The sequence below is a fragment of the Adiantum capillus-veneris genome, chromosome 7, assembly GCF_014529385.1.
Source record: "Adiantum capillus-veneris isolate H3 chromosome 7, ASM1452938v2, whole genome shotgun sequence".
NCBI classification, from domain to species: domain Eukaryota; kingdom Viridiplantae; phylum Streptophyta; class Polypodiopsida; order Polypodiales; family Pteridaceae; genus Adiantum; species Adiantum capillus-veneris.
The window spans coordinates 49466034-49610212 of NC_140937.1; the positions used below are offsets into that span (position 1 = coordinate 49466034).

The 144179-nt window shown below is 41.5% G+C and overlaps 1 protein-coding gene across 1 annotated transcript; it reads left to right on the forward strand.

Annotated features, from left to right (window-relative positions):
• Nucleotides 1-1386: 1386 nt before the first annotated feature.
• MK (mevalonate kinase) lies at nucleotides 1387-50354 on the forward strand. Its single transcript, XM_086515905.1, has 5 exons — nucleotides 1387-1757; nucleotides 1857-2091; nucleotides 2171-2451; nucleotides 49639-50052; nucleotides 50178-50354. The coding sequence occupies exons 1-5, from the start codon at nucleotides 1625-1627 to the stop codon at nucleotides 50285-50287; spliced, it is 1173 nt and encodes a 390-aa protein (XP_086372031.1). The 5' UTR covers nucleotides 1387-1624; the 3' UTR covers nucleotides 50288-50354.
• The last annotated feature ends 93825 nt before the right edge of the window (nucleotides 50355-144179 follow it).

The following is a 144179-nucleotide window of genomic DNA, read 5'->3' on the forward strand; positions in this document are numbered from 1 at the left end:
CGGCTGTCCGCATCCTTCTTGGAAGTGTGGGCGGTGCTCCGTGTCACACTTAAGCCATATTTAAAAAGCTGCATGCCCTCGTCCAACAAATGTTTACAGCCACATGTAAAGGCGTCTGCCTTTCTTGCTGCCCGTCAGTGCTCAAGTCCTCTGAGCTGGTTTCGTGCGCACGCTTTTGCAGTTGGCCACGCCTTTGCAAACTTGGCCGATCAGTCTAGGCCAGCTCTCTGACTACGTGCCATGTCATCTACAACCTTTTTTCGTAGCCAATTTATTGCCGCCAACTCAGTTTGGCTTGCTCGTGCCCATCCTAGTGTGACATGGCCTAAGGCATAGGCCTAGGAGACCCTCGTCACTAATTGACACCTCCTTTTGGGGGTGGGATCAATGGCTCCCAATCATCGGTTGATTGTGACTGTTGGATTGCCTAAGGAATGCAAAAGATTCCCACTTTTCCAGATGCGGGGCTTGAACTTGCTACCCTATCCCTCTTAGAATAGACTCTAACCACTAAGCTATCGCACATTCGTTGAAAGGTATGTGTCTGATAAATTTATAGATCACCGCGTCATAGATAAAATCTACTTTACACCAAGTTCACTTTGAGTTCACACCAAATTTGGTGTGGTGTGCATACCCTCCCAAGTTTACAATCTCACACTTAGTTCACGTCGAGTTCACACCGAATCCGGTGTGGTGCACATACCTCCCGAGTTCACACATAGTTCAAACGGTAATCGGACGGCCCAGATTGCACCCGCCTCGCGATGCCTAATGTGGGCCATTGATCCCACCTCCCTAGGGAGGTACCTCTCAATTAGTGACGGCTCATGAGGCTAGTGAGGCTAAGGCTCAGCCTAGCCTCAGCTTTAAGTGCCACCCGGTCCCAACCATGGGATCAATGGCTCTTGTGCAAAATCAAGGGCGCTCGCAGATCTCGGTCGTCGATGCGTAATAACTAAACTCGGGATCTCGAGTTTAGTTTTTAAGGTGGGGTCCACAAAAACTAAACTCGAGAGTCCGAGTTTAGTTTTTATGTCGAAATCTATTGTTTTAAGTTTAAATTTGTGGAAAACCACATCTACCTCACGAAAGCGCACGTGGGTGTGATAGTTAAGGCCTTGGGCTCTCAAGCTTGTGGTGAGGGTTCAAATCCCGACTGGGGAAGCGTGGGCATCTCGAGATTAAGCCTTCCGAAGTCGCTAAAAACTAAACTCGGATTCTGAGATTAGTTTTGAAAAATCTAAACTCGAGATCTCGAATTTAGTTTTAGCAGATCGATGGTTCAAATTGATCTTTCACTCAAGACCATTGATCCCATGGTGGAGACCCGTGGCATTTAAAGGGGAGGTCAGCCTAGGAGACCCGGGTCCTGGCTTTAATTTTACGCCGGCTGGCTTTCACGTCCGAGTGTTGTCCGAAGAAAATTGGGGATCTGGCCTTGAAATTTTAGAGGCGAGGCGCAAGAATCTCAATGTCTGCTCTCGACTCCTGAGTCCATATCAGAGAATCCTGACAAAGAGTGCACGTTTCTCGGATGGCATTCTTTTCAAATTTCTGCTTTTCTGTCCCTCTTAAGCGAATGTCTCGCGGCAAGCTCTCGAATCTTTTGTAGTTTATAGCTATGGAGGTGGAAGCTAGAGCTCCTGGCAAACTCATTCTTGCTGGTGAACATGCCGTTGTTCATGGCTATGCTGCTGTCGCTGCAGCCCTTGGTTTGTTTACTCGCTGCCATATCCGTCGATCCTTGATTCCAGGTGTATTTTCTTTCTTTTCTGTTTATATTGCACCGAGATGAGAGATGAGTAGCTATTCAAGTTAGTTCTTAAATTTTCCACAAATGGTGATTCTTTCAGGCGATGGAGTCTGCCTTCAGCTCTTGGATTTGAAGCTAACCCTGCAATGGTCGCTTCAAGAAATCGATTCTTTAGTAAAGCTAGTGCATTCAGATGTTGCCGTGGCCAACCCTACCTCGCCAGAAGTTATTGCAAGGCTCAAAGACTTGCTTGATGACAAGTCTTTACCGGAAGCCAAGATCGGAATAGCCTTTGGTGTCATGGCATTCTTGTTTCTATATTCCTCAATTCTAGGGTATTTTTTCAACATTTCTACCTCAAAAAAAAAATTCAGGCAAATCTAAAGGAATTAATTACTTTTGTTTATGTTCCAGAGTCATTCCTTCCACTGTAACAGTTTCTGCAGATCTCCCCATGGGTGCTGGACTTGGTTCCTCTGCTTCTTTCTGTGTCTCACTGGTGGCTGCTTTGCTCGCCATGGCTAAGGTGTCTGCTTCTAATACTCACGAGAGCCATGTTTATGCAAGTAACAATGGCGTGGATCACTTGAAAATTGATGAGGCTGGCCTGGACTTGGTAAACAAGTGGGCGTTCAAGGGGGAGACTATTCTCCATGGGCGACCTTCTGGAATCGACAATACTGTTAGCACCTTTGGTAAGATTCGGTTATGCTACTCCTTTTAGAAAAAAGAACCCCACATTATTCCCATAGAGCCAACAAATGCTCTTTGCATGCTATTATTTTCGGCAAACGTTTCTTGGATGTTCACTGTGTAGTGCTGCTAACTTGGCATCCACGTAAGGTTTTACCCTTTTGTTATAGCATGGTTAGCTTCTAGAGCGTTGGAGGTGGAGTATTGTCCTGATCTTGCAATACTTTGTGCCACATTGATAAATGGGATGGTAGAGCGGAACAGATTCTTAATCTTGATAAGAGGCTTACCCAACAACCTCAAATTCCAGAGCTGGGGTCCAATGCAATAGTGTATATCAGTGCTACAAATTTATATGTTTGACGACAGAATGTTGCCTGACTTGGGTAGAGGTTCTCTCCGAGCTCATGTATATGCCATATAGAGAGCCACACCGAATTGTGATTTGGTGGCACTGTTGGCATGGATCATGGTTTGGCTGACATCGCAGGATTGGAGTCAATAGTACAGTCAGGATGGCTCAAATAGACTTTTCTAGCTACCCCTCTTCTTAGAGGCTCTTCACAACGCAAACTGTTTTGTCCCTCTTCATAGAGGATGATCCTGGCCCGAACTGTTTCTTTCATCTTGGAGGACCCTACTTACGACAAGACACCATCCAATGGTTGTCCATGCTGTCTATCCATGACTGTTGCAATATACGGTTTCTTCTATAAAGTAGAGCTGTTGAGTCCGGCTTTCCTTGTTAGTTTTTGGTGCAAACTGCTTAGTCTTCCCTTCTTGGTGTTTTTGTGGTTTAAGCCGTTTTGCAACACTAGGTTGTGGCTTCTTTCTCTTTTCTCTAAATGTGACTAGAGACACCGAAGATCTTTCTTGGCATTTTTTTGGATGTGATTTTTGCAAGTCTACTAACACTTCTTTTGAGATCAGTGGATACATCTTAAAAGTATTTCACACTCGGTTTGAGACCTATCTCTTGGAGCAATATCATCTATACTGCTTCAAGCGGCCACGTCAACTCGGTTTTTACTATGCGAATCACGACGCAAATCTTGCCGTAATTTTCGCGTGCTAGGGCTTTTCCTTGGGTCCTTGGATTAGGGGTGGCTCCACTTCGGCAGCTCATGTCACGTGCACATGGCTATGTGTGCCACATGGACATGCTTTATTGACTTCCAGAGCTAGTTTTCCCCTTCTTCCTATATAGAAGTGTCTAGAATCCTAGGAGGATTAGTACCGGCAATTTTATGAGCCTGTTCGTAGGATCTGCATGTCCGGACGAGTCCATTAGATTAGATTTTACAGTTTTGGAACCCTCTTGCATAAATGGTTTGTATACGCGTTTTGCCAGATGTTATTACACTACAGTGGGCATCTGGCATGATGTGCATGTAGTTCTAGGTTAGAGGAATCCAACGAGCCATTCCCTGTGTAACAAACTTGGAGGCCCCAAGTCTGGAATCTGTTGCGGCATGAGAGAGATTTACTCTAAACACTCCACAAAATTAAATCACAGTTCAATTGAGTCGACACGGCCTGACATAGTTTCGTGCCTAGAGAGATTGGCCCCGTCACGAGGACGTGGCAACTGCTAACCTTAGTTATTGGTTTCTTTCCCTTGATTTTTGTTTGACTTTTGGGACCCTCTTCGAAGTTGCAAATGGCCAGACATTGTATGGCCAGTGTGAAACAGCCGACGACCGAGAGTTTCTCTCGCAGACGGGAAGGCCTTCCCGCCATGAGTTGGTCGGGCTGACCGACACTGGAATCCGAGGAGTAAAAGTATGTCTAGGCTCTATTCAAAGTCATTTAGGCCCCGCGCTACATTTATCAGTTAGTGGGTACTAGAAAATTAACTCAGAGAGGCAAAGTGGACACATGGCGGCTCCGGGTTAGTTTGCCAAGTCCAGCAGCAACAGGGAGACGCCCATTTCAAGAGAGGAGGCTGATTTTCAAGCTAGACAAGTAAGGTCCTGTTAGGCCAGTTTGCACTGAAGATAGACAAGTTGGCTAAGGTTAGCCAAGGTGGGGTCATCAAGAGAAAATCACTCGATAACTGGGTTACATTGCATTTATGATGTGGTCTTAGTGGTGATAGAAGGTCAAATGACCATTTGAAGTGCCATGGAAGCATCTCCTAAAATTTAGGAAATTGCTATTTTGGGCCACGAAATGTGTTCGCGTCAATAGCTCCAGAATGACAAGGGGAACGTTTTATTGCTTTGCTGCAAAGTCGATCGATGCACCAGTTGAGATATTTTTAGGCTAGAACCCAAAAGTAGGGAAATTGCACGTGTAAGTGCCAAGTGGCACTTTTTGGGTCACTTGCCAAGTCTAGAGAAGAGGGGGCGCTCGATTTCTACTGTAGGAAGCCTCATTTGCTGTTTTGCCACAGGTTAAGAGCTATTGTGTGCTTGCTTACCCTCTATGTACAATGAAGTGCAAGAACTGAAGCCTTGCACAACATTCACTGCTCTCTCTCCCCTCTGTGCAGTTATGTGATGCCCCACAAGAGGGCTTTTCATTTGACCTATGTACAGCTATGTGGTCATATGCTTTTGTGCCGAGGCAAGAGCCTCTTTGAGTAGGAACAGGAGTAGCTAACTGCTACTCCAAAAGCAGGCACCGGTGAGGGTAATAACCTTCCCGTACAGGTGCATTTTCAGCACTAGTTATGTGCTGTTTTTGGACTGTTTTTCAGCCATATGGATGCGAGAAGCATTGGGAACAGTGCCCCACTGGTAGAGGACAGTAATGGGGGTGTTTAGGGCTGAAATAGGTGAAAAACCAGTAATTACAGAGAGCTTTAATTACTGTTTTTGAGCTGAAAACAGAGGGTTTATGCCATTGGAAGCGAGTCCCGGCATGGGGGTTTGTTTAGAGCAAGTTTTGGAGCCGTCATGTTGTTGAAATTTTGCTAGAACAGGTGAGATCCCAAGGACTCAGTTTTGTAACTTTTTACCCTCTTAAAGAATAAAGAAATACAGAAAGGGGCGCCAGTCTTTGGGGCCAACAGGTTGTTGGCGTCTGCTTGGAGCGCTCTAGCTTCCAAGCCGTGTGTTTGAAGTGTCAATTCTTGTTACAGGTTTTATTTGCAAAAGCTTCTCTGTGTCCTAAAGTCTTAAGTCAAAGTCCACCGCCCTACGGGCCGGTTTCATGCCCCAAAGATTGGTGCCCCTGTGTATTTCTTTTTGGATTAACAAGTGAGCAAGTACAGGTGCCCTGGGCTCTCCTTTGCTCACCTGCTCGTCATCACTCAATGAGCTAGAGAGCGCCCTAGGGTCTTATTTAAAGGCCCTTGGCCTTGGAAAAGTAGTTTACATGAAAAGCTTCAATTTCAAAAGCATCTGGTGCCAAAAGCTGCCGCCCAACACAGCTAGCGCGATTTGCGGAATTCCAAGCCATGTCAGCAGCTTCTACACAATTTTTTTATGTCCTTGTGTGCCTTTGGCCCTGTCGGCAGTTGCCCATAAGTTGGAACAAGTTTTGATTGGAAGTCTTTAATTTAGCGTCCACAGGTCATGCCACGTCATCAGTTTGTGACATACCTCCCTCCTGAAAGAGTTGTAATCGTCCTCGATTACGCCTGCAGAACGATTAGAGGCCATAAACCAATTTAGTAGACACTGACTCTAAGTACCGACGCACTAGACAACACAGATCTAGCACTTGCATAAAGATGACACAGTCAATGCACATTCACATCAAATCAATCACATAAAAATTGATTCCAAATCTAAGACCATGATTCTTGGCAACGTATTTAGCAATCGCATCTAGGTCCATTCTAGACCTCATTGATGTCAGATTAGCTAATTCTTATTGCGATCATGTCTATAGTTTTTCAAGACAAAAATGCTGCAGTCATTTCATAAAGTCAATATTCATAAAGTCATACAACAGAATACTATTCGTGTCACAAATTGATGACGTGGCATTACTGCCCGAACACACAGTGCTGACGTGGTAGCAATTGTACGGACTGTCCGCATATTTGTGCCGACAGGCTGGTGACGTGGTAGTACGGACCTCCGTAAAACCGCTGATAGCATGTTGACGTGGCAAAACTGTATGGAATTCCGCTTTTTGCGCTGATGCTTTTGTGGCTGCTATTGGAGCTAGTTGCTTTTGAAACAAGTTGCTTTTGGGATCATTTCTTTAGGAACCAATTGCTTTTGCGCTTAACTGCTTTTGGGGCTCTGCTTTTGATATTCCTTGTAAGAATAAAAGGACTCAAGGGGTCAGAGCATCTGGACTCTGGACGCAGAGTCTGAGAGCAGAGGACCACTTCAGGAGTTGTACTTTGCTCATGCATTAACATAAAAGAAATACCGAAAGGGGCGCGAGTCTTTGGGGCCAATCTCTCTGGGCACGGAACTACGCTGGGCCGTGTCGACTCAAGTTTTTAAAGTTGTGAAGTATTTTAAGTGATTTACTCCTGTGTCGTGTCTGATTCTTTGCTTGGGGTGCCCAAGCATGTGATAGTGGTATCAGAGCATCAGGCGTGTGCTTTTCTCAAAGCACACCGGTCTTATCAAAGAGCAGACAAGGCACTTGGCCACTTTGGAAATTGTTATTGAAGAATCTTTGTGTTCCGACCTCGGACTTAGTAGCCACTCCCACCTTTACTTCATCGCGCATCGGGCGTGCCCCCGGTTTCATCGCTCTATTTTAGAGGGCATAGGCCAGAAAGAATCCCAGATTACACATGGGTTCTGTCACGAGAATGTGGCAATTGCTAATTCGAGTTATTGTATTCTTTCCAATGATTTTTGTTTAATTTTGGGACCCTCTTTTTGAAGTTGCAAATGGTCGGACTTTGTATGGCCAGTGTGAAACAATAGTGTCACGTGACACATCCAACCCTATGTGTCCGTGGACAAGCTACAGCACGACAAGGGTTCGGTCAGTCCAGTCAGTTTAGATTAGAAGTGATCTGGCACTTTTGTGAGTCTATTCGTAGACCGTGCATGCCAAGTCACTTAGCATAGATGCATATCCTCTGGTTGCACACAACATGATTATCAAAATTCCCATCAGAATCCATTAGAATGAGTTAGGGGAATTTTCTAGTGCATTTAGCCTATTTTCCCTATTTTTGACATTTTTCACTTATTATTTTCAAGTGACTTTCCAACAAAAGTAGGTAGGGCAATTTTGCTAAGTTTATATATAAGCAAACCCAAGTTAGCACTAAATGGCAGAAGAGGCAGCAGGAGCACCGCTCAACAGGCACCTTCTCAGCAGGACCCCAAAGGCTTCTAGCGTTTTTGCTCCACAGCAGCTTGGCTAACGTTTTTGGACAAGACACAGCAGATCAGCCAGCGTTTTGTCCTTGCAGATCCCCGACGACAAGACCACAACAGATCAGCCTAGCGTTTTTGCATTTGCAGAACCTCGGCGACAGAAACACCATTTTCAGCCCTAGCGTTTTTGCATCTGCCAGCAACCTCAGCGTTTTGCAGATCCATCGCGACAGAATCAGCCCTAGGACCAGCGTTTTCAGTTTTCAGCAGTTAGACATCGCAAATCAAGTCCCGAACCTCGCAGATCTCACCTTCCCGCAGCAGTTCCTCGCCGCACGGTCAATTTCCGCAAGGTTTACAGTTTCAGCCCGGAAAACGCAGATTTCAGCATCTGCGTTTTCAGCGCGTCGTCGTCGCATCGTGGTCATCGACATCGTCACTGACATAGAGTCAGAATTCAGCAGATAGAAGATTAGCAGATTTCAGCCCATAGCGTTTTTGGACAGGAGTAGGAAGATTGCAGATTTCAGCCCTTAGGTCGACCTCGTCATCACCGTCATCGTCGTCAACATAGCCTAGACTTGCATCAGTCTCATGCATACCGTTTGTACTAGATTGTGCAATCATAAGTAGACCACTCTCGCCGACGAGAGTGGGGCCTTCGGAGGAGGTTTTACGTCTCTCTTCTCTCTCTATCTCTCAGTTCACACACTTGCATGCACAGTGTCCACTCACTTTGTTTGTGATCGTAGCACTCTCTCATTTAGAATGGAAGGCTCTACCTTCCATTAAAACAAAAGGAACCTTGAGCATAGTTCGGAGCACTCGTCTTGAGCAAAGCACAAACATTCATTCCGCTGCACCTAACATTGGTATCAGAGCTTTGGCAGTGTTCTGTATCACTCAAGGAAAGAACCACAAGAATCACAAGAATTTTTTTTTGCTTGTTGCGGTCGCATGAACCAAAGTTCGCTTGGTCGTGTTGATTCCTAATCGTGTTTTTGAAGAGTGACAGGAATCCCAGGAAAGAAGGGCTTGTCCAGCCTCCCCTTGTGTCTCTTTTCGCTCTTTGAGAGCGGACCGTGCACTTAGCGGCCGGCCAATCGACGTGAGGTGGGAAAAAGCAACCTTGGTGTGAGCGCAAGGCCGCCAAGGGGTGCGCTCGAAGAAAGGAGTAGAACTCGGGTGAAGAGAAGATCCTTCTCAAACACGGTTTGCAAGCGAAAGAAAACCTCAAGAACCTCAAGATCCTCAAGAACTCAAGAACCCCAAGAACCCAAGTTCGTCGTGAACTTAAGAACCCAAGACCCCCAAGAACCCAAGTTCCTCGTGAACTCAAGAACCAAGACCCCAAGAACCCACGACTTAGAATGGTCATCACTCGCAACGGAATGGATACTTTGCTTGGAGGAGATGAGCATGAGAGAGGCGAAGAAGAATTTTCCCCACCAGGAGGTTTTTCTGACCCTCTCCCTTCACCATCTACGACCAGGATTGCACTAACTTCTATGGAGACTTTCGACAAGAGGATGATGGACAGGAAAAGAATAGCAGCAATAGAGCGCAAATACCAAGAAAGAATGGAAGCCATAGTGTGTGAGAGCGAGCAAGCACGCTTGGAAGCCAAAGCAAGAGAAGCAAAATTTGATCGCGAGAACAAAGAAAGAGAAGCAAGATTTGATCGCGAGAACAAAGCAAGAATGCAAGAGTTCTTGCGACTCTTTTCTCCAGTTCAGGCACAGATGCAAGAGAATCAGGAAAAGGAGACTTTCTCAGTCTCTTCTTCTCCAAAGCATAACACACATGATTTGCATGATGATTTGATTGACAATCATTTGCATGATGATTTGAATGATATTGCTAAGCATGATGATTTGCATGATCAAGATGTGATTTCTCACAAGCATGATGAGTTGCATGACAAGGATGTGATTGTTTACAGGGATGATGTGTTAGTGGATGCTTTTTCTAGCGAAGTTAACCTCATTGTAGATTTGATCAATCACGAAGAACGGATCTTGGCTTTCGAGTCGAGGTCCATAGAACCCCCACAAGAAGATTCGATAGATCCCGAAGAAGCGATCTTGGCTCTCGAACCTAGGTCCAAAGAACCCTCACATGAAGTATTATGTGTTCGCATGATTGATACGCACGCATTGTTCGAATGTGTCATTCGTGATCGTTTCCTGTATTTTAGTCAGCGTCTTTATGTGATCCCTTTTCCTAGGCATGACATATTGTATGTTGAGCACGTTTCACTCATGAATGAGCACGAATATATGCGGATTTTTCATGAAAATCTGAAAAGTATGCATTTAAGGAAGTCAAATTCCATGTCTCTTCCTTGGCATGACACAGTTGTAGGACGAGCACATGAAAGTATGAGCACCAAGCATGGGCATTTCCGTTGTGAATTGCCACAGTTGATTGCTTTAGATCAGCAGAAAAAGATTCGACCTCATTGTTTACATGTCTTGGATGAACGGGTTGTCACTCCGTCTCTATGTTCATCTACATTGCATACACAGACTTTAGCGAAGACAAGATTTTTTCCAGTCACTTTACATTGAATAGGTATGTTCATGGTTTTGTGTTGGAAATGGTTTCAGGAATTTTCAGCCATGGAGATTCTTGAAGAAGAAAGAAGCATGACTAAAGACGAAGTTGAAGCATTGAAGGAGCCACAGAAGACTTTGTGTCGCTTTCGGCGCGGCCCAAAGAAGCAAGCGTTGCAGACCTTTATGAAGTTCAAGTACTGCACGACCCACACATCAGAGTGGGCCGGCGAAGAGTCCCTTCCAGGATTCCGTATGCTATTGGCGATCTCCCTTGACGCCATACAGTTCGGTGCCAGTAGCTCACTTTGAAAAGGAGGGGATGTCACGTGACACATCCAACCCTGTGTGTCCGTGGAGAAGCTACAACACGACAAGGGTTCAGTCAGTCCAGTCGGTCTAGATTAGAAGTGATCTGGCACTTTTGTGAGTCTATTCGCAGACCGTGCATGCCCAATCACTTAGCATAGATGCATATCCTTTGGTTGCACACAGCATGATCGTCAGAATTCTCATCAGAATCCATTAGAATCAGTTAGGAGAATTTTCCAGTGCATTTAGCCTATTTTCCCTATTTTTGACATTTTTCACTTATTATTTTTAAGCGACTTTCCAACAAAGTAGGTAGGGCAATTTTGCTAAGTTTGTATATAAGCAAACCCAAGTTAGCACTAAATGGAAGAAGAGGCAACAGGAGCACCGCTCAACAGGCACCTTCTCAACAGGACCCCAAAGACTTCTAGCGTTTTTGCTCCACAGCAGCTTGGCTAGCGTTTTTGGACAAGACACAGTAGATCAGCCAGCGTTTTGCCCTTGGAGATCCCCGGCGACAAGACCACAGCAGATCAGCCTAGCGTTTTTGCATTTGCAGAACCTCGGCGACAGAAACACCATTTTCAGCCCTAGCGTTTTTGCATCTGCCAGTAACCTCAGTGTTTTGCAGATCTATCGCGATAGAATCAGCCCTAGGACCAGCGTTTTCAGTTTTCAGCAGTTAGATATCGCAGATCAAGTCTCGAACCTCGCAGATCTCACCTTACCGCAGCAATTCCTCGCCGCACGGTCAGTTTCCGCAAGGTTTACAGTTTCAGCCCGGAAAACACAGATTTCAGCATCTGCGTTTTCAGCGCGTCGTCGTCGCATCGTGGTCATCGACATCGTCATTGACATAGAGTCAGAATTCAGCAGATAGAAGATTAGCAGATTTTAGTCCATAGCGTTTTTGGACAGGAGTCGTCATCACCGTCGTTGTTGTCAACATAGCCTAGACTTGCATTAGTCTCATGCATACCGTTTGTACGAGATTGTGCAATCATAAGTAGATCACTCTCGCCGATGAGAGTGGGGCCTTCGGAGGAGGGTTTTACGTCTCTGGTGTCGTATCTCTCTTCTCTCTCTATCTCTCAGTCTCATACACTTGCACGCACAATGTCCACTCACTTTGTTTGTGATCATAGCACTCTCTCATTAAGAACGGAAGGTTCTACCTTCCATAAGAACAAAAGGAACCTTGAGCACAGTTCGGAGCACTCATCTTGCGCAAAGCGCAAACATTCATTCCGCTGCACCTAACAAATAGTTTGACCCGTAGAAGGAAAGTTGGTCGGCACTGGAATTCTAGTAGTAAAAGGGTGTCTAGGCTCAGTGTTATTAATTGGACTATTTTCTTATTTTTAATGATTAATCTCTTTTTTAGGATATTTTATTATGTGCACTAAGAACTGTTAAAAGATTGTAGCTACAGGAACTGCCATCAAGAACGGACAACTCTAATGTGTCATTTGATGGGTGACGGTAAACATCGCGAAGGAGTTTCCGTAAGTTCGGTGGAAAGGGCCGGGTTACGGGTGCCCCTGATGCGTCACATGATGGGTGACGGGTGCATCAGTAAGGGGGCATCCCGTAGGCTAAGGAGGAAATCCGAACTGAGTAAGAAAATACGCGTAAGAACGCAAGCACAAGAATAAAGATGGGTTCAATGAAGCTTTTTACGAAAAGCAGGAATAATCGCGGGAGGGCAGATGTTTTCCCGCGAGGAGTCTGTGTCTGCATTGCCCTTTTATTAATAAAATAAAGCAAGGCTCTTATTAAAAAAAAAGCCAGCGCTAAAAGCTACGCAGGGGGCTGAAATCTGCTCTCTCTCTCTCTCTCTCTCTCTCTCTCACTCTCCTCTCTCTAGAAAGCGCCAAAATCAGCGATTTTTCTCTCTCCTCTCTCTAGGGCGCCAGGGCTTTGCTTTTTCGGCTGCTATTCCCGCCGGGTGCCAGGGCCTATAAAAGGGCAGCAAGCGTTCAGTTTTTGGAGAGGCCGGGAGCAGCAGAAAGTGCTAGCGCTGGGATTCTGGACCAGAGGTTGGCGACGGAAACGGCAAGTGTTCGTGTGACGATTGAGTACGGAGGTCGTTTTTCCGAGCAAGGAGCGACAGGTATAAGGTGTTGATACGCATTGAGAATTATTGCTTTGTGTGGTTTGTTTTGCAGGAATCTCCCGTCTTACGGGAAAGCCCTTTACGGGAAGTACGGCTTTACGCCTAAGTCCCTTACGGGAAAGTACGGCTTCGCGCCTAAGTCCCTTACGGGAAGGAACGGCCTTGCACCCAAGCCCTTTATGGGAAAGCACGACCTTCGGGTCTAAGATTACAGAACGGAGGGGTTTCCTCGGGTTCTCGTGCTTGTATAAGAATTCTCCCTGAATAAAGAATACTCTTAACGGGGGGGGGACCAGCCCATCTTCTGGTCCCCAATACTGTGTCGATCTTCTCCCTTCTCTCCCTTTTGCAAAGTATTTTATTTTTCAGATTTCTAAGTGCTCGTGTACGCTCCCGTTTTGTGACAGTGGTATCAGAGCTCGGACTCCTCTCTATCTCTGCAAAGAAGGACGATTCCGGGAAGAACGGGAAGAACCATGTCGGGCCAAGGGAGAAGCGTTGAAGAGGAGCTTCAACAAGTGCAAGCTCAGGTTGCAGATTTGCAACAAATCTTACTATTGCCAGATGTCCAAAAGCTCTTGGGCGGAATGAAGAAAACGAATGGAACCGATGCAGCCAGGCATCAAGACAACATTGTTGGCGTGAGACCAGAGGAGGAAAGAGAAGAAGAACGTGCCGAGGTGCACAAAGGATCTTCGGATCGGAATGAACAGCCTACTCCAAGGAAAGGCCAAGACAAAGCGCTCTCTTTGCTAGACGAGAGCAAGGACATCTCTATCTCATCTCCATCTTACTCTCCTGATTATACTTCTACTTCTCGATCATCTCGACAGAAGAAGGAAGCCGCTACTACTACTACCTTACATCAACCTAAAGATAAGCCTCGATTCAAGAAGCATGGTCGCAAGTCTCAACATCGCATGAGAGTCTTCAAATCGGGCGACAAGGACATCAAGTTCGAAACCTACAATGGACGGAGAGACATCTCCAAAGCACCGTCCTTCATCAGACAGTTTGAAGTCGCCTTTATCAATGGGCACTTCACAGAAAGATCCAAATTACGCCATGTGGGGATGCACCTCAAGGAAACGGCAAGTAATTGGTGGTTAGCCAAGATTCTGTAAGGTTCACAAGCCAGAACTTGGGAAAGCTTCAAATCTGAATTTTATGAACAATTTCTTCCACCTGACTTCGAGCTGGACATACGGAAGGAATGGGACTGGCTTGCCCAGAAGGAACATGAAAGAGTAACGACCTATGTGGACAAGTATTGGTCGGTTCTTCTGAAGGTCACTCCCTTCATGAAGATTGCCGACGAGGAAAAGAAACGAAAGTTCGAAGCAGGTCTCCAACCGCAGCTTCGAAAGAGTATGAAAGTGTATCCGCATGACACTCTTCAGAGGATGATGGAGTCAACAATCATTGTTGAGGATTTGCACTCAACCGGGACACCCAGAAAAATGGAGCATAGCACTTACCGTGCAAGACAAAGTGGGGTCTACGATGACCAAGGGAGCCAAGGAAGAAAACGTCCTCCATCTAGGGACTATGATCATTCTAAGAAGCCAGAGGGCAATGGCAAGCGAACTAAGTATCTTTCTCCTACTCAACTTCAAACTTTCAGAGAGGAAGGAAGATGCTTCTACTATGGCGAGAAAGGACATATGAAACTGGATTGCCCGCTAAAGCAGCAACGGCAAGAACAAGCCTCTACGAGACAAGAGAAAGCAAGGAAGGAACCCGCTCCACCAAGCTCGAACTCAATTCCAGATGTTCAAGGAAACACAGAAACGGAGAAAGGAAAGCGTCAACTTCTGAAGGGCTGGGGGTCTTTGCAACCAGCGAATACTGATTCTTTATGATCCAGGATCCACGGATAACTTCATCTCCCTGGATATTGCGGAACGTTTGTGCCTCACACCGGCTCAGCTTGGCACACCGGTTACATCCGGATCGGTATTCGAGGGGTTGACAACCAATGCAACTCCCGTGCAAGGACAACTCAATCTTCAGATTGGCGAGTACAAGGACCGCGAATCATTTTTGATGGCACCCATCGAGGGATGTGATATCATCTTGGGTATGCCATGGCACTTCCACATGACACCTATTCCCGATTATGTGGAAAAGATCCTCACTTTTGATCATGGGGGTAAGAAAATAAAGATTCATGCTAATGTAGGAGATGGGCAGTTCCCAATTGTAAGCCATATCTCCATTAAGAAAGAAATGAAGAAGTGTGTTTCTGCTTACTTGATTTTTGCACGTGAGAAGGATAAAACTAGTAGGGACTCTCTCTCTAGTCTGGAAATTAAGCGTCTTCAATTTATTGAAAAGTACAAAGATTGTTTCACGGAAACACTTCTTGATGAACTCCCTCCGGTATGCCCGGAAGATCACCGCATAGATCTCATACCGGGTAGCTCGCCTCCCAATCAACCCCCTTATCGGGTGAGTCTTGCTCAGCAAGAGGAAATTTTGAAGCAAGTTAATGAGCTTCTAGAGAAAGGGTTAGTACGGCCCAGTGCTTCACCCTACTGCTCTCCAGTTTTACTGGTGCAGAAGAAAGATGGCACGTTTCGAATGTGCATAGACTATAGGTCTTTAAACAAGATCACAATCAAGAATCGCTTTCCGATCCCTCGGATTGATGATATACTTGATAAGTTGCAGGGTGCAAGTGTCTTTAGTCGCATAGACTTAAAGAGTGGGTATCATCAGATACGGATCGCCCCTGAGGATGTCCATAAGACTGCTTTCCGCACAACCTTTGGACTATATGAATTTTTGGTAATGCCTTTCGGCTTGACCAATGCTCCTGCGACGTTCAATGGCATGATGGACCGCATTTTCAGCCCGTATCGAGTTTTTACGGGAGTATTCTTTGACGACATACTCATCTTCTCTAAGTCAGAAGAGGAACATCGGAAGCACTTGGACTTAGTGTTTCAAGAATTGCGAAAGCATGAGTTGCATGTGAATGCAAGGAAGAGCGAGTTCTTTCTCTCAGAGATACACTATCTCGGCCATATAGTCTCTCACAATCAAGTGAGTAGGGATCCTGCCAAGATCCGAGTGGTAGAAGATTGACCTATTCCCACTACGGTACATGATGTACATAGTTTCCTGGGATTATGTTCGTATTATCGAAGGTTTGTTCGAGGATTTGCTCATGTAGCAGGACCACTTCATAACTTGACAAAGAAGAAGATTCCTTTCAGATGGGGATCGAGACAACAAGGAGCTTTTGATTGGCTCAAGTACTTGCTAAGCCATGGACCTATTTTGATAGTGCCTGACTTAAGAAAACCATTTGAGGTTCACTGCGATGCTTCAGGCGATTGCATCGGAGCAGTGCTAAACCAAGAAGGCCATGCAGTGGCCTACGAAAGCAGACGGCTTAAGGATGCAGAGTTGCATGCATCAATCTACGAAAAGGAACTCACGGTTGTGATTCACGCCTTATCCAACTGGAAGCACTATCTTCTAGGAGTTGATTTTGTGATCAAGACTGATCACCAGAGTTTGCGGTATTTTCTTACGCAAAGGAAACTATCTGAGAAGCAGATGAGATGGGCAAACTTTTTGTCTATGTTTCACTTCGAGATCCTTCACACGGTTGGGAGTAAGAATGTGGTCGCGGACGCATTGTCTAGGCGGCCAAGGGTGAACGCCATCACTTCGGTGTATCACCAAGAATTAGAAGCACTATCGGATTTGTATCCGAATGATCCAGATTTCTCCACCATTTGGGGAAAGCTACATCGTGGAGAGAATGAGTTTCCCTATTCCATTCGGGACGATTATCTCTACCACCATCAGGCCATATGTGTGGCAGAACCATTAAGAAAGAAGATCATGGATGAAGCACACGCTTCGCCTTATGCGGGTCATCGGGGTATTCTCCCTACGACCTTAGCAATGGAAAGATATTTCGTTTGGCCTAGCCTTAAAGCATACATTGATAAGTATGTCAGGGAATGCTTGGTTTGCCAAAAAGTGAAGTATGATCGGCATAAGACGCCTGGGTTGCTACAACCATTGCCTATGCCTAATGAACCTTGGGAAAGTATTGCCATGGACTTCATCATGGACCTCCCTAGAACTCAGACTGGAAATGACGCGATCCGGACCATTGTGGATAGGTTTAGTAAGCAAGCACACTTTATACCAGTCAAGAAAAGGATAAAAGCAGATCATATGGCTAGGGTCTTTCTGGCATAGATCTTTAAGCATCATGGAATGCCTAAGTCTATCGTGAGTGATCGAGATCCTCGCATGACATGAAATTTTTGGCGTGCCTTGATGAATAATCTTGGTACGAAGCTGAATTTTTCATCTGCCTACCATCCTCAAACGGACAGGCAAAGTGAGATAGCCAATTCCACGGTATTGGATATGTTAAAAGCTTATGTGTCAGACTGGCAATCTGACTGGGAGAAATATTTGCCTCTTGTCGAGTATGCATATAACAATACTATACACTCATCGACGGGGAAAGCACCTTTTGAGATTCTCTATGGTAAGCCTTTGCTTCCACCGATCCTTTTAACTAAGGATAAGATCTTTGCAGCAGATGAATTTGTCCGGGATTTGGACACAGCCTACGGGCAAGTTAGGAGAGCTATTCTATGCTCTCAGGAAAAGCATAAGAAAGCTGCAGACAAGCACAGGAGGAATCTAGACTTAACAGTCGGACAGTTAGTCTTACTCAAGTTTGAGAAGGCAAGACTTAAGAAACAAGCGTCTCATAAGGGGAAGGTGGTAAAACTTTCTACCCGTTATTATGGGTCGTTTAAGATCACTGAGCGAGTGAATGATGTCACCTTCCGATTAGAGCTACCGCCTAATTGGAGGATCCATAATGATTTCCATGTCAGTTTACTCCGGCCGTATGTGGGACCGCCTTCAAGCCAGCCTAGTGCTGAGGAACCTCCTGAGGTTGAGGAAACGGAAGAAATACTCCAACCGGAGCAGATAGTAAGTCATTAAGAGCGGCCTCTCAAATCCGGAAAGATAACACGGAAGTATTTGGTTAAGTTTAAGAACTATTCGAATCTAGAGGCTCAGTGGATGACGCAAGAGGAATTAGCAGCTTATCCCGAGATACTGGAGGTATATGTCCAAGCACTACAGTTGAGGTCAACTGTTTAGAAGCGAGAGGGATGTTGCTAATTGGACTATTTTCTTATTTTTAATGATTAATCTCTTTTTTAGGATATTTTATTGTGTGCACTAAGAACTGTTAAAAGATTGTAGCTACAGGAACTGCCATCAAGAACGGACAACTCTGATGTGTCATTTGATGGGTGACGGTAAACATCACGAAGGAGTTTCCGTAAGTTCGGTGGAAAGGGCCGGGTTACGAGTGCCCCTGATGCGTCACATGATGGGTGACGGGTGCATCAGTAAGGGGGCATCCCGTAGGCTAAGGAGGAAATCTGAACTGAGTAAGAAAATACGCGTAAGAACGCAAGCACAAGAATAAAGATGGGTTCAATGAAGCTTTTTACGAAAAGCAGGAACATTCGCGGGAGGGAAGATGTTTTCCCGCGAGGATTCTGTGTCTGCATTGCATCTGTGTCGTGTCTTGCACCCGGGGACGCCTAGAATGTGTTCGTGTAGCATTGTTTTCACTAACCGAGTGAGTTTTTAAAGTTTGAACAGGTTCACACTTTATTTTATAAAGTGGCCGGTCACTTTTAAGTGACCGGCCCTTTTATTAATAAAATAAAGCAAGGCTCTTATTAAAAAAAAAGCCAGCGTTAAAAGCTACGCAGGGGGCTGAAATCTGCTCTCTCTCTCTCTCTCTCTCTCTCTCTCTCTCTCTCCTCTCTCTAGAAAGCGCCAGAATCAGCGATTCTTCTCTCTCCTCTCTCTAGGGCGCCAGTGTTCTGCTTTTTCGGCTGCTATTCTCGTCGGGTGCCAGGGCCTATAAAAGGGCAGCAAGCGTTCAGTTTTTGGAGAGGCCGGGAGCAGCAGAAAGTGCTAGCGCTGGGATTCTGGACCAGAGGTTGGCGACGGAAACGGCAAGTGTTCGTGTGACGATTGAGTACGGAGGTCGTTTTTCCGAGCAAGGAGCGACAGGTATAAGGTGTTGATACGCATTGAGAATTATTGCTTTGTGTGGTTTGTTTTGCAGGAATCTCCCGTCTTACGGGAAAGCCCTTTACGGGAAGTACGGCTTTACGCCTAAGTCCCTTACGGGAAAGTACGGCTTCGCGCCTAAGTCCCTTACGGGAAGGAACGGCCTTGCACCCAAGCCCTTTATGGGAAAGCACGACCTTCGGGTCTAAGATTACAGAACGGAGGGGTTTCCTCGGGTTCTCGTGCTTGTATAAGAATTCTCCCTGAATAAAGAATACTCTTAACGGGGGGGGGGACCAGCCCACCTTTTGGTCCCCAATACTGTGTCGATCTTCTCCCTTCTCTCCCTTTTGCAAAGTATTTTATTTTTCAGATTTCTAAGTGCTCGTGTATGCTCCCGTTTTGTGACACTCAGTTCAAAGTCATCTAGGTCCCCTCGCCGCACTTAATAAGTTGGTGGATACTAGGAAATTAACTCCATAGAGGCACAGCGACGAGGTGGAGTCACCTAGAGAAAATCACATCAAAACTGGGCTACATTGCATTTTTGGACGTGGTCCCAGTGGTGAAAGATGGCCAGATGACCAATGAGAGTCCAATGGAAGCATTTCCTAAGATTTAGGGAACTTCTATTTCGGGCCACGAAATCTGTTCGTGTCATTAGCTTCAGAATGACAAGGGGAACATTTTATTACTCTGTTGCAAAGTCAACTAATGCACCAGTTGAGAGATTTTTAAGCGGAAAGCCCAATGCGGAGAAATTACATGCATGAGTACCAAGTGGCACTTTTTGGTCAATCTACCAAGTCTGGGAGAACAGAACTCGTAACTGACTTTTTGGAGTAGTTTTGGAGGCTGATAACTCTGATTTTCAGCCGTTTCTGAGCTTCCCATGACTTTACCTAGGACCATGGAGCTCATCTTCAGCATTGGAAGGTATCAGATGGGTGTTTACAAGGTTGTTTTGCTGCGTTTTCAGCGATACACAGGTTTTGGCAGCCATGGAACTCTTCCCTCTATTTGTTCACAGATGCATATACAAGTCAAGCATAGCAGAGGGGACGCTCAATTTAAGCTGGAGGGATGCTTCATTGTCACAGGTTAAGAGCTATTGTGTGCAAGCTTTCCCTCTCATGTACAGTGTAGTACAAGAAGTGATACACTGCTCTCTTTCTCCCCTACGGGCAATAACGTGATGCCCGACAAGAGGGCTCAAAGAGGGTCTTATGCTTCTGTGCCGAGGTAAGACCCTCTTTGAGCAAGAAGAGGAGTAGTTAATTGCTACTCCAAAAGCAAGCACCGTTGAGGGTGATAACCTCACCGTATAAGTGCGTTTTCAGTGTTGTTATGCACTGAATTTTGATTGTTTTTCAGCCGTACGGATGCCAGAACCATTGGGAATAGAGCCCTACTGTTAGAGGACAGTTCAAGGACTGTTTAGGGCTGAAAACAGGGCAAAAACCAGTAAATACAGCGTGCTCAATTTACTGTTTTTGGGCAGAAATCAGAGGGTTTAAGTCCTTGGAAGTGACTTCCAACAGGGGGATTTGTTCAGGGCGAGTTTTGGGGCTGTTATGTTGCCGAAATTTTGCCAGAACAGGTGTAATCTAGTTGGATACAGGTAAAGAATTCTCAGGACTCTTCTTGTAAGTTACCGTCTTAAAGAATAAAGAAAAAGAAATACCGAAAGGGGCGCCAATTTTGGGGCTTGCAGGTTGTCGGCGTCTGCTCGGAGCATTCTAGCTTTCGAGCTGTGTGTGTGCTTAAGTGTTAATTCCTGTCGCAGGGTTACCTTTCAAAAGTGCTCTGTGTGTGTCTAAAGTAAAGAATTAAGCTGAAGAGATGGGGTAATGGCAGAGGCAGGGTTGGCATGTCTTGGTTACTCAGAGTGTGTTACTCCCATTATTGGAAAGCTGCGTCTACATATTCAGTCATATGTGGACACAAAAGAATTTTATATCATGCCATTGGAAGGGTGCGATGCGCTACTTGGAATTCCGTGGATGTTTAGAGTACATGGTGTGCTTGTGCCTTCGGCAAGACGATCACCCTTCAACATAGGGGGCAAAACTCATGTTTTGGATGTAAAACTCTAAGGGGAGTCTGTCCCTATTGTATTCGCTTTGGCTATCACTTCTGTAATAAAGAATCATCTTTCTGTGTACTTGATTTTTACACGTGATGTCTCAGATAATTGTTAGTCAAATTTATCTGTGTTAGATAAAGAAAGGTCAGCATTTTTGCGAGAGTTTAGTGATTGTTTTTCTGATTCATTACCGTCGCAATTGCCGCCAGAGAGACATGAGGACCATCGGATAGATTTGGTGCTAGGGTGTAGCCCACCAAATAGACCTCCCTACAGGGTTAGTGCGGTGCAACAGAAAGAGATTATGGGCCAGGTTGAGGAGTTATTAGAGAAGGGGATGATCTTGTAACAAACTTTTGACGTGTCGACCTACTCAAGAATGGAGCTACCGGCCGAGGGGCCTAACCCTAAGAAGAACAAGCAACAGAACAAGTGTCACAGAGTGATGACATGGTTGCTCGAGAGCAGAAAACGCTAACCCTAATTTCTGCCAGAAACCCTAATTGCTGAAACCCTAATTCCAAAAACCCTAACTGTTGAAACCCTAATTCTGAATATCCTAACCCTAAAACCTGCAAACCCTAATTCTGAAAACCCTAACCCTAAAACCTGCAAACCCTAATTCTAGAAACCCTAACCCTAAAACTGCAACAGCATGGCTGATTTCAGAAAATTGCGTTGGCATGATGATGTGGCAGGCTGTACGGATTTTCGTGATTTACGCTTGCAGCTTTTGGCATTGCTTTTTGGACCAGAAGCTTTTGAGTTTGAAAGCTTTTCATGTAAACTGCTTTTTGGACCAAGAGCTTTTGATTTTGAAAGCTTTTCATGTAAACTGCTTTTTAGGCCAAGGGCCTTTAAATATGAGGCTAGGGCTCATTCTCTAGCATGCTTCTTGGAGAAGGTGCAGAGTCTGGAGTACCTGCTTGTACTTTGATGATGCAATATAAAGAAATACCGAAAGGGGCGCCAAGGTTTGGGGCCAATACTCTCTGGGGTGGAATTCTGCCACTCTGTGTCGCGTGTCGTCTCTCTCTCTCTCTCTCTCTCTCTCTCTCTCTCTCTCTTAGTTCAGTTGTTATTGAAGTGCTAAAAGTCTGTTCTTTTCTATTGGCACGTGGTGCCCGCCTTGTGACAGTGGTATCAGAGCATCAGGCGTATGCTTTTCTGAAAGCATACCGGTCCTACAAAAGAGCAGACAGAGCTATTTGAGGTATCTTCGCCCTCCAACTCGGGCTTATTAGCCACTCCCACCCTTACTTCATCGCGCATCGGGCGCGCTGCCGTCTTCACCGCAGTGTCTTACAGGGCATAAGCCAATTAAGATCACTTGCAAGAGAAGGATCCAGATTTGTTTCAAGTCACTGTTTTTTTCTCAGAAGCAGTGCCGTGCAGATGTTGATGTCTACAGCTACCAAGCAGCATATTGAAGTTTCTCGACATCTCCCAATAGATGTCTCTTCACGAGCAGATGACCTTGGAGGTTTAGTGTGATTGCTATCTCTTGGGACTACCATCGCCGCCAAAGAAACACTGTCTGTCCGAGAGCTGATGGATCATGCCGTGCTCGGCTACGACCTCATGGAAGGAACCTAACCCTAATTTTTGTTGCAGGTTTCAAGATGGAAAGTCAGTCGACTTTTCGAGGTCGACTAATGTCGAGATTGCTTTTTAAGTTTGAGTTTTGTTTGATCTTGTTTGGAATTTGTTTGAAATGGATGGTATCTGTTTTGAACCTGTTTTGGTGCCGATTTGAATTGTTTGACTCTGTCTGGTTTGATACTGGTTTCAATGATTGGTGATTTTACTCCCGGGTGGAGAAGTGAGAAATACTGTTTTGGTATTGTTTGAACCTCGGAACGACGCAGGCCGATGCTTGGGGAGCGTTCCGTTGTATGTTTGAAAACCTCTGAACGACTCAAGTCGATGCCTGGGGAGCGTTTGGTTGCATGCTTGTAAAATAATTGTTGTTGTGACTCCCGGCCCGGACCTGGATGGTTATGCGGGAGGAGTATTAAGAAGTCTGAGCAGTGGTTACTCTCAACACCTCCAAACGACGCAGGCTGCAGTCTGGGGGGCGTTTGGTTGTAAAAGGCCTCTATATCTCCCGGCTCGGACCTTTTTAGGTTATGCGGGAGGAGTGATGAGGGAGTCGTTGAATATCTCTCGGCCTGGACCTTGTTAGGTTATGCGGGAGGAGCGTTCATCGGCGGCTTTATGTTTCTATGTCTTGTAACATGCATATGTGAGCATTTGTGTTGCATTGTGATGTGCCAACCACTGAATATTCCTAATTGGATGAGATTGCCTGGGTATGTAATTTTAGTGCATCAAGACACCCGTGGAAGATCAGTACGGTCTGGGTGTGATGGCTAATTTTACTACGCCGGAATATCAAGAGTTCCGATTTGGACGAAAGGAGAAGCTAACTCCTTGATCAAAACAACCGATAGGAGCAGCCAACTCCTTGATCAAAAGAGCAGAAAGGAGAAGCTAACTCCTTAATAAAAAGAGCAAACTGATTGTCCCTCGGAAATTTTTGAACTAACTTGAGTTGTTTTGCAGATATGTTGTAATCGCGGGCGATTACTCTCTTTCAAGAAGGGGAGATGTAACAAACTGCTGCGTGTCGACCTACTCAAGAACAGAGCTATCGGTCGAGGGGCCTAAATCCTAAGAAGAACAAGCAACAGAACAAGTGTCACAGAGTGATGACGTGGTTGCTCGAGAGCAAAAAACCCTAACCCTAATTTTTGCCAAAAACCCTAATTCCAAAAACCCTAACTGTTGAAACCCTAATTTTGGAAATCCTAACCCTAAAATTGCAACAGCATGGCTGATTTCCGAAAATTGCGTTGGCATGATGACGTGGCAGGTTGCTGGGTTAAAGGCCCAAATGGCCCCCTTTAATGTATATTTTAAAGGTTACTAACCTTTGGCCAAGTTCACATTGAACTTGGCCACTAACCATAAATTGGTCCTATACAAAATAATAAAGGGAATGTGAGTTTTTAACTCACTAACTCATTTCCCCTACTCATCATGTAGCGTGCCCTCTCTCTCTCCCTCTTTCGATCTGCTAGCGCCCACCTTCTTGCTGGTCTTCGTCACCTCTCCCTGCACACACCCCGCACACTCTCGCGTGCTCTTTCACTTGCACACAACGCCGCGCGCTCATCAACTGGTATCAGAGCACGCAAGCATGCTGAATTGCATGAGCCAGATGTGATTGTTCACAATGATGATGTGTTAGTTGATGCTTTTTCTAGCGAAGCTAACCTCGTTGTAGATTCGACAGATCCCGAAGAACCGATCTTGGCTCTCGAGCTTGGTCTAGAGAACCATTACAGGAAGTATTATGTGTTTGCATGATTGATATGCACGCATTGTTCGAGTGTTTCATTCGTGAAGGTTTCTTGTATTTTAGTCAGCATCGTTATGTGATCCCTTTTCCTAGGCATGACATATTGTATGTTGAGCACGTTTCTCTCATGGATGAGCACGAATGTATGCGGATTGTTCAGGAAAAGCTGCAAAGTTTGTATGTCAGGAAGTCACATTCCATGTCTCTTCCTTGGCATGACACAGTTTCCGAAAGAGCACATGATAGTATGAGCACCAAGCATCGGCATTTCCATTGTGATTTGCCACATTTGATTGATTTCGATCAAACAAAAAAGATTCGATTGCATTGTTTGCATGTGTTTGATGAACGGGTTGTCACTCCGTCTCTATGTTCATCTACATGGCATACACAGTCTTTAGAGAAGACAAGATTTTTTTCCTTCACTTTACGTGGAATGGGTATGTTCATGGTTTTGTGTTGGAGATGGTTTCAGGAATTTTCAGCCATGGAGATTCTTGAAGACGAAAGACGCAGGACTCTCGACGAAGTTGAAGCATCGAAGGAGCCACAGAAGACTTTGAGTCGCTTTCGGCACGGCCCAAAGAAGCAAGCGTTGCAGACCTTTATGAAGTTCAAGTACCGCTCGACCCACACAAAAGAGTGGGCCGGCGAAGAGTCCCTTCCAGGATTTCGGATGCTGTTGGCAATCTCCCTCGACGCCATACAGTTCGGTACCAGTACCTCCCTTTGAAAAGGAGGGGATATCACGTGACACATCCCAACCCTATGTGTCCGTGGACAAGCTACACCATAGAAGGGTTCCCGTCAGTTCAGTCAGTTTAGATTAGGAGTGATCTGGCACTTTTGTGAGTCTATTCGTAGACCGTGCATGCCCAGTCACTTAGCATAGATGCATATCCTTCGGTTGCACACAGCATGATCATCGGAATTCCCATCAGAATCCATTAGCATCAGTTAGGGGAATTTTCCTGTGCATTTAGCCTAGTTTTCTATTTATTGGTTATTTTCATTTATTATTTAAAGTGACTTTCCAACAAAAGTAGGTAGGGCAATTTTGCTAAGTTAATATATAAGCAAACCCAAGTTAGCACTTTCTGGCAGAAGAGGCAGCAGGAGCTTCCCGCTCAATAGGCAACTTCTCAGCAGTAACCCCCCCTCAGCATCCCCTAGCGTTTTCCAAGCATCAGTATCGCCATCGACTCCATCTCCTTGGTGTTTCTCCCCCACAGCCAACATCGCCTACAAGTCCTCTTGCCTGGCGTTTCCCTCCTTAGCAGACATCGTCATCAAAGCTCTGAACCTGGCGTTTTCACTTGACCTCCATCAGCGTTTTTCAGCCTTCACTAACGCTAGGCATCCACAGCAAAACCTCAGCATTCTGTGGAGTTTTATCAGCATGAAGACCTCAGCCTGATGGCGTTTTTGCAGCAGGTTGGCAGCCCATTGAAAACGCTGCCCTATCTTGCAGATCTGCAGCATTTCCAGCCAGCCACATCAGCATTTTTATCTCTAGCATGACCCCCGACCAAGATAGTCATTTTCAGCCATAACCACAGATCACATATTTCAGCCATAAGTCGTCGTCGTCATCACCGTCGTCGTCATCGGCATAGTCCCATTGCATACGCATTGTACACCTTTCTGCAATCAAAGTAGACCACTCTCGCCGACGAGAGTGGGGCCTTCGGAGGAGGGTTTTACAACCTCTCGGGTGTCGTATCTCTTCTCTCTCCTTCTCTGTCTCTTTCACTTGCACGCACAATATCCACTCACTTTGTTCGTGATCATAGCACTCTCCATAAGACGGAAAGCTCTCGCTTAAAGGAACCTTGAGCAATAAAGATCACTAATCTTGAGAAAATACAACATTCATTCCGCTGCACCTAACAAAAAGGCAAAGAAGTCTAAATCTCGTCCAGTGAGTGACAGTTCTACAGAGGACTCGTCTACAGACAGTTCAGACTCTGACGATGGCAATAATTATGCGAACAAGAAGAATTTTTATAAAGCCAACCAATATGACTTTTTGGAAGATAAAAGCAAGAAAGTCTGAGAGTTTAAGGAAGGTGGACAGTCAATTAAATTTGACACGTTTTCAAGATATAAAGATGCTTTGAAGGCTTTGTCTTTTATATAGCAGTTTGACATCGCTTTCGCGGGAGGATGCTACTCAGAGCACTCCAAGATTCGGTGAGCTGCCACTTACTTCAAGGGGAATGCTTGAACTTGGTGGTCCACGCTTCTTTTAAACAAGACTGCGCTAGTTAAATGGCTGAAATTTAAGAAGCTTTTTATTTCCTCTTGGCTAACTCAAGAGTATGAATGCGATATACGAGCTGCTTGGAACCATCTTCGGATGACCAAGAGAGATACAGTGGACGCTTATTGCGAGAGATTCTGGAGCTCTTTTCTACCCGCCTCTTCATTCAAGAAGATTTTGTTCAGAGAACAGATTGAGTGGTTTACCTTGGGTCTACCTACAGAGATCCGAGATCACTGCTTGGAACAGAAGTCAGCTTCTATTCAGGAGTTGATGAGTCATGTGAAGCAGGGTTTTGCCATTCACTTTGGCAGTCTGACCTACCCCACCGATTAGGTCATGACACAACGAGCCGAATAGACTTCAACAAATGAAAGTAGAAAGAGAAAGAGCAACCCAGAAAAGAAGGATGCACGACCCAAGCTTACTCCTCAGCAGAGAGCTCGCTTCATCAGGGAGGGGAAGTGCTTTGGATGCGGGGAACATGGACATATCTCCGCGAAGTGCCCTAAAAAGGCATAGAAAGAACAGAATGACAAGGACGACTAAAGGCTTGATTGTTCGAGAGCAGTTGAGGAACGTGGAAGAAAAGGTTAGATAAAAACAGGACTGGTTCCAGATTGTGTAGTTACCGATCCCAACCCCATGGACGAGAGTATAGAACTTTGCCGAGCTAAAGTGAAAGACCAAGAAGCCCTGATCTTCTTTGATGGAGGAGCCAAGGCCAACTTCATTTCACTAGAGTTGGCGGCGCGGCTTGAGATCACTCCCGATCGGATGGGACCACTCGCGGAGGCTGTTCTAGTGGCACCCGGCAGGGACGTAGCCATTACACCTGTCATTGGCAAACTTCGGTTGCATTGTCAGGGGTATTTGGGGCATGAGGACTTTTTCATAATGCTTTTGGAAGGTTGTGATGTTCTCTTGGGGATTCCCTTGTACCACAAGAACAATGCCGTGGTCGATTATCAGGCGAGGAAAGCGATATTGACTACAGAGAAGGGCAGAACCATTGTACTTGACATTAAACTGAAGGGCGAGTCTGTCCCTATTGTATCGACTTCGGCCATTTCTAAATTAATGAAATCCAATCTGTTTGTTTACTCGATCTTTATGAAAGAATTGAGTGATAAGGATAGGACAAATATGTCTAAACTTGATAAAGAGTGCCAAGATTTTCTCCACTCTCACGTCGATTGCTTCTTAGAGGGCTACCATGCGAGTTACCACCTGCTCGTCCTGAAGATCATACCATTGATCTGATACCTTGAAGTACACCACCAAACCGGCCACCGTACCGTGTGAGCCGAGCACAGAACGAAGAGATTATGAACCAAGTGAAAGACCTCTTGGAAAAGGGTCTTGTCTAGCCTAGTACTTCACTGTATTGCTTTCTTTTTTTCTTTCTCAAGCGTGCCTTCTCAAAATGTAAGAGCACCCAATCATCCTCCTTCAATTTCAAGTTGCGACGATGGCGATTCGCTGCCTTTTTCTGTCGTTCTTGAGATTTCTGCAAAGCCTCGCGAACCTTGGCAAAAGCCTTATCTAAGTCTCGCGTATATTCATATACTTAAAAAATCTTATCTTTCGTGCTTAGGAAGGGTGGAACCTTCACAGCACCTTCAACAATCTCAAATGGCGCCTTCCCCGTCGAAGAGTGTATCGTGTTATTGTAAGCAAATTCCACCAAAGGTAGGTACTTTTCCCATTGAGTCTTTTGATCCGAGATATAAGACTTCAATAAATCTAAACCACTGAATTGGCAATCTCAGATTGCCCATCAGTCTGTGGGTGGAACGATGACGAGAACTGCAACCGCATGCCAATGTTCTCACAAATTGCCTTCCAAAACAAACTCGTAAATCTGGCGTCCCTGTTGCAGACAATCGTCTCAGGCATGCCGTGCAATCTGAAGATCTAGGCCACAAACAGTCTCACTAAGTGATCCGGCTTGATTGTTTTCTTTACTGGAATGAAATGAGTCTACTTGCTAAATCTGTCAATAACAGTCCAGATACCATCGTGACCACTCTGTGTTCTCGGGAGATCAAAAATGAAATCCATTGCAATAATTTCCCAGGGGTGGGTGGGTATGGGTAAAGGCTAAACAATCCCTGTGCTTTATGCCTGTCAAACTTGACCTTCTCGCATACTAAGCAACTGCGCACAAACTCTTCCACATCCTTCTTGAGTCTCGGCCAAAAGAAGTATCTCTCTACCCCTTTCATGGTGGTAGCAATGCCGCGGTGACTCGTAAAAGGTGGAGAGTGGCATTCAGTCATAACCTTTTCCCTCAACGGCTGTGTAACGCACAACATAGTTTTTCTCATCAAGTAGCATCCCGAATGAAATATCCTGCTACTATCTCCCCATCCCGTATCCGTGTGAAAACGTCTGCAAAATTTGTATCTGTGGCATATTGGGACCATATTCTCGAAGCTCCTATGATGTATCACGGAAATAGCCAGAACCAACGGCTTTCGAGACAAAGCATCTGCCACCACATTCTTCAGTCCCTGAACATGGACAATCTGGAAGTGAAACTGTGACAAGATGTTCGCCCACCGCATCTGCTTTTCCGAGAGTTACTTCTGTGACAAGAAGTAGCGCAAACTCTGATGGTCTGTGAAGACAATAAAATCCGCTCTGAGTAGGTAATGTCGCCATTGAGTAAGAGCATGGATAACCGCCAAAAGGTCTTTCTCATGAATCTGTGTTGTCATTTCCGGCCTTGAGAACAATCGGCTCTCGTAAGCAATGACATGGCCTTCTTGCATTAAGACCGCACCCAGACTACGACCACAAGCATCACAATATACTTCAAATGACTTCTGCAAGTCCGGCAAAGTCAAAACTAGTGCCGTAGTCAATTTCTCTTTCAATGTCAGAAAGGCAGTCACCTCTGTGGGTCCCCACGAGAAAGGGACTCCTTTCTGTGTCAAGATATGCAAAGGGGAAGCAACCTCTGCAAACTTTCCAATGAACCGCCTGTAGTACGAAAACAGTCTCAAGAAGCTTCTAACTTCATGGACATTCTTCAAATCGGGCCAATCACAGATAGTCTCTATCTTGGCCGAATCCATTTGCACTCGCGTTGCTGAGACAATGTGTCCCAAAAAGTGTATCTCTGGTAGGAAAAATTCACTTTTCTTTGCAATAATCACTAACTTGTGATCTAGTAATGCCTGAAAGACCTGAAGTAGATGATCTCTATGTTCTGCCTCATTCTTGGAGAAAACAATGATATCGTCAAAGAAAGTGCCAACAAATAGCCTATACTCTCGAAAAATCATGTCCATCATCCGGTTAAATGTCGCAGGAACATTGGTTAAGCCAAGAGGCATCACCAAAAACTCAAATAACCCAAAAGTCGTCCGAAAGTTGTCTTCTAGACGTCTTCCGGCGCGATTCTGATCTGATGATATCCACTCGTCAAATCAATCATGCTAAAGCACGAGGATCCCCGTAATCTGTCGAGTATATCATCGATCCTAGGTATCGGAAATTTGTTCTTGATGGTGATTTTGTTGAGAGCTCTATAATCGATGCACATTCTCCAAGATCCATCTTTCTTCAAAACCAACAACATTAGAGGCTTTTTCCAAAGCTTAGTATGCGATACTACGGACCTTCCCAAATCTCTGAAAAGATCAATGATGTCTCCTTCCTATTGAAACTGCCTGACATGGGATGCAAAGTGGATGGAGGAGGAGGAGGACCTAGCAGATATTCCTCAGATTGTGAAACTTTACCTCGAGGCTTTTGGTTTAGCATAGTCTACTCAAAATGGAACCCAGAATTCGGCTTGGCCGGAGATCTGGTGGAGTGGGATGCGCAAGAGGGCAGGTACTCCGCTTCTTTGTCAACAGATGCCTCGATTTAGATACCAGAGTCACTGATGTCTCTCTGAGCTTCAGGGATACTGAGAGTTGACAGTATTCTGCTGTATGACTTTATGAAATGGAATTCCTGAATATGATACTGATTTGTTCTTGACTTCTTTTTAAGTGTAGGAACTGATAGAAGAAATGATTGCAGCATTTTGGTCTACGTGATCTCGAATAGACATGGTTGCAATAGGGGTTAGTCAATCGGGCATCGATGAGGTCCCGACTGGATCTAGATGCGATTGCTAGCTACATTGCCGATAAATCATGGTCTAAGATCCGAATGAATGTTGAATGTCATGTGATGTCCTGTGATGTCGTGTGATGTGACTGTTGATTGGTACATGTGCTAGATGTGTGTTCCTAGTGCGTAGGTACTAACAGTCAATCAGTGCTAGACGTGTGTTCCTAGTGTGTAGGTACTAACAGTCAGTGTCTGCTAAGACGGTTTATGGCCTCTATCTGTTTTGCAGGCGTAATTGAGGGCGATTACAATGCTTTCAAGAGGGGGGTATGTCACAAAGTGATGACGTGGCAGTATTGATGAAACCCTAACCTTAATGGCCAAAAACCCTAAATGCTGTCAAAAAACCCTAATTCTAATTTTTGCCAAACCCTAATTCTTCCCTAATCTAACCCTAACCCTAACCCTAAAGGTAGTAGGGGCAGATCCCGGAAAATGTGCATGAAATGCTGACGTAGACAGCCCCATTAATTGCTGAATTTCTAACACGTAGCAAGCCGTACGGTTTCCGTAAATAGCGGCGCTGCTTTTGGTGCAATTCAGTGTGGGAAAAGTCCTGCTTTATTCTCTATGCAAGGCAGCCGGAGAGAGAGAGAAACTTTTGCTTTATTTCTGAAGCTCAAGAGAGCTTGTGAGAGAAAGAGCCTCTGCTTTATTTTTTTGGCTTTTGATTTTAAGCTTTTGGGGCTCTGCTTTTGGCAACCCTTGTAAATAAATATGTGGTTTGGGCTCCCACTTTGCAGAGCATCTGGACGCAGAGTTTGAGAGTGAGACCCAACTACTCTTGTAGTTTGAACATTGATTAATACAAAAAGAAATACCGAAAGGGGCGCCAGTCTTTGGGGCCAATACCTCTAGGCACGGAACTCCGCCGGGCCAGTGTAAATCTATTGTGAACTGTGAACTGTTTTGAAGTGGTTATTTGGTGCTGTCGGGATTGATTCTTTACTTGGAGTGTCTAAGTCTGTTACAATAGTCATGTGTCTACCTTCTTCAAGAATCTCCGAGGATGAAAATTCGTGAAACCACTTCCAACACAAAAACATGAACATACCCATTCCATGTAAAGTGACTTGAAAAATTCTAGTCGTCTCTAAAGATTGTGCATGCAATGTAGATGAACATATAGACCGAGTGTCAAACTGTTCATCAAACACACACAAACAATGGAATTGAAACTTGTCTTTCTGATCTAAATCTATCAACTATGGCAAATCACAATAAAAATGCCAATGCTTGATGCTCAATCCTTCTTGTGCTCTTTCGGATACTGTGTCATGCCAAGGAAGAGACATGGAATGTGAATTCCGTGGGTGCAAACATTCCATCTTTTCATGAGTAATCCGCATACATCCGTGCTCATTCATTAGGGAATCGCATTCATCGTACCATATGGCATGCCTGTGGAAAGGGAACACATAAAGACGGTGACGGAAGTACAAGAAACCGTCACGAATGAAACACTCGAACAATGTGTGTTGACTAATCATGCGTACACATAATACGTCCTGTGGGGGTTCTTTGGACCTCGACTTGAGAGCCAAGATCGGTCCTTTGTGATTGATTGAATCTGAATGAGGTTAGATTCTCTAGACAAAGTATCAACGAAACCATCATCCTTGTGAACAATCACATCTTTATCATGCAAATCATCATCATTGTTAATAATCACATCTTTATTATGCAAATCATGTGTCTCGTGCTTTGGAGAAGACAAGACTGAGAGAGTCTCTTTCTCCTGATTCTTTTCAATCTTCGCCTGCACATTAGAAATGAGAGATGAAGAATGAACATCTTGCTCCCACGAATGACAATGGGACAGTCACTTTTGGTATTGAAAGTGAACGAATTTTCCGCCCAATCAATGAGAGGGCTATGCTCACGAAACCATCAAATATCCAAAAGCATATCACATCCTGAAAGAGGAGACACTACAAATTTCCTGCGGAAGGTCGCTTGTTGCACAGTGAACAACACACCAAGGCATTCTCGTGTAATGAGAGAGTCCATACCGGGAGCGAAGCTCGACACCTCGAAAGGAGATGTCTTGCTAACCTCCAAGCGGGCTCTTTCGAAAAGAGAGGGACTAACCACGGTCCACATCATGCATACTACCAGAATCAAACAAGACCACCATGTGTTGATCATTCACATGACCATAACACTTAATGAGAGACTCATCAATGGGAGGATCATGAGAAAATTGGGACTTACGAGTGTTCTCATTTATGGCATTAATAGAGGATGTGGGTTCTGTGGGTTCTTTATATTCATTAGAGTCAAGCTTAGGACATGTTCTTTTTATGCGACCCTTGCTGTGACAATGATAACATCGACCTTCCTTAGAATAAATGCTTTGTTCTTTTGACGTCATGTACCCTCCTAAAATTCCTTGTGCTGCTTTTTCATCTGGGGTGAGCTTAGGTCTAGCAATTGTGTTTGCTTTACCCTTAGGTTCATTTGGAGAGTTCTTTTTTGAGAGACTAGATGAAGATTGGTTAGAAGAGTTACCATTCTTACCGTTCTTACCGTTCTTACCATTCTGAGAAGTCTGAGCGGTAGTTTGAGAAGTCTTAGTTCTCCTTCGGTTTTCCCTTATTGTGCTTCATCTCCTGTGCGAGAGCAATCGCTACCCCCTTGTTGAGATCTGCGGGATCGAGGACTTTTGACATCAAACCGTATATAGTTGTCCAACCCGAAAATAAAAGCCTCCTTGCGCTCATCATCCGATTTGCGTAATTGAGTGCCGAGCTGCAAAACACGGTTAGAAAAAGTCAAACCATTTTGCTTGAGACTACGCCAATTGTCCTTCAATCGTGCTAGGTACTGGGGTGGCATAAACGGCGTCTTGAGCTTGTCTTGGAAGTCGACCCAATTGAAGGAAAGGGGCGCGTCTTCATCGGCTTCCTCTAGGTGCCCGGCCAACTGTGCCTCTTGCCATGCGTGGTACTAATTAATGGCATCACCGGCAAGGTACATGACTGCCGTTAAAACCTTGCTATTCCTTGTCTTCTTAGTTGTCGCAAAATAAGCATTAAATTGATGCAAAAGAATGAATAACACTAGCATCAATCTTACCGTTATACTTACTGAATGTCAACTTCTCGGTGACGGGATTGTTGGAGTCCTAATCTCAGCTTGCGCCACTTGATGAACCACCAACATCTTTGGCCGGCTCAGGTTGCGAGGTGAGTACCTATAGGACCAACTCTTGCATGCGTTGGTCTCTCTGCGTCTCACGCTCTAACTCCAAGGCTGCTCGTTTGACTTCGGCCGCTACTCGTTGGGCTTCACGTGCTTGCTCACGCTCTAGCTCAATAGCTGCCTTTCTTTTTGCGGCCGCCAAGCGCGCTTGCTCAAACTCACGTTCCAAGGCTGCCCTTAGCTGTTCGGCCGCCAAGCTTGCTTGCTCGCGCTCACGCTTCAAGTTGGCCTTTCTTTCTGCTTTTCTTTCTTCGCGCTCGCGTTCCAAGATAGCCTTTCTTTTTGCTTTTCTTTCTTCGCGCTTGCGCTCCAAGGCAGCGCGTTGCGCTTCTTGTTGTAAGTTCATGTCGATCATCGTCTTGCCAAAGTCTCCATAGGATTTGGTGTAATCCTTGGCGTAGATGGGGAAGGGGGAGGGTCAGAAAAACCTCCTGGTGGTGAAAATTCTTCTTCGCCACTTCCATGCTCATCACCTCCATGCGAAGTATCCATTCTGCTTCGGGTAATGACCATACATTGAAGTCTTGGGTTCTTAAGTTCACGAGGAACTTGGGTTCTTGTAGTTCTTGGGTTCTTGGGTTCTTGAGGGTCTTGAGTTTTTGAGGGTTTTGAGTTCTTGAGGTTCTTCTTTAGCTTGCAATCTCTGCACCCGTTGGCGGCCTTGCGCTCACACCAAGGTTGCTTTTTACCACCTTACGTCGATTTGCCGGCCGCGAAGTGCACGGTCCGCTCTCAATGAGTGAAAAGAGAAACAAGGGGAGATTGAACAAGCCCTTTTTTCTTGGGTTTCCTGTCACTCTTCAAAAACACGATTAGGAATCAACACGCCCAAGTGGACTTGGGTTACGTGCGATAGCAACAAGCAAAAAAATTTCTTGTGGTTCTTTCCTTGAGTGATACAAAACGTTGCCAAAGCTCTGATATCAATGTAAGGTGCAACGGAAGTGAATGTTGAACTTTGCTCAAGATGACTGCTCCGAACTGTGCTCAAGGGTTCCTTTTACTTACGGAAGGGAGAGCCTTCCGTTCCTTTAGTGACAGAGTGCAAATGATCACAACAAAGCGGTAAACACTGGGAGTGAAGGTGCTGAGACTGAGAGATGGAGAGAGAAGAATACGAAACCAGACTGTTGTCAAACCCTCCTCCAAAGGCCCCACTGTCTATGGCAAGAGCGTTCTACTATTGATTGCACAATCTCTACAATGCAATGGACTTGCCGACGATGTCGACGATGATGAGGAGGACGACGAGACGGGCTGAAATCTGAAAACGCTAAGGGCTAAAATCTGCAAATCTTGTATCTGCTGAATTCTGACTCTATGTTGGTGATGACGGCGATGATGACGACGCAACGACGATGCGCTGAAAATGCAGATGTTGAAATCTGCGAATAGCGGGCTGAATCTGCAAACATCGACTGATCTGGCCGTGTGGCGAGGATCTGCTGCAGGAAGGTGGGATCTGCGAGGTTTGGGGGCTGCAGTACGGAGTCTATATGCCGAAAACTGAAAACGCTGATGCAGAAAAGGGGCTTGTCGCCGGGAATTTGCAAAACTCTAGGCTGTCCTGTTGATCCAAAAACGCTAGGCTGATTTGCTCATCTGCTACAAAAACGCTAGGCTGAATGCTGGGAGCTGGTAATGCCAGGGCTGATCTGCAATTGCAAAACGCCAGGGCTAAATCTTGTAGCAAAACGCTAGGCTTGATCTGATGAAGAAACACTAGTTGTCTTGCTGAGAAGGTGCATTTCACAAGTGGTCTGCTGCCTCTTCTGCCAAAAAGTGCTAGCGCTAGGTGTCCTTATATATTTGCTTAGCCAATTTGCCCTACCCAATATCCCAACAAAGTCACTTATTAATAATAAGTGAAAAATGGCTAAAATAGGGAGAATAGGTCTGCGCACTGTAAAAATGCTCCTGATGGGTTCTTTTGATAATCTGATGATCATGCTGTGTGCAACCAGAGGATATGCATCTACTCTGAGTGCCTGGACATGCACGGTCTGCGAACAGACTCAAAAAAGTGCTAGAACACTTCCTAAGCTAAGCTAACTGAACCCTTGTCATGAAGTAGCTTGTCCATGTACACATAGGGTTAGATGTGCACGTGACAGTGAGCTTGCTTGCTAAATCTGTCAATGAAAGTCCAAATGCCATCATGCCTACTTTGAGTCTTGAAGAGATCAAAGATGAAATCCATAGCAATGCTTTCTCAGGGGTGGGTGAGAATGGTTAAAGGCTATAGTAGCCCCTGTGCCTTATGCCTGTCAAATTGGACCTTTTGGCATACTAAACAACTACGAACAAAGTCGTCCACATCCTTTTTGAGTCTTGGCCAATAGAAGCAACGGTCCACACCCTTCAAGGTGGTATCTATGCCGCGATGACCTGTAAAAGGTGGACAATGGCACTCTGTCAAGACCTTTTCCCTCAAAGGTTGTGTAACACACAACATTTCCGCATCAAATAGCCATCCTGTATGGAATAACCTGGATATGTCTCTCCATTTTGTATCCGAGTAAAAATGTCTGCAAAGTCAAGCTCTGTGGCGTATTGTCACAAAATGATGACGTGGCCTGGACACACACACACGGCATGTTGACGTGGCAGAACGTACGGACGTGGCAATACGAACGTTGATGTGGCAAAGGATGGCACGATTGATGTTATGGCAGGTTGTATAGACTGCGGATTTTGCGCTGATTGATGACGTGGCAGCCTGTACGGATTTTCGCAAATTGCGTTGATGTTTTTTCTGCCAGCTTTTGGGACCGGTAGCTTTTGAAACTTATTGCTTGTGAGTTTAGAAGCTTTTGGGGCATCCTTTGTAAGAATAAATAAACCCTTTGGGGCCTCACTCTTTAGAGCAGAGGACCCCTTCGGGAGTAGTACTTTGCTCAAGCATTAATATAATAAAGAAGTACCGAAAGGGGTGCCAAGTTGTGGGACCAATACCTCTTGGCATGGAACTACGCCGGGCCGTGTCGACTCAAGTTTTTAAAGTTGTGAAGTATTATAAGTAATGCAAAAGACACCAGGGTTGTTATAGTCACTGCCGATTCCGGATAAGCCATGGGAAAGCATTGCTATGGATTTTATCTTTGATCTTCCAAGAACATCAACAGGGAATGATGGTATATGGACCATTATTTGCAGATTCAGCAAGCAGACCCATTTTACCCCTGTCAGGAAGAAGATAAAATCTGATAAGATGGCACGGTTGTTCATGTACAATGTGTCCAAGTACCATGGTATGCCACAATCGATTGTCAGTGATCGTTATCCTCGCATGACAAGTTTGTTTTGGAGAGGATTGTTTGAGATCATGGGCACTACGCTCAAGTTCTCGTCTTCATTTCATCCACAAACTGATGGACAGTTAGAAGAGGCTAATTCTACTGTCTTAGATCTGCTGAAATGTCATGTGTCAGATAATAAGGGCAAGTGGGAACAATATTTGCGTATGCTTGAGTATGCGTACAACAATACGGTGCATTCATCAACTGGCAAGGCACCTTTTGAGATTGTTGAAGGCGGCAAGAAGGTTCCTCCCATTTTGCATACAAAGGACAAGATCTTTGAGGCAAATCGATATGTTGAGAACATGGATGACATGTATAAGAAAATCAAAGTTGCCCTAGAGAAGACTCAGGCAAATCAGAATCATCACCATCGTGAATTGTTGTTTTCACATGGTGATTGGGTACTCTTACGGTTTGAAAAGGCAAGATTAAAGAAAATGAGGGGCAAGGAACGCATGTTTCCTAAAATCAGCATGCGTTACTATGGGCCTTTTCAAGTGCTTGATAAGATTAGTGATGTGGCTTATAGGCTGAAATTGCATGACGATTGGAAGATTCATAATGCATTTTACGTGAGTCTTCTAAGACCGTTCGTGGGTGATGTGCCAGAAGACATGCCACAGGAGGATCAGCCAGAAGTTGATGAACTTGATGAGATCTTGGTACTTGAGCAGATTTTGGCACATAAAGAAAGAAAAGGTAAGGGACAGGTTGCAAGACGCTATTTGGTGAAGTTCAAAAACTATCCACCTATGGATGCAAAGTGGATGGAAGAGTGTGAACTGTCAGAGTCACCAAATGTATTGTTGCTTTACCTTGAGGCCTTTGGATTACAGCCTACGTATGCCCCAACTCAATGTGTCCAAAGGAGGGGTAATGATAGAGCTAGCACATCAAATGTACCTATGGATTCAGTGCAATAGAAGTGTGCATCGCTCTTTAAACGTTAAAGGTATAATGTTCACTTCTATAATAGACAAAAGTATGAAGGTCTCATTAAGTCATTTGTATCTATGTGTTATGACCTTTCTTGCGGGTACATGCGATGATAAAAGGGTGCTAACAACACAAGATCATCAATGGCATGTATATATGGCATGCAATCGAGGACGTTTGCGATTTCAAGAGGGGGTAATGTCATGAGGACTTGGCAATTGCTGACCTTAGTTGTTGGTTTCTTTCTCTTGATGTTTGTTTAATTTTTGGGACTCTCTTTTTGAAGTTGCAAATGGCCGGACATTGTATGGCCATTGTGAAACGCTCGACGGCCGAGACAGACGGGAAGGCCTTGTCGCCACGAGTTGGTTGGGCGGACCGACACTTGGAATTCGAGCAATAAAAGTATGTCTAGGCTCTACTCAAAGTTTGAAGAGAAGATCACCCGATAACGGGGCTACATTTCATTTGTGGATGTGGTCTTAGTGGTGATAGATGATCAGATGACCAATGGAAGTGCCATGGGAGCATCTCCTAAGATTTACGGAACTGCTATTTTGGGTCATGAAATTTGTTCGCGTCATTAGCTCTAGAATGACGAGGAACATTTTGTTACTTTGCCGCTAAGTCAACTGAGCAACCGATTGAGATATTTTTAGACCGGAAGGTACAAAACGGGAAAACCATGCATGAGTGCCATTTGGCACATTTTTGGCCACTTTCCAGCTTGAGAGAGAGAAGCGTTGAAATTAAACGTGGGGCTGCAGTTTCAGCCGTATGGTGGATTGTTGCAGGTACCAAAGCTATTGTGTGCTTGCCTACCCTCTATGTACAGTGATGTACAAGAACTGAAGCGTTGCACAACATTCACTGCTCTCTCTCCTCTCCATGCAATTATGTGATGCCCCACAAGAGGGTTTTTCATTTGACCTATGTACAGTTTGTGGCTTCATATGCTTTTGTGCCGAGTGTAACAGACTTGGACACTCCAAGTCAAGAATCTACTGCGACACCACAATAAATCACTTCAAAACAGTTCACAATTCACAATTGATTCGACACTTGCCCGGCGGAGTTCCGTGCCTAGGGATGTTGGCCCCAAAGATTGGTGCCCCTTTCGGTATTTCTTTTTGTGTTAATCGGTTGCAAAGTACAAGCGAGTGGGAGGCTCTCACTCTCAGACTCTGTGTCCAGATGCTCTGCAGAGTGGGTGGCCTGCCACTTATTTAAAGAGTTTACAAGGGATGCCAAAAGCAGAGCCCCAAAAGCTGAAAATCAAAAGCCTTGCCAAAATTAAAGCAAAAGCTTTCTGTCTCTCTCTCACAAGCTCTCTCTCTTTTGAGAGAAATAAAGAAAAAGCTCTCTCTCTCTCTCTCTCTCTCTCTCTCTCTCTCTCTCTCTCTCTCTCTCTCTCTCTAATTGCGCAGCCAAAAGCTGATAAAAGCTGCCGTAAAGTCCGCATTTCCGTACAGCTACTGCCACGTGCAGCTCCGTGTTTTACGGGCCTGTCCGTACGGTGCAGGCACGTCATCATCTAGCGGAATTTCCGGTTTTTTGCAGCCAGCCAGCCAGGGAGTGTATTGCATATGCTTTGCTCTGCTGCTCTCCATGTCCAAGGCCATGCTTGACACATCACCTGGGGTGTGTGCGTGTGGTTTCTCTTGCCCAAATGGCTGCCACGGTCACTGATTTGTGACATACCCCCCTCTTGAAAGCATTGTAATCGCCCTTGATTACGCCTACAAAACAGACAGAGGCCATAAACTGTCTTAGTAGACACTGGCTGTTAGTATCGACGCACTAGGAACACACATCTAGCACATGTACCAATCGACAGTCACATCACACATCACAAGACATCACTTGACAGCACATGACATCACATGACAAATCACATTCAACATTCATTCGGATCTCAAACTATGATTTATCGGCAATGCAATTAACAATCGCATCTAGATCCACTTAGGACCTCATAGATGCCCGATTGACTAATCCCTATTGCAATACGTCTATCGAGATCATTCAGACCGAAATGCTGCATTCATTTCGCCTGCGCTTAAACAAGTCAAGAACAAGTCAGTATTATGTTCGGGAATTCTAGTTCATAAAGTCATACAGCAGAATACTGTCAGCTCTCAGTATCCCTGAAGCTCAAAGAGACAATAGTGACTCTAGTATCAAAAATCGAGGCATCTTTTGACAAAGGAGCGGCTTGTGCATACCCACTGCACCAGATATCCGGCCAAGTTGAATTCGAGGTTCCATTTGGAATAGACTATGCTAAACCAAAAGCTTCAAGGTAAAGATTCACATTTCGAGGAGTATTTGCCAGGTCCTCCTCGTCGGTTCACTTCGCATCCAATGTGGAATAGGTCTTGAATTTAACCAAGAACCGTCATTTCGCTTTACCTTCATTCTTTCTGTGCCAATTTTTGTTTTCGAACAAGTATCTGCTCGTTTTCATCCATTTCGGGTTGCTCATCTGGCTCCCCATCATCGGGCACATCGCCTTCAAAAGGCTTCAAGAGTCTCACATGAAAAACATTGTGAATTCTCCAAGTATCGGGCAGCTTGAGTCCAAAGGAGACATCATTTATCTTTTCGGAAAATCTGGAAAGGTCCACACTATCCCATGCTAAGCTTTCAAGAAAGCCGCTCCTTTCCTTTTTTTCTTTCTCAGGCGTGCCTTCCCAAAATATAAGAGCACCCAAACGTTCTCCTTCAATTTCAAATTGCGACGATGGCGATCTGCTGCCTTTTTCCGAGATTTCTCCAAAGCCTTCCGGACCAAGTCCAAGTCCCTCGTGAATTGGTCGGCTTCAAAGAAAATTTTTACCTTTCATGCTAAGGAAGGGTGAAACCTTCATAGCAAATTCAATAATCTCAAATGGCACCTTCCCCATCAAAGAGTTAATCGTGTTTCTGTAGGCATATTCCACCAAATGCAAAAACCTTTCCCAAGTTGTCTTCTAATCAAACGAAGAAGACGTCAACAAATCTAGTACCACTGAATTAGCAATCTCTGATTGCCCGTCAGTCTGCGGGTGAAATGATGACGAGAACTGCAACCGCGTGCCCATGTTCTCCCAAATAGCCGTCCAAAACAAACTCGTGAACCTGGGTCCCTGTTGGAGACAATCGTCTCAGGCATGCCATGTAATCTGAAGATCTGGGCAATAAACAATCGTGCCCACACTGTGTTCTGAGGAGATAAAAAATGAAATCCATTGCAATACTTTCCAAGGGGCGGGTGGGTATGGGCAAAGGCTGTAACAACCCGTGTGCTTTATGCCTGTCAAACTTGACTTTCTGGCATACCAAGCAATTGCGCACAAACTCGTCCACATCCTTCTTGAGTCTCGGCCAAAAGAAGTATCTCTCTACCCCTTTCAAGGTGGTAGCAATGCTGCGGTGACCCATAAAAGGTGGATAGTGGCATTCGGTCATAACCTCGCTCAACATGGTTTTCCTCATCAAGTAGCCATCCCGAATGGAATATCCCGCTACTGTCTCCCCATCTCGTATACGTGTGAAAATATCTGCAAAATCTGTATCTGTGGCATATTGATCGACCATATCCTCGAAGCTTCTATGATGTGTTGTGGAAATAGCCAAAACCAACGGCTCCCGGGACAAAGTATCTACCACCAGTTTCTTCTGTCCCTGCACATGGACAATCCGGAAGTAAAACTGTGACAAGATGTTTGCCCACCGCATCTGCTTTTCCGATAGCTACTTCTGTGACAAGAAGTAGCGTAAACTCCAACCATCTGTGAAAACCGTAAAATCGGCTCCGAGTAGGTAATGTCACCATTGAGTGAGCATGGATAGCCGCTAAAAGCTCTTTCTCACATATTTGTACTGTCAATTCCGGCCTTGAAAACAATCGGCTCTCATAGGCAATGACATTGGCCTTCTTGCATTAAGACCGCATCCAGACTACGTGTCACCAGGAGGTGTATTTTTCCTGTCGCCTTCCGTAAATAAGTATTAGATATATTTATTTTATTTTTACTTGTTTGTCCCGGAACCCTTGAAAAGGTGCAAGTGGACATTGCATGGCTAGTGTGAAACGGCTACAGCCAAATGGGTTTCTCACATCGGGGATCTAGGTCGGTCAGACAGGGACTGCTCGGGCGAGTTAGCATTGAATTCTGATGAGTATGGAAGCTCGTGTGCGCCAAACTGGAATTTGGGCCACTCGTCAAGTCACTGCAACTTTATAAGTTGAAAGGGGCCAGTAAATTAACCCACATTGTAGATGTTGGTCAAATGGTAGTCTTCAATGATGGTCAGGAGACCGATAGGGACGCCATGGAAGCATCTCCTAAAATTTAGGGAACTCCTATTTTTGACTGGAAAATGTGTTCGCGTCATTAGCTCTGGAATGACAAGGGGAACATTTTATTGCTCTGCTGCCAAGTACACTGATGCACCAGTTGAGATATTTTTAGCAGGGAAAGCCCAAACTCGGAAACTGGGCGACGTGTCAGCGTGTGAGCGATTTTGCCACTCTGGGAGGCAAAAACGAGCTGCATATCAACAAAGGGGACGCCATTTTCAGCCTCAGGTGGATTGTAGCAGGTACAGAAGCTATGGGATGCTTACCTTGCCCTCTATGCACAGTTTGGTGACGGGAGTGATGCCCCGCACGCTACATACTGCTCTCTTTCTCCCCTACGTACAGTATGTTATGCCCCACTAGTGGGCTTCTCATTTGACCTATGTACAGTTCTGGGGGTTTATGCGCGTTTGCCAAGGCAAGAGCCTTCTGAACAGGAACCGGATTAGCTAATTGCTAATCCCCCCAGGTACGCACAGTTCCATCACGAAAGATTGCGAGTTTGGAGAGTTTTCTTGCGTGAAAACTCGTCCAATTCACAGGGGAACTGTCCCATTGCGTGCGGGAGCCCTTGGGACACGCGTAGGCGTGTTCGCTCCGCTAAAAACGATCCGAAACAGGGAATTACAGCCTGCTGTGTTTTTCTGCAGGTTTAGGGTTTCGCACCTAAATTGCAAGGGAACATCGGGGGAGCCTCGTGAGAGCCTTGGGATGCGTGTACAGGCTTTTGGGCTCCCGGCAGTGAAAAACAGAGAATTACAGCCCGCTGAATTTCTGTGACAGCTCACCAGAAAGCTTCCAGATATCGAGGGAATCCGTCCTAGACAGGTGTTTTTGACCTACAGGGGTTTTTGTGCCGTTATGTTGTCGAAATCCGGTCGAAAACCTGCGTTTTCAGCCCTTGCCAGGTTTGGACAGCTTTGTGAAAGCTTGTGCTAAGTGGTCGGATCGTCTACCTTAATTTGAATAAAGAAATACCGAAAGGGGCGCCAGTCTTTGGGGCCTACAGGGTGTCGGTCTCGTGTGCGCAGTGACATTCTAGTCGCTGGACGCAACTGTGTTCTCTTCCCTTCTCAGTGCTCTGTGTAAAGTTAACAGGTAATTGAATAGTACCGCCCTCTATGTTGTACGGGCCGGTTATACTACGACCACAAGTATCACAATATACTTCAAACGACTTCTGCAAATCCGGCAAAGTCAAAAACTGGTCTTGTAGTCAAATTCTGTTTCAATTCCTGAAAGGCAGTCACTTCTGTGGATTTCCACGAGAAAAGGACTCCTTTCTATGCCGACCAATGCAAAGGGGTAAACAACCTTTGCAAACTTTCTAATTAACCGCCGGTAGTAAGAACATAAGCCCAAGAAGCTTTCAACTTCATGGTCATTCTCCAAATCGGGCCAATCACGGATAATCTCTATCTTGGCCGGGTCCATATGTACTTCTGCTGCTGAGACAATGTGTCTTGAATAGGTGTATCTCTGGGCTCGGCTCACATGGTAAGGTGGCCTTTTCGGTGGTGCGATTCCAAGTATCAGATCAATGGTATGATCCTTAGGATGAGCTGGTGGCAACTTGCCTGGCAGGCCCTCTGAAAAGAAATCGGCATGAATGTGGAGAAAATCTTGGCGTTCCTTGTTCAGGTCAAAACATATTCGACCTTCATTCATCGTTCAGTTCTCTCAAAAAAAAGTGAGTGAAGAAATTGAAGTTCATCAAGTACAATCTCTGAGCCCTTCATTTGTCAAAGTCTCTTTCTCAGCCTGATAGTCAACCACGGCATTGTTCTTGTGGTACCAAGGGATTTCGAGTAGGACGTCACAACCTCCCAAGGAAATTACGTAGAAATCCTCGTGCTGTGAACACCCTTGTCATTGCAAACGAAGTTTGCCAATGATCGGTGTAATAGCAACATCCCGTCCGTGTGCCGCTAGAACTATCTCCGCCTGTGGCCTCAGCTTGTCGGGCGTAATTCCAAATCGAGCCACCAATTCAAGTGAAAAGAAGTTTGCCTTGGCTCCTTCAAAAGAGCTTCCTGATCTTCCCCTTTGCCCTAAAAACAACAAAGTCTGTACTTTTATTCTTTTGATTCGGATCGGGTCCCACGCAATGTGGTACCAATTCTCTCTCTCTCTCTTTTTTTTAATAAATTATTTGCTTTTTTGCCACGTCCCTCAGCTGCTTTGGAACTTTTTGGCTTTTCTTCATCCTGTTCATTCGGTTGTTAGGGCACTTCGCGGAGATATACCCGGTTTTCCCGCATTCAAAACACTTCCCCTCTTTGATATAGCTGATCCTCTCTCGACGAGTGAGCTGGGGTCGTGCATCCTTTTCTTTCGTTTCTGGGGTGCTCTTCTTCTTTCTACTTTCATTTTTTGAAGTCTGTTCGGTTTTTTGCGTCATGATTTCATCTGTGGGGTAGGTCAAACTGCCTGAGTGAATGGCAAAACCCCATTTCGCATGACTCATCAACTCCTGAATAGAATCTGACTTTTGCTCTAAGCAGTGATCTCGGATCTCTGTAGGAAGACCCAAGGTAAACCGCTCAATCTGTTCTTTGAACGAGATCTTCTTAAATGAAGAGGCGGGTAGAAAAGAGCTTGAGAATCTCTCGCAATAAGCGTCCACTGTATCCTTCTTGGTCATCCGAAGATGGTTCCAAGCAGTTCGTATGTCACGTTCATACTCTCGAGTCAGCCAAGAAGAAATAAAAAGCCTTTTAAATTTCAGCCATTTAACTAGCGCTATCTTGTTCAATAGAAGCGTGTACCACCAAGTGCGAGCATTTCCCTGGAAGTAAGAAGCAGCCCTCCAAATCTTGGAATGCTATGAGTAACGCCCTCCAGAGAACGCTATGTCAAACTGCTGTATGAAGGCCAAAGCCTTCGAAGCATCTCGATATCCAAAAAATGTGTCAAATTTAATTGGCTCTCCACCTTCTTTAAACTCTCGGACTTTCTTGCTTTTATCTTTCAGAAAGTCATACGGGCTGGCTTTATAAAAATTCTTCTTCTTTGCGTAAAAGTTGATGTCGTCAAAGTCCGAACTATCTGAAGACGAGTCCTCTGTAGAACTGTCTACCACAGGGCGAGATTTAGGCTTCTTTGCCCTTTCCGAAGCTTTGCTTTTTGCTTCGCTTTTTGCCTTTTCTGTCTTCTTCGCTCGAGTCAGAGGAGCTAGAAGAACTCTCAGAAGAAGAAGAAGAAGAAGAAGAACTGGGTACTCCTTCAAATCAAACACGCTGCTTCTGCTTTCTTGCCGATTCAAATGTAGACTGACAACCCAAATAACGCGGGAAGTCAGTTTCTTTCTTCTGCTTTTTGTCGTGCTTTTCTTTTTTGTTTTGCGCGTTCAAAAGCTGAGCAATTCGTGCATCAGTCACCTCTTCTAATTCTTGCTCTGTGTACATCCTCGGAGTAGGAGGTTTCTTCAGGGCCGATTTGAGGGGTGGTGGTGTGGTTTGCCGCTAGTGTGCATGCACCTCGTCGAAGGAGGTCTGGCTCATAAATTTTGCAAATTTCGGGTCCTTCACAAAATTTAGCATCATCTTTGTTGCACCGCCGATCAATCGTCGACGCTCCATCTCTTCGAGCTCTGCCTGAGTAGGCCGAGGCGGGCCGTACTCCTCGCGCGAATCTTTGTTGTGATCTCTTCCCGCATCTCCGGATGCAAAGGAAGTCGATTGATTTTTGTCTGAAGCCATAAGTGCCGTGTACAAAGGATCGGATTTCCCGTAGAAGAGAAATCAACCGTGCTCTGAAAAACCACTGTAACAAACTTGGACACTCCAAGTCGAGATTCTACCGCGACACCACAATAAATCACTTCAAAACAGTTCACAGTTCACAATTGATTCGGCACTGGCCCGGCAGAGTTCCGTGCCTAGAGATGTTGCCCCCCGTGCCTAGAGACGTTGGCCCCAAAGATTGGCGCCCCTTTCGGTATTTCTTTTTGTATTAATCTGTTGCAAAGTACAAGCGAATGGGAGGCTCTCTCTCTCAGACTCTGCGTCTAGATGCTCTGTAGAGTCTGTGGCTTGCCCACTTATTTGAAGAGTTTACAAGGGATGCCAAAAGTAGAGCCCCAAAAGCTGAAAATCAAAAGCCTTGCCAAAGATAAAGCAAAAGCTTTCCGTCTCTCTCTCTCACAAACTCTCTCTCTATTGAGAGAAATAAAGCAAAAGCTCTCTCTCTCCCTCTCTCTAGTTGCGTAGCCAAAAGCTAATAAAAGCTGTCGTAAAATCCGCATTTCTGTACAGTTGTTGCCATGTGTCAGCTCCGCGTTTTGCGGGCCTGTCCGTACGGTGCAGCCATGTCATCATCCAGCGGAATTTCCTGTTTTCTGCAGCCAGCCAACCAGGGAGTGTATTGCATATGCTTTGCTCTGCTGCTCCCCATGTCCAGGGCCATGCTTGACACATCACCCGGGGTGTGTGTGTGTGTGGTTTCTCCTGCCCAAATGGCTGCCATGTCATTGATTTGTGACACCGAGGCAAGAGCCTCTTTGAGCAGGAACACGAGTAGTGAACTACTACTCCAAAAGCAAGCACCGGTGAGGGTAATAACCTCCCCGTACAGGTGCATTTTCAGCACTGGTTATGTGCTGTTTTTGGACTGTTTTTCAGCCATATGGATGCCACAAGCATTGGGAACAGTGCCCCACTGTTAGAGGACAGTAATGGGAGTGTTTAGGGCTGAAAATAGGTGAAAAACCAGTAATTACAGAGAGCTGTAATTACTGTTTTTGAGCTGAAAACAGAGGGTTTATGCCATTGAAGCGAATCCCGGCATGGGGGTTTGTTCAGAGCAAGTTTTGGAGTTGTTATGCTACCGAAATTTGGCTAGAACAGGTGCCGTCTAGCTGGATATAGGTGAAGATCCCTAGGACTCAGCTTTGTAACTTTTTACCCTCCTAAAGAATAAAGAAATACCGAAAGGGGCGCCAGTCTTTGGGGCCACTAGGTTGTCGGCGTATGCTTGGAGCACTCCAGCTTCCAAGCTGTGTGTTGAAGTGTCAATTCCCGTTATAGGTTTTATTAGCAAAGTTTCTTCGTGTTTTAAAGTTTTAAGTAAAGTTTCGGGTGAAAGCCAAAGTCTACCGCCCTACGAGCCGGTTTCATGTACCCTCCCTCCTTCCCCTTCTACGTCATTCCCTTTAGCAAGTTTCCCGCATAGTGTATGAGTTTCCTCTTGTTGGTACGGGTTCCCAATCAAATTTTCTCGTTCAAAAAAAGATTTTTGTTGTCACTTCAGAGTCCATCTCGGTTTTGTTGTTGCATCGAACAGGAGTTAAATCTTTGAATTCGCCAATTATGAGTTGGGTGCTTTAATCGTTCAGCCATAGTTGCCAAGGAGACTTTTCCTTTTCTTTGGAACATTATACCATTATGTTATGTGGAGGGACAGGGGATTTTGACGGGAACGAAGAAAGTCGCAACTTGTCTCTGCCACCTGTTGCGTGCCTATCAATCAATAGCCGTTGAAAGGATATTGCTGCTGTGACAAGTCAGTGACATGGCACCACCAACATTTGGGTCCAGTAGCTTTTGAGAACAGAGCTTTTGGGACTCTACTTTTATGCATCCCTTCTACTTTTTATAAGAGCCCCTAGGGCCAGTCTTCAAGGGGTATCTGAACGCAGAGCTTCGGAGAGTTGGACCCTCGGGGACTTGTACCTTTACGAAGCAATAATAAAGAAATATCGAAAGGGGCGCCAGTCTCTGGGGCCATTGCCGTTTGGGAGAACTCGGCCACTCTGTGTCTCTGCGTGGATTCTCTCTCTCTCTCTCTCTCTCAATTATTTGGTTTGTTTTTGAAGTGAAAGTATTACCAAGTTGTTGTTAGAAATAAGACGTAGCTAAATAGATAATTGAGTAGATTACTTAATGGAGAGAGACAAATTTACATACACGAGATTAGAGAGAGAGAGAGAGAGAGAGAGAGAGAGAGAGAGAGAGAGTACACACGATATACGTGGTTCACCCAATGTGGGCTACGTCCACGGGAAAGCAGCCACTCAATGGCTTTAGTACTTCAAAACAAGAAGTAGTTTACAAAGGGATTATACCCTTAATGGAGCTCCCGCCTTGCTTCACTCTCACCACCTCACACTCACCTTGTTGCATCAACTTCACACTCTATGAAATGTGTGTAGACATGGCCTCCTTTTATAGGCCAAAAGGAGAGAGGGCAGCCATGTGTAGCCGCCCTTGTGTAGATAAGTCCAAATCGGACCCTCCAATCCGCCCATGTGTGGCTGCCCTTGAGAAGACAAGTCCGCTTTTGAATTCAGCCACCGGCCACCGGCCATTGACTACCGGCTACCGGCCAACCGACGGTTGTTTTCCGACCACTTTCCGGTTGCCGTCCGGCCATAATATTCGGGCAAAAAGGAATGTTTCGGCGAGGGAAAAAAAGTCTCGGGGGCGGGCCCCTAAAGTTGCCCCTGATTTCTGGCCGTGAAAATTTGGGTTTCCGGCGAGTGATTTTCCTTCACGCACGATGGCTTCTTCTCATAATGGGGGCCTTACAAATGTGCGCTTTTACCACAGAAAATTACAAGGGTAAATCAGGCTCCATACTTAACAGTTACGTAGATTGCAATTATCTCTGTGTTTCCTTCCTATCCCTTGTCGGAAGTAATTACAATTGCAAAAGGGAGAAGGACAAACAACCAAGGAGGAATTTGAGACAAACCCCCTCGGCGGTGGCGGAAGATGGAAACAAACGATGAGGGATTTCTTGAGAAGTTAGCAACTATTCTTGAGTGAATCTGAATTCCTTAGGTAAAAATGGACTTGAGACATACATGAGGAAGGTTTTGGGTGCAATACCAACTATGACTCCCCTCCGAAATAGGTTCCATGTGAGGTAAGAATTTCATGCACGGTTTTGAACGAGCGAAAAGATCGAAAGTTTTTTTTTAAAAAAGCTCCGACTCCCCTACAGTAGTCGTCTTTTTTTTTTCCTCCGTTACCTCCAAAGTAGCAGCTCCAATTTTCCCTTATCTAATGAGTGGCTTGTCGTTGTGGGATTATTAGCTACCTCTAGCATGGTATTGGGAAATCTAACTGCCAGTACTCAGAGAAGAACGTATGCTAGCTTAGCCTCATTTAAATCAAATATCATGATCGGGGTACTATTTGTAGAAATGGATATGTGTGCATGTTTTATACATATTATTGAGAGAGAGAGAGAGAGAGAGAGAGAGAGAGAGAGAGAGAGAGATTGTTCAAATTTTTTCAGGGTATATTGTGAAGGTGAAGGGGGGACAATTGACCCGCTTGCAAGATAGCATACCCTTGAAGATTTTGCTGACTAATACAAAAGTTGGGCGTAACACTAAAGCCTTGGTTGCTGGGGTCGGGGAGCGTGCACAAAGGCATCATAAAGCCATGACAGCTATATTTGAAGCCACTGAAGCCATAACAGAGGAATTTGTTCAGATACTCCAGTTAGGTTCAGATTGGGAGAGTGCAAAAAGTGAACAAGAAGCAAAGGTTGAGGAGCTGGTGGAGATAAACCAAGGTTTGTTGCAATCTATGGGAGTTAGTCATCCGGCAATCCAAGTTATTTGTAGAACGACAGCAAAATATCAACTGCGCTCGAAGCTCACTGGTGCTGGTGGTGGTGGATGCGTGTTAACCATTATACCTGATCGTATCCTTTATTTTCATTGCTCTCGTTTTTTATAGGTTTTCTCTCTGTTCATTGGAATATAAGAACCACATGCCAATCTGCTCATTTCATTTACTCTTTCGACGTCTTAATGCAATTATCTTCAGAGTTGGCAAAGAAAACCCTCGACAAAGTGAAGGGTGACCTTGAGGAACAGGGCTTTGAATGTTTTGAAGCTGCTATTGGAGTTCCAGGAGTTCATTTAACCCTTGGATAATGAATTTATTGCAACATGGTCCTTCCACCATTTTTATTTATGAAAAATTCATGTTTCGAAGTGGCAATTATTTTAGTGCTAAGAGAGAGAGAGAGAGAGAGAGAGAGAGAGAGAGAGAGAGAGAGAGAGAGAGAGATTTGATTATCGTCCTGGGAGGTCAAATATGACCTATGGGACCAGAGAGAGAGAGAGAGAGAGAGAGAGAGAGAGAGAGAGAGAGAGAAAGAGAGTTGATTATCGTCCTCGGAGGTCAAATATGACCTATGGGACCAAATAAAACATTACAAAGTGGCTCCCTCATATGATTGTAAGAGGAGAAGATAAGGCACATTTTTAATTTAACATAGAATCGCGTGTGCTTTTGAATTGATACTCCCAAAATAGACTGGAAAGCTCGTTGAACGATGAGAAAGAGGACCCTCTCACCCCTTAGCAAAGCTTGGAGAGTTGGCACGGATATGACTAAGAAGAGAGCACTCGTTTTGCAGCTTGCTGGTGTCGTAGAGAGGACCACATTAATGTGGAGTGTGATAATAGCATTATACTGAGAATATTTTATGCAGGTGGATAATAGAGACATGCGGGTCTGTAAACAAAGTACGTACCACTGTTTAGAGCTGGGATTAGCAGTACTATAAGGCTACCAATGTGTTGTAGCACCATCTCGTTATCTATCAGAGGTTGGCCTTGTGGCCACCATACCATTTGTCTTTGATGGGAGGTAATAAGTGAACCACAGACTTTGATCTACACAGGTAACATGCCTCATCACGTCTTTCACCATTACACCATTACCTATTGGTGTCCATGATACATACCTCTCTCTCTCTCTCTCTCTCTCTCTCTCTCTTTCATGAGTGAACGATCCATTTATACACCACCTACCAACACACTTCACAATACTACTATTTTACACCAGATATTGGTGATCTCTTTACCCACAATGTGTAACATGAAGTTTCATTGCTCTCTCTTGAATAATAGGTCTTTAGTTCAGCTCTCCTCGTTAGATAGATCTTTAAGGTCTCTTGGGATAGTTTCCTACGATGTTAAAATTCTCCTTTTTTTCTTCTCCTCTCTCTCTCTCTCTCTCTCTCTCTCTCTCTCTCTCTCTATCTATGGCCACCTACTAGTTGATTGAATAATCTACATACGTAGAGCCTCCCCTCTCGTGTCTAGTTACTAGTACGACCCTAGTACGATCCAATACCCCTAGGTGTGGCTCCTAATGGTGGGAAGGCTAGGTTGGTTAGAGGGCTAGGTCATGTCCACACACGCACCTATGGGTAGAGTATGGAAATTACATGAGGGAAATGCAAATGATACGTGTGTGTGTGTGTGTGTGTGTGTGTTGGTGTCTACAACTATTACTCAAAATATAAAAAAGCTTAAAGAGCTCAAAGAGAGTGATTTTGACCAAAGACAAGGATAATGTTCATTTGTCATAAAACTTTATACATATAGTGTCTTAGAATGGGATTTCATTCTAGTTAGTATAGGGTAGAAGGTTATTTGTCTTCTTCAAAAAGCATTGTACAATAAACAATCCTAGCAGGAGTGTTCTCACCTACATCCATGCAAACAAGTAGAACATTTTGTTAGGCTTGGATGTGTCTAATAGGTGTTGATAGACCCTAGGTGAGTTGTTATCCATATCCCAAGAAACTAAAAAGATTTATTATTGTAGAAATTAATTTAAAAAGTTGATGACAGAGTTAAGCATCGGCTAAGCATATGACTCTGATTTAATCAAGTCTATAGCATGTGTGTCAAATTACCTCCCAGTGTTTTCAACATGTAAAATATTTGAATCTAAAACAACCCGTATACTTTATCCAATCTCCATGTACATCTATTATTGACAATGGAAAGACCTAAGCTCAAAAGAGACCTTTCAATAGACTTAGTACCATACAATTATCGCTACACCATAACTTGCATCATAATATACATAATGGTTCTACTCTTGGAAAAATGAATTAATTTGCTAGATGATTCCCTTTACCCAGTGACTTACATTTAAATATCATACCTAACAGCTAAGAAATGGGAATGAGAGAGAGAGAGAGAGAGAGAGAGAGAGAGAGAGAGAGAGAGATTTGAATGAAAAGGTTTTATGGTGTGCAAGATTTTCCTTTTATAGGCACTTAAGACTTCTCATATCCTTCAACAACTTTTCACCTTTCATTCTCAACACTCTTCACTTTCCATATCCTTTGCACTCTTGACATTCACATCCTTTACACTCTTGAATTTCCACATTCCTGACTCCATCTAATTTCTTGAGAAGACTTCACACTTTCTAACTTGTTTTCCCTGTAAGGTGTCAAACAATTTGCTACTCACTATTAAAGAATTCTCCAATAAAAATGAATTGGGGGCACCTTCTAGTTTAGATATTAGGCAATTTTTCTACATTGGATACATTTAGTAGCTAGATGAAAAGGCAAGAACATGCTCATAAGTTTTTCTCAACCATGTGAATATCAATTATTAACCTATGGAAGACTTGCACCTATGTTTCTTGACTTGTAATGTTATAGTTAGAAAAAACCACTTTTAATACAGTGATTCAATGAGACAAATACATAAAAAAGGTATGCATAGGCTTCTTTATCATCCAACAAAAGGGATAATAATAGTTGGTATCTTTACAAATTTAGTTAAAGCTCAAATCCAGAAAAAGATTGACTCTTATATTTCTATAAGTGAATCCCAAATTGAACCAAATAGCTCCAAAACCAAATAGACAATGTAAGATATTTCTAAAGCTCAGAATTTGTTGGTATATTGAGTCAATAGATGAAAATCCCATTTCTCAATCTTCGTATCAATCCAACTGTGCACATCACTACTATCAACATCTATTTGTACATTGTTGGATAAAAATATGACCAATATATATCGGTGTTTGATTATAGACCATCAACGACTATTTTTGTTAATTAGCACGAGTAAAAGCAACCCATACACCAAGATTTCCAGTATCCAAAACTTATCAGGAAACTTGAAACATTAGAGACATGGGGACAAAAAGACACTTTCAAACCATCAACAACCATTTATTAGTTTAAGACTAGATGCAAAAGTAGTTATTTACATTTGAGACAAATGTAGAATCAGATTAGAAAGTCACCTTGTTTACATTTTATGTTTGCTTCATAATAAGGAAAGTATTCAAATTCTAGACATGGACCATTCATGTCTATCATAGCAACTTTATAGTTTAGTTAGAAAGGACGCAAACACAAAGATCATGATTTCAGTTTTGGTTATAGAAAACACTTCGCATATGTGTAGGTTGTAATCGGTTTCCATTATCCATCAAGAACATTCTTGTAAGTCTGTCATAGTAGACTAGAGATTACCCATTTGCAAAGCAAGGGGGGGGTCAACTCATCAGGTAAATAATCTGACCTTCTCTCTAAATTAAAGGAAACACTTAACATATCGGTGTGCATCATTTGATAAATGTGGAGTTCCTTGTCTTAATTCACATGAAACATTGGGGCCAAAAACGACTAAAAAAAGGCTAAAAATGTTTAAATGCCGCTCTATTTTGTTTTAAACGGCTAGAGCAGATCATGTTTTGGTCATTTTCGAGAATAACTTATAAGTTTGGTCACATAGTAAAGGGTACTATTTATATCTTTGAGAACCAAAAGGTTTGAGCATCGTACTCAAAGATAAAAAATCTTCTCCTAAAGGCACAAAAGAGTAGACCCTCAATCAAGAAACGTGAACTAGAGATTTCCTTGCCATTACCTTGCATGTTTTCAAACATTTAGTCTTCTTAACATCTTTTCCCTCCTCACTTATGTTTTTTGAGTTTCAATGGCTTCTTCCTGCCGTCGCTCGTCTAAAAGCATAAGTTCTTGTGTTTTCCATAATAAGAGAGAAGATGTACTTTGAAAACCTATGTGCTTTCCTACAAACGACTTCGATAACCATGCTTTCATCTTGTAAAGGTGTACACAGAGAGAGGAGGACCAAATGAAATGAAGAATTTAACCATTAGGAAGGCCATATCCTTAAAATCAAAGTGGCAAACATTGGCTGGTTAGTTAGAGTACATCATGTTTATTTAGCCAAGGACATGGTATTGAACTTAGATCGATATCCACATCTACATTCTTTCTATGTGTGAGACGCGTGATTTGAGACTATATACAATGAGTAAGAATGGATTTTATATTTTCTTTTATGGTTTACATTTGCAGATGTCTTTCCATCCATATCTATGGAGTTGGCAATGTGTAGAAAGCTTGATCGGAACATTTAAAGGGGTTCATAAAGGAATTGCAGATGTTATGTATGTAGACAAGCCACCTTTATTTTACAAGAAAATTGATTTATTATGTATAAGGTTTTACCTAGAGTACGTACACATGGAGAGTTGCATGACTTACCGGTTCCAACTTTGACATCACTAGATTACAAAGCCCTTGATACATGAATTATATATAGCTTCAAAGCTAAATTCAAAGATGATATCAAAGAGCAATGGTACTAGGAAGGATTCCAAGGAGGATTAGAATTCAATGGTTTATAGAGGGTTTATATCAGTCCACGTCTTTGTGGCATGTTTAAAATCTATGGATTTGCAAAGGACAAAGGCTATGTGGTTGAATAGAAGACATGCAAGCATTCTAAGTAGACAATGTACTTGGAGAGAATTGGAGTTCCAGAAAGATTTTCAAATTGGTCACACTATTAAGAGTAGAGTAAGCCCAAATTCTACGTCTATCTCCTACCAAATTTCTCATCAAGGCTTAGTTTTAGGGTATGATTACAAGTATGGAGAGGAAAGTTAAGCAATTAGATTTGTCTAGATTTTGAGGAAAATTGTTTAGAGTTCAAACTAGAAACCAATGCCAAGACATTCCAAGAGCTTAGAAGATGATTGTTAGTACAAATTGGAAGATGTAAGAGTAATGTAGACAATCAACCACTGAGTATGAAAAGTGGAACTTAGATTAATGCAAAGTTCTATGTTCTCATTTGTGACTACAAGTGATGCTCTTTCATAGAGCTAGAAGAAATGTGTTTTCATAGATCATTGCATTAGGAAAAATATGAACCCTCTAGGGGCCCTTTGGGATTAAGGTTAATTAGAGATTAGCTTCGATATGTAGAGAAGAGAAATATGGATGGCTTATCAGCTCTTCTCTGCGAACTTTAGGATGAGAGAGAGGCCATCGAGTGGGAGACATTACCTTGACGAGTATGGTTTATGTATATGTTTTTATCAAGTATAGTTCATGAATAGCTAGTTATGTTTATGCTTTTGGTTCATGTATACCTAGACATCGGCTATGGTCCTATATATATTCATGTATATTCAGTTTTGATTTTGGTTATGATTATGAACATTGTTATAATTAAGGTTATGGTTTTAATTGTGTTATGGTTTTGGTTAAGGTTTTGAATTTGGTTATGGTTATGGTTTTGAAATCATGTTATAATTATGGTTATGGTGTTGGAATCCGCTTAAGGTTATGGTTATGGTTTGAGAATTTGGTTATGGTCATGGTTATGGTGTTGGAATCCACTTAAGGTTATGGTTATGGTTGGAGAATTTGGTTATGATCATGGTTATGGTGTTGGAAACCGCTAAAGGTTATCGTTACGATCGTGGTGTTGGAATCCGCTTAAGGTTATGGTTATGGTTTGAAAATTTGGTTATGGTGTTGGAAACCGCTAAATGTTATGGTTATGGTTTAAAAATTTAGTTATGGTTATGGTTTTGCACTCCACTTGAGGTTATGTTTATAGTTTGAGAATTTGTTTATGGTTATGGTTTTGGAATCTGCTTAAGGTAATGGTTACAATTTGAGTATTTGGTTATGGTTATGGTTTTGGAATCTGCTTACGATTATGGTTACGGTTTTGGAGTCATGTTATGGTCATATTATGAAATTGCTCTTTGTTTTTGGTTTTGAAATCGTGTTATGGTCATGGTTTTTGAATTATGATATGGTTATGGTTAGAGAATCTGGTTATGATTTTGAATCCTGATATGGTTATGGTTTGCAATTATTATGAAGTTTATGGTTTGCAAGTCTTATTATGGTTATGGTTTTGTGAATCTCGTCATGGTTATGGTTCCAAATTCTTCTTATGGTAATGGTTATGTTGTCAATATGACTCACACATCTGCTTAATTTTCAGGCAAAATGAAGGTGGAGTGCGGTTGATTTTTCACTCTTTTTGAGCAGAGAGGGTTTGTTTCTTGTGTTGCATTACCTGCCTATCAGCTCCCAACCCTCTTTGCTAATTTTTCGTTTGCAGGTTTTGGCATTGGTATAGGCATTTATATAAGCGTGAGTATGTACGTATGTATAGGTGTCAATATATTTTAGTGCATATACCGACGTTTTGTATACCAACACATATACCGACGATACAATATCAACTCATATTCAAATGTGCATACTGATGCTTTAAAATTTTTTAAGCCGTTTAGTTTTGTTGATATATTCGCTAGTATCCATGGGACGTGTTCTAGTGATACCCGGGATTTACGCACTAGGAACAGAAGATGAGTGATTTGGGCAATGGTGCTTAAGCACAAGACTTTGCTTAAGGCCTTCAATGAGCACGTCATGAATTGACCTTGGGAACTGAATTCATTCTGTAAAATGGCAACATCACCGGGGGAGTTTTCAAATGTGATGCAAGGGAGGACGTTGGGTCTCCTTATTGCTCGTCCTTGTCGCTCATCCGCATTGCAAACTCATCAAGCTCCAAGACATCCTATCACAAACCAATCAAGGGTAAGAAAATAAAAATTAAGTTATGAACAAACAAGAAAACAAATTAGAATAGAGTTTGCCTCTTACTCCTTATCCTCCTCTTCTCTATTACCCCCTTGGTATCCAAGTCAATGCATGACTTCACCACATCCACAATCTTGGGCTCATCAGGGAGGGGGGGGAGATGCACTGGAGTATGTGTTGTTGCAGCCACAAACTTGGCTTGTGTGGGTTAAAAATCTTCCTCTACCACATGTAATTGTTCTGCTACCAGAATCTCTTCAAACACAAGTGTCACTAGTGTCAATGACAGAGTCTCTAAGGGGCAAGAGATTGGTCTCAAGGGTATCTAGAGTGGAGTCTAGGGAAATCGGGATTTGGTGCATAGCACACTCAGGCACTCATCCATGTGCAGGAAGAAGGCTTTCTCCAAGTCATGCAAGAAAAGAAAATCCTCCCCATCCACTACCACCTCCAATGTCAGTGGAGCAAGAGTGGATCATCTTCTAGAGTGGCACTAGTGCTAGACACAAGAATGGGTTTTTTCACCACTTCCTTGAGCCCCCTCAGGTAGTAAAGCAAAAGTTCCTGGGCTTCGGCTGCAAGTTCATGTGGGGACACCTACGGCTCCTTGGCATCCTTGATGATGACATCAATCTATATGTGTGGCAATTGCACCTCCTCCTAATCGAATTCCTCACTGACAAGGAAGATGAAGGTAGCAATGCAAGTGTTGGGGTATAAAGCCCAATGTGGTCGCCCAGGTAAGTGGGTGGGCCGCCAGGTATGTACACATATTCTTTTGTAAAAACCTAATAAGAACTCACTATGCTCTACACATTACAATAGAGCGAGTTCACCATATCGTTGTGCTCTTCTTCTCGCACTCTCTCTCGCGTCGCACTTCCGCTCGTACTCCTTCAACTGGTATCAGAGCTCAAATCGAGGCTTGGGGCGGCATTTGCAGGTAGCCAGAGTCACCCGCTCAGATTGGAGAGAGATTCGACAGGCGAAGACACGGCCCCAAATCTTGTGGGAGAACCCAAAGGGCTTGGTGTTCTCAGAATTTCATTCTGAGGTCATCTCGGCCACCGTTCGGCTTCGACAAAGCTCTGCGCAGGCCATTTTCGACTACGTGGTCTCAGCGGGTGCAGATCCGACTCTGCAAATTTGGGGTTTTGGCCTACGACTGCAGGTGCTGAGGATGTCGGCACTCCCAGAGTGTTGATTTGTGGCTGTCTACACATCGAAGGACGGCTCACAGTTCTTGGAGGCGTGTCACATACGACACGGGCGCATCTACACAGACTGTAGGCAACATTCACTAGTTCATCAGGTAGCTTGTGTTTGCTGCTTGATATTCCAGATTTCATCCTGACATTGCAGGTACTTCCACATGGGATGTATTGTCAGAGATGATGTATGTCTGTTGAGGGTTTGCTGGCTGCGAGTCACGCAGCAAACAACCGCCGCAGCGGTTACAACATATATTGGGAAATTTGTGGATGTATGACTTTGTGGAAAGTCTATGTACTGTCAGATTTACTGCAGCCTTTGTTGAGGGTCGAGTGAGGTTTTATTGAGCTGTGGGATTCTCGAATGTTGAGATCCTTTCGGTGATACAGGTCTTGGAGCGATCCCCCGAGCACCCTTAGATAGGCAGCTAGGATGTATTGACTGTGAGTTAAACAGTTGGGATTGCATATTTTCTTTACTGCCATTGAGGCATTGTCACAGTCTATGCTTACAGGACAGTGACAGGACAGTGAGAGATAGTACAGGTGCAGGACAGGTTTACCCACAGCTTACAGTGTTAGAGAGACAGTGGTTTTTTGAGCTGTTTTTTGGTATGTCTTTGAGTACACCAGAGCCATTTTACAAAGGAGACTCTGCCGAAATTTATGCAGAATCTGAAGCTTTCTTGGTTCATTTGACAGGTTGATATTGGTTCAGAGGTCAGTTTACAGGGGAAACTCTGTCGAATTTTTCCCAGGAAAGTAAACTACTGTGAAGCCTAGCTATGGTTGGATCACAGGACACTGCTCTTTACAATATCAAGAAGCTGGATGGAACCAATTTCCCATTGTGGAAGAAGTAGATTTGGCACGTTTTGGTACAAAAGAAGCAGATAAAACCTATAAAGCTCAAGGGGATAAAACAAGAAGATATGGATGAAGATGAATGGAGCGAAATGGATGAATTGTCACTTTCTACCATTATGCTGACTTTGGCAGAAAGCGTTTACTTCAATGTAGCAGACGAGATGTCGGCTTATCAAGCATGGTTAAAGCTGAGTGATCTTTATGAGAAGTAGAGTGCAGCTTCACAGGTATACAGGCTTAAGAAGCTTGTTGACTTGAAGATGAAAGAAGGGACACCTATGTCCAATCATCTGAATGAATTCAACACAATCTACAGTCAATTGTCAGCTCAAGGTGTCAAGTTTGATGAACCTGTTAGAGCTATGTTCCTGTTGATCACATTGCCGGAAAGGTGGGACACTTTTCGCACAACTTTGAGTAATTCTGCACCTCCAGATGGTTTGAACATAGCAGGTGTAGAAGGAAGTCTGCTTACTAAAGAAACCAATAGAAAGACAATGGACAAAGGCAAAGGAACAGCCTTAGTTGTCAGGGGAAGGACCAAAGAAAAGTACAAAGCTGGAAAGAGGAATCAGTCTCGTAGCAAGTCCCGTAGTGCTAAAGGCAAGAGTGACATAGAATGCTACCATTGTGGCAAGAAGGGTCACATGAAAAGAGAATGTAGAGAATGGAAAGCAGAAAAAGGCAAAGAGAAAGCTGAAGACCATGGTGAGAAGAACAAGTCCTCAGTGAAGATTCAAGAAATAAATGTGATAAACACTGTTGCAGAGGATGACAGTCTAGTGTCAGGAGACATCTACTTCTTGAAGAATACAATGGACTCAGCTCTTCTTACAGCATCTGATGGAAATGCATTGAGTGGCTGGATTATAGACTCAGGGGCATCACTTCATGTGTCTCCAAACAAGGAGTGGTTTACCTCTTATGTGACCACTAAAGATCATGTTCGGCTAGGCAATGGGTAGACATGTGAGATCTTAGGTGTTGGAGATGTTCAATTGAAGTTTCAGAATGGCTCTTCTTTCACGCTGAAGAATGTGAGACATGTTCCCGCAATTACAAAGAGCTTGATCAACACAGCTTTACTTGATGATGCTGGCTACGTCACCACTTTTGGACAAAACATGTGGAAGATATCCAAGGGTTCTATGACAGTAGCACATGGAGTAAAGTCTGGAGGACTTTACATGATTTATGTATCAAATGTCTCTAAAAATGTAATCAATGTAACTGAGTAGCCGAACGTTTCTTTGTGGCATAGCCGGTTAGGGCATATGTCCAAGAAGTGAATGGAAATCTTGTCTCGTTCTGGTTATTTGCCTGGATTTTCATTTAATGATTTTGAATTCTGTGAACATTGTCTGTATGGTAAGCAAACACAGCAGCCACATAAGCATAGAAGCAATAGAAGAGATACACAGTTGGCACTTGTTCATAGTGATTTGTGTGGACCTATGCCTAACCTATCTCTAGGGGGAGCTTCTTACTTTATGACATTTATAGATGATTACTCGAGGAAAGTATGGGTTTACTTTCTCAAGCACAAGGATGAAGCGTTTAGTGTTTTCAAAACGTTTGTGACACTTGTGGAGAATCAGAGTGGCAAGAAGCTTAAATGCTTACGCACTGACAATGGTAGAGAGTATGTTTCAAAGGCCTTTCAGGAATTTTGTGAGTCAAAAGGTATAAAACGTGAACTTACTGCTCCTTACAATCCTCCTCAAAATGGTGTTGCTGAGAGGATGAATAGGACCATACAAGAGAAGGTCAGAAGTATGTTGTCTAATGCACAGCTGCCAAATGGGTTTTGGGCTGAAGCTGTATCAATAGCTATTCATCTTGTAAATAGATCTCCTAGCAAGGTTTTTCAGAAGGATTCAGTGCCAGAGATGGTATGGTCAGGCAAAATGCCCTCATACAAGCATCTCAGAGTCTTTGGCTGTGAGGCATATACTCACGTTCCAAAGGAATTTAGGAACAAACTTGAGCCAAAGAGTAGAAAGTGCATCTTTCTAGGCTATGGTAATTCTGGTGAGATGGGGTACAGACTTTCGAATCCCGAATCCAGAAAGGTTGTCCGCAACAATGATGTTCACTTTAATGAATCCAAATATCATTCTAAATCAGAGAGGGTTGAGGAGATTAGAAGAGTTGTCTTCCAAGAAGATGGACCTGCACGTGCAAGACAAAATGTCAGGGCTCAAGAGGAGCAAGGACAGGATAGATTGGAACCACAGGTTGTGGCTGAGCCTGAGCCACCTATTGTGCGTAGATCTGGACGTATCACACGACCTCCTGATAGGTTTGTTCCATCTATGAACTATGTCATGTTGACTGATTGCAATGACCCTTCATGTTACAAGGAAGCAGTGCAAATGAAGGACTTTGGGAATTGGCAATTGGCCATGCAGTCAGAGATGACAGCTCTGCATAAAAACCAGACATGGAAGCTAGTTAAATTACCACAGGGCAAAAAGGCTCTACCTTGTAAATGGGTTTACAGGTATACGATCACCGCTCATGATAGTCAGCCAAAGTACAAAGCAAGGCTTGTTGCCAAGGGCTTTAAGCAAGAACAAGGCATTGACTTTGATGAAGTCTTCTCTCCGGTGGTCAAGATGACTACATTGAGATGCTTTCTTGCATTGGTTGCCATATTAGATTTGGTGTTGCACCAAATGGATGTCAAGACAGCGTTCTTGCATGGTGATTTAGATGTGGAAATTTACATGTAGCAGCCAGAAGGGTTAGTTGAGAAAGGCAAGGAAGATTTGGTATGCCAGTTGTTAAAGAGTCTCTATGGCTTAAAACAATCACCGAGGGCATGGTACCATAAGTTCCACAAGTTTATGCTTTCTCAAGGCTACAAACGTAGTGAGTTCGATCACTGTCTATATACAAAGAAGGCTAAGGATGGCAGTTGGTTGATCCTTATTTTGTATGTGGATGACATGTTGATTGCTGGCAAGCACTTGGAAGAAATTTCAGCTTTGAAGTCAAAGATGGCAAAATCGTTTGACATGAAAGACATGGGTGAGGCAAGTCATATACTTGGTATGCGCATTGAGAGAGACAGATCAAAGAAGTTGATTTGGTTATCTCAAACAGAGTATATTGACAAGGTTTTGCAACGTTTCAATATGGAGAAGGGAAAGGCATTGAGTGTTCCATTGCCACCATATGTGAAACTTAGCAAACAAGATTGTCCCGTGTCTGAGGAAAAACAGGCTGAAATGGATAAGATTCCATATGCGTCTACAGTGGGTAGTTTGATGTATGCAATGATTGCTACTCGCCCAGACATTGCATTTGCAGTGGGAGTAGTAAGTCGATACATGTCAAACCCAGGCAAGAAACATTGGGAGGCAGTGAAAGGAATATTGAGATACCTGAAAGCTACAAAGAGTATGCGTATATGATATGGGAGTCTGGAGCTAAGTGTAAAGGGTTTTAGAGACTCAGATTATGCAGGTGACTTAGACAACCGAAGGTCTACGTCAGGGTATGTCTTTACATTGGCTGGTGGAGCAGTATCATGGCGTTCTAGATTACAAGATTGTGTTACTCAGTCTACTACAGAGGCTGAATATGTTGCAGCATCAGAGGCATGCAAAGAATCAATTTGGCTTAATCGACTAGTAACAGATTTGGGAATCAAAGAAGAGATGCCTGTGTTATATTGTGATAGTCAAAGTGCTATACAATTGGCTCGCAATCCAGTTTATCACTCAAAGACAAAGCATGTGGATGTGAAGTATCATTTCATCAGGGAAATGCTCGAGGATAAGCAACTTCAACTTGTCAAAGTTCACACCACAGAAAATCATGTTGATGTACTTACAAAAGGACTTCCCTCATAGAGCTTTGCGCATTTTTGCAAGCAGTTAGGTGTAGGGTAGTACATCACTTCTCTACATCTCTTGTATATTAGCTTGTATAGTAGCTTCTCTCACACTTAAAGTACCACATTGGACTTTAAGTGGGAGGTTGGTGGGGTATAAAGCCCAATGTGGTCGCCCAGGTAAGTGGGCGGGCCGCCAGGTATGTACACATATTCTTTTGTAAAAACCTAATAAGAACTCACTATGCTCTACACATTACAGTAGAGCGAGTTCACCATATCGTCGCACTTCCGCTCGTACTCCTTCAGCAAGAAAGGTACTCCGCCTTCAATTTGTGCTTCTTTAGCGCCAGCACCCTTGGAGCCTGCTTGTCCATGAAATGGCAATTTCCTAAAACCATCTCAACTACTTTGAGAACATGTGATATCCTTTGTGGATGTAGCACAACATGTTGCAAGGCACCTAGATCTCTGCATGTGGGGTGATAGCTACAACATATGTGATGATGTGCTCCTCCATGAATGCCAAAATCTTTGCAAATCCGTGGATATGGAGGGCAATTTGGCGGCAAGGTTGGGGAGATGAGTGAAAAGTGTGTAAAGTTCTAGCTTTTCCTTGAAGTTGGTGTCATCAAGGAAGAGAGTGAACCGCGACAAATGGGTGGGTGTGGATATAGAGCCACATCCAAAGGTTGTGGATGCATCCATGTTTGGTTTGGAGTGCCAACAGACAATAGAAGAGCTCAAGGGTTGTGAAAGTGAAAAATGAGAATGAGTTATTAAGCCTCACCTTTCATAGCAGATGCCTTTTTTAAAAAGATTTTTTTTCTAAAAATAGCTCAATAAAATGCCATTTTACACAGGGAAGCCAAATCACACATTCCCCTTTGAAGCATATACATTGCAAAATGCTTACCTTTGGAACATTCCCCTTTGTAATGTATATGATCCCAAAGGATTTGAACATCATGAGTTGATGTTTTTTTTTGTTTATGACAGGTAGCAAGCATACCTCTAGGGGGGACAATGACTCTCTATAAAGTCACCATCGGTAAAGTCTCGTCAATACCTTGAGCTTGTCTAGAAATTGATGAGCAACTAACAAATGTCATCAAGGAGCAGAACTTCCAAAAGCAAAAGGAGGTGGAAGAAGTTGTCGTCTAGAATCTGCTCCAACTATTGATACATGTATCCTAAGTACTTGAAAATGAGGACTAATGGGAGCAAGTTTACTACGTGAGGGAGTGAGTGAACTTGTACGACCTGAAACAATTGGAGTAGATGAAGATTGATTAGCGAGCCTTTACAAAGAAGACATTGCAAACATCGACAAAAGAAACAAAAATTCTTGCTATCAAGCATACCAAATCCAAAATATATACTTATAAAACAACAAGAAGGATATAAAATTTTCAAAAATATCAAACAAAGAAGATTAAAAAATCCCTCATATTTCAAGGCTTTCTTAAGTAGAAAATTAATAATCTATGTGTATTTAAACCAAAAAATCAAAGTATGTCTTTATTTGTGGCACAATAGATCTTTTATATGTTAACAAAATGATACCAAAAGCAAATGCATCATGCTAGTTCCATCTCCCTTGCTCTAGTGTCTCAACAACAATAGGTGCTACTATCTCTTTGCGGAGTGGCTAGAGCAACACTCAACGGTTAAATCTCCAAGCCAACCACATAATCTCACAAATTTCTTACACCGAGTACTTGTTTGACCAAGGAAGACCAAAGAGAGTAGTTTATACCATCCAACCTATACTCATTGAAACGTACATCAAGAAGAGAAGAAGTACACTTTCTTTCTTGTTATGTCCTTATGCATATAACAATAAATCTGCACCATGTATACAAAGATATACACAACCAATGTATCAAACAACCAATGGCAAATTTCTCTGCACAAGATTGCCAAAACATAGCTCTCTTTGTATCTACAATCCATTATGCATGTGTAATTTTAACCTCCATACCAATACATGTTATTGTAAGATACACAGAAACATTTTTTGTATGGCTGAAAACTATCTTCTGCTGTGATGCTCAAAAAAAAAATTGAGGGCATAAACATATCCAAAAGGGGGGTAAAACATCAGGACGCCTGCTGGAAAATTTCTTAGAATGTTGAATATGTTTATTTAAGTTCTGGCCCCGAAAAATTGTCTTTAAACTTTGCGCGCGCGAAAACGCAAAACCAATTTACACACAACCATGCAACTTATACACATGAAGATAAAGCAAACGCACACAGAGAACAAGGAGATGGAGAACATGACGATGGAGATGAAGATGGAAAAGACATACCTAGATACGACCTTTGGAGAGAGAAAAACCTTCTCGTTGTGTTTTGGAATACAAGATTGCAACAAAGTTGTATTCTAGAATACACTTGTGCTACAAACTTGTATACCAGAATACAATTGTACTAAAAACTTGTATTCCAGAATACACTTGTGCTACAAACTTGTATTTTAGAATACACATGGGTTACAAACTTGTATTTTAGAATACACTTGTGTTGTAATTTTGTATTCTAAAATACAAAATTGTTACAATCTTGTGTTCTAAAATAGAGAATTGCTAAAACTTGTATTTCAGAAAGAATACAAGATTGAAGTGCTCTTGTCTTCTAGATATAAAAAAGCTTGAATCCTAAAATACTTATACACAACAAATGAACAAAAATCTTCATACTCGTGTATTCTACGATGCAAGTGTATTGCAAAGTTGTATTCAATTGATGTTCATTGATACAAAGCAGTTTGAGAAGATGCAAATACAAGTGAATACTACTTGAGGTGATCAAGGTGACTAAGAAGAAGAAAACAAAAAATAGCGAGCGACGTATCAATAACTTAAACTTGGAGGATAAGAAAATTCTTGTTCATGGTCTCACTTTGAAGAAATTTGGTCATCTTTGTCAACAAACCATAAAAATTTTGATGGAAAAATTTCAAGAATTGTAATTGAAAACCTTGAGTCTTCAATTTTAAACTTTCAAGGATGTAATTGTTTTTTAAGTGGAATGTTGTGTGATTTTTTTAGGAATATTGGCACTTTTTTGTCTTTAAAAACTTTATATATTGACTTTAGTTCAAAAATTGAAGTCTTTTTTACAATGTTCACTGTTATTTCTTTAAGTTGCTCCAAAAATTGATGTTTTTTTAGTTTTTTGAGAACTTTTGGCCAAATTCAAGGTGAGGTGTATTTTTCACGATTTAGGTGTACTTTTTGATGACCAATTTTTTTACCATTTGCACATACAATGAAGAAATGAATGCAAAACTTTGATAAACTTATAGCTTTGGTAAAAACGTCCTCACCTTGTGACCTTGGAGAAGAAATTGAGCTTTTTGAAGGCCCTCAAAGCCCATAATGGCTAAATGTTCTCACAAGTTTCCAGGAGTCCAATGCTTGTTCCCTTTGGGATAGCTTCCAAAGGATCATTGGGAATCCTCACTATAAAGTCAAAGCTTGCAATAGCTCCGTTGACACACTGTAAGGGAATTCACACTCTAAGCTTGCACATCCAATGATCATAGTGAAATTGTACGTACAAGGAGGTGCGAGAATTCAAATAGCGCATCCCAATACCTGATGCTCCAACCCTACAATGGTACCTATCTCCATTGTGCATGCCCTCCGCAAAACCCCCATTCTCTTCTAAAAGCCTCCTCAAATCCTCATCATGCACATCTTTGTGAAGGAGTACGAGTGGAAGTGCGATGCGAGAGAGAGTGCGAGAAGAAGAGCACGACGATAGGGTGAACTCGCTCTACTGTCATGTGTAGAGCATAGTTAGTTCTTATTAGGTTTTTACAAAAGAATATGTGTACATACCTGGCGGCCGCCCACTTACCTGGGCGACCACATTGGGCTTTATACCCCAAAAACCTCCCACTTAAAGTCCAATGTGGTACTTTAAGTGTGAGAGAAGCTACTATACAAGCTAATATACAAGAGATGTAGAGAAGTGATGTACTACCCTACACCTAACTGCTTGCGAAAATGCGCAAAGCTCTTTGAGGGAAGTCCTTTTGTAAGTAGATCAACATGATTTTCTATGGTGTGAACTTTGACAAGTTGAAGTTGCTTATCCTCGAGCATTTCCCTGATGAAATGATACTTCACATCCACATGCTTTGTCTTTGAGTGATAAACTGGATTGCGAGCCAATTGTATAGCACTTTGACTATCACAATATAACACAGGAATCTCTTCTTTGATTCCCAAATCTGTTACTAGTTGATTAAACTAAATTGATTCTTTGCATGCCTCTGATGCTGCAACATATTCAGCCTCTGTAGTAGACTGAGTAACACAATCTTGTAGAACGCCATGATACTGCTCCACCAGCCAATGTAAAGACATACCCTGACGTAGACCTTCGGTTGTCTAAGTCACCTGCATAATCTGAGTCTGTAAAACCCTTTACACTTAGCTCCTGACTCCCATAGCATGTACGCATACTCTTTGTAGCTTTCAGGTATCTCAATATTCCTTTCACTGCCTCCCAATGTTTCTTGCTTGGGTTTGACATGTATCGACTTACTACTCCCATTGCAAATGCAATGTCTGGGCGAGTAGCAATCATTGCATACATCAAACTACCCACTGTAGACGCATATGGAATCTTATCCATTTCAGCCTGTTTTTCCTCAGACACAGGACAATCTTGTTTGCTAAGTTTCACATATGGTGGCAATGGAACACTCAATGCCTTTCCCTTCTCCATATTGAAACGTTGCAAAACCTTGTCAATATACTCTGTTTGAGATAACCAAATCAACTTCTTTGATCTGTCTCTCTCAATGCGCATACCAAGTATATGACTTGCCTCACCCATGTCTTTCATGTCAAACGATTTTGCCATCTTTGACTTCAAAGCTGAAATTTCTTCCAAGTGCTTGCCAGCAATCAACATGTCATCCACATACAAAATAAGGATCAGCCAACTGCCATCCTTAGCCTTCTTTGTATATAGACAGTGATCAAACTCACTACGTTTGTAGCCTTGAGAAAGCATAAACTTGTGGAACTTATGGTACCATGCCCTCGGTGATTGTTTAAAGCCATAAAGACTCTTTAACAACTGGCATACCAAATCTTCCTTGCCTTTCTCAACAAACCCTTCTGGCTGCTGCATGTAAATTTCTACATCTAAATCACCATGTAAGAAGGCTGTCTTGACATCCATTTGGTGCAACACCAAATCTAATATGGCAACCAATGCAAGAAAGCATCTCAATGTAGTCATCTTGACCACCGGAGAGAAGACTTCATCAAAGTCAATGCCTTGTTCTTGCTTAAAGCCCTTGGCAACAAGCCTTGCTTTGTACTTTGGCTGACTATCATGAGCGGTGATCTTATACCCCTAAACCCATTTACAAGGTAGAGCCTTTTTGCCCTGTGGTAATTTAACTAGCTTCCATGTCTGGTTTTTATGCAGAGCTGTTATCTCTGACTGCATGGCCAATTGCCAATTCCCGGAGTCCTTCATTTGCACTGCTTCCTTGTAACATGAAGGCTCATTGCAATCAGTCAACATGACATAGTTCATTGTTGGAACAAACCGATCAGGAGGTCGTGAGATCCGTCCCGATTTATGCAAAATAGGTGGCTGAGGCTCAACCACAACCTGTGGTTCCACTCTATCCTGTCCTTGCTCCTCTTGAGCCTTGAGATTTTGTCTTGCACATGCAGGTCCATCTTCTTGGAAGACAACTCTTCTAATCTCCTCAACCCTCTCTGGTTTAGAATGATATTTGGCTTCATTAAAGTGAACATCATTGCTGCGGATAACCTTTCTGGATTCGGGATCCCAAAGTCTGTACCCCATCTCACTAGAATTACCATACCCTAGAAAGATGCACTTTCTACTCTTTGGCTCAAGTTTGTTCCTAAATTCCTTTGGAACATGAGTATATGCCTCACAGCCAAAGACTCTGAGATGCTTGTATGAGGGCATTTTGCCTGACCATACCATCTCTGCCACTGAATCCTTCTGCAAAACCTTGCTAGGAGATCTATTTATAAGATGAATAGCTATGGATACAGCTTCAGCACAAAACCCATTTGGCAGTTGTGCATTAGACAACATACTTCTGACCTTCTCTTGTATGGTCCTATTCATCCTCTCATCAACACCATTTTGAGGAGGATTGTAAGGAGCAGTAAGTTCACGTTTTATACCTTTTGACTCACAAAAGTCCTGAAAGGCCTTTGAAACATACTCTCCACCATTGTCAATGCGTAAGCATTTAAGCTTCTTGCCACTCTGATTCTCCACAAGTGTCACAAACGTTTTGAAAACACTAAACGCTTCATCCTTGTGCTTGAGAAAGTAAACCCATACTTTCCTCGAGTAATCATCTATAAATGTCATAAAGTAAGAAGCTCCCCCTAGAGATAGGTTAGGCATAGGTCCACACAAATCACTATGAACAAGTGCCAACTGTGTATCTCTTCTACTGCTTCTATGCTTATGTGGCTGCTGTGTTTGCTTACCATACAGACAATGCTCACAGAATTCAAAATCATTAAATGACAAGCCAAGCAAATAACGACAATGAGACAAGATTTCCATTCCCTTCTTGGACATATGTCCTAACCGGCTATGCCACAGAGAAACGTTCGGCTGCTCGATTACATTGATTACATTTTTAGAGACATTTGGTACATAAATCATGTAAAGTACTCCAGACTTTACTCCATGTGCTACTGTCATAGAAACCTTGGATATCTTCCACATGTTCTGTCAGAAAGTGGTGACGTAGCCAGTATCATCAAGTAAACCTGTGCTGATCGAGCTCTTTGTAATTGCGGGAACATGTCTCACATTCTTCAGCGTGAAAGAAGAGCCATTCTGAAACTTCAATTGAACATCTCCAACACCTAAGATCTCACATGTCTGCCCATTGCCTAGCCGAACATGATCTTTAGTGGTCACATAAGAGGTAAACCACTCCTTGTTTGGAGACACATGAAGTGATGCCCCTGAGTCTATAATCCAGTCACTCAGTGCATTTCCATCAGATGCTATAAGAAGAGCTGAGTCCATTGTATTATTCAAGACGTAGATCTGACACTAGACTGTCATCCTCTGCAACAATGTTTGTCACATTTATTTCTTGAATCTTCACTGAGGACTTGTTCTTCTCACCATGGTCTTCAGCTTTCTCTTTGCCTTTTTTTGCTTTCCATTCTCTACAGTCTCTTTTCATGTGACCCTTCTTCCAATCGTAGCATTCTATGTCACTCTTGCCTTTAGCACTGCAGGACTTGCTACGAGACTGATTCCTCTTTCCAGCTTTGTACTTTTCTTTGGTCCTTCCCCTGACAACTAAGGCTGTTCCTTTGCCTTTGTCCATTGACTTTCTGTTGGTTTCTTCAGTAAGCAGACTGCCTTCTACACCTGCTATGGTCAAACCATCTGGAGGTGTAGAATTACTGAAAGCTATACAAAAAGTGTCCCAACTTTTCGGCAATGTGATCAACAGGAACATAGCTCTAACAGGTTCATCAAACTTGACACCTTTGTTAAGTATGGAGCCTGATTTACCCTTGTAATTTTCTGTGGTAAAAGCGCACATTTGTAAGGCCCCCATTATGAGAAGAATCCATCGTGCGTGAAGGAAAATCACTCACCGGAAACCAAAATTTTCACGGACAAGAATCAGGGGCAACTTTAAAGGCCTTGGGGGCGGAGGCCCCCGAGACTTTTTTTCGCCGGAATATTCTTTTTCGCCGGAATATTATGGCCGGACGGCGGCCGAAAAGTGGTCGGAAAACAACCGGTCGGTTGGCCGGTGGCCGGTAGTCAATGGCCGATGGCCGGTGGTCGGAAGTCAATGGCCGGTGGCCGAATTCAAAAGCGGAATTGTCTTCTCAAGGGCGGCCAGACATGGGCGGATTGGAGTGTCCGATTTGGACTTATTCGCACAAGGGTGGCTACACATGGCTGTCTCTAATAAGAGAGGGCAACCCTTTTGGCCTATAAAAGGAGGCCATTTCTACACACATTTCATAGTGTGTGAAGTTGATGCAACAAGGTGAGTGTGAGGTGGTGAGAGTGAAGCAAGGCGGGAGCTCCATTAAGGGTATAATCCCTTTGTAAACTACTTCTTGTTTTGAAGTACTAAAGCCATTGAGTGGCTGCTTTCCCGTGGACGTAGCCCACATTGGGTGAACCACATATATTGTGTGTACTCTCTCTCTCTCTCTCTACTCTATAATCTTGTGTATATAAATCTCTCTCTCCATTAAGTAATCTACTCAATTATCTATTTAGCTACGTCTTATTTCCTAACAACTGGTCTCAGAGCAAGGTTTGCTCGTAGCTAAATTATCTCAAGGAAAGGATTCCTTGAATTGAGTGGGAGTTATGGCGGAGGAAGGGAAGCTCAAGATTGAGAAGTTCAACGGCAAAAACTACCAACATTGGAAGATGCAGATTGAAAGACTATCTCTACCAGAAGGACCTCTATTTGCCACTAGGCGGTCTTGCGAAGAAGCCCGCAACAATGGCAGATGAAGCATGGATTGTCCTTGATCGAAAGGCACTGGGAACAATCCGGTTAAGCTTCGTGTCAACGGTGGCCTTCAATGTTTCGGAGGTGAAGACCACGGAGGACTTGATGAAGTCACTTGACGATTTCTACGAGAAACCATCGGCATCCAATAAGGTATTTCTTATGAAGCGCTTGTTCAATCTAAAGATGGCAAAGAATGGTTTCGTTGCAAAACACCTAAATGACTTTAACACAAACATAAGTCAACTTCGATCAGTGAAAATCAATTTCGATGACGAAGTGCGAGCTCTCCTTATACTATCATCTCTACCGGATAGTTGGGACAGCCTTGTGATGGCTGTAAGTAATTCTATCTCTAGCACAAATACTCTTAAGTTTGATGATGTTGTGGGTGTTCTCCTAAGCAAGGAAATGCGAAGGAGAAGCACATGAGAATCATCAAGTGCTGCACTATCAGTGGAAACAAGAGGAAGGCTTAAGGAGAGGTTCAAAAACCAAAAGGGTCGTGATCGCTCAAGGCGGAGCAAGTCACACACAAAGTCAGTTCTTGAATGTTGGAACTGCGGCAAGAAGGGACACGTCAAGAAGGATTGCTGGTCCAAGAAGAAGAAGAAGAAGGAGACAGATTCTCAAGACAACAAGCCAACATCGGAGGCCAATGTGGTAGGTAAAGTAGAGCAAGCTGCTCTAATTCTCTCATTAGACAATGTGTCTAATTCCTGGATAGTAGATTCCGGGGCTTCATTCCATGCGACACCACACAAGCAACATTTCCAAGACTACACCAAAGGTAATTTTGGGTATGTATACTTGGGAGATGATGAAGCTTGTGAGATTGTCGGCAAAGGTACAGTTTCTGTGAAAACTGCTAACGGAAATGAATGGAAGCTTAAAGATGTTAGGCATGTTCCTTCTCTTCGCAAAAATTTGATCTCTACAGGACAATTGGACGATGAAGGTCACAACATTGCATTCGGAAACAAACGGTGGAAGATCTCAAAGGGATCTCTGGTGGTTGCCAAGGGTGAAAAAGTCGGTACACTTTACTTGTGTACTGTTAGCACGCAACCTTCAGCTTGTGCAACAACTACAGAAGTTGACAATGCGGTGTGGCACTACCGACTTGGGCATATGAGTGCCAAAGGAATGCAAATCCTTCAAACAAAGAAGCTTCTACCAGGTTTGAAAGAAGTGGACTTAGAGTTCTGTGAAGATTGTGTTTATGGTAAACAAAAGAGGGTAAAATTTCAAAAATCAGGAAATGAAAGAAAAAAAAAAAACTTGAGTTGGTTCATTCTGATGTTTGGGGTCCTGCAAGTACACCATCACTTGGTGGCTCATTGTACTATGTAAAATTCATAGACGATGCGACTAGAAAAACATGGGTTTATGTCATGAAGAATAAATCCGATGTATTTTCCATATTTCAAAGGTGGAAAGCCTTTGTGGAGAATGAAACATGTACCAAGGTTAAATGCCTCAGATCCGACAATGGAGGCGAATATTGCAGCCAAGCTTTTGAAAGATTTTGTGCTAGCAATGGCATTCGGAGGCAAAGGACAACCCCAATGACACCTCAACAAAATGGGATTTCGGAAAGGATGAACAGGACAATCATGGAACGAGCACGAAGCATGCGGCTACATGCAGGCCTACCGCTTGAGCTTTGGGCGGAAGTTGTAAGTACGTCTGTGTACTTAATCAATCGGTCACCCTCAACGGCATTGGATTGGGAAGTTCCAGAAGAGGCATGGACAGGTAAACCGGTGAATTATGCATTTCTCAAAGTGTTTGGGTGTGAGGCTTTCATGCACATAGATAGAAGCCTAAGATCAAAGCTAGATGCAAAGTCCAAAAAGTGTTTCTTCATTGGCTATGGAGAAGGAGACTTTGGGTATCGCCTATGGAATCCTGAAGATGGTAAAATCTTAAGGAGTAGGGATGTAATTTTTAACGAACAAAATATGTACAAAGATTACTTGGAAAGAAAACAAACAAAAGAAACAGGTGATGAGTACATGGAGCTTGAGGACGGTGAAGACTCAAGGATTGCAAACGGTGACAATGTGCAACAACATCAACCAAATGAGGAGCCTCAACCTATTCCCCGAAGATCTACAAGAGCAAGTAGACCTCCAGAAAGGTTTGTTCCTTCCTTCAACCATCTCTTGATCTCAGATTCTGGAGAGCCGGAATCATATAAAGAAGCTATGCAACATGAATCCAAAGAAGAATGGACGAAGAGCATGCAAGTGGAGATGGACTCACTACATCGCAACCAAACATGGGAGTTGGTTGAGTTGCCTAAAGGTAAGCGGGCACTTCAAAACAAATGGGTGTACAAGCTAAAGGAAGAACAAGGTGGGAAGAAAAGGTACAAGTCTAGGCTTGTGGTAAAAGGTTTTTCTCAAAAGAAAGGTATTGACTTCAATGAAATATTTTCTCGTGTTGTAAAAATGAACTCAATTAGGCTTGTCTTAAGCCTTGTGGCTGCTCATGATCTAAATCTCGAGCAAATGGATGTAAATACGGCATTCCCTCACGGTGACTTAGAGGAGGAAATCTACATGCTTCAACCAAAGGGGTATGAAGTAAAAGGTAAGGAGAAAATGGTTTGCAGATTAAAGAAGAGCTTGTATGGTTTAAAGCAAGCATCAAGACAATGGTACTTGAAGTTTGATCGATGGATGTTGGATCACGGATTCACAAGATGCAACTCGGATCATTGCATCTACACGGAGAATTTGGGAGATGGAAAATTCATCATCCTAATGTTGTATGTTGATGACATGTTGATTGCAAGTGCTAACATGCAGGACATCAAAGACCTAAAAGAGGAGCTGTCCAAATCTTTTTCAATGAAAGATTTAGGTGCTGCAAAGAGGATACTTGGTATGAAAATATCAAGGGACAGGACGAAGAAGACAATAAAGCTATCTCAAGAAGATTACATCAAGAAGGTACTAGAAAGGTTTGCAATGCAAAATGCAAAACCAGTTTCTACACCTTTGGCTGGTCATTTTAAACTAACGAAGGATATGTGTCCAAAGACACAAGAGGAGATAGCCTATATGTCTAAAGTTCCATATGCTGCAGCGGTAGGTTCTCTAATGTATGCTATGGTCTGGACAAGGCCAGACATTGCACATGTAGTGGGAGTTGTGAGTAGGTTCATGGACAACCCAGGTAAAGAGCATTGGCAAGTTGTGAAGCGGATACTTAGGTATCTAAAAGGGACAACAACAAATGCTTTGTATTTTGGAGGAACTGATATTTTTCTAGAAGGGTATGCTGATGCAGATATGGAAGGTGACAAAGATACTGGAAGGAGCACTACTGGCTATGTGTTCACGGTTGGAGGCACAACAGTAAGCTGGGCTTCAAAGCTGCAGAAAGTGGTTTCACTTTCTACCACGGAAGCACAGTATGTAGCAATGACGGAGGCAAGCAAAGAAATTTTGTGGCTTCACAGATTCTTAGAAGAGCTTGGATTCAAACAAGACAATTGTGTCTTGTACAGTGATAGCCAAAGCACTATCCAGGGCAGCTAAAGCTAGGAAAGGTGCATACAAGTGAAAATCCTGCAGACATGTTTACAAAGGTGGTCAACAAGGAGAAGTTGAGCTTTTGCTCATCTTCAATCGGCATTCAAGGATAAGAAGCCAGAATGGAAAGCAGTCACAGGTTTGGTTTGGAGATTAGTATCCAAGTGGGAGATTGTTAAGTATGGAGCCTGATTTACCCTTGTAATTTTCTGTGGTAAAAGCGCACATTTGTAAGGCCCCCATTATGAGGAGAAGCCATCGTGCGTGAAGGAAAATCACTCACCGGAAACCAAAATTTTCACGGACAAGAATCAGGGGCAACTTTAAAGGCCTTGGGGGCGGAGGCCCCTGAGACTTTTTTTCGCCGGAATATTCTTTTTCTCCGGAATATTATGGCCGGACGGCGGCCGAAAAGTGGTCGGAAAACAACCGGTCGGTTGGCCGGTGGTCGAAAGTCAATGGCCGGTGGCCGAATTCAAAAGCCGACTTGTCTTCTCAAGGGCGGCCACACATGGGCGGATTGGAGGGTCCGATTTGGACTTATTCGCACAAGGGTGGCTACACATGGCTGTCTCTCATAAGAGAGGGCAGCCCTTTTGGCCTATAAAAGGAGGCCATTTCTACACACATTTCATAGTGTGTGAAGTTGATGCAACAAGGTGAGTGTGAGGTGGTGAGAGTGAAGCAAGGCGGGAGCTCCATTAAGGGTATAATCCCTTTGTAAACTACTTCTTGTTTTGAAGTACTAAAGACATTGAGTGGCTGCTTTCCCGTGGACGTAGCCCACATTGGGTGAACCACGTATATCGTGTGTACTCTCTCTCTCTCTCTCTTTCTACTCTATAATCTCGTGTATATAAATCATTCTCTCTCCATTAAATAATCTACTCAATTATCTATTTAGCTACATCTTATTTCCTGACAACCTTGAGCTGACAACTGACTGTAGATGGTGTTGAATTCATTCAGATGATTGGACATAGGTGTCCCTTCTTTCATCTTCAAGTCAACAAGCTTCTTAAGCCAGTACACCTGTGAAGCTGCACTCTGCTTCTCATAAAGATCACTCAGCTTTGTCCATGCTTCATAAGCCGACATCTCGTCTGCTACATTGAAGTAAACGCTTTTTGCCAAAGTTAGCATAATGGTAGAAAGTGCCAATTCATCCATTTCGCTCCATTCATCTTTGTCCATATCTTCTGGTTTTACCCCCTTGAGCTTTATAGGTTTTATCTGCTTCTTTTGTACCAACACGTCCCAAATCTGCTTCTTCCACAATGGGAAATTGGTTCCATCCAGCTTCTTGATATTGTAAAGAGCAGTGTCCTGTGATCCAGCCATAGCTACGCTTCACAGTAGTTTACTTTCCCGGGAAAAATTCGACAGAGTTTCCCCTGTAAACTGTCCTCTGAACCAATATCAACCTATCAAATGAACCAAGAAAGCTTCAAATTTTGCAAAAATTTTGGCAGAGTCTCCTTTGTAAAATGGCTCTGGTGTACTCAAAAAACAGACCAAAAACAGCTCAAAAAACCACTGTCTCTCTAACACTGTAAGCTATGGGTAAACCTGTCCTGCACCTGTACTGTCTCTCATTGTCCTGTCTCACTGTCTTGTAAGCATAGACTATGACAATGCCTCAATGACAGTAAATCAAAGATGCAATCCCAATTGTCTAACTCATAGTCAATACATCCTAGTTGCCTATCTAAGGGTGCTCGAGGGATCGCTCCAAGACCTGTATCACCGAAAGGATCTCAACATTCGAGAATCCCACAGCTCAATAAAACCTCACTCAACCCTCAACAAAGGCTGCAGTAAATCTGACAGTACATAGACTTCCCACAAAGTCATACATCCACAAATTTCTCACTGTATGCTGTAACCGCTGCGGCGGTTGTTTGTTGCGTGACTCACAGCCAACAAACCCTCAACAGAGATACATCATCTCTGACAATACATCCCATGTGGAAGTACCTGCAATGTCAGGATGAAATATGGAATATCAAGCAACAAACACAAGCTACTTGATGAACTAGTGGATGTCGCCTACAGTCTGTGTGTAGGTGCGCCCGTGTAGTATGTGACACGCCTCCAAGAATTGTAAGCCGTACTTCATTGTGTAGACAGCCACGAATCAGCACTCTAGAAGTGCAGATATCTTCAACACTTGCAGTCGTAGGCCGGCAGTCATAGGCCGAAACCCCAAATTTGCAGAGTCGGATCTGCACCCGCCAAATCTACGTAGTCGAAAATGGCCTGCGCAGAGCTTTGTCGAAGCTGAACAGTGGCCGAGATGACCTCAGAATGAAATTATGAGAACACCTTGCCCTTCGGGCTGTACCATAGGATTTGGGGCCGTGGCTTCGCCTGTCGAATCTCACTCCAATCTAAGCAGGTGACTATGGCTACCTGCAAATGCTGCCTCGAGCCTCGATTTGAGCTATGATACCAGTTGAAGGAGTACGAGCAGAAGTGTGATGCGAGAGAGAGTGCGAGAAGAAGAGCACGTCGATAGGGTGAACTTGCTCTACTGTAATGTTTAGAGCATAGTTAGTTCTTATTAGGTTTTTACAAAAGAATATGTGTACATACCTGGCGGCCCGCCCACTTACCTGGGCGACCACATTGGGCTTTATACCCCAACACTTTGCATACAAACATTGTGATTGTCTCCACAAATTTAAACTCTTCAAAGATATGCACAAAACAATGAGCAATCAAACACCAACTCAAGCCCATATACATGAAGCTTTAGAATAGTTTCAAGGAGTAGTGGACATCTAATACCATTTTTTTCTTGAAAGAGGCTTACAACCATAAATCTAGTTGTGGCCACTCCATACTTATTAAACAAGAAACCTTGATGGATTCAAGCTTCCCACAACCTTGCATAGTAGTTGGTACAATATAGAAGTGTGGATAGAAGAAAATTCTACTTTGAACCAATTTTGTTGGACAAAGGTGTGCAAAAATTGTTGCTCCAATATTCTCATTTATAGATTTGAATGTGCGCATGACAAGCTCCTATAATATACATTTAACCATAAGTAAACATTAAAAAAAATATGTGCACATGCTATTTAAATAGTGTATGACACTTACAAACTCATGTCAAAGAGTCTCGTAGCCCCCACTCCCAAGATGAGAAGATTCTACAGACTCCATGATGCTCTGGCTGCATCTTACTACTGTTGAAACCTATCTGGGTTCTCTTGCACCTCTCGCGTGATCCTTGCCCACTTCTCTGTGCCCAACCATGCCGTATTTGCTTCATTATTCTTGTATCTATCTCGTGCCTCTGATTGATGATATGACATCATTGTAATAGCCACGCCCAAGATCCAGTCATTGGAGATTGGATCATATCCATCTACTGGCATGTACTCTCTGTGAATGGCATCAATGATATGATTCTTTCTCTCTTGATTTTGAGCATCCCAATGATCCATCAAAGAGTGCTTAAATCACACCATATATAGCTGACAAGCCCTCTGTTGCATGGTCTTTCGACCCTCTATCCATAGTTGGTGTCACATCTTTGGTTTGGTACACCTTGCTAGGATCAAACTCATGCGATTCCCAAGGTGTACGTAGTACTAAGCGATGTAGTATCTATTGAAGAGAGGGGTGGATGTTATCTCAGTGGTGTGGATGCATTGGTAGTGCCAGTACCACAACTACCACTACCACCACTTGAAAGATAAGACCTGCGTCGTCTCAAAGAAGAATGAGAGAGTGTAGTCTCTCACGTAGCTCGACCCGTCGATGGATTTGGGTTGCTCATCAAAGCTGTGGCACCACCAGTCTGTGTGACTGAAATGCTGGTCGGAGGGGTCAGAGTAGCTATTTCTTGTCTAGAAGGACCAACTCTCAAAAAATTTATGTGCGTCAACACACGGCAAAAATCGATAACTTTGTTGACAAAAATAATTGTCTTATAAAATTCCAAAGTGTTGGTATGTATGTCTATATAGGCATTGGTAGTAAACTGTCGACATACATATCGGGTATATAGACGTACATACTAATGCCTATATAGATGCCTATATCGACGCCAAAACCTGTAAAATTTTATTGAACAGAGAGGCTTGGTAGCTGGTGCTACATGTATTGCAACACCAAAAACCAGCCCTCTCTGGTCAAAGAAAAGAGTACAAAGGCAACCATACTCCACCTTCATTTTGCCTAAATATTGAGCAAATGTGTGAGTACATATTGACAATGTAGCCATTACTATAACATAATTGTGAAACTATAATCATGAAGATATTCACAAACTATAACCATAATAAAACTCACAAACTATAACCATTATAAAAATCACAAACCATAACCATATCAGGATTCCAAAATCATACCAGATTCTCTAACCATAACCATAACCATAACCATAACCATAACCATAACCATAACCATAACCATAACCATAACCATAACCATAACACAATTTCAAACTACAACCAAAGAGAAAGTTCATAACTATGACCATAACATGACTCCAAAACCATAGCCATAACCATGATCGTAAGAGGATTCCAAAACCAAAAAACTAACCAAGTTCTCAAACCATAACCATAATCTTAAGTGGATTCCAAAACCATACTCATAACCTTAAGCGGATTCCAAAACCATAACCATAACCGTAAGCGGATTCCAAAACCAAAACAATAACCAAGTTCTCAAACCATAACCATAATCTTAAGTGGATTCCAAAACCATACTCATAACCTTAAGCGGATTCCAAAACCATAACCATAACCGTAAGCGGATTCCAAAACCAAAACAATAACCAAGTTCTCAAACCATAACCATAATCTTAAGTGGATTCCAAAACCATACTCATAACCTTAAGCGGATTCCTAAACCATAACCATAAACTTAAGCGGATTCAAAAACCACTACCATAACCAAATTCTCAAACCAAACCATAACCTTAAGCAGATTCTAAAACCATAACCATAACCAATCTCAAACCATAACCATAACCTTAAGCAGATTCCAAAACCATAACCATAAACCAAATTCTCAAACCATAACCATAACCTCAAGTAGATTCCAATACCATAGCCGTAACCAAAATTTTAAACCATAACCATAACCTTAAGCGGATTCCAAAATTATAATCATAACATTAAGTGGATTCCAAAACCAAAACCATAACCAAATTCTCAAACCATAACCATAACCTGATTCAAAACCATAAACATAACCAAATTCAAAACCTTAACCAAAACCATAACACAATTAAAACCATAACTATAACCATAACAATGTTCATAATCATAACCAAAACCAAAACTAAACATATATGATTATATCTAGAACCATAGATGACGTCTAAGTATATATGAACCAAATGTATAAACATAACTAGCTATACATCAACTATGAAAACATATACATAAATCATACTCGTCAAGGTAATGTCTCCCTCTCAACGGACTCTCTCTCTCTCTCTCATCTTGAAGCAGGTAGAGAAGAGCTGATGATTCATGCTTGAATCCATATTTCTCTTCTCTAAGTGTTGGATCATGCTTCATGGAAATCTCCTGTAATATAAACACTTAACCATAAGATAAACATTAGAAAAAATATGTACATAGAATATTTAAATAGTGTATGACACTTACAAACTCATGTCGAAGAGTCTCGTAGCCTCCACTCCCAATATGCAAAAATCATACACACTCCTAGCAGCCATGGGGTTCCTGTTTGCTCAGGCTCATTGAAAACTTGTATGCATGTGAGTAGCATCCTACAGATCTTATATCACATTGCACAGGAGAGATCTGGCAGACTCTTGAAGAATGACATGCCGCCCGTTAGGGTTTTCACCATGTATTCCTCCGTCGCTTGGCCCCTCTCTGGAGCTGATAGCCTGGGGAAGTTGAGCCAAGTTGGCCTCTTCTTTTGCAGTGCTTCATGCGCTTGCCATGTCCTTACTCTGGGTAAAGGACAGAATGTTGGATCTTTTTGTAAGGCTACAAGTGCTCTTGTGAACAAAATCAAGTATCTCAAATTCTTGTTTAACTAGCTTAACCTCCACTTTGGGTGGTCTTTATCTGCACCATCTTCTTGCATATCCTTGTACAGCCTTTCTTTTACTTGTAAAAGTTCTACCTTGACGAGAGGGTACGATAGGGATAGTTGGTGCCATTGAGTGTTGATTTGATTGGGAGTGAGTTGAGTGACGTTGACAGAGTGTAAAACTCTCAACTCCCAATCCATCGCGGCCTTCCACTGCTCATCCACCTCTAAGGTGATCTTCTCCTTCAATGCGTCTTCTTTAGCTTTTGACAGTTGGACCATTGGCACTGTATCTTCGTCTGTGATGTGGACCTGAAAATCTTCATCACCACTAGGCTCTGTTGTGGACTGCCTCTCAAACTCAACAAACGAGACCGAGGGTATGGCTATTTGGGGCGGCTCTGAAGTGCCTACCTCTTCTTGCATGTCTGGCTTTCCATCTCTGAGGAACTGATTTATTCGTTTGAGTTCTGCTATCTCCTTTAGGAACTCCTCCTCTCTTTGAACCCGCATCAGTGCCAGGTCTCTGCGCTGTGACTGTTCGAGCTTTAATTCCAGGTCTAAATCCTTGTTTTTCTCTTCTAGTGCCTTGTACACTTCATCAGTTCCCTTGATCGAGGCCACGGCTGGGTTTTCTCTAGTTTGCCATAAGAAAATGGCCTGATCATTGATTCTCTGTTCGGAATATTGCAGGGAAGCATTGGCAACATCTAACTACACTTGAATTTTCTGAGCTGACAGAGAGGTCGTAAGAAGTTCATTCATGACTTCTATCAGCTGCTCGTCTTTTACCTTGCAGGCATCAGATAATTAGTAAGGAGGTCACCTAACTCCTCCATTTCCTTTTGTTGTTTGTCCCTGGCTATGTGATGATGTTCCACTTCTGTCTTTAGCTCTTGCACCTGCCTTTGGAGATCAGTGATGACAGCCATCATGTCTTCTAGCTCTCCTTGAAGAGCGTCGATAACCATTTCTAATTCCTTGGCCTTTGTGCTGCGGTTCAAAGCTGCAGAACGAAGTTTCTTGGTCATTTCCTGCATCTGGCGTGCATATTCATTGACCTGTATTATAACTTGATCATTGGACTGCCATTCCTCCTATCTTGCCAGTTGGGATGTGCCTGCAGCCTCATGTGTTGCTTCTTGCTGCGTCGTAATTGCTGGTGGTTCTGTGGAGGTAGATGGTTGTTCTTCCTCTTGGCCATCCTGAGGCTTTAATGCCTCGGCAATTTCTGGCTGAGTAGAAGTAGATGGTGTGGTCTCAACTTTTATTATCTCTTCAGGTGTTGGCCTTTCTGCCTTCTCTGGCTCGGGCTCCGTCTCATGTGTAGTGGTATGCTCTTTTTCTGTATCTACTTCCTTATCAATTTCTTCCGTCGGCTTTTGAGTTTCTTCTGCTGCCTGCTCCGGTTTTGGTTCAGCTTCTTTTTCCTCGTGTCCGTTGGTGTGGTCAACTTTTTGTGTAGATTCTGTTCGTTGGGTAGATTCAGAATCTTTTTCTTTTTCAGTCTCTGCTTCTTCATTGGTACCTTGTCCTGGTGGTGGTGATGGTCATGGGCTAGGCATGGGATGGTCCTGTTGTTCCGGAGGCGGTGAGGTGGGTCAGGGAGATCCCTGGCTTTGCTCTTGAGTAGCCGTTTCCTCAGCTTTCTTTGCCGCTTCTTCTGCCTCTTTCAGCTTTAGGGCTTCGGCCTCTTGGTACATTCTTTCTAAATAATCTATTGGATCATTTGTCTCTTTTCTTGTATGATGCTTTGTTCGAGGTCCTTTCAGTCATGTGGGTACCCACTTTTCTGGGTCCTTTCCTTGTGCTTGCCTACTGCACTCGTAAGCATGTTTTTCTCTTTCAAAACGCGCTTGTTTTTGAGATGGCTCCTCTTGGTGGGCAGCCAGAACTTTCCTCTTCATCTCGTCCCTCCTAGCTCTCTTTTCTTTGTTGTCAGAGCTCTCGCTACTGCGCCACTCTCATGAGCTGTCATCCGATTCATCACTTGATTTAAAATATCTTTTACCTGATCTTGTAGCTCCTGGAGAGGGTTGTGCTACCGAGATCCATGTATTCTGATCAGGGACAGGCAGTAGGTTGTCATCCATGCTGATGGCATGATAGGCTATTCTTGTCAACACTTCTGGCACGCTCAAGTATGTGATTTTACCCTCTTTCTTGGTGCCCTTCAAGGTTGTCAAGACATACTGTGCGTGATCCACAAGCTACCTTGTTGTTCACTTAAGAACCTGAGTAAAGGTGGTGGCCACGGCGTGATTTGGTGTCGTGTACCTTGGTGGCCTTTTTGCCAAAAAATGAAAGTGTTGATGGTACAAACGAGCTAGCTCTTCCACCTGTTTGTGGATAAGATCGACGAATGTGGCAGCGGCTATCTCCTTGGTAAATGTGCCTGTGATTTTCCTGTCTCTTGCCCGCATGGTCATTCCTTCAGTGGGCAGTCTGAGTGCCTCTGCCACTATTTCTTTTGTGGTTACTACCTCGAACTTGTTCCCTTGGGTGTCTGATATCTAGGTGGTTCCGTCTTCTTTGATTGTGGACAGAAGCTCGTAAGCTTTCTGAAAGTCCACTCCGCAAGGCTCTTGTTTGTAGAAATGCATGAGCCCCAACCTGCGGTTAGCCTCTTTGGTTTCTGGCTTTGCAACTACATCATAGAACTCTTTAGGTAGGAGTTGCAACTCCACTTGATGCCCTTCTTCACTCTTGAATCTTCTAGTGAAGACCGTAGTGTGGTGCTCTTCGAGCTGTTCTTTAGAAAGATAGGATGCTTTTGCCGCTTTGACTGACTCGCGGTCCAGTTGATACACAAGCAGTTCTTGTAGTTTCTCTTTTTGGTTTAGCTTCTTCTTGGCGTTCTCCGCTACTTGCATTGCTCCTGTTCAGTGAATAGAGTGCAAAGTTAGCACATTTGTCAGATTTTTCTCTGGAATGTCCCTTTAGATTGAAAGGCTGATAATCTAGTCCAAATTGCTTCAAATCAATTTTTGAACAAGCAAAGATGCACAAAATCATGCAAGGAACAAAACTGTATGGTCAAAACAAAAATTTGCAACCAAAGTAAATAATCGCAATTATTTATAGCTGAGAAAAATTTTCAACTTTTTGCAAACTTGGCTTTATAGGCTTGAAGTATATGCCAAATACATGCTCTGAGTGAAATATGGGCTCATTTGGATGCACAGGTTGAAAATGGTACCAGATTTTGGCTTTAGGTCTCTGAAACAGTAGATATAAAGGAAATGTGAGATTTTGAACTCCAAATTGATTCAAAGTTGGCTAGTGGGCTTATCACAACATGTACTTTGGATGTATGATGGCCAAATATCATAAATTCCCTAATTTTAATCAAAAAGTAAATATTCGAGATTATTAACTTTTCTTCCAAAATTGACATTTTTTGGTACACATTGGTTCTAGGCATGGCATAGACCTGGGGTATGAGATATGAGGTGATTTGGATCAAGAAAAGTTGTTCATAACCCAGATTTTGTCTTGCAAATACTTCTTTGCATTTTTTGGCAATTGTACAAGTAATGGGTGGTCATTTTGGCTCATACTTGATTCTTGGCATGTAATAGGTGTATACACATGATAGGTGAGGTGATTTGACAATTTCCAAGCAAAAATGATGCAAAAGTAAATAATCGCAATTATTAACTTTAGTGACAGAAACTTTGCAAAACCCACAAATTCTGACCTAGACATATTCTATACACCTAATACAAGTCCTAAATTGAATTTGGTCAAGTTTGATCATGCTGGCGTCACTTTGTGCTCGATCGACTCTGAAATCACCGTTTTCTGTGATTACTCTGTCTGTTGGGTTGGTCGGTCAACTTTGAGGCTTTGGACTTGTCTATAACATAGTCGTGAAGCTACCTGTCAATAATTCTGGCTCATTTGGAGTCAGTTTGGCCTCGTATGTCGAATTTGACACTTTGTAACCTTCGAGCCGTTTTCTGCTTTTCGAGGGCTTTGCTTGATGGATTTCACCAAACCAATCATATACATTGTATATGGACCTCATTAGCAAGCCATTTGTGGAGTCAAGTCGGAATTCTAGCTTGCCAAAAACCTAACTTTTCTACTGGGGACCCCCTTGACCCCAGCCGAATGATCATCTGACGGTATAGAAAGGTTCTATTATGTTAAGGCATGCTATGATTCAAATCCCATTCGATTTGGTCAAGCTGGCAGGCCGCTATGGTCAGTTTTAGGTCGTAGGTCTGCGTGCACTGCTTGGTTTCTAGGGTTTTTTCTAAGGCTTTAGACTAACTACCAGCCGTACAAAATGGATCATTATCGAGTAAAGAACTTACCCCTCATGTCTCGTGTGAGACGGCGCTAAAAAAGGTGAATTGTGGAATTGTGGGCTCCGGAAATGTCGCGCGAAACAGGCCGAAATCTCTCTCTGCAAAGGCTCCAAGTGGAAATGAGGTGGTTTTAGCCTACCATGGATATCTATACCTGGACTTCCCGAACCAAATTTTCCCAGATTCCCCCGTTAGTCCTACTAGGCTGTGAAATCTATGTTAGACTCAAAAATTTCCCTGATCGGATTCCTATAGCTCATTTTGCAAGAATTTTGCAAAAGTAGGCATGGCCGCCAAATTTAGGCTTCCCACTTTCGTCTTCTGATTTCATTGAAAAATTTTGTGCTTCTCCGCCTTGTCCTTCTGATTGCCATCATGCTTTCAATTTTTCCCTATGAGCTTCCCTTCTATTTATTATTAATTTTGACCTGTTTATTTGAAAAAAATCAAAGAAAATAGCAAAATGCTCTAAAAAAGTAAAGTAAAAATCCAATAATTAAGAAAATCCCTTGGAAAACACAGATTTATTATTTTTTGTTAGATTTCTCCATTTTTAGCCCTCCCTATCGACAAAAATGATGAAAAATACCCAAAAAAACACTATTTTTGATGATTTTCTGATGGTATATACACAATTTACACTCATTGGGAAGATATTATCAGTGAATTTTTCCTTGTTGATGAATTATAAGGGCATTATTAGGTAATTTTGCAAAAAATCACACGCTAACATGTAACTTTTTCCTCCCTCTTCAAACATTTCCCTTAATTACTTAGTACTTAATGCCCTTCCACCCCTCCTAGATGGCGTACTTGGGGACGACTGCGTACATGGGTTGAACAATTGTGTCTACGCATAGACGTGATTGGCTCTACCATGATATGAAGATCAATGCAATGCAAACCAATATGTTGTGCAAGAGCTAGGTCTTGAGTATTTAACTCAAGGGTTTCAGATGTCGAGGTTTGCTGCTGATGTCTTCCAAAGAGCAAATCTTGTAGCTTTTGTTTTCTATGTTTGATTGTACCATCAGGGTGCTTTAGCGCTCTGATTGCTTGAGCTGTTGGTAGCACTTTAGACTGTTGTCGAGATTTTTCTCTCCATTGGTAGTTCGGTCGGCTTGGTGCTACATGGTGTGGTGGATTTTGTTGAGACTTAACTCGCCACTGCTTGATTGGTTTCACGGTTTGTGGAGAAGATAAGTACTCCTTTTTCTTCCAAACCCTTTTCATGTTAGGTTCCTTGCTCGGAGATACTCGATTCTGTTTTTGAATCCATGGAACCTTCTTTTGTTTCTTCGGTGAAGTTTTAGGCACCAAGATCTAAATTGGTTTATCCTTAAGCTGTGCTTTTGGTACCCAAATCTTCATGAATCCTTGCATGCTACCTGTAGCATTTGATTGTCGAGGGGATGGAGAAGATTGGCTTCGTGGGCTGGTCTGCTAATTGCTTCTTTTTCATTCCTCCTTGCTTGGTGCAATTGGAACAATGAGTTGCCCTGTACTACCACATTCAAGTTGACTACTCCCAATGTTGGAGTTGGATTCTTGTTGCATCCTTTGATTGTGGCTATTCCTGCTGCCAATGCTTGACTTGTTGCCTTCTTGTATGTGGAATAACTAACTACATTCACTCTAGCTCCTGTGTCTACCAAAGCATTGGTGCTATGATTGTTGAGTTGTACTTTGATGCACAAATCCATTCCATCTAACCAGTCATCATCTGTTGAAACTGTATCTTTAGGTAATTTCCTTTTTCGATCATCTAGTTCTAAAGTGTTGATGGGAATCGGTATCTGTTGATTCTTGTGAGCAGCTTTACGCTTGAGTACCCGAAGTCTAGCTTCCTCTTGGGCTTCATCAATAACCTGCTATCGCTTGATCTTCCTTTGTTCAGCTGCATGCATTCTCTCTAGCAATTCATTGGTTAGTGGCAAATTGTATTTCTTTAAATGACACCCACTAATCCAATTAGCCATTGGTTCACCATCTAGGGTGGACAATTTTACTGCTCCACTTGGAGATACATTTTCAATGATAAATGGTCTGTTTCCCTTTTTCTTAAACTTGGGAATGTGTTGCTTAAGGGAATAGACTAGAACTAAGTCCCCTTTCTTGAAAATTATTGTGGTTATGTGGGAATCAAAAAACTGTTTTTGTTTCCGCTTTTGTGCATAGATATGAGCTACAGCAGTTAGCCTTTGCTCGTGTAGCTTTTCCAAATCTTCAAGTCTTTCTGAAAATTCATGTCCAGTCCACTCAAGATTCTGTGCTACCCTTAATGTCGGCAATAGAAATTCTATTGGCATTATGGCATCAAGACCATAAACAAGGTTAAAGGGTGTAGCATTTAGAGTTGTTTTGAATGAAACTCGATAAGCCCATAGAGAAACATGGAGATTCATTTCCCAGTCTGTCCTTCCTGAACTAACCACTTTGGTCAGTGCCGAGCTAAGAATTTTATTCGTATGCTCAGCTTGTCCGTTTGCTTGTGGGTGATAGGGAGCTAATTTGTTATGGATGACCATAAACTCATTAAGCAAATACTCTATTACCTCATTGAGGAAATGAGTTCCTTGATCACTGACGATCTCTATTGGCAGTCCATATCTCATGAATACATACTCATATAAGAATGCAACAGTGGTTCTAGCATCATTATTTTGAGTCGCTTTAGCCTCGGCCCACTTGGTCAAATAGTCCGTAGCTACAATGATATATAGAGCTTGGGTTCTATAAGCAGGTGGCTGTATCGGTCCAACAAAATCTATACCCCATTTTTCGAAGGCTCTAGCCCCCATCATTGGTCTTAAGGGCATGTTGTCTACTCGTGTTGGCATTTTTGCTCATTGACAAGCATCACACCTTTGAACATATTCTTTGGCATCTGCAAAAAGTGTTGGCCACCATATGCCTGCCATCAAGATTGCTCTTGCGGTGGTCTCACTAGAAAAGTGACCTCAAGCTAATCGAGCATGTGCTTGTTCTATAATTGGAATATACTCGTTTTCATTTGCACAAAGACGCAAATGTTGATCTTTACCTCTCTGATACAATTGGTTCCCAATAAGAGCATAGTCTCTTGATTCAGTTTCAATTGCTCTTTGACGGCATTTACTCATATCCTCAGGAAATGTTTGGCTCGATAAGTAAGTAACCAGATAATTACTCCACTTAGGAACATGTGACATTTGAAACAATGTTACATGAGGAATGGGTGGTTGTTTTTGACATTGAGGGAAATCTTTTACAAAAGATCTAACATCTCTCCTCATAGTCGGCCAAAATACTCCAAGTCTTAAGATTCGTTGCATAGTTTGGTCTTTCGCAAAGTGAATTCCTACTATGGTAACATGTGCTTGACTTAGGTATTGTTATTTTTCTTCATGGTTAATGCATAAAAGCAATATCCCGTCTCGATTTCTTTTATATAGCCTTCTAGCTAGTAATTGATACATAGCCAAATGCTCGATTAAATCAATTGTGATAGAAAGTAGTATTTGTGAATCCACTTGAGCTATTGTCGTCAATGACACAATGTTTTCTGACCATCTAGGTATCATTTCCACGGAGAACAAATAGGCATCTGGTAGATCATCGTCTACCCCTTTAGGTGATTCCCTTGAAACAATCCTTGACAAATGATATGCTCGTTTGATGTGTAGTGCCTTTTTTTACAACCACAGTGAAATCAAATTCGAGAAGAATGATGAACCATCTCTTATTCTCCCTGTGCTGCATGGCTTGTTGACCAAATATAACAAAGCTTGGTGGTCCACAAAGAACACAAACTTGTTGGCTAATAGGTAATGTCTATACTTTTTAACGACATAGATCATTCCTAGTCCTTCTCTTTCAGTGGTGGTGTAATTCTTTTCTGCCATATTCAATTGTCGACTAGCATAAGAAATAGGAAAGTCAATTTTCCCATCTCCTGGTTGGGCTAGTATATAACCAATAGCAAAGTTTGAAGCATCTACATGTACGTGGAATACCTTATCCCAATCTGGTGCTTTCAATATCGGAGCTGAGGTGAGAGCTTGCTTTAGCTTCATGAAGGATTCTTCACATGCCTCGGTCCATTCAAAGTGCGTAAGAAAGCTATACATGGGTTTTGCAATTATAACGTACATGTAGATGAACCATCGGTAATATCCACAATGTCCCATGAAGCCTTGTATCCCCTTGACTGTTGTTGGTCTAGACAAATCAGCAATGACATGAATCTTCTTGATATCATTAGATAGCTATGCCATTTTTCGACACGATATGTCCAAGAATTTTCCCTTGTCTTCCCATGAATGTGCACTTTTCAGGATTTAAGAAAATCCTATAAAGTCTATATTTTTCGAATACCTTTTTGAGGTGTTCAAAATGATCAGCTCGCATTGATGAATGTATGCATAGATGATCCATGTATACTTCTAATTTCCATAGATACTCTTTGAAAGCATTGTTCATTAACCTCTGAAACATGGCTGGAGCATTAGTTAACCCAAAAGGCATAACCTGATAGGAAATATACCCCATTCTGTTGCAAAAGCAGTTTTATGTTGATCTTTTGGGTCAACCAAAAGTTGATTGTATCCCAAAAATCCATCTAAGAAGCTATAAGCTTCTTTTCTTGCCACTCGTTCTAAAACATGCTCAGTTATCGGAAGAGGAAATTTATCTCTAATGGTAGTTGCATTCACGTTTTTGAAATTAACACACACTCGTAATTTCCCATTCTTCTTAGGTACTACCACAATTGGAGACACCCAATCTGTGTGTTCAATTTTGTAAATGAATTCAGCTTCCTTTAGTTTTTCAATCTCTTCTTTGATCTTCCTGGCAAATGTTTTGTTATAAGTGTATAGTCTCTGTCTACTTGGTTTCGCATCATCTCTCATGGGTATAGTATGTTGACAGATTTGTGGATCAACACCCTTGAGATCCTTGTAAGACCAAGCGAAGATATCCCAGTATTCCTTTAACAAGCTCAGCAAAAGATTTTCTTCTTCTTCTGTTAGGTCATCTGCAATGTAAGCAGGTCTAGGCTCTTTTCCTGGTTCAGCCAAGTCTACCCTTTTAGCGTTTTCAGGTCCTTCGTAAGATTCACCTTGTTTTTGTAGTTCCCTAATAGGTTGTTCGATTATGATTTTCCAATCTTGGAGAGTATACTTTTTGTGGGATGGAACATGCATTACATCCTTACCATCCTCTTCTGTGGTTTCCATTTCGGTTGTGTATATCTCCTTTAGAGCTTTTTTCAACTCTTGATATTTCTTTTTCCGCTCGACTCTGGTCATGAGTGGTTTTTTATCCTGAGATTTTTCTTGAGTACCCTTCCTTGCTTTTCTCGATGTGTGAGACATTTTTACCAATTTTTACACTTTTTAGGACTTTTTTGCCAAGTAATCACCTTGTTGTGGTCTCTAGACAAGTTTGGTTGAGTTTGAACAAGATTTGTCCAAGTTATCAACAGTTGAGTATCCGCAGACTCTGATTCCAAGAATATGGCTTAAGTCTCAATTTTGTGATCCAAATTTTACCAAATTTGATTTGTAGAGTCTACTTGATATGTTTGACCTTGTGGTATACCCAAATATGCAAAAATGTTCAATTCTGAAGTAGATGTAAATAATCACGATTATTTACTTCTGTTGGAATTAGGGTTGCAAAGAAACGCACACAGCTTGGAGAAGACGAAGGAAGCTCAAGGCACACAATAGAGAGTGTGTTTCTTAGTATGAAATGGAAAGATAGATAGCCCTAGAGTTATGGGCGTATATACAATGCACGGGGGAAAAAACCTCCTAAAGAGGGAAAAAATGCCCCGGCGGTCCTAATGTGTTCACACACATCACTACCACATGTATATGGTAACAAATCCCCCCTGGAGTGATGCGGTGAACGAGAGCTGGCACATGAGTAAAGGGAAGTGCCATGCCCTGAGGACATGATCAGTCCACAAAGGGGAGTAAGACCAAAGCTTTGCGGAAAGCTTTAAGCTTCTCACGAGAGAATGCCTTTGTGAAAAGATCTGCAAGGTTGTCTTGTGTTGGCACATAAGCCATGCTGATCTCTCCTGTTGAGAGCCTCTCCCTGACATAGTGGTAATGCACCTCAATGTGCTTTGTGCGAGCATGAAAAACTGGGTTCCTCACAACTGCCAATGCGCTCTCACTGTCAGTGTTGATAGTGTTGGGAGTGTCCTGTCCAACAACCAAATCAGCCATAAGGAGTCTGAGCCATACACACTCAGCCGTAGCTGTGAAGACTGCCTTGTACTCAGCCTCACAACTCGAAGTGGCCACAGTAGGTTGCTTCTTGATCAACCATGATATACATGAACTACCAAGCATGAAACAAAAACCACTTGTGGACACTCGCATGTCAAAACAACCAGCCCAATCTGAGTTCGAAAAAGCATGTAAGTCTAGCAGCAATGATCCCCCCTTGGGATAAAACAAGCCAAGATGTAAAGTGTCACTAAGGTAGCGGAAAATCCTCTTGACAGCCTGCCAATGCTTAGACCTTGGGCTATGCATAAATCTGTTGACCTGTGAGACTGCAAACTGAATATCTGGCCTTGTGTTGCATACATAAATGAGGCAGCCAACAGTAGTTTGGTAAAGAGTGACATCAGCAGGATCGCCAGCATCATATAGACTCAACTTCAAACCTGTTTCCATGGGAGTGGCAATAGGTTTGCAATCCTCAAGTCTAAACTTACATAGCAATGCTTCTATATAACTTTTCTAACACAAAGTAATACCACCATCACACTGCTTAAAATGTATACCCAAGTAATGATGCAACAGCCCCAAATCTTTCATCTTGAAAATAGCATTCAAATCAGCCTTAAATTCAGCAATATGTCTCTCATTTGGTCCAGTGATCAACAAATCATCGACATAAAGAACCACAATGAGAAGTATATCATCCTCACACTTTACATACAATGTGCTTTCTATTGGACTGTTACGAAAGCCTTGTTTCACCAAATGAGTGTCAGCTTTCTCATACCAAACATGAGGAGATTGCTTCAACCCATACAAAGCCTTCTTACATCTGCACACTTTGTCCTCTTGCTTTTATGACAAAACCGCGACGCTGCGTTACATCAACTTCCTCAAATATGTACCATTCAAGAAAGCAGTAACAATGTCTGATTGATGTACATCCCAACCAAAATGAGCCAATGCACATAGAAAATGCACAGTAGTCATACGACAAGTGGGAGCAAAAGTCTCTTCATAATCTATGCCTTTTTGCTGTGCATAACCCTTTGCAACAAGTCAAGCCTTATGGTGATCAATCTCACCATCCGGGTTGTGTTTCAACTTGTATACCCACTTCATACCAATGGCCTTTTTGTCAGGAGGCAAATCACATAAGTCCATGTGTCATTTTCTATGATTGCATCATATTCTGATTGCATGGCAGCCATCCAATTTTTTGAATTCTGTGCTTCATCAAAAGATAGAGGCTCCTCAACATCATGTAAGCCAGAGATAGCCAAAGCATAACAATCTAATGCATAAGATGCATGGCAAGAGCGTGAACGAGTACGACTAGACAAAGGTGCATCCAATTTACTGTCATGCAAAGTGTGCACCAGCCATTTTGGCATACCTCTAGCCTGCTCATTTTCAGCCCTTTCCTCATCAAGTACATCATGTACATCTGCATCGGTAATAGGCTGATCTAAAACATTTTCAAAAACCCCCATAGGCTGTACATTTGCCTCATTGGAACTTACATTCGTATTTCCACCACTAAAAAGAGGCAACAAAGTGTCATAAATGTCCTGTGAGCTTACATTACTGTCTCTAGTACATGACAGCAAGGGCTGAACAGAATCTTCCACAAACACTACATCCCGAGAAACCAAAATACGTTTTTTTTGCGGATGATACAACCTATAACCTTTGCTTTCAGCACTATAACCAACAAAAATACATTTGACAGCCTTATCATCCAATTTTCTGCGCTACACTTGTGGCACCAAAGCATATGCCAAACAGTCAAAAACACGCATGTGCTCAATAGAAGGCTTTCTATCATGCCATTCTTCATATGGAGTAATAGACTGCAAAGCTTTTGTAGGACACCTGTTAAGTACATAAGTGGCACACATGATGGCCTCAAGCCAAAAAGAATGCGGCAAAGCTTGACTTTTGACCATACATCGTGCCATTTCCGTCAGTGACCTGTTTTTCCTCTTAGCAACACCATTTTGCTGAGGTGTATAAGGCACTGTACATTAGTGTTTTATCCCACGACTAGCTAGAAATGCATTAAATTCATGAGACATTTACTCCCCCCCTCGATCGGAACAGAGGGTGCCCATAGTACATTTCGAGACATTTTCAGCCATAGCCAAAAATTGTTTGAAGCACATAAAAACTTTGGACTTCTCTTTAAGCAGAAATACCCATGCATGCCTGGAGTAATCATCAATGAAAGTCACGAAGTACAGGTAATTGCCCAAGGACAGAGTTCGCATGGGCCCACAAACATCACTATGCACAAGCTGCAACATGCATGTGGCCCGAACTAAACCATCCTTTGGAAATTTAGAATGCTGCATCTTACCCAAAATACAGCCTTCACAAACATGTTTGACAGGTGCTTCAAGAGGTAGCAAAGAATCAACCATATCATATTTCTGCAAACGCAGCAAACTGGCAAAATTCAAATGACCAAAACGTGCATGCCAAAGTTTTGCATTTGAAATAGCCCTTGAATCTGCAACAGCATTTGCAAAATTTTGTCCACATTTGTCATACAAAGTGAGCTTATACAGCCCATGGCACAAAAGCCCAGATGCAACAATTTCATCACCAAAACTGAGATCATGAACTGTACATCTTTCATCCACAAATTTGACTACAACTCCAAGTCTAGCAAGTGCGGATACAGACAAGAGATTCTTCTTGATCCCAGGTACATAATGTGCATCAACAAGTGTGAAGGAACTATCATTAGCAGCAATGAGCACAATCTTTCCAACTCCCTAAACTAGATAAGAGGCGTTGTTGGCACAAGTGACTGAATTCCCATGAGGGACAGACTCGAGAGAGGTAAACAATTCACGATGTGAGGTAATGTGCTTTGTAGTACCACTGTCGAAATACCACACATGTGAATCTGTAGCACAACTGACAAGCATGCATCATGGACAACAGGATTGTAAGTGCACTCTGCGCTAAAAGCCCATTCTACATCAACATTAGCAACACAGTCTCCTTTCACAAAAGACTCAACAATGGTGGCATTTGTAGTGGAACCAGCATTTGCAGTAGAACCACCGTCTTTCTTCTTAGCCTCTTTGACCTTCAACTTAGGACACGACTTGATCAAGTGATCATTGGTTTTACAATAATGGAAATGCATCTTCTTTTTGCCCTTATCACCAGAATTTCCAGACGAATTGCTGCCAGCAGAAGCATTAGGAACAGAATTTTTGCCACTCGCAGCAGAACCATAAGAAGTGGCTGCATTGTTGTTACCACCCTTTCTTTGAGAAGCAATAAAAGCCTGTTAACTGCACACTGTCTAGTCCTGTTTTTTCTGGAAAGTAACTCTTGCAACAGCAATGTTCATAATGCATCAAACTTGATAACTTCTGGATTTCCTTGGGTCATAAGTCTCCAAGTACTAGCAAAAGTCTGGTAAGAATCTGGTAAGGCATCAAGAACAGTCTGCACAAGGGAACTGTCTGAAATAACTTCACCTACAGAAATGAGTTGCTCATTGATATCCTTGACACTAGCAAGGAAAGTTTCCATATCATCTTCCTCATGCATAATCTTCGACTCCAGCTCTTTACGTAGCAAAGTAATTTTAGCCTCATTGCAGCTTGCATAAAGACCTGCTAGAATATCCCAATCCTGTTTTGTAGATTTTGTTGAACGGATGTGAGGAACAATGGTGCGCTTCACAGACAACGCAATCAATGCATGAGTCTGCGCATCCTTAACATCCCAATAATCTTGTTCTGTCGTAGGCAAAACAACTCTAACAGCTGCAATCCTTGCAGCAAGACCTGCAACATCCTCAACCTCGCCTACATCCTCAGAACCAGGACGTACATCAATGCCCTGCACAATGTTCTAGACACCCTTTGACACAAGAACATGTTGCATCATATAAGCCCACATAGGGTAGTTGTCCCCATCCAACCTGTCCTCAGCAACAAACATCTTGAACACATCTGTGTTGTTGTTGTCAGCCATGGTAAATGTTGCACTTGATGTGAAAACTGCCCGAAAATAGGAGAAACGGAGTGGGAACAACCTGTGCTATATAGCACAAACCGTAGAAGACTATAAGGCACCTGTTATGCAGAAAGCGGCACTGACAAAAATTTTGCACAAAATGACGAAATAGCATGTGCAGTACTGCCTGTAGTGGAAACGGAGGCCGAAATGAGCCCAAATCATAATTCTGAGCAGACCTAGCTCTACGAGCTATCCCAAAATATTTATCGACCTACGAACGCTTGCCAAAGCTCACTGAAATCGGAAAAAGTGAGCAGGCATGTGCTGGAGTAGCTAGCGACTAAGCCCGGGAGGACGTGACCTGCTCTGATACCAATTGTTGGAATTAGGGTTGCATAGAAACGCACACAGCTTGGAGAAGACGAAGGAAGCTCAAGGCACACAATAGAGAGTGTGTTTCTTAGTATGCAATGGAAAGATAGATAGACCTAGAGTGATGGGCGTATATACAATGCAGGGGGGAAAAAACCTCCTAAAGAGGGAAAAAATGTCCCGGCGGTCCTAATGTGTTCACACACATCACTACCACATGTATATGGTAACAACTTCTAGGGATTTTTTGCAACTTTTTGCCAAAATGTTGATGCCAACTGGTTAAGCAACTCAACTTAAGCTCCCTAGCCAAGTTTCACCAAGTTTGGATAATAACTGCTCAATTTGTCAACAGTTTTGTGTCCGCAGACTGACTTTACAAATCTAGCCACAACTTTCACTTAAGAGATCCAAATCTTACCAAATTTGATATGAGTGCTCAATATAACCTGATAAAACTAGTGGTATGCTTAGTTGGTCAAAAAAGTTGAAAAATAGGACAAAAATAAATAATCATGATTATTTACTTTTGATAAATTTTTGTATCTTTTTGGTCAACACAGCATGAACACATGTTTAACACTTCAATCTAAGCCTCACAGTCAAGTTTCACTAAGTTTGGCAAGATTTACCAAGTCACACTCAAGTTCTCGACAATTAGTACAGATTTCAATTTTTCTCAAGGTTTTAGTCTGTTTTGTGATCCAAATTCTATGAGCCTTTACAAAAGATGTTTGCAATCATGCATAAAGTCTCTGGTATCAACTTTGGTCAATTGTGAGCTGAAAGTAAATAATCACGATTATTTACTTTTGGCCTAAAATGAGCACTTTTTTCAATTTTTTCATTGGACAGTCTTTTTATAACCTATTTTAAGCCTCTGAGTCGAGTCCACTTAATTTGGTCGAAAATCTCAAGAAAAAGTAAATAATCTGAGTTTTTGTAAACTCTTGAAAATTTACCCCAACTGCATCCTTACGCTTACCCACTGGTTCATACAACTTTTAGAGTGTTATCTCCAACCGGATTCAGTGGTTGACAGTCTTTTGATGATGTTTCAGTGGTTGACAGTCTTTTGGTGATGTTTCAAGCCATAGACCTGAATTTCTGCAACTTCACATAAACAACTCACAATTGATTCTTTGGAGTGAGCAATGCTTTGAGATCCCATGTCGGATTCTACTTACCTTACTCCTAGGTTCTATTGCGATGGGGTTGTGGAAAGTGTCCACAAACACTTGTTTTCTTGTTACCCTACTCCTAGGTTCTATTGCGATGGGGTTGTGGAAAGTTTCCACAAAGACTTATTTTCTTGTTTTTTATGGTTTTTTGAGCCTTGATCTTAAGACTTGTCTTGTCCATCAATCATTCTCAAAATCCTAATCTAATCCTACAAGGTACTTAGCAAGTACGACCTACTTCCAAGTTACCTCTACACAGCAAAAGACAATAATCTTAAGCTACGCGGTTTTAAAGAGAAATTTTAACTCTAGGTGAACCTAGAGGAAGTTAAAGGACAAGTACACAAGATGCTCGTGTTCTCCCTAGTTTAGGTCTATTCAATCCTCGGCAGCGGTGCCAAATGTGGGACGGGTTTCTAACCTCACTCCTATCTTATTGTAGACTCGCCTAGTGCATAGAGGCTACAAGAGGGTGTCAATATCTTGAAAAACAACAGACAACTCGCATCTAAATCAAGCTATACTCAAATAACCAAAGTCACCAAAAGCTAGTCACTAATCGGCAAACAAAACATGACCGTTATAGCATCAAATGACATCCAAATGTTACATTACTTCTAGGACCTGAATATAAGACCTAAGCACACATGCTTATGGTCTCAAATCTCACTTTAGGTCAAGTGCAAAAATCACGATTATTAACAGTAGCAGTGAGTTTTTGACCTAGTTTTGTTCGGCTCAGAATGCATCTAAATGCTTAGCAATGATGCCCCAATACCCCACCTATAAGCTTACTTTGTGATTTTCTAGCTTAAATTCCTACTTATGATGAAATTATGCCGCGGGTTGGTGATACCAAAAGCTATGGATTATCATGATATGTTTACATCAATGTGTAGAGCTCTTACCTGTGGTTGCAACAACGCAACAGACGGCACTGCAATGTGACAACCGGAAAGGGAGTAGGAAGCGCAAGAAGGAGAGAAGTGAGCGCCGTTAGCTCACATTGTGTTTCTATTATCCAAAACTTGAAAATAACTTACAAAAATTGGCCTTTATATCTTAGCCAAGGTTTCTTTGATCAAAACTAATAATCTTGAAGCTCTAACTAAAGATAAGTTGATACAATCTGGAAGCTTATAGCCCCGGCTCATCGATTACACTATCTATCTGGAAAATAAGAGTTACAATATTCCCAATTTATCAAAAGAATAAGTGTTTTACAATAAAAGCTCTTGAAAAATGTTATCTGAGTTAGCTTGTTGCTAACAATACCAAGGGAGTAAAAGCTAGAATATTGGTAAGGTTGCCAGACCAGTCTCTGCAAGGATCCAAAGGAGAGAAAATAGGGATCCAAAGGGGGGCAATCTGCAAAAGAGCAATGTGCATCACTGGAACTCATCTACAATGGTGGAGATGAAAAAGACCAAATTCTCATTGGTTGTCTCTTAATCTATAAATTTCGTAAGGCGGGTGGAAACAGTTGTCTACATTTTTCCCTTTGTCAAAAAAAACCCCTCTGTGTCTGTGTGTGTGTGTGTGTGTGTGTGTGCGTGCGCGCGCACTTTGTGGACCGCATGCAACCGGCGTAGCATGATTTGTGCTAGGACCAAAAAAGTATACATGTCATGCGGTGTCAGAGTGCACACTTCTTTGGGGTTGATCGGGAAAGCGTTGGGCTTCTGGCTATGAGAGACTTGAGAGAGGAGATAAGCAGAAACATAATTAAGTGTATATAATGTAGCAAGAGATACTAGAGAGTTAATATGAGAACATAACTTCCATAATGAAGATAACTGCCATGCAAGAAATCTTTGAAAAATTACTATCAATTTTAGTTTTAGCATCAAATTTGTTATTCACTTGTGTTAAATTTCTCAAAACATGATCCTCTGGGACTAAATCTGCTACTTCCAAAGATGCATCTACTTTAGCTTTGTTGGGGTAAAGATGTTGTGGATTTACCCAAGGTTGGACGCACGGTGTCTTATGGTTCAGTGACTCTACTAACTTACTCACTTATTCTTTATACATAGAATATTAAGGAGTGGGTGCTGCTTCTTGAAACTCTGCTCCACCCCACAATGTGTGTTCCCTCTCTCTCTCTCTCTCTCTCTCTCTCTCTCTCTCTCTCTCTCTCTCCCCTTATGTCTCTTTGCACATGCTCCACATATCTGCACCTTTAACTGGTATCAGAGAGCATGGAAATTGCGGGGAGCACTATGGTTTTGTAACATTTAATGCACTCATAACTTGTGTGTAGCGGAAATTGATAACATAGTGAGCATTTCATTAAGAACAAGTTCCTAATGAGCATAGAGAAAGTACTTAATTTGAGAAAGCAACATAAGCGTTTACACCTTGCTAATTTGGCATTGACAATACTTGAAAAGAGAGATAAATAGAACAATTGACACCAATTGAGGACCGGATGGAGCTGGTCCCCCCTCCGAAAAGGCTTTGTAGTATAGCTTCTCCCATCAAAGGAGACTTTTTTACAATACAATTCTTGTGTTCCTTCACAAAACTCATTGGTGCAATGAAGATGGAAGCTTCATGCACCAAATTATGCTTGAAAAACACACCTAGTGTCCCTAGCCTCAGTCCCAAGACCTCACACACCTTCAAAAATGGTGAGAGCTAGCAGGGAATGAGGATAGATTGAGAGGAAGAAGATGTATCTTATGAGAAAGAAGTATTCTTCTCACATAATAACTCTAATAGCATAGCTTAGATTAGTAATTAGCATGGTAGAGGAGATGAGCATGCCATTGAATCTTGGCTCTTGGTTGGATTTGCACCGCACTGGCTCTTTGTTGTCCAAGTTGCTCCACAGAGTAAACAAGTCTATAAAGGATTGGAGGTTGAAAACGAAGACACACATGAGCTCCGTGTACAGAGTGTGAATGATCCGGATGAGGATATTGAGCTTGAATTTGATGCTCTTGGTGAGAAGATGTTGCTAAGTATGGAGCTTGATTCACGCCTTGTAACTTTTAGTCCCTTTTTGCCCAAATATTATGGCCAAGCACGGTTGGAATGTGATCAGAAAATGGCTGATCGGCTGGCCGGTTGGTTGATGGTTGGTAGTCAATAGCCAATGGCCGATGGGTGGAAGTCTTTGGTCGATGGCCGTTTCAATGATCAATGGCCGGACTTGTCTCCTCAAAGGCAGCTAGCTACACATGGGCACATGGGAGAATTCAACTTGAACTTATCTACACAAGGGTGGCTACACACGGGTGCCTCTCATGAGAGACGGCAGCCCTTTTGGCCTATAAAAGGAGGCCTCTTCTACACAAAAAATACATTGTGAAGTTGATGAAACAAGGTGTATGTGAGGTGGTGAGAGTGAAGCAAGGTGGGAGCTCCATTAAGCGTATGATCCCTTTGTAACCTACTTCTAGTTTGAGGTACAAAACCCATTGAGTGGATGCTTTTCCGTGGACGTAGCCCACATTGGGTGACCCATGTATATTGTATATGCTCTCTCTCTCTCTCTCTCTCTCTCTCTACTCTATTATCTCTCTTGTTGTGTGTGAAAATTATCTCTCTCCCCATTAAGTAAGACAGTCTAATCTCTACGTATTTATGCCCCTTATCCTAACAACTGGTAACAATGCAAGGTTTGCCTGTAGCTAAAGTATCTTTAGGAAAGGATTCCTTAAATTGAGCGGGAGTAATTGCGGAGGAAGTAAGCTCAAGATTGAGAAGTTTAATGGAAAAAACTACAACATGGGAAGATGCAGATTGAAAACTATCTCTACCAAAAGGACCTTCATTTGCGACTAGGCGGTCTTGTCAATGGCAAATGAAGCATGGATTTTCCTTGATCAAAAGGCATTAAGAAAAATCCGGCTAAATTGGGCATCAACGATGGCCTTCAATGTTTTGGAGATGAAGACCATGGAGGACTTGAGGGAGTCACTTGACGGCCTCTACAAGAAACCATTGGCATCCAATAAGGTATTTCTCGTGAAGCTCTTGTTCAATCTAAAAATGGCAGAGAGTGATTCAGTTGCAAAACACCTAAACAACTTTAACACCAACATAAGTCAACTTTGATCGGTGAAGATCAATTTTGACGATGAAGTGCAAACTCTCCTTATACTATCGTCTCTATCGGATAGTTAGGACAACCTTGTGATGGCTGTAAGTAACTCTATCTTTGGCACAAATACTCTTAAGTTTGATGATGTTGTGGGTATTCTCCTAAGCGAGCAAATGTGAAGGATAAGCACAGGTGTATCATCAAGTGCTACATTATCAGTGGAAATAAGAGGAAGGCCTAAGGAGAGATTCAAAAATCAAAAGGGTTGTGATTGCTCAAGGAAGAGCAAGTCATGCACACAAAGTCAGTTCTCGAATTTTGGAACTGTGATAAGAAGGGCCCTGTCAAGAAGGATTCATGGTCCAAGAAGAAGAAGGAGTCAGAGTCTCAAGACAGCAAGCCAACATTGGAGGCCAATGTGGTAGGTAAAGTAGAGAAAAATGCTCTAATTCTCTTATTTGACAATGTTTATAATTCTTGGATAGTAGACTATGGGAATTCATTTCATGAAACACTACACAAGAAACATTTCCAAGATTACACCAAAGGTATTTTGGGTATATATACTTGGGAGATGCTGAAGCTTATGATTTGTTATCAAAGGTGCAATTTGTGTCAAAACTGCAAATGGAAATGAATGGAGGCTTAAAGATGCTAGGCATGTTCCTTCTCTTTGCAGAAAATTGATGTCTATAGGACAGTTAGATGATGACGGTCATAGCATTGCATTCAAAAACAAAAAGTGGAAGATCTCAATGGGAAATTTGGTGGTTGTCAAAGGAGAAAATGTTGGTACACTTTACTTGTGTGATGTCAGCGTGCAACTTCAACTTGTGCAACAGCCTACAAAAGTCGACAATGCGGTGTGGCACTACCAGCTTGGGCATATGAGTGCCAAAGCAATACAAATCCTTCAATCAAAGAAGCTTCTACCAGGTTTGAAAGAAGTAGACTTACAGTTTTGTGAAGATTGTATTTATGGTAAACAAAAGAGGTTAAAATTTCAAAAGGCATGAAATGAAAGAAAAAATAAAAAACTTGAATTGGTTCATTCTAATCTTTGGGGTCGTGCAAGTACACCATCCCTTGGTGGCTCGTTGTACTATTTAGCATTCATAGATGATGGAACTAGGAAAACATGGGTTTATGTAATGAAGAATAAATCCTATGTGTTTTCATATTTCAAAGGTGGAAAGCCTTTGTGGAGAATGAAGCAGATACCAAGCTTAAATGCCTCAGATCTGACAATGGAGGAAAATATTGCAGCCAAGCTTTTGAAAGCTTTTGCGCTAGCAATGGCATTTGGAGGCAAAGTACAACCCCAAGGACACCTCAACAAAATGGCATTTCAAAAAGGATGAACAAAAAAATCATGGAGTAAGCATGAAGCATGCAGCTACATGCAAGCCTAGTGCTTGAGCTTTGGGCAGAAGCCATAAGTACGTATGTGTACTTAATCAACCGGTCACCCTCAACTGTATTGGATGGGGGAGTTCCAAAAGAGGCATGGACATATAAACAAGCTCTTCTCAAATCCTATTGGACCCCAATTCTCCTCTCAATTGCTATTGGATCCCATTTCTCTTCTCAAATGCTATTGGACCCCAATTCTCTTCTTAATTTCTATTGGACCCCTATTCTCTTCTCAAATGCTATTGGACCCCAATTCTCTTCTTAATTCCTATTGGACCCCAATTTTCTTCTTAGTTCTTATCTCTTAACTTATCTTTCAATCAAGTTAGTCCCTTTTTCTCCCAGTTCACGATCTAGATCAGTTCCCACGCGGATTTTGACGAAGAAGTATAAAAATACTCTTAATCTTTTTGAAAAAATATAGGGATGACGTAATTTCTTATCCAAAATATCTTTGTCTTTTCTAACTGGAGTAAAATCTCGTTGTCCAGATGACTTCTTTGTCGGTCTTGCTTTTTCTAAATTATTTTCTAGGCCGAAAAAAGTTCTAAATGGTTCTAGGATTTAGGGGGGACCTTACAAAATCCCCAACTAAAAGAAAGAGTTATCCTCAGCTCGGGACATGCTTTAGAGAATAGTCAGACTCGATCTTCGGTCAACTTATGATTGAAGATGGTGAGTAACTTTAGGGTATTTAGATTAAAGGATAGTGAAGGTGGTATGGATCTTGAATAATACACTCCCCTTGTATTTTTAGTGCTGACTCAAAAGTCTTAATCATAAAGAAGTCTTAATGACTTGGGGTTACTTTAATTACTGAGTGTGATCTTACTCAACTAGGTATTTTTTTCTTTGATGTGACCGGATTGTGTTTCTCTTGTGAGGTCTGAAGATCATTTTTTCGCTTCGCTCTCTATCTAGCCTCAATACGCTTTATAAAAATCTTACCATTCTTACCTAGACTTTAACTTTTTCCGTTTTGAGCGTTGACTCGTTTCACTATTAATATTATCCAACTGATACCATGTTCTTGACAGTTAAAGGATTTCATATTGATCTTTCAATTAATCTTGCAATATCTCCTCCCTTTAGTACCATTTTATTTCCTCCATCCTTATTTCTCTTTTGTCTATAGCTTACTGTCTCATCTTTCACTTGGTAATCAGATATTTCATGTATCATAAAAACTAGACTTGTAAAACACCATAGACGATTTGAATCTCAAAAGAATTGACTGACTAGAGATGCTTGAATTCCATAAATATGATGATTCATTACATCCGCATAAAGATTACATCAAAAGTGCCATCGATATCTTGAAGAATAATTATAAGTTGTTCCGAAGAACCAACCAAAAATATAATCAAGGATTTGGACAAAAAGGGAGATATTGATTTGATTCCAAAAGGTACACAATATCTAAATGCAAGCTTACGGAATTTCCCCCAGCTTTAAGGAGCTACGTTTGGGTTTGACTCTGAGAAAAACTTGTTCACCTTCGCTAAAGTTTCTAGCGGATGCGGTGAAGATCAGCGTAGCTCTTCTGCCTATCACTAGCTCTCTTCAGGTTGTCTCTAATGACTAGAAGTTGATGATCTATCTCTTCTAGGGTAGACTTAGCGGCAGGAACATGAAGAGGTGGGTCGGCTAATCGAAGAGGGGCTAAACATTCCTGACCATACAAGGCTTTAAAGGGTGACATTCCAAGGTTGAGATGGTGAGAAGAGTTATAAGCAAACTCAATTAGGGAAAGAAACTTGATCCATTGCTCGGGCTGTTGGTTGCAGTATGCTTGAAGCACATCTTCAATGACTTGATTCACTCACTTAGTTTGACCATCAATCTCCGGATGATATGCTGAGCTGAGATTCAGTTGGGTACCGAGAGATCAAAACATGGCTTGCCAAAACTTATAAGTAAATTTGGCATCCCGATCACTTATGATTCTTGCAGGGCTTCCATGTAATCGTACTACCTCTTTGACAAATACTTGGGCTATGTCGATGGTGGCGGTTGTCTGCTTGACTGGAATTATATGAGCCACCGTAGTGAGTTTATCTATTATGACAAGAATAGAATCATAGTTTCCAGTTGTCTTTGGAAGACTTGTAACAAAGTCCATACTTAGACATTCCCACTTCATCTAAGGAATATCTAGGGGCTGAAGCTTTCCAGGTAGTAAGGAAGACCATATGCTAAGGTATAGTCAGTTAAGTCTTCCCTCGGGTTTCGAGCTTGAATCTCTTGCAGAAGAGGTCTAAAATAGAGGTCTACCTAAATTTCTTGTTGAACTTCCTTGGGTATAGAAGAGCTAAGGAGTGAATTAGTCAGGGTTGATGAGGACAGGACTGCTGGTCAAGAGGTCTTTGAGTCTATTGAAGGCAGCACCTCTCCCCAACAAAAAAAGAAAGAGCTATCCTCAACTCGAATAAAAATACGTAATTGATGAAGCTTCTTAAATACTTCTTGTGACTTAACTTCTTGTTAACGCTTTCAACTTGACTTCTCTCTTACACTTCTTCATCTTCAAAAATATGCTACTATAATATTGGAGTCATGGAAAATCTTTCTTAATAAGCTATCTTCTTGGATAAGTCATCACGTTTGTGGTTTCTTTGATATGCTACTTCCTCTTTATAAGCTACTGATAATCCCTTCTTTATCAGTACTTGTTATCCTCTTATTTTTCCGATCTTCACTCTCTTGAAACTTAGTCATTTTCTTATCTGATGGCATCTTGGCAAGAAGACTTGGTTCTTCCTGTATGCATCTCTCACTTGTAGAGTGAAAATGAGGCAGTTAAAAGATAGTTCTTCGAGTGATACAAAGATCTCCTCTTCCCTCAGTCAAATTCTTGTGTCGGCCAGACGATATGAAAGACACGGCGACATCTCATAAGAGTGACTCTCTGGGGTAGAGACCATTTTTGCAACAATACCCGACTTGCTATGGTTATAGAGGCTCTGGGACTTGGCTCTCGATACTACTATGTCAAAAGGACACGAGATCTTGGGTTCTCTGCAAGGTTGTTCTTGCTTGTGCAGTTTATCCCCCATTCCAATATTTGTCTCGATACCATCTGGAGTCTTCCTCTTAGAGGTCCCTTTCTTTTCTCACCTCATACCCGAGAAATTGCTCAAGTTGTTTCTCGTAGAACCATTCCACAGGGTGAGTGTCATAACATGTGTGGCGTTTGTGATACTTGGTTATGTGACCATATATTAGAGGATCTTCATGAGTTGTAAACTTTTCTTGCCTCTCTTTTAATTACTTTCTGCCTCCCTTGTAATCCTTTTTGGCTTTAATTGAAGAAATAACCCTTTTTTGAAAAATTTGAGTATTGTCCATACTTCCTTGTCTTGAAATGTCAGTCTCTCCTCTTTAAATAAATTCTTAAAGACATCTCTATTTAGTGCTTTCAGCAAAGGGTCTTTTGTCTATGATAGTCTTGAGTAAAGATTCCAACTTTGAGTTATTGGCTAACTCATAAGTTTGTTTTCTTATTCTCCTTCGGAGTTTAAATGTTTGCAATATTTATGAGCTTGTCTATTGCACTTTCCCATCTTGTTTCCTTGTGAGTTTTTTTTTTTTTAAAAGCACGTCTCCTTTACTGTCTTTTCTATTTGACTTGAGATGTTATAAGTAGAAGTTTACTTTCAAAATTTGGAAATAAGATTGGACCATACCATATCTCTTTGGTCTCAATCCCAGCTTTCTCTCATCATTGCAATCCATAAATTATTCAATAGTTGTACGTGTCCCCATAGGGTTAACCGTGTAACTCCATTCGACCCACATGTTCTCCATTTCTTAGTAGAAATGGCACTTTTCTTAGAGGAGAAAAGTCCGATAAGGTGTCTCAACATGACTAACCTGTTCTCTGGTTTGGCTATTTCCATTCTTTCAAGACTATCCTATAAACTTCTTCTTCTTGAAGATTCCAAGCCATCAGTAATTTCAAAACGAGTCTTGTTATATATACTTATAGCTTTATATGTGGCTAATCACAAGAACTTCTTGGATTTCTTCATTATTACTCAAAATTATTTTCTAGTCAATGTCTCAAAAATTAATTCTTCATGTGGTAGCTACCTTACCCAATCTTGCTCCTTATTACTAAGCTTAAGGGAGAATGACAAGTAAAGCTCAATTAAAGTTTCATCCATGCCACTTTCATGTGTCATCACACAAGTGCATGCGTCTTCATTCGTTTATGCCACTTCCATGCATCTTCGCACAAGTGGATTACCTATTCTTTCACAAATTTCTATATCTTTCATTTCTAACTTTACTCACACTCCCCACTTGCTTAAATACCAGGGACATGTATAGGTTTCTGGAAGTAAGAGCTCCCTAAAATGTTCCAACATAACGAGATTTCACTCTAACGTAGCTGCTTCCATCCTCTCATAGATAATCCGTTGAATTTCTTCTAGCAAATCCCAAGCCAGCTTGAAAATTTTTGAATAATTATTGGAAACATCAAGACTTCATTTTGTAATATAATTGAAACTTGGGTGCTAGACAGAGTTTTTTTTCTCTCATGCATTAATCTTAAATCAAAAATTCCAAGGTCCAAGATTCAAAATTAGGCTCTGATACCACTTGTGAGGGCCATACCCAGACTCGACCCTACTCACCTGCGTCAGTCCTCCAGACCGTTCTAGGGAATGACGTAGATCTATCTGCAAGTATCCCTCCCTCTTGGGACCAACACTCAGACAGGACTCGGGTCTATCTCAAATGCCAACCCAAGGGGGTACATCCCTTCATTCAACGATTATATCCACTTCTCATAATCAATCTGTCCTTGACACGTTTCCGCACCCAAAATCATGGTCCTTAGTCATGATTCTCTTTATCTTTAACTTGAGGATCTGCTCTTGCTTTCTTGTTCTCCGTTGGTTCATGGCGATAACCCCTTTTTCCTGACAACCAAGTAGGCATGGCAGTTATCACTTCCCCTAAGAAGAAGGACCTTGCAATCCTACCTGGTCTCACTCGTCCCCGGTTATCCATTTTTATCCCGCGTAGTCTTAGCGTTTAATATAAAATTTTTAAATCAACATCCGGCCATCTGACCCTCCGGATCCACCCACCCACGAAACCATTTCATGAAAATCCCTTCCCAAGGTAGTACTTAACTACTACAAAATCATGGAAGACAATCTATAAGACATTGTCAGACAACAAGCACCATGCAAACTGTTGCATACCCTTGTTCAGGAAAATTCATCTGGTTGTTCCCACCAGATCTTTATTTAGAAACTTTTAAATTCATTTCCTTTCCTTTATCTGCGATAATTAGCTTGTAACTAGTTTCCTAACTAATCATTCAACACATTTAGTTTCAACCAGTTCATCTTGCCTCCCCATTCATGCCAAGATAACCGGTTACAAGCCATCAAAATGGCAGCACCTTCACAATATTTCCCAGAATTAAGTGTTTTGGAAAGGCTCATCAAGAAATTTAATCATTCCTTCCTAAGCATTTTATTTCGAGAGGTATAACACCATCTGGGACAAATGCACAGGATAGCCCCTATATTCCTAGCCTTTCAAGTTGCTTTTTAAGCAACCAAGTCAAACAAATTTCCTTAATTAAATTCACATCATCCTCCCTGAGTATGACCTTCGCATCCAACTATTGGCATCAGGCCATACCCGGATTATGGCCAATTTCCAATAAGATACCGCGGGTACTTCACATGGCCGGGCAAAAATAAAACAAACCCATTCATCCCTTATTTCTCGGGCATGAATGACCTAGGTATAACAACTTGCCAGTTACACTACCCTAGCCAAAAAGGTCCATTCTCCGTCAAGTTCCCCAAGAGAATCTCTCAATGGGTCGGCCTTTCAATCAAATTGACCCCAAGAAGATCCATCTTGGTTTTCGGTCATTTCCAAACAATCTTCAAAACTTTTAGTTAAATCTATGTTTTGCAATGGGCTATCCCTATCACCTCTCAAGATTCCTTTTTAACTCCTAGTTAGTAATTCAAAGGTTCATTCATTTATAAACCTTAATTCTTACTTTCATTAATTATCTACCAGCCAAGTTTATTTAGAAAATACAAGCGAGTTTTTGCCATAGGCAGTTTGATGGTTAATGTCTCTTCCGAAATGCCAACTTTTTAAGTTCAATCCCCGTTTTGTACGAATCCCAGGTTTTGCAATCCTTTGCCATCCATGGGGCATCTCCATGGAAGCATGTGGAGATTTCGGTTCAAAACAACACGGAGATCAATTCCGCGAAGTTGGCCCCTATCTCCCCCATCCCGTATTTGCAAACGAACTTGAAATTGACAACTTTAGAAATACTCTTCAATACTCTTCAACTTTAGAAATACTCTTCAATACCAAAAATTGAACTGCTTCTATTGAGCTTAGACAACTACTCTTTTCTTATGGTACAAAGTTACCATTAAAGCTTAGCTTAAGAGTGCATTTCTACCTTTAGTGCTTAACTTAATGATGCATAGATACTCTTAGCACTTAACCCTAATTGCGAGGTTTCCATTAAAGCTTAAGCCTAAAATACAAGGTAGTCACTAAAGCTTACACCTAAGTGCAAAGTTACCATTAAAGCTTAGCTTATGAGTGCAAATCTACCTTTAAAGATTAACTTTATGATGCATAGATACTCTTATTACTTAACCCTAATTGTGAGGTTTCCATTAAAGCTTAAACCTAAAATGCAAGGTAATCATCACTAAAGCTTACACCTAAGTGCCAAGTTACCATTAATGCGTAGCTTAAGAGTGCAAATCTACCTTTGAAGCTGAACTTAATGATACATAACTACCATTAATACGTAACCCTAATTCCAAGGTTACCATTAAAACTTAAACCTAAAATGATGCACATAAACCTTCCTAGTATTAAAACACATGGATTAATTAATCCTATTAGAAATGAAGATTACCTCCTCTAAACAAGAGGAAAATGGGGTTGAAGTCCTTCTTGAAGAGATGTGAGGCTCAAGGAGGAAGGAAAAGGGATTTAGGATGAAGAGGAAGGAGAGAGGAGCTTCTTCACAAAACCCTCAAGGGTTTGGCCTTCAAGAGAGGGAGAGAGCAAGAGCAAGGTTTAATGGAAACCTTGATTTACTTAAGCATAATCTTGAGCATGGCAAGTATGCAAGTAGCTTAGCAATATGTGTGTGTGTCAAATTACAAAGGAGAGGGGGTGCTTATATAGGAAATGGTGGGTATTCTTTTCTCAATTCCTATTGGACCCCAATTCTCTTCTCAATTCCTATTGGACCCCAATTCTCCTCTCAATTGCTATTGGATCCCATTTCTCTTCTCCAATGCTATTGGACCCCAATTCTCTTCTTAATTCCTATTGGACCCCAATTCTCTTCTCAAATGCTATTGGACCCCAATTCTCTTCTTAATTCCTATTGGAACCCAATTTTCTTCTTAGTTATTATCTCTTAACTTATCTTTCAATCAAGTTAGTCCCTTTTTCTCCCAGTTCCCAATCTAGATCAGTTCCCACGCGGATTTTGACGAAGAAGTATAAAAATAATCTTAATCTTTTTGAAAAAATATAGGGATGACGTAATTTCTTATCCAAAATATCTTTGTCTTTTCTAACTGGAGTAAAATCTCGTTGTCCGGATGACTTCTTTGTCGGTCTTGCTTTTTCTAAATTATTTTCTAAGCTGAAAAAAGTTATGAATGGCTGTAGGATTTAGGGAGGGACCTTACAAAGCTGACTTTTATTATCACCTATGGAATCCTGAAGATGGTAGAATATTTAGAAGTAGGGATGTAATTTTCAATGAACAAAATATGTACAAAAGATTACTTAGAAAGAAAACAAACAAAAGATACAGGTGATGAGTACATGGAGCTTGAGGATGGTGAACACTCAAGGAGTACAAGCAATGACAACGTGCAACAACGTCAACCAAATGAGGAGCATCAACCTATGCCCCAAAGATCTACAAGAGCAAGTAGACCTTTAGAAAGGTTTATTCCTTCCTTCAACCATCTCTTGGTCTCAGATTTTGAAGAGCTAGAATCATACAAAGAAGCTATGCAACACACAAATCCAAAGAAAAATGGATGAAAAGCATGCAAGTGGAGATGGACTCATTACATCACAACCGAACATCGGAGTTGGTTGAGTTGCCTAAAGGTAAGCGAGCACTACAAAATAAATGGGTGTACAAGCTGAAGGAAGAAGAAGGTGGGAAGAAAAGGTACAAGTTTAGGTTTGTGGTAAAAGAGTTTTCTCCAAAGAAAGATATTGACTTCAATGAAATATTTTCTCCTATTGTAAAAATGAACTCAATTAGGCTTGTCTTAAGCCTTATGGCTACTCATGACTTAAATCTTGAGCAAATGGATGTAAATACAGTGTTCCCTCATGGGATGACTTGGAGGAAGAAATTTACATGCTTCAACCAAAGGGGTATGAAGTAAAGGGTAAGAAGAAAATGGTTTGTAGTTTAAACAATAGCTTGTATGGTCTAAAGCAAGCATCAAGAAAATGGTTTCCCTCATGGGATGACTTGGAGGAAGAAATTTACATGCTTCAACCAAAGGGGTATGAAGTAAAGGGTAAGAAGAAAATGGTTTGTAGATTAAACAATAGCTTGTATGGTCTAAAGCAAGCATCAAGAAAGTGGTACTTAAAGTTCAATTGATGGATGCTAGATCACGGATTTAGAAGATGCAACTCAAATCACTACGTCTACACGAAGAAGTTGGAAGATGGGAAGTTCATCATCTTAATGTTGTATGTTGATGACATGCTAATTGTAAGTGCTAACATGCAAGATATCAAAGACCTAAAAGAGTAATTCTCTAAATATTTTTCAATGAAAGGTTTAGGTGTTGCAAAGTGGATACTTGGTATGAAGATATCAAGAGACAGGATAAAGAAGACACTAAAGCTATCTCAAGAGGATTACATCAAGAAGGTACTAAAAAGGTTTGCAATGCAAGACACAAAATCCGTTTCTACACCTTTGGATAGTCACTTTAAACTAACCAAGGATATGTATCCAAAGACACAAGGGGAGATAGCCTATATGTATAAACTCCATATGCTACAATGGTAGGTTCTCTAATGTATGCTATGATCTTGTGATCTTGCCAAGGCTTGACATTGCACATGTAGTGGGAGTTGTAGGTAGGTTCATGGAAAATCTAGGTAAAGAGCATTGGCAAGCTGTGAAGTGGATACTTAGGTATCTAAAGAGAACAACAATGAATGCTTTGGCACTAACATTTTCTTGCAAGGGTATGTTGATGCAGACATAGTAGGTGACAAAGATACTCAAAGGATCACTATTGGCTATATCTTCACGGTTGGAGGCACAATAGTAAGTTGGGCTTCAAAGCTGCAAAAAGTGGTCTCACTTTCTACCACAGAAGTGGAATTTGTAGCACAATGACGGAGGCAAGCAAAGAACATTTTGTGGCTTCACAGATTCTTGGAGGAGCTTGGATACAAGCAAGACAATTGTGTCTTGTATAGTGACAATCAAAGTGACATTCATCTTGCAAATAATTCAGCCTTTCACTCAAGGACAAAGCACATGGAGGTGAGATATCACTTTGTACGTGCTCTTTTGGAAGAGGGATAGTTAAACCTCCTAGGAAAGGTGCACACAAGTGAGAATCCTGCATACATGTTTACAAAGGTGGTCAAGAAGGATAAGTTAAGCTTTTACTCATTTTCAATCGGCATTCAAGGATAAGAAGGCAGGATGGAAAGCAGTCAAAGGTTTTGTGTGGAGATCAGTCTCCAAGTGGGAGATTGTTAAGTATGGAGCCTAATTTACCCCTTTTAACTTTTAGTCTTAAAAAAATCACATTTGTAAGGTCCCCATTATGAGGAGAATACATTGTGTGTAAGGAAAATCACTCGCCAAAATATTCCCTTTTTGTCGAAATATTATAGTCGACGGACAACGGCCGAAAAGTGATCGGAAAATGGCCAATCAGTTGGACGGTGACCGGTAGTCAATGGCCATTGGCCAGTGGACAGAAGTCTTTAGCCTGTGGCCGAGTTCAATGGGATGGGTAGCCAATTTCTTGGAAAACTTATCTTCTCAAGAGTGGCCACACATGGTCGCATAGGAGAATTCAACTTGGACTTGTCTACACAAGGATGGCTACACAGGACTGCCTCTCATGAGAGAGGGTAGCCCTTTTGGCCTATAAAAGGAGGCCTCTTCTACACACAAAATACATTGTGAAATTGATGAAACAAGGTGTGTGTGAGGTGGTGACAGTGAAGCAAGGTGGGAGCTCCATTAAGGCCATAATCCCTTTGTAACCTATTTCTAGTTTGAAGTACAAAATCCATTGAGTGGCTGCTTTCTTGTGGACGTAGCCCACATTGGGTGAACCATGTGTATTGTGTGCTCTCTCTTTCTCTACTCTATTATTTCTCTTGTGTATGAAAATTATCTCTCTCCATTAGGTAAAACATTCTAATATCTACTTAGCTACACCCCTTATCCTAACAGATGTCTTAACCTGAAGTAAGTGATCAGATATTGAGACAGATGTAGACATGGATGGAGCCGTGGAGTTTGATGATGAAGATGTAGAAGTTAAAATAGAGATATATGTCTTTGGTGCATCAGCTCTCATAGAAGATGAGAGATTAACTCTTGATTTTGTTATGGACTCTCTTGTAATGTCTACTTTCGATTAATGGAATTTAATTATTGTTCAACATTGAATAAAAAGTGATTTGTGTTGTTTAAGCTGGTTATTTATGATTAAGTGAACTAATGTATTGTATATATGTTTTCAAATTATTTTTTGCAGTCACGGTAGATGACGAGGAGCCATACTCTCCGAGCTTCAGTTTCCAGTTACTCGAGTTGGCATGTCACTTGAGCAGATACGTACTTTTTTCTCACAATTTTCTCCAAAACAGTATGCATACACACAGCAAGTTTGGAGGGATGGTCCTTCCAAACTAGATACAACTGCTTTGATCCCTCATACCAATCTTTCAGTCACACCGACTAGTGCTGCCACACCTTTGAAAATCATCCCAATTACATCGATGATTCGAGATACATTGGAGACTGCACTCTCACATTCTTCTTTGAGACGACGCAAATATCATTGTTTAGGTGGTGACAATGGATGTTGTGGTAGTGGCACTACCAATGCATCCACACCATTGAGAGAGCATCCACCTCTCTCTTCAATAGATACTACACCGCTTAGCACACCACTTTCACCTTGGGAATCACATGAGTTTGATCCTAGAAAGTTATACAAAATGAGGGATGGGGCATCGATTATCAATAGGGCCAAAAATACCATGCCATAAAGGGTTTGCCAGCTCTTTAATGTGCAATTTGGGCACTCTGTGTTGGAGCATTAGGATGCTCAAGATCATCAAAGAAAAAATTACATCATCGATGCCATCCACAGAGAGTACAAGCTAGCAGATGGATACGATCCAGTCTCCAATGACTAGATCTTGGACGTGGCTCTTGCAACATTATCACATCACTGATCAGAGGCACGAGATAGATACAAGAACAATGATCCAATTCATCATGGTTGGATGCAAAGGAGTGGGAAGGGATTGCCAAGAGATGCAAAAGGGTCCAAACAGGTTTAACAACAGCGAGATCCTGGGGGATTCACCATGGAAAACTTACCACACCACATAAGTGCAAGGGAGGGGGGATTTTTTACAAGTTACATAAGCGTATAAGTTAGGGGCAGGCCCCAATAATTTTTCTCCCAAGCTTAAAAGAATGGAAGGAGGTATCATGTTTTGGGGGGGGGGGGGGGGGGGGGGGGGGGTCCTGACCCGGGTTCATTACTTGTAACGATTGGTCACCGATGTGTAGTAAAACTTGGATGAATTTAGGGGAAGTTTTTTATCACGTCACACATCAAATTTTGCATCAAGCCAATCATAGATAAGGGCTGATTTGGAGCAGGTCAAGGGTTTATTTACACTAGCTTTTTGGATGGGTCAAAATTGGATGAGTAGCCAGAGTGCAGGCTGATCGAGCACATAGTTTGAAAGTTAAACTAAGATACATTGAGGGTACATCTAATTATCAATAGAAGTAGCTCCTTAGTACATTGCCAGTCAGTATGCTACACACTCTTTGACTAGTTTTACTCAGATAGATCATGTGAGACATAAATTTTACATGTAAGATAGGGATATGATAGTTTCTTCATTGATTAACGTATAAGCATAGAAAAGGGGGGTGATATTCCCTAATATGAGTCATATATAGGGGTTTTATCAAAGTTTTCCACTTGTAGGTGGCATCCCGTTTTGTATATAGAGTGAATCCCCCGTGAGATCGAGATGTAGCCAAAGCACACTTGGAGTCTGTAGGATCTTCTCATCTTAGGAGTGGAGGCTATGAGACTCTTCAACATGAGTTTTGAAGTGTCATACACTATTTAAATAGCCTATGTTTATATTTTTTCTAATTTTTATCTTATGTTTAAGTGTTTATATTACATGAGCTTTCCATGAAGCATGCTCCGACATGTAGAGAAAAGAAGCATGGATTCAAGCATGAATCATCAACTCTTCTTTGTCTGCTTCAGGATGAGAGAGAGGTCATCTTGGGAGGCATTACCTTGACGAGTATGATTTATGTATATGTTTTCATCGAGTATAGTTTATGTATAGCTAGTTATGTTTATACTTTTGGTTCATGTATACTTAGACGTCTGGTGTGGTTCTAGATATATTCATGTATGTCTAGTTTTGGTTTTGGTTATGAGTATCACATTGTTATGGTTATGGTTTTATTTGTGTCATGGTTTTGATTAAGGTTTTGAATTTGGTTATGGGTATGGTTTTGAAATCATGTTATGGTTACGGTTTTGGAATCCACTTAAGGTTATGATAATGGTTTTGGAATCCGCTTAAGGTTATGATAATGGTTTGAAAATTTGTTTATGGCTATGGTGTTGAAATATGGTTGAGCTTATGGTTATAGTTTGAGAATTTGGTTATGGTTTTGGAATCCGCTTAAGGTTATGATTATGATTTGAGAATTTGCTTATGGTTATGGCTTTGGAATCAACTTAAGGTTATGCTTATGGTTTGAGAATTTGGTTATGATTATGTTTTTTGAATCCGCTTAAGGTTATGGTCATGGTTTTGGAATTCTCTTAAAGTTATGAGATGTTTTGGAATCTGCTTAAGATAATGGTTTTGGTTTTGGAATCCGCTTATGGTAATGGTTATGGTTTTGGAGTCATGTTATGGTCATAGTTATGAAATTGCTCTTTGGTTTTAGTTTTGAGATTGTGTTATGGTTATGGTTTTTGAATTATGTTATAGTTATGGTTATGGTTAAAGAATCTGGTTATGATTTTGGAATAGTGATATGGTTATGGTTTGTAATTTTTATGATGGCTATAGTTTGTGAGTCCTGTTATGGTTATGGTTTGTGAATATCGTCATGATTATAGTTCCAAAATATTGTTATGATAATGGTTACATTGTCAAGATGTACTTATACATTTGTTCAATTTTTAGGCAAAATGAAGATGAAGTGCGGTTGCCTTTACACTCTTTTCTTTGAGCAGAGGAGGTTGGTTTTTAGTGCTATAATACATGGAGCACCAACTGCAATCACTCTATGTTCAATAAAGTTTTGCAAGTTTTGGTGTCGATATAGGCATCTATATAGACATCGATATGTATGTCTGTATATCGATACATATATTAACAGTTTACTATTGATGTCTATAGAGAAATGCATACCAGCACTTTAAAATTTTATAAGCCGTTTATTTTTGTCACTAAAGCTTTTGGTATCTATGTGACGTGTTGTCCAGTTACTCCAGCTGGCATGTCACCTGAGCAGATGCATACTTTTTTCTCATAGTTTTTCCCTGTGTAATATATATACACACGTCAATTTTGGAGAGTTGGTCCTTTTAGACCAGATATAGCTAGTATAACCCCTCAGACTAGCGTTCCAAACACATGACTTATTGTGCCACACCTCGACGAGCATCCCAAATACATCGATGGGTCAAGCTACACTAGAGGCTACACTCTCTGGTTCTTCTTTGTGATGATGTAGGTCTCCTCGTTCAAGTGATGGTGGTGGTTGTAGCATTCACCTCTCTCTTCAGTAAATACTACACCGCTTAGCACACCACATACACCTTGGGAATCATATGCTTTTGATCCTAGCAAGGTGTATAAAACTAGGGATGGGGCATCGGTTATGGATAGGGGCTAAAAAGTCCATGCGATAGAGGGTTTACTAGCTCTGTATGGTGTAGTTTGGGCACTCTCTATGATGGAGCATCGGGATGCTCAGGATAAAGAGAGAAAAAATTATACATTGATGCCATTCACACAGAGTACAGGCCAACACATGGATATGATCTAGTCTCCAATGACATGATCTTGGGTGTGGCTATTACGATGATGTCACATCATCAATCAGAGACACAATACAAATACAAGCATAATGAGACAAATCCAACATTATTGGACGTAGAGGAGTAGACAAGGATCACATGAGAGGTGCAAGAGCATCCAAATAGATTTCAACAATAGTAAGATGTATCTAGAGCACGCTTGGAGTCTGTAGGGTCTTCTCATCTTGGAGTGGAGGCTACCAGACTCTTTGACATGATTTTGTAAGTGCCATACACTATTTATATAGAGTATGTACATAATTTTTCTAATGTTTATCTTATGGTTAAGTGTTTATATTACAGGATCTTTCCATGAAGCAACCTTCAACATGTAGAGAAGAAAAATATGGATTCAATCATGGATTAGCAAGCTTCAGGATGAGAGAGAGGTCGTCAAGTGGGAGACATTATCTTGACGAGTGTGGTCTATGTATATGTTTTCATCAAGTATAGTTGATGTATAGCTAGTTATAATTATGCTTTTGGTTCATGTATACCTAGACGTTGACTATGGTCCTAGATATATTCATGTATGTTCAATTTTGATTTTGGTTATGATTATGAACATTGTCATGGTTATGGGTATGGTTTTAATCATGTTAAGGTTTTGGTTGAGGATTTGAATTTGGTTATGGTTTTGAAATCATGTTGTGGTTATGGTTATGGTTATGGTTTGAGAATTTGGATTTGGTCATGGTTATGGTTATGGTTATGGTGTTGGAATCCACATATGGTTATGGTTATGGTTTTGGAATCCGCTTAAGGTTACGGTTATATCGTGTGAGAATTTGGTTATGGTTCTATTTTGAAATCTACTTAAGCTTCTGGTTACGATTTGAGAATTTGGTTATGGTTATGATTTTGGAATCCACTTAAGGTTATGGTCATGATTTGAAAATTTGGTTATGGTTATGGTAGAATGCTCGCATAAAAACGAATAACTTTTCCTATTTTAAGTGTAGTTACAAATGTAGGGCCCATGGAAAATAGCTATAAAGAAAAAATTTAGTATTAGAACACAAGGCTAGATCCACACTATTAAAAAGAAAGCGGTTTTGACAAATTCTCCTATAAAAAAGAGCTCCTCATTACCTTAGTTTTTCTATTTTTTCAACATCATAACTTTCTACTAGATTGACACAACTAGGTTTGGTATGGGTGCAAGATTGTTGTTTCTACTAGTAGGGTGAGTAATTTTGTCACAAGAAGCCAATATTCCTCCCCCTATTATTCCCACATGGTGAAGTATGGCAGCATCATGTGCTTCTATTTGTCTTGTCTTTGCTTAGCTAGCTAGGTTTGACATTGGAGGTAGGGGGAATATTGGCCTTTGTAGCCCTCGTACACAAATTCCAACTGCTTGCAAACTTAGCTAGGTGCATTTGTGTGTGAGGGCTACATTGGGTCCATGTTTGGGAAAGGTATGCCTTAGCTTTTAACCTTGAGCTGATTGATAATCAAGATTACTCGACTACAAACATTTGAAAAGGGAATAAAAATCGATATAATATATAAAAAATAGTTCAAAAATCCTACAAATTTGTAGATTTTTACTTGTACTTCTAGTTTGCATGTTTACAAGGAGGAAGCTCAATGGTTTAACCGAAAGAGAATAATCGAATTTCTTGAACACGACCCTCTCAAATAAAACCGCATGGACACATACCAATAATAGTGTTTTCAGATGGTGTCCCAACCAGGGCTTGCCAAAAACACACTTTTGTAATTGAAGAAAATAAGGGCATACTAAAAACTAATCAACTGTTAGGTCAAAATTTGAAGCATTCCTAGTTTTCTTATTCTTCAAGCCATGCTAATCTAGCTAGAATGTTGTAATTCCAACTTGTAGGTGTCTACTTTTAGCTTGAACTTTCCTCCAATTTGGAGGTTGATCAAGGGCTCAAGATGCACAACTTGACCATGCGTGTAGAGTAGGTAAACAATCTTTGATTTGCATCGAGCTTTCGTTTGATGCCTTCTTCATATTTGCAGGAGTAGGTCACCTATAGGCTGGTTTCAAAGAGAGGGGACCATCATAGTGATTGTGGGGCACCCTCTTATTTGTTGTGACGTAGCCATACACATAGTGCTTTTCCATCTGCTAACACTAGCAAGAGACACCATCCGCTAGGAGATATAGTTGTGGACTTATTTTGTATCCCTCTGGATTCTTCCCTCTCTTACGCCCTATGCCCCTTAGGATTCTTCACCCTTTGTGCCAATTGTGCCCCTTTGGATTGTTTATTCTATGTCTTGTGCCCCTTAGGATTCACCACTTGCACCGCCTTCATGAAGCTAGTGCAGATTCTTCATGAAGCCTGATATCATTCCAAAACCATTACACCTCTTACCTTCAAAGCTCACTGTGTTGAGATTGTGTTATCATGATCACTATGGGAATTAATAATCTACATGACAGTGTAAATCTTTCAAAATCTTCTTGGTGGATCCGCATGCGGCATACATCCTGGCAAGTCATCGGCCTACTGTTGCGCTTCTTTGAGTGTCATGTTGGAGACTCTTTCTCTCTCTAGCACCAAGTGTTGGTGTGCACCCTTAAAGTCAGTTCAAGGCACATGAGGAAACACACACACGTGTATAAACACTCAATTTTTGCCCCTCTCTCTCTCTCTCTCTCTCTCTCTCTCTCGTTCAAAAACAAATCACACCAATACTTATATAAGCAAGACAAAACATTCCTGAACAATCAAAGTACAAAGTCACCCATGATTCCAATTTCCAACACCAGCAAAGAAGTGGAGGTCGTGATGTGTCAAAGGCAACTTCCTCAACTTAGGAATGTTTGATGACAAAAGCTAGTTGCGGCGACAAAGGCCACAAAATCCAGACATTTTGGGCCTACTAGAGAATTGTCGACCCCCCCCCCCCCCCCCCCCCCCCCCCCGTGAATGAAGAAAAACATTGATTTATTGCACTAGGCTCAATAAGCAAGATCATCATCGGCGGGTGCAGCCTTCTTGGATTGTGGGTTGCCCTCATTAGGTTGAGGAGGGATAGGGGAGGTGGAATTGTTGTTGTTGTCAAGCTCGTCATCCACATTGTAGTCAGATCAAGAGATGTCTTGATCCTTGCCCTACCTGCTTCAGCCATGGATTGAAAGCCAGCTCAGCTATGGCTTCCCATGCACAAACCAAACCTCCAACCCATAGTAGTGTCGACCCAAGTCCACCACCTTCCCCATCCTTCTCCTTCCTGTCATTGCCTTTTTTCTTGTTGATAGGCATACTCTCTCTCGCTAATCTCTCTATCTCTATCACATTCTCTCTCTCTCTCTCTCTCTCTCTCTCTCTCTCTCTCATCTTGTGCAAATGAGCCATTCGCAAGCTCCGTTAAGAAGAAAAGCGCAGCTTGGCCCAGCTTACCCCACCACACCCCTGTCTTCCCCTGATCGGCTACGTGAATGACTGCATGCATCGGAATGAAGACCAACCGTACATGTGTTGATTAGTTCCAGGCCAATGCTCTTGCATGTAGGTAAATGCGATAAGGGCTTTTTGATGGCATCTTTTGATGCCGAAAGGCCCAATCAGAATCAGAATCGTTTACTGCAGGCGGGATGAACCATCGAACGGGAGGTCCTTAGACTTGAAAAAGCAAGTGAAGGGCATAGTCTCGTTGCATGACTGCATAGAGCATGCCCTATGCCGCCCTATGGATGGACACGAAAGAACTGATTCTAAATTTTCTAGTGTTTTTAGGTAGATATAGTTTTCCGTGTGTGTGCATTCTAGAGCGAGAATGGTGGTGGCGGGGGGCGCAAATGTTGCAACTACGTCTGCCCCTGCTGTAATGCACAAAGGAAATCACGGACCTTGACCCCCTCTTGTCAGTTCTCTCTCTATCACTCTATGGCATTGTGGTGCATCAAACGAGCAATAGGTAGGGGACAAGGTTTATCAAAAGATGACTTTGGAAATACAATCTACATTTTGATTGCCCCTTTGTATGGAAGCAAAGGTCATACACTTAGCCGAGAGATTCATGCCCATAATGTCATGGCTGCGTATCGTTTAAATGCTACAGACCAATAGATTTGCAATCGCTTACACACATAGTCATAGATTAAGAGGAAACAGAAGGGTTTACTCGATTATCTACTGTGGAGGGTCCCTAGCCTGGAGGCGCTATCAGCAAGGCTCTGCAGCACACTGCACCGCCACTATCAGCAAGGCATCATTTCTATCACATGCTCTCTCTCTCTCTCTCTCTCTCTCTCTCTCTCTCTTTACGGCAGTTCAAGGGCAGGTTCAACTCTCGTCGTCGGATAGATCTTTAAGGTATCTTGGGATAGTTTCCTATGACGTTAAAATTCTCTTCTTCTCGGGGGGCTGTGTGTGGGTGTGTGTACTCCAATCAAAAGAGGAAAATGGTATAGCTTTTCAATCACCCAAGTGTGGTAGATTGGTTATGCCAATTGCCACTTGAATAACAGGTATAGAGTTCAACTCTCCTCATTGGATAGATATTAAAGGTCTCTTGGGATAGTTTCCTACAACGTTAAAATTTTCTTCTTCTTCTTCTCTCTCTTTTTAGGCAAACTCATCTCCATTCAAAATTCGAGGAAAATTTCCACCAGTAACCTTTGCCTCTCAAAACTCACAAAGTTAGAATCTCCATAGAGAAACTAGTAAAAATTTGTTGATAAGCATGAGCAACAATGTTTCAAAAAAATGTGTCTCAGCTTAATATCGTGTTGTTTTCAATTTAAAAAGTTCCGGTTGGGAGCAAGAGGAAAAGGAGAAATTCCGCCCCAAAATAGAGAAAAATAGTGCAAAAGACCAAAAAGATAACCTAATTTGCTAAAATGTCCTCTTGGCAAATTCAAGAAGAGGAACTTTGTATGTTTGGAAAAATGATTTTTTCTGAACACTGATGAGCAGCTACAAGCCTAAATATGGTGCATACGGCCATTAAGTCCCTAATAGCTTTGCAAGAAAGTGACCCATTCGTCCTTAATTGATCTGACAAGATGGATGGGGTAATAAGTTTGTACTTTGGAACCTCAGAAAGAAGCTTATCATAAGTAACCTCATCAAACAAAACCATAATATTGTGGATCTTCTCCTTTTGCTTTTCCTTGCTCCATTTCTTCTTCTTGTGCTTGCCCAATGTCGCCTTCTCTGTTCTTTTTCTCTCTCTACCAATGCGCCACGGCGTGCACCCTTGAAGGTACTTTAGATGGTGCGGTTTAGATGGCACTCAACTGTTGTGGAAAAAACCTTTCCGAATACAAAGCACCACGAGAGCATCTCTCTCTCTCTCTCTCTCTCTCTCTCTCTCTCTCTCTCTCTCTCTCTCTCTCCACACGTCGGCGTGCACCCTTGAAGGTAGTTAGATGGCAGGTAGGTGTCGCAATAGAAACGTTGTTGAATACAAACCGCCGAGGATGAGAGTCTCTCTCTCTCTCTCTCTCTCTCTCTCTCTCCATGCATCGACACCCTTGAAGGCAGTTTAGATGGAAGCCATGTGTCGCGACAAAAATGCTGTCGGATACAAATCAATGGGGAAGATGAATTGCAACACTGAGTTCAAAGAGAGTCAATTTCAGATGAGGTTTCCTATCCTTGCATTCCACGAGTGTTCGAGTAAAATCATTGAGGAAATTTAACATACATTTTTTGCAACTTAACTACAATTTCTTAAACTTTTCAAGTGGACTTTATCCTTCTCTATTATAAGGCTAAGCCGAGGCACACTTTTCTCGAGCACTACATTCAATTTTTTGTTTTGGCTAAAAATCGTCAATTTGGCGAATCTTGAAATTTTTGGGATTTTTTTTTCCTCTCATTGGTGTAGACCTTAAGATGTTTTTCGCCAGACTTTGCTATAAGGTTTTGTATTTTGGGGTAGCTAGTCACCAAAGATATGCCCATTGAAGAACTTGATGGTACGGGAGATTGAGGGCTAAGTAGGTTTGATGAAACACATCACATTATGACATGGGACCCAAAATATTAAAGCCTACATGTGGTTGTAAGATTTTGTTACATGGAATTTTCATGGGATCCTATCATCATAATTACTTTTCTTTTCACTCTCCTAACTTTTCTATGATTGACCTTTGCATGATTAACTAGATTTTATGTAGGCGGTCTGAGATCTTCACACTTTCTCATTTAGTTTTCATCTAGATTTCAAAGACCTTACCCTACTCAACAAGATGTTGTCTCCTAGAAAAACCCTAGTACATATAAGGTGTGTTGTGACATTGATACTTATTTGAAAAGTCTAGGTGGCGCTACTTAAATCACTTCTTTCTATTATTTAAAAAGTTGTAAGAGATGTTCCTTTTATCCTTACATGTGATATTGAAAAAAATGATCAATTAAGGTTTAAATTAAAAATTTTGTTGAAAAAATTATAAATTTAATTTTAAAAGATTTTGCTCGTCAAATGCATAAATTTATATTCATTTTCTTACCAAAAACTTGAGTAATATTTCAAGGTCTGTGTCCAAAAAAAATACACTGACTACATTCCACCCTCTTGTTCACACTACTCGCTCGGACTATAGGTTGCTCGGAAAACTTTGCTCGGTGTTTGGTAAAACTCTTTTTAAGATGGGCTCAACACTAAGAGTTTCTTGAGGAAAAATTGACTAACAAGCAACTCCAACCAGAAACTAGAAAAAAATTCTTAGAGTAATCAGTAACATTTGGTAAAGTGGAAAGGTTATCCTTTCGAAGATGCCATTTGGAAGAATGAATTTCTCTTCTCAAAGATTTTCCAATTTCGGTTGAGATGAGGGCATCTCAAATTCTTAAATTGGGGTGATTGTAAGGTTTCCAGTTTCTGAAACCTTAAAGATTGTATAAAGCTTAATCAAACTAATATGACTATTGAAAAAAGCAATGTAGAATTGCCTGACCATGGCAAATATTGGTATTTTTGGAATCTTAAGCGCAGCAAACCCCGGGCTAGAAATTTTCAGATTTAAATTCGGACAAAAATTGACCCCGCTAGCCCTTCCGGAAGATTCAATGTAAATTAAATTATTAAGAAAAATTGAAGGGTTGCAGTAATCATTTAAGCATAGACTTTATTAAAGGCCTCCCAGATATTTACAAGATATTTTACCAATTAAGCAAAAATAGATCAAAATATAGCAGAATTGAGATTTTAAAAGTTGGCAAGTAATGGGAGGGTCATCACTGACCTGCCAAGGACTCCTTTAGCAGCAAGGGGCGCCATCTGGAGCTGGAAGGCTGCTTGAGCTGCAAGCAACTGCTTTTTTCAGCCTGTGAAGAGATTGTGAGTGCCAGAAAACTATAAATAGGACCCCTTGCTTCACAAATTGACAGACTCGGAGCCTTGACACACTCTCTCTCATCTAGAGAGATCGCTACGCAGAAATCACTAGAGATTAAGCTCTAGTTGATTAACTTAAATGGTAATTAGCCTAATCCTTCTTAATTAGCAAGGCTAGATTAATCTATTTTCTTAATAAATTAAAGATTACGCATATGTATACTCATAAATACTCTCTTAGTTAAATAATCTCTGCTGATTTTTGTAATTAAGCTTGGGAATATTAAGCTAATTAATTATCCTATCATATTAAAACTGAAATTATCCAAATTAATCATAAATTAATGGGAAATATATTAATTAAGTTTAGATTAAAATGAGATAATTATCAAAGCTATATTAGATAGTCATTAAGCTAGAAAAATTATCCTATAATTTTTTTAGTAATTTTCATAATTAATTAGGCAGAATTACACTGTTTTTTAGAGAAAATTAAAGGGGAAAATAATCAAATTGATTCAAAATTCTTTGATCTATTTATTAGTGGTTAATTCTATGTTAAGAAACCCGTGATAATTAGGAGAAGCTTAGATAATTAATTTACCTAATTACTTTAGAAGAAATACTATGTTTTTAAGACAAATTAAATAGGGAAAATTAGTAAATTGATTTCAAATGCTTTAAGTTATTTATCAATGGTTAATTATGTGTTAGGGAATTTGTGATAATTAGGAAAATCTCAAATAATTAATTTACCTGATTACTTTAGCAGAAATACTCTGTTTTAAAGACAAATTAAATAGGGGAAATTAGTAAATTGATTTCAAATGCTTTGAGTTATTTATCAGTGGTTAATTATGTGTTAGGAAACCCGTGATAATTAGGAGAAGCTCAGATAATTAATTTATCTAATTACTTTAGCAAAAATACTCTGTTTTTAGGACAAATTAAATAGGGGAAATTAGCAAATGGATTCAAATTGAAATGAGTTATTAGAGGTTAATTGCATGTTAGGGAACCTGTGATAATTAGGTCAAGCGTGAGAGTGGAGCATCCTCAAACCACAAGAATGGGTTTTTTCACCACTTACTTGAGCCCCTCATATAGAAAAGAAAAAGTTATTGGACTTCGGCCACGGGGTTCATGTGGGGACACCCTGTGGCTCCTTGGCATCCTTGATGATGACACCAATCTACTGGTGTGGAATCGCACCTCCTTCGAATCAAATTCCTTAGTGACAAGGAAGATGAAGGTAGCAATGTGAGAAAGGTACTCCACCTTAAATTTGCACTTCTTTAGCACCAGCACCCTTGGAGCCTGCTTGTCTAGAAAATGGCTTGCATCGATGGCAATTTCCTAAAACCATCTCAACCACTTTGAGAATGGGTGATCTCTTTTGTGGATGTAACACAAGAGCTTGCAAGGCACCTAGATCCTTGCACCGGGGGATACCTACAAAATATTTGATGATGTGCTCCTCCATGAATGCCAAAATATCTGCAAATTTGTGGATATGGAAGGAAATTGTGGCAGAAAAGTCGCGGAGATGAGTGAAAAGTGTGTAAAGTTCTAGCTTTCCCTTGAAGTTGGTGCTGTCAAGGAAGAGAGTGAACTGCGACAAAGGGGTGGGTGTGGGTATAGAGACACGTCCAAAGCTTGTGGATGCATCCATGTTTGATTTGGAGTGCCAACATACAAGAGCTCAAGGGTTGTGAAAGTGAAAAATGAGAATGAGTTATTAATCCCAACCTTGTATAGTAGAGGTCTTTTTAAAAAATATTTTTTTTCTAAAAATACTCAATAAAATGCCATTTTAAATAGGGAAGCAAAATCACACTATTACAATGCACTTTTGCCTCATTATGATGCCAAGATTCTGATAATTTACACAAAAATGGTAAAACAAATTTTACATGAGACAAATATTGTTGAATGAAAAATTATATTTGGATTCCAAAATGTGCCAAAGGTAAGCATATTCATTACAAAGGGGAATTTTTTCAAAAATGTAAAACTAACAAAGCTATGATAGTGAAAGCATAGCTCCATCCACACCCCAAACGTCTTGGACCTTCATTTTGTCTTCCATTTTCTTTACAATCTGCACATATGATGAAGCAATGAATGCAAAACTTTGATGGGTTTATAGCTTTGGTAAAAACATCCTGACCTTGTGATCTTGGAGAAAATTGAGGTTTTTGAAGGTCCTCAAAGCCCATAATGGCTAAATGTTCTCGCAAATTGCCAAGAGTCCAATGCTTGTTCCCTTTGGGATAGCTTCAAAAGCATCATTTGGCATCCTCACTAGAATTTTAAAGCTTGCAATAGCTGCGTCAACACACTGTAAGGGAATCACACTCCAAGCTTAGCACATCCAATGAAGTGAAATTGTGAGTACAAGGAAATGCAAGATTTCAAATAGCACATCCCAATACCTAATGCTCTAACCCTACAACAATATCTATCTCCATTGTGCATGCCCTCTGTGAAACCTGTTCTCTTCAAAAAGCCTCCCCAAATTCTCATCTATATGTTGCATTGTACTAAAGCTCTTTATATACCGTGAAAATGGACTGCTTTGCTCATTCTATTTATCTCTCTTTCCTTATCTCATATCTATAGGTGAGCTTTACAACATCAAGAAAAATATTAAAAAGTCAATTTAAATTTAGTCATATAAGTTTTTTAGTAAAAATTTAGAGCTTTGGATAAATTTTTCTTTTAGGCTTTGGAGTTTTGATTAATCTGCTCTGTGTGAAGTATATCTTACAATGGGAGGTAAATTAAGTAAGATAGTTAATGATTACTTGCCTTGTGTAGAGGAAACTCACATTGGAGGTGATTTAAGATAGTTAAAGTTAGCAGTTATTTGCTTTGTGTTGAAATATGTTCACACTTAGAAGTAACTTTAGTTAGATAGTTAAAGTTAAGAGTTACATGTCGTGTGTTGAACTATGTTCACACCTGGACATAACTTAGGTTAGATTTATCTAATGAATTTTTTTCATGTGTAGAGTAATACTCACACTACAAGAAATTTAGGTAGATTAAATAATAATCTCTCTTTGTGTAGAGGTATTCTCACACCCTAGAAGAGATTTAGAGAAGTAGTGAATTTTGACACTCACACTTGGAGGTAATTTAGATAGGTTTTTTAAAGATATTTTGCTTTGTGTAGAGTTTACCCACACTTAGAAGTTGAGATAGATTAAGCGATTTATTTATCATGATTTAGGTGTAAAGCACTTGAAAAAAAATTATTTTTGGTATTTATAATTTAAAGAAGTTGAAAACGTTGACAAATAAAGTAATGTAAATGGTATTAGAGTTTGATTTTAGATGTGTATTTAGTAATTAGTTCTATTTGAGTTTGCAAAGAAGATGGTGAAAGGATACGAGTGGAGCTATGTAGATGAATTGGTCAGTGAAAAGACTACATCAAAGTTGAGGTGTAAGACCTCCAACCATAATTTTAGCGAAAATGCTCGCAGGATAAAAGAACATGTGTTCAAAATTCCTGGAAACATTTTAGCTTGCAAATACCCCCCAAGAGGTATTGAAGAAAACTTTCTCGAGTGGGCTCAGGGCAAAGAGAGCACATCTTGAGGGGAAAAAAAGGGAGGTCCCAAAATGATGGCTCCATCTATGGCTAGGGACATTGAGATGACACTCGAGAATTATCAAAACCCTCACTTGACCCTTGCTTCAGGTCAAGGAGGGTGTCATTTATCGTTTTCTTGGGATTGTAGCTCTAATCCTACCGAAAGCTCTGCTAGTATAAGTCGAAGTAAAGCATGGACTGGAGGAGAACCTGCACCAAGTGATCCTACACAACAGGCATTTGGGAAACAATGGCTGCTTTAACTCCATCTTATGTGGACGCAAGCATTTGTTGCATGTGGAATTCCTTTTAATGTTATTTGTTGCATTGTGGATTACATGGGTTCCATGTGCTGCTCACACTTTGAATTTTCTCTTAAAGGACTTTGGGAAAGTTCCTTCTATTAAGCAAAATCTTCTGGATGCAAACCATTTGGTGAAGTTTATAAGAGAGCATTCATTTTCTTACACTTTGTTTGGAACAAAGTCTCCAACCAAAAATTTACAGATTTTTTGTGTGACCCGTTTTGCGACAGTATATTACATTCTCTTTACACTGAAGCAGTAGGTAAAAGCAGACCTTGTTGAAACAGTGGCAGATAGAAGATGGGACATTTGGCTTGATAATATACCAAGTATGAACCTGCTGCTTCCAAATGCTATCAGCTTGTAAACTCTCCTTTTTTTTTTGGAGAAATGTAGACAAAATTTTTACTGTCACAGAACCCTTCACTGATCTAATATGATTAGTGGACAAAGAAGCCTCTATCTTTGGATGGACTTATTGATACATGCATGAAGCCACTCACAAGTTAAAAGATTGTACATCTTATGCAGAAAAAGAAAAATCCATGATGATGTATTAGTCAAAAGACGATGGGAGCAACTGCATACTCCTTAACATGGAGCAGGTTTTGTCTTGGATCCCAAGTTCCACATGCACGAGTAATCTTCAAACAATGAAGTGATCAATGATTTCAAGAAAGTGTGTTCTCAACTATTAGGCAATGTGGATGGACATGTGGCATACACACATAAGATGGCATATACTAGCAGAGAAGGAATGTTTGGGGATCCTTGGCATATAGATGCTATCAAGATGATGAGCATACCAGTTTGGTGGAAAGAGTACGATGGAGAAAAATTGGAACTTCAATATGTGGCTATGAGAGTATTGTCTATTGCCGCCTCAAGTGGTAGCTGTGAAAGAAATTGGTCTTCGTTTGCTTTTGTGCATACTAAAACACAAAACTGATTAAGTCCTAAACGAGCTGCGGACTTGATGTATGTCTTTTATAACATGCGACTTATGCATAAGCCAGCAAAGTTATCCACACGTGCCACAAAAGAAAGCTTTGGGAGCTTTCAAACACACAAAGCAATTGCAAATGAGCTCAACTTTGATGATGAAATGGAATGGAACCCGGAAGATATTGATCCGAAATGTTCAGATGTTGAAGAAATTGATGACATGGTGCCTGTGATTGAGGGGACAGATGAGCTATAAAGTTTGTACTATATTCTCAACTAATTTTGCAATGCAAAAGTTATGTGGATTTTAGCTTAACAATCCATACCTTGTCTCTCTCTCTCTCTCACACTCTCTTCCTCTCTCATTGTCTCTCTTTCTCTCCACCTGCTCTCTATCATTGTCAAAAAGAGGGAAGAAGACTGAACATAACTTACACAATTGCAACAATATATGTCACGTCCATTTGTTCCAACAAATAGAGATTTACATACCAAAAAGAGGTTTTAGTTACAAATCTTGAGATTTACGATACAAAAAGAGATTAGTATTGTTTGGGAGATTTGATTTAAATCATGGGCTTGTTCACCAAAGAGATCAGATACACGAAATTTTGAATTGCCAATTGAATCACTTGGACCCGCATTGCCTATCTCTTCTTCGTTAATAGGCCCATACCTAGCCTCGTATCATGCCAACTTTCTTTCTAGCTCTGCTATACAAGTGCACTGCATGACTGGGGTCTCTCCTTGACTTGCCAAATCCACGCCTTGGGTTGCAAGCTGCTCAATGACTGCGGTTTCTTTGGGAAAATATGTGTAACCTCTCTTGCGATGAGGATCTTCTTGATTGGCTTACCATGCATGAATCTTTTCGAATGGGCGTCCTTTGCCACGCCTCTTGTAGTGGGATGATCATTCCAATCTACTTTGAGCCGCAATACATAATAACAATAGCATTGTTGCATAAATTAAATTGCCACTTGATTATTATTTGGTGGCGATCTGTACACTTGGGTAAATCTTGAAAGGATATTTCTTGCAAGAATAGTGTGTTGCAAATCTGAAACCTTCACGAGAGCGGAAGCCTTAGCATTTCCACTGATGCAAAATAATGTATTGCACACAAAGTGATCCAGGCATAGTTGTCTGCATTGCCTGTAATTTAGTGGCTCCCCTTGAAGTTCTGATTCATCTTCTTGGACACAGCCAAAGCGCTGATATCTCCTTGAGCCACCCAAATCTCTTCCTCTTTGTAAATTTGTTGAGCCAATGCATGATTAAGCAAAGGATCATTAGGCTGCGGTGCATTCTAATTGAGAGCAATATCTTCCATACTTGAAATGAAAAAAAAAAAACTTTAATGAGACAGTTCTTAGCACTTAGAAAAGAGAGATGATTTAGAGGATTTCAGCAGTCCACCTTGAAATACTTTAAAACCTTAACTTGAAGAACTTTAAAGACGTAACTAAAAATACAATTAAAGATGTAGTTTGAAATATAACCACACATTGCACACTATTAATGACAAAAAAGTTTGTTACTATTCTAATCATCAACAGGCCTCAAGCCAGATTTGGTTACAATATGATAACCAACATTATGGGCTCCATTCAAACAAAGCTTTAAATCCCATATTTTAGGTCTATCTAAGGGTTTGGAGAATTTTCCATTGGAAAGATGTTTGTTTACATGTATTTTGATCAAAATAAGGTTTCTTCAAAAATACGCATATAATACGGATATACAACGTATATAACAAAAATATACGTATAATTTTTTATATACGGTCGTATAAATGCAACTTAGAAATTTTAATTTATCATAGTGCACATCTTTGCATACAAACATTGTGGTTGTCTCCACCAATGCAAACTCTTCAAAGATATGCACAAAACAATGAGAAAGCAAACACCAACTCAAGCCCATAGACATGAAGCTTTAGAATATTTCAAGGAGTATTGGACATTTGATGCGACTTTTTTCTTGAAGGAGGCTAACGACCATAAATCTAGTTGTGGCCGCTCCATACTTATTAAACAAGATACCTTGATGGGTTCAAGCTTCCCACAACCTTGCATAGTAGTAAGTACAATATAGGAGTGGGATTAAAGAAAAATCTACTTTAAACCAATTTGGATGGACAAAGGTGTGCAAAAATTGTTGCTCCAATATTTGCATGTATAGCTTTGAATGTGCCTGAGAGGCTATGAAGTGACTACTTCTCACCACTGTAGATGGAAATATAACTACAAAAGCAAGCAAACACAGAATTATGTAGCCACAAAAAACTTTCAATGTGACTTCACACCCAGTTTTGTATTCTCAAACCAAGTATTCACAATGGGATGGGAATCAAGCAGGTTTTTGCAATTGCATGCTTGACATCAAAAAAACATGTTGCACAATTATTATAGCCCCCTTGTCCTTTCGATTCTTGAAGCCAAGGAGCTTTTCTTTCCAATGATGGTCCAAGTTTCCACGGTTTTGAACACAGTGAGGGCTTGTAGCACATGGCTACATATATACCCAACCACCTTTGGTGAACTCTTGTGGCACCTACTCACCCTCCACACCTCTTGTGTTGTGGCATGCAAGTCCAGTGACCTTATCCTTTGGCCACTTTGTGGAGTAGAGTTTTCCACGTGTGAGTAAAGTGAATTAGGAGGAGGAGCACCTTGCTTGTTTCTACAATGCAAGTGGGAGAAAGAACATGTATTGCTTGGTGTGCCAATGGGAGGTGGGGGTGAGAGGGAAGGGGGAGAAGTGTTGTTGATGCAACAATGGAGATAAAAGAAGTTGGATGACCCTTGCTTGCTATGGCAATGGGATATGGGAGAGGGAGAGAAGAGAGAGAAGCTTCCTTGGTGTTGGTGGGGGTGGTAGTAAAGAGAGAGTGTTGGAGTAGAGGGTTAAATAGTGTGATGGTTGCAACAAAGGAGGGCTTGGAAAATGGATTTTAGAGAGAGAGAAATTCACTTTTCAGGTATGGGATAGGTTTGCGGGGGCTTTGGAGACTAGAAATTGATGTTTGAATGTTTTCTAAAAAACAAATTTTTTAAAAAAAAATCATTTTTTTTCTTTTGGGTGCACATTTTTTACTTTTTGAGGTCAAAAAAATCTTTTTTGACCATGAAATAGATTTGCGCGGGTTTAAAGATGATGAGTAAGTGTCTAAGGTGGATCTGTGTGTGTGTGTGTGTGTGTAGCATTCATGGTGTGTCCATAATGTAGGTGATTAGGCAATGGACAATGAGCAATGAAGCATACACAATAAAGAGATGCAAATAGAGTGCTAGAATTGATTGATTCAGCCTACATTGTGAGTACAAGAGGGGCTCTTTTGTAGAGCAACTCTAAGGGAATCTTTATGAAATCATAGGTGATGTGTTGGGAAACCTTTAGAGGTTTAAATCAGCTAGCCAGCTCATGGATGCTTATATGGGGGTGTATTTGGAGGAGCCAAGGGTCAAAAGGTAGTGTATGCAAGCATATCTAAAGCTAGTCAAAGTAGTTAGTCATAAGTTCAATGTATCTAGTCATAGTGTGCAAGAGATGTCGCCCATGAGGAGGTGTGATCAGGACACAAATCCTAACAAAGGAGAAAAAAATTTGAATTTCGAAAAAAAAAATTGAGGTTTTTAAAAATCGGACCAAAAAGGAGGCTTGGAGATTCCAAGTGGTCCCTCCCCCCTGAGCATATACAAGTCAAACTTGGCCACTAAACCATCAAAGAGTAAAATTGGAGATACGCATAAAACATGGCGAGAATCTAAGAAAACTTGATAGAGTTTCCTTTAAAAATTGAGTAAAAACTCAAAAAATATCACCAAAAGCGCATGAAAACAAACACTCATTGTCTCAATAAACAGTTCCACAAATGATATATGTAAAAGTGCTACAACCCTAGCAAATAGCTCACTCCTGAACAAGTGGCTCTATGGATGACTACACATGTCCAAAAACCTGTAAACCTATGAACCTGCTAGCAGTGAGCTATACCAATATTAGGGTAGCACCTTCACTTACACACTATCTTTTGCATTGTCTTTTGATCTTCCACAAGAGCATACATCACTATATATGCGTAACCTCCCTTTTACTCTCACACCGCATAACCTCCCTGTATACTTTTTGGGCCCTAGCACAAATCATGCTACACCAGTTGCATGCAGTCCACACCTTGCAGAGAGAGAGAGAGAGAGAGAGAGAGAGAGAGAGAGAGAGCTTTTATCAATGGAGGGGAAATGTAGACACTTGTCCCCCATTCCACCCACCTTAAGCAATTTATAGATTAAGAGACAACCAATGAGAATTCGGTCTTTTTCATCTCAATGATTGTAGATGAGGTCCATAATCGCAATGATTGTAGATGAGGTCAATTATCTCTTTCTTCTTACTTTTCAAAAATCTTTAGCTAAAAGAATTTTGAGTGAGATCACTATATAAGATTTTTTTCACTTGTTGCCTTGATCTAACCCCAATAGAGATTATGTTATTCCAAAATCTCCATGGGTTTTGAGAAAGGCATAGGAGCAACAAGTGAAGAAAACCATATCTACATTGAAAACTCCTACTAGGTGCATGTGATGCTTGAAAACAGCGTTTACTAAAGATGAAAAACTAAGTGGTCTTAAGTCTCATGATTGGCACAAATTTTTACAATTTATCTTTACCAATTTCCATGAAAGACTGTCTGACAAATGACATTGGAAACACAATTTACAAGATTAGTGAGTTAGTACATTGGATATCATCAAAAGAGATCAGGAGAGACAACATAAATGCAGCTCACTTAAATGCTATAGATGTAGTGTGTATGGTGGAGAAGTATTTTCCAACAAACATTTTTATTATCCAAATGCATTTCAATTGTGCATGTGGTTGATGAAGTTGCAAATAGTCGGAATGATCCATTACATGTGGATGTTATTCTTGGAGAGATTCATGAAGACTTTAAAAGGGTTCGTTCGTCAAAGGGCTTGCCTTGAGGGTAGCATACCCGAGGGATGGCTTGTGCAAGAGTCTCTTGTTTTTATCAGTGAGTTCTTGGGTTCAATTGACCCATGGATGCCTCGCTTGTGAACTTCTGAAACAAATGCCAAGGTAACTGGGGAGAAGCCACAGGGACAAGGCATCATGAGGAAGATGGATGTCAAAATACCTGAAAAAGGTTATGAGATCTTGTCTTCTCAACTAAGAAGTCATGAAAAATTGGATTGAGAAATATGAAGTGGAAAAGCAACAAAGTTTGGTTGATCAAATACAATTCAAGCACAATCATGCAAAGAAAGCTTCCCTTTTTAGATCATCTTCAAAAATTGTAAGACTTTCCTAGTGGACGTTGGCTAGGTGCAACTATTTTGGTTGCAAAGCAAAATGGAATATTGATCACTGAAAGAAGAGGAGATGTCAAGGGGATGCGATTGGCATGTATGTATTGTATCTACTTTTTTATTTTTAACCACATGAAAATATTCTATAGTGAGTCTGATATTGTTTTATGTGCCCCTACTATCACAAATACAAATCTTTGTGGTCACATGGACGACACTTTAGAGTGCAACGGATAGACAAACGAAGGGTCACCTTTGGCAGTGGTGTCAGGGCAAGCTTTGTTCAAGAAAGTCAAAGTAGCACCAGGGATGACAATGCACGGACTAGCCAGCTTGAATACTTTGGCTACATCCAAGACATCTTTAAAATTAGCTTTAGAAATTTTGATATTTTTATTTTTGATATGAAGTGGTTCAAGGGTAAAATTAGTGGTCACAATGCAACTATGCGCAAAGACAACAGAGGACTGATTCAAGTGAACTCTAGGTAGGTGTGGACAAATGATCGGGATACATTTCTACTTCCACATCATTGTGAGCAAGTTGTATTTATCATAGATCCACTTTGGAAGGAAAAAGATGAAGGAGATTTCACTAAGTGGCAGTGGCTCTTTGTCATCCAAGTTGATCCACAGAGTAAACACGTCTACAAAGGATTGGAGATTGAGAACGAAGAGACACATGAGCAGCATGCACGGACTTTGGATGATCGGGATGAGGATATTGACTTTGAATTTGATGCTTTTGGTGATAATATTCCTTAGCATAAAGATGGGAGATCAGATATACTGAGATAGATGTAGAGATGGATGGATCCATGGAGTTTGATGTTGAAGATGTAGAAGTTTAGATAGAGATAGGTGTCTTTGGTGCATCAGCTCTCATAGAAGATGAGAGATTAACTATTGATTTTTGTTATGGGCTCTCTTGTAATGCCTACTTTTGATTAATGGATTTTAATTACAGTTCAACATTGACTAAATAGTGATTTGTGTTGCTTAAGGTAGTTATTTAAGTGAACTTACGTATTGTATATATGATTTCAAGTTAGTTTTTGCATCCATGACAAAAATGATGAGGGAGCAATCCTCTCCAAGATTCGGTTTTCTAGATACTTCAGGTAGCACATCACCTGAGCATGTACGTACTTTTTTCTCACAGTTTTCCTAGAAGAGTGTGCATACGCACATCAGTTTTGGAGCTGGTCCTGCCATACTAGATACAGCTGCTGCAACCCCTCAGACCAATGTTTCAGTCACACCGATTGGTGGTGCCACACCTTCGATGAGCATCCCGATTACACGATGGATTGAGCTACATTGGAGACGGTGATCTCCTGTTCTTCTTTGAGAGGATGCAGGTGTTGTCATTCACATGGTGGCGGTGATTGTTGTGTAGTGGCACTACCAATGCATCCACACCATCAAGGGAGTGTCCACCTTTGTCTTCAGTAGATATTACACCACTTAGCACACCACGTACACCTTGGGAATCACATGAGTTTGATCCTAGCAAGGTGTACAAAACCAAGAATGGGGCACTGATTATGGATTGTGACAAAGAGTTTGCCAGCTCTTTACGGTGCAGTTTGGGCACTCTATGGCGGAGGGGATGCTGAGGATCATGAGAGAAATGATTATATTATTGATGCCATTCATAGAGAGTATATGCCAATAGATAGATATGATCCAATATCCAATGATTGGATCTTGGGCATGGTTATTGCGACATTATGACATTGTTCAACAAAGGCACAAGATAGATACAAGAATAATGAGCCAAATTCAACATGATTGGACACAGAGGAGTTGGCAAGGATCGAGCCAAATCCTTTGAGATCTCCACGGTTGATCAAAACTTGTACTAGCCTGTAGTAATGGGATCGAGAGCTGTCTGGACAAGAGGTGATACATCGGAAAATGTCACTTTTTGGAATTCAACCTCTTTCACTGGCTGATTATGCATCTTCATTGGCTATGGTGTAGATGGTCAATTTGGCTATCGTTTATGGGATCCGGAAAGTCGATTAGTGATCCGCAGCAGTGATGTTGTCTTTAATGAGACTATGACATTTTCTGATGTATCACCTCCTGTCCAGACAGCTCTCGAGCCCATTACTACACAAGCTAGTACGAGTTCTGATCAGCCGCGGAGATCTCATATCCGCCAGAACGTTTTTTTCCAGGCGTGGATTTTGTTTTGCTGACAGACAGTGGTGAGCCTTCTTGCTACAAAGAGGCTATGCTAGCCAATGATAAGGTTCAGTGGGAACATGCTATGAAGGGGAAGAGCCAACGTACTATGTGTCCCCCTTTCTTTCTTTTCTTATCTTATGCACTAGGCACAATACACATTGTACATAGTGTTAGTAGCTCACACAAGTGTATAGCTGTACACTTAGGGTTAGTGGCAGTTAGTGATGGGTGGTCGGCCACATGGCCATTAAACCTAACAACTAAAGCCAGTCTAGGGCTACATGAGTCACTATTTCCAACAGATTGGTTTGAAGGACTCAAGACAGGACCAACTGCTAGAAGAGTTGGAGCCGAATCAAATGGAAGTGCCAGACCAGCTGATTTTAAAAAATGGATCAAGAAATACAGTGGATTTGGGGATACATAAGACCACTTAGCTAGCTTTAAGCAAGTACTAAGAGCAAAATGCATATTTGATTTTCACACTCAATTTGAGGGATTTGGAATGACATTAGAAGGAAAAGCATTAAGATGGTTTCAAAACTTTCCACCAAGGTCAATCATGGACTTAAATACATTAGCTCAGGGATTTGTAGCTGCATGTTTGAAAGCTGGGATCAAACATAATACGGTAGCTCAAATCTATAGCTTCTAACAGAAACAAGGTGAGTCTGTTAGGGATTGTGCAACTAGGATGAAACAATACATTGCAAGATGCCCAGAACTAGAAATACCTGCAAAAGAAAGACTAGTGTCATTGTTTCTAGAAGGATTGCTGAAAAAAGAACTTATGAATAGCAAGAAACATATGACCCTAGAAGAGTGTGTATCAGATGCTATTGACTTGGGAGACAATTGTGATATTTTCAATGAAAAAGATATCCCTAAGGATACTCATAGTGAGAAAACAACATCCTCAAAACCAATACAAGTGGGAACAGCTGCTACAGCACCACTAACATACATAGAAGATACACTCAAAAGGAGGAACGGAATGATGAATAACATGCAAAAAGCACCTATGAAAGGACCAGGGCAAGCGATACCTCAACAAGGACAACCGATTAGGCCACAAAAATGGTGTGCTATTGAGGATAAATGGACCAACCATGAAACCAATGAATGCTATTACCGACCAAAGTATGATGGAAATGTTCAATATATGCCCATGAGGCCACAAGGACAACCCATGTACACATATCAGCCTAATATGACCCCACTACAAAGACCACCAATGGGTATGGAAAAACCAAAACCAGTGTTGGGTCAACAACCTCCATATCTTGGATATAATGCAGTGCCTGTAAAGTACATGCATTCAGAAGGAATCATAGATGAAAAAGCACTAGTGCCTGCTACACCTTATGTGGAGCCTAGTCCATCTACAGTAATGATAGAAGGGGAGTGGTATAATTCACAACCACCTCCAATGGAAGAAACTATGATTTATTGTTGGGGGTCCCATCGTTGTATAGCTCCAATGACCAACAAAATTATCAATCCAGAGGGATGAGCTACCTGGCTAGGGCATGGAAACACTCACACAGTTAGTGAGCTAATCGTAGCAACACAAATGGTTAACTCTACGAGGTGAGCTTCTCGGCCTATGAAGGAGCTAAGCCGCAATGAAGGGAAATCTCCACATCCACTTCTCTTCACCTCCAATCAACCCAATCACACACACTACGATTGTAAAACGCACACAACACTAATCCTATCATGCAACACACTAATTGCAAGCACACCCACATAGATCTATCAAGAACCACACTCCAATCAAACCTACATGCACACACAAGCAAAAGAGGGCAATCACACAAGGTTAGAGAGGGATTAACCACTGATTAGTTAAGGTCTAGCTAATCTAAGCATCATAGGAAATCATAAGAAGCATGAGAGAGGCATAATGAAAGAGAATGAATCATTAATTAGTGTTAATCAAGTCTCGAAGCTCAAGGACTCCATAGCCACACACCTCAAGAGCTCTCACCAAAGAGTGCTCTCAACAAATGAGCTTAAGAACCCTAATTTCTTTTAAACACTGCCTTATATGCCTAGGATAAATTTATGCAATGTCCGGGCGCCCAAGGCCTTTAGGGATCCACCACTTACTGAATCTGCAACTTAGGCACAGTAACTGAACTATTCTTTACAGCTTGGAACTCCCATTGAGCCCGTAACACATTAGAAATATTACAATGGCTTGAAATAAATCGGGAATTTACAATATGTGACCATTTTGGGAAAATGTGAAAAGTGTGTAACTCCAATCTTTACCGCTTCTGTGTATTCATCCTCGATGTACATTTGTACGTCTTCGGTCTTTAGAAGCTCTTGTTAACTGATGTTGACTCAGCTAACATTCCCCCCTTCTGATTTTAGTACCCGTCCTCGGGCACTATTGAAAAGTGTCCGTGGAGGCTGTGGAAGGTTTTGATTGGTTGTTGGTGGACTGATTGTCTTCATTTGTCGTTGGATTTGTTGATGAGGTAGAATTTGCTGCAGCATCTTCATTGGTCCAAATATGTCTGTCGTGAGAGATGATGTTGCATTTTTCTAATGTAATAGCATAATGATGAGGCTGTTGTTTATTTATGAAAAGTATGTACAAGGGAAGTAGAATGATGAGGTTCTAAATTACGGTCTAATACCTGGATGACCAAAGGGAAAAAACCCAATGGAAAAAAAGTGACTTTGGGATAAGCGCATTATTGGGGTACTTATTAGCATGGGAAATATTAATAAAGTACTCAAGGGATTATTTGCTGATAGATATGGAATTTAAAAGACAACAAATATGAGAGGGTAACATGATGGAACATTGGTTTGCCTGTTGTAGTCCTCTCAAGGTGCAAGGTGGAAGCAAAAAAGAGTGTCTAATGCATATGTCCAATGGTGGGACATCCTATTTATGCATACACAAAAATGCATGGGAAACAATATGCTGTGCAAGAAAGATTTTGAGGGGTTATTCAAAAAGATGGTGTAGCTATAAAAGCATGTGACATGGCTTTGCAAGCTGGCACCCTTTTAAGAATGGTTTTTGTTGACGAGGATATGTGCTCTCATCTTACTGTGCACTGTGCGTGACTGTTGGACTCAACGACACTTCACCAATTGTAAGTTAATAGACTTTGACTCTTATGCTCATCTCATCCAACATGAGCGACATGACTTTAGATATGCTCAACTCTTCCAGCTTGAGCATAAGCCTAATAACTATGACTCATAGCATGGAGTTTAATATGACATGAAGCTTTGGGACTAATGCTTTTATCATTTTATGGCTCAACAACCCGACTCTGACTATGCCAAAGAGTGTTTTTTGCATCCTGGCAACTTGACTTTTCACATTCTTGTGCTTACTACAAACATTTCTTCAGGTAAAAGTAAGCTTGAATCCTCAAAAAGAGGATTACTGAAGGACCAAGTTGGCATTGAAGGTTTCTTTTGCCATACCTGTTTTATCATGTTTGAATCTGCATTTGCATTGGTTGGGTTGTCCTTCTTTGACTGCGAAGATTCCATTATCTATTTGATTCTCCAATTAGGCCTGCTGATAGAAGTCTTTGATGTTGTTGTAGGCCTTTGTTCACTGTCGGCATTTGGCTTTTGAGTAGGAGCATTGGAAGACTTAGGAATCCAAATCTGTCAATGATCTTTGTATCTCCATTGTTGACTTTGTTTTGCTCTAGGTCTTGTTGAGTTCTTCAGATCTTCATGCAGGTCTGGTGTTGTTGCAGTTGGCTTATGGTTGACTAGTAGAAAAATCTTTGTATACCATGTGTAGAATACTTATCTAAGAGGAACATTCTTTGAGATCCGTCTTTGTTCTGTATCCTCGTGAGAGGTGTGGTTGAGTTTAGCATTTTTCGATGTTGTTCTATTGTATACCTGCTTCTTAGGTATCCTAGGATATTGTAGAGGTTGATACCTTGTGGGCCTTCTTTCCTGAGAGGGACTCTAAGTTATTTCATATGCTCTAAGCTGCGGTTTTGGTACCCATATCTGTCTGTTACCTCCATAGTACTCCTGTTCTCTTAAACTCCATTGTGATGTTATCCCACCCATGTGTTTGTCTTTTTGGGTTGATTTCCCTTCTTTAATCAAAACTGGATCATTGACTTTGACTAAACCTCTCGGAATAAACAATTTCTTGACTTTCCTTTGCTTTCTTGAGTACGGGATATCTCTCCTTTATTTCTAAGAACCTCAACATATATATCTTTGCTTTTTTGGGTGTCTCTCTAGAGGGTTCAGTTCGGTCAGCAATTGACTTGAAATTTTGAAAGCCTGACTTGCTTGAAGAAGCTGGTCCATGAGTGTTCTTTCATGTAGAAGCATATTCTATCACACCTTCTTTCATAATCGGTGGAAGGTCCACTTTGGCTTTACCTTTGTCTGCAAGGTTTGTCTTTATTCCTGTGACTTTTGCAACTTTGATTCCATCATTAATGGTACCTGTAACTGTTGCTTGTTACCTCTTGGAAAAGAGATTATTAGTGATTTATCTTCTTTATAGGCTTTGTGTTGGTCTAACCACTGATGTCCAAGGATGACATTTGCAAGCATTTCCTTTGACGGCTTCACCTGAAACTTTACCTGCTCTTCATGATTTTGGATGCTAAGGGTAGCAACCATTTCTTCTTGACTTGTATGCAAACCTAGCATTGTTTTGCTATCATGTTTGCATGGAGTGATCTGAAGGATCCTTTGGATATTGTCTGCAATCATATTGCACTTTGCTTCTTTATCCAGTAGAGCATTGCATCTGACACTTGCTCCTTTTGTGCTGCTGAGAACTATAGGTGTTCTGGTTGTTGGTTCTATTGAAGATCTTTGTTTTGGTTTCTCCATGGTCTCATCTTGATTTGATTGTGTCTCTATGGAGAGTAGCTTGAGACTCTGTCTTCCAATCTGAGTTTCAACAGCTGATTCTGCTGGCAATGAGTGATTGATCTTTGGACTTCCTATTGCTTCTTGGTTGTCTACAACCTCGTTCTTCTTAACTTCTAACTTTGGTGGCATTCTCTACTCACTAGATTTTGTGGTTGTTCTTTGTTCTGCTTGATCTGCACTTGCTATTGCCTAATTTGATTTGAGTTCTTCTGCAATTTTGTTTGATGGAGATGAATCATTTTCAATAAGATGTGTTTTGATATCAGTCTCCATTTTAACTGTGCTGTCATCCGCGGGTGACCAGTCTTGGTCTTCATTCTTGGTTGTCTCTAAAGACTTCATCTTGTTTGCATTTTGTATCTCTGACATCTTTTGAGTCATTGGCATTCCCATTATGATGTCGTTTGGCATATCTTTTGATGTGATCACATGAAATTGAGCTATGATGCTCTGCAAATTACTTCAATGGTGGTGGAGATGATTCCCCAACATTTTTCTCATTTGTTTCCTGATATGCTCGCAGATTCAGGAGCATCTTCTAGCTGTGGGTGGTTGGCCACATCTTTTCCAAGTGCGAAAAGACATCATCTAGCTGAAAATATAGCTTTACTTCTCTTGACAATTTTTCTTCATTTTCACCAACAATATTGCACTTGATCATCTCATGATTTGTGTTTGATTTGACTTATTTTGCTATGGCAACATCCTTTGCTTGAACTTTATCTGCATTTTCTTTGCTTTGACCACCTATTTCAATTGATGTTGACTCCATTGGGGCTGTAAGATTGCACCTTTTTGCAATTGTTGAGCATTTTCTACCTGCATTTGAGTAACATTTGATCTTAAAAGATCCAATGTACTTTCTGGAAGAATTTGTCTTTTCGGCGGAGATTTCGGTGGTGACCTTTGTGTAGCTTTCTGGAAGTTAGCTTTCATTGACTTTGACTTTCCTGTCACCTGTTTTGGAAACTTGAGGCTTTGCATCATCTTTAGATAGTTTTTGACTTCAGTCGGGTAATCCATAGGGGTTTGTACAAGATCATGATCCTGCTAATATTCATTACCATGTGCATCTTGATATGCATATGTGAGCTTGATCACATGTAACTGTTTGAACACTATTGGATTTGTCGGTTTTTGACTCTAATTTGTGGAGATCAACTGAAACTTTTGTCCCTGATGATCTTCATATAGGCATTTATCTGTAGACTCTGATGAATCTGGGTCAATTGGAAACTTCCAACAACCATATGATCTTTCAATGGTTTCTGCTTTGTAGAGGTCTGTTGGCTAGAAGTTCTATGGATTCTAACTGGTGTAGCATTTCCTGGTACATAAGCTAAGCTTGATGGATATACAGCTCCCCCCTTCCTAGGGTGATCACTATAGCCTGCTTCATTGTAAAAGTTCAAAAATGTTTGGTTCTGGTTTAGTCTCACCTTTTGGGACTGCGAAGGTACACTTTGGCTAGCACTATTGATGTTTGGCATCTGTAAACCTTCTACATAGTTTCCTATGTATCTCCTTGAAACATGACAAATTATTCCCCAAGTCAAGCTGTAGATAGCATTATCTTTTCCCTGATATTGTCTATCCCATGGGTCTCCTATGATATGAGCTTCTCTGGTTTTAGGACCCAAGGCATCATAAATGCTAGACTCTCGTCTATATCTACAACTATTTTGGTCAAAGTATATGCTCGTTTGATCACAACATCAAAGCTTAATTTCCGATGGAGGAGAATTTGGATCTCAACTATTTCTGGGTACACTCGGGTAATATCCTTCAAATCTAGAGAGGATAGCTATAATAGATTCTTTCCTCTGAAATAAACCATCCTTTCTGATCTATCACTGGACGTACTTCTATGAGCTGGTATGTGGGACGTTCAAACACTCGTGAATGATTGCACACTTGTGGCAGTGGATGCAAAATCATTTGCAAACCTAACAGTCTTTTCAACCTTCGGTGATATCTCGACACCTTTACTAAATTCATGCAAGAATTTGTTGTTCAAAGAATCAATTTTAAGCTTTTCGGCTGCTTGTGTATCTTTATGCTCATTTTGAATTTGCAGTGTTTCTACTGGTGCTTCTAATGGTAATACAGAATCATCTGATAGCATTAAAAGTGATGTGTTAAATGTACTTACATCAATATTTTCATTTTCAATTTTCTTTGTACCTTGCTTGGCAGTTGATGTATCCTTGTTGTCTGGATTTCTTGGACAATCTTCAGAAAAATGTCCACCTTTTCTTCCACAATCTGAGAAATACGCCATACTCGTGGTATTTCATTTGGTTCTGTCATGTCTAGCTCTTGTTGAGGAGTTTTTGCTTCTATGCTTGCCAAGTTGTCGGCATCTTCTTTCAGAACACTCAGCATCAAGCTGTAGACTACTCCGTCTTGACCTTTGTACCGTCTTTGACTTGGTTCTCCAATTAGATTGGCTTCTTTTGGATGATTTGTTGTATCTTGCAATTCTGGTTCTTGACTATAGATCTGGCCATGTACAATGACCCTGATTGCATATGTACCAACTATATGTTTTGCTGGCTTATGCAGATTT

What these genes read in the sequence shown, in the direction of transcription:
- MK (XM_086515905.1), top strand. Translation starts at nt 1,625, where the DNA reads ATGGAGGTGGAAGCTAGAGCTCCTGGCAAACTCATTCTTGCTGGTGAA. An exon ending in CCGTCGATCCTTGATTCCAG is followed by an intron (nt 1,758 to 1,856) that starts GTGTATTTTCTT and finishes TGATTCTTTCAG; the next exon opens with GCGATGGAGTCTGCCTTCAG. An exon ending in GTTAACCATTATACCTGATC is followed by an intron (nt 50,053 to 50,177) that starts GTATCCTTTATT and finishes AATTATCTTCAG; the next exon opens with AGTTGGCAAAGAAAACCCTC.